Source organism: Salminus brasiliensis, chromosome 24 (assembly GCF_030463535.1).
Source record: "Salminus brasiliensis chromosome 24, fSalBra1.hap2, whole genome shotgun sequence".
NCBI lineage: Eukaryota > Metazoa > Chordata > Actinopteri > Characiformes > Bryconidae > Salminus > Salminus brasiliensis.
The window spans coordinates 22510243-22654421 of record NC_132901.1 but is presented as its reverse complement, the minus strand read 5'-3'; the positions used below and the strand labels follow the sequence as shown (position 1 = coordinate 22654421).

The 144179-nt window shown below is 42.3% G+C and overlaps 5 protein-coding genes across 7 annotated transcripts in view; 4 read left to right on the top strand and 1 right to left on the bottom strand.

The window, feature by feature from the left end:
* tacr3a (tachykinin receptor 3a) overlaps nt 1-12365 on the top strand; it is a 54685-nt gene extending 42320 nt beyond the window's left edge. The window contains exons 4-5 of the mRNA XM_072669880.1: nt 868-1064; nt 3655-12365. Of these exons, the coding sequence (XP_072525981.1) occupies nt 868-1064; nt 3655-3943 (486 nt within the window). The 3' untranslated portion in view covers nt 3944-12365. The remainder of the gene's footprint in view (nt 1-867; nt 1065-3654) is intronic.
* Nucleotides 12366-43595: 31230 nt separating this feature from the next.
* Nucleotides 43596-56370, top strand: bdh2 (3-hydroxybutyrate dehydrogenase, type 2). Its single transcript, XM_072669843.1, has 10 exons — nt 43596-43653; nt 44875-44962; nt 47268-47346; nt 49978-50074; nt 51491-51599; nt 54251-54311; nt 54399-54512; nt 54625-54683; nt 54787-54879; nt 55594-56370. The coding sequence occupies exons 2-10, from the start codon at nt 44891-44893 to the stop codon at nt 55645-55647; spliced, it is 738 nt and encodes a 245-aa protein (XP_072525944.1). The 5' UTR covers nt 43596-43653; nt 44875-44890; the 3' UTR covers nt 55648-56370.
* A 357-nt stretch (nt 56371-56727) lies between these two features.
* Nucleotides 56728-79564, top strand: LOC140546501 (sodium/hydrogen exchanger 9B2). Of its 3 annotated transcripts, XM_072669839.1 has the most exons (14): nt 56728-56830; nt 57112-57188; nt 64123-64321; nt 66312-66525; nt 66893-67063; nt 70025-70167; nt 70954-71081; nt 71320-71495; nt 72483-72589; nt 72690-72839; nt 73456-73564; nt 74733-74869; nt 75553-75736; nt 77643-79564. In XM_072669839.1, the coding sequence occupies exons 3-14, from the start codon at nt 64229-64231 to the stop codon at nt 77702-77704; spliced, it is 1674 nt and encodes a 557-aa protein (XP_072525940.1). In that variant the 5' UTR covers nt 56728-56830; nt 57112-57188; nt 64123-64228; the 3' UTR covers nt 77705-79564. The 3 variants fall into 3 exon arrangements, with proteins under 3 accessions (XP_072525940.1, XP_072525941.1, XP_072525943.1); XM_072669840.1 differs by lacking the exon at nt 57112-57188 and having other exon boundaries at nt 56749-56830; XM_072669842.1 differs by lacking the exons at nt 56728-56830; nt 57112-57188 and adding an exon at nt 60436-60480.
* A 1847-nt stretch (nt 79565-81411) lies between these two features.
* Nucleotides 81412-90172, bottom strand: cisd2 (CDGSH iron sulfur domain 2). The gene is made up of 3 exons (XM_072669874.1): nt 90017-90172; nt 85763-85977; nt 81412-83820 (listed from the first exon to the last, which is right to left on the bottom strand). Exons 1-3 carry the CDS (start codon nt 90144-90146, stop codon nt 83731-83733), a joined length of 435 nt encoding a protein of 144 aa, XP_072525975.1. The 5' UTR covers nt 90147-90172; the 3' UTR covers nt 81412-83730.
* A 1237-nt stretch (nt 90173-91409) lies between these two features.
* Nucleotides 91410-116095, top strand: suclg1 (succinate-CoA ligase GDP/ADP-forming subunit alph). Its single transcript, XM_072669978.1, has 9 exons — nt 91410-91495; nt 94501-94601; nt 98244-98360; nt 98965-99177; nt 101120-101177; nt 102859-102942; nt 103042-103193; nt 111358-111546; nt 115656-116095. Exons 1-9 carry the CDS (start codon nt 91462-91464, stop codon nt 115680-115682), a joined length of 975 nt encoding a protein of 324 aa, XP_072526079.1. The 5' UTR covers nt 91410-91461; the 3' UTR covers nt 115683-116095.
* Nucleotides 116096-144179: the final 28084 nt, after the last annotated feature.

The window sequence follows — 144179 nt, the reverse complement described above, 5'->3', positions numbered from 1 at the left end:
CAATCACCATCATACATTTAGGTATCACTGTAGTTCAGCATATATCTAGCAGTTAACAATTATGTATTATGGTGTGAGTGCATTGGTGGTTGGGTGCTGCTGCCTGCCTACCCCCTGATCCAAGCTCTCCCTCTCTCTCCCTCTGTGTAAACTCACTAATTCCTCCTAACCCCTTGTTTCTTTCCATCTCTGTCACATGTATTGAGATTCCGACCGCTCTGTCCCGGTACTGCCTGACCCAGTTGCCTGTTGCCCACTGCAATGTTGTCCTGATCTGGATCTTCGCATTGTTGTTCACCCCACTCTAGACCCAGTTGTTCTTCTTGTTCTGTTATATGTTGTGATATCCAGTGTCGACCAGAGAAGAATGTGTTCCCCTTTTGAATCTTGGTTCCTCTCAAGTTTTCTACCTCTTCATAAATGACCTCAAATCAGCCATGAGCATATTTAAATGTTTATAGGCCTAAAATAATAAATATAGCAAGCAGTTCTCAGAGAATGACCACTGTATTTGCATATTTGAGAGGATTCAGCAAACCTGTCTTATTGGACATATTACATACAGCAATTGTCCTCCGGCCCCATAATTTAAAGTGCTCACTGATGATTTCTTAAGCATTCTGCTCTATAGGCTCCAGTGGCCTTGTAGAAAGTGATGCAGTTGTTTGGAGCTTTAGGTTATGTAAAAATCATTAAAATAAAGCCTCAAGGTTCTCCGGAAGGTCAGATTCCTGTAGACTGAGCTTTGCTCTTTGGGTCACATTCTTTGCCTCATTTCCTCTGAATGTTCTCCCTTGTTGCGACAAAATGTCACGTCCTCCTACAAAATGATAATGCTTCACTCTCCTGCTCCCTCTGTTCATCCAGGTGGTGAAGATGATGATCATCGTGGTTGTGACCTTTGCCATCTGCTGGTTGCCGTACCACGTGTACTTCCTGATCACAGGCCTGAATAAGCAGCTGGTGAGGAGGAAGTCCATCCAGCAGGTCTACCTCTCCATCATGTGGCTTGCCATGAGCTCCACCATGTACAACCCCATCATCTACTGTTGCCTCAACAGCAGGTAAAGCTCATACGCACTTCTTCTTGTCCTCAACCTCTATATATAATCTCTAAATATGTATAGTTAAAAACTCAATCTGGAGTATTTCAAAGCAATCGAAAACCCTCTCTTTCCACCTCCAAGCCTGAAAATACTTATCCCACAGGCCCGAAACACAAAAGATCTTTAACTCCAAGGGCTTTTGTCATGGCAACCTGGAGTACTCTACTCTACCGGTTAAAAGGTTGTCTCGGTGAAGTGTATTTGATGGCTCAATATGAGCTTCCAAGGGCTTATTCAAGGAGAGGCTGAAATAGACTTTAATGCACTGAAGTAAATGACCTGGAGATATGTCTTTGAGTATCTATGTGAAAGTTGGAAAGCTCTGTAACTTTGTCTGATGATAATTAACAAGAAAATGACTTATGGCAGCCTTCATCGTATGATATTTTTCAGCATATTAGATGTCTGAGGTAATACTATTTTGAGAAAAGCTGCTCTTTAATCCTGGTGGTTTCCAGAATGATTAAAACAAGCTTAATCATAAGCAAAGTTTGTTTTGAGCAATCCCAAAGAGGAACCATTAAATATGTTTGTGAAAAACCCTTTAAAAAAGGTTCAAAAGATGTTAATGTAGGTGTTTTAAACATACATTTTAAAGGTTGTTCTCACACTCACAGCTTTTTTTCTATTAGCAAATAATTGTGATGGTTTATCTAATGATCGAAACAGTAAGTAAAACAAAATCATCTGCCAGTAGAATTTAGTGGCTGTAGCCTAGCAAATACACTCAATCAAGTTTATTTGAGCAATGCCATAAAAGAATCATGTATGTAAAAGAAACTCTATATGGACGTTACAGTCCTGCTTATTCATTGTTTCTTCTGAAACAAAGTGTTGGGGTAACTGTCTCTACTGCCCAGGATAGAAAGCTTTCTACTAGATGGTGAAGGAACATTCATGTGAGAACTGAATTGCACTCAGCGACAAGAGCGTTAGTGAAGACAGGATGTTGGATAATCACCACCCAACCTGATCTCCAACTCCCCAACCCATCCTAAAAGTATTGGATGGAGCACCATCCAATCCATTTCCTCCACAGCTCAATACTGGGGGGCTGTATACCCCTCTAACCCATGCCTGGCTTAAGGCATGGTGCTAATAGGTTCATGTTTATTTCCTCTTTATCTGCTTCTCTACATGGACTAGACAAGCTGTGTGTGTGTGTGTGTGTGCATGCATTTGCACATCTGTGTCAGCAATGGGTGCAACTTAAAGTAGCCAAATGCATTCATTAGAAGGCGTGTCCACAAACATTTGGACATAGTGTGTATGCGTGCAGGGTCATTGTAAAAGTTCGCTACCAATTGAAAGGTTCTTCATATCCACAGCTGTTCTTCAAAAATGGTTCACTATAGAATCATACATGGTTCTTCTATGGCAGCATGGACGGAACCCATGCGTAGCACCTTTATTTTTAAGAGTGTAGACATAGACAGATATGGGAATTGTAGACAGATGCCTTTATATTTATGTATATGCTATTGCTAATATATATATATATATGCTATGTTAATGGATTAGCAATAGACTGCCAATGGAGGCACACTTGCCTGAAGGCCAACCTAAAAGAATTACCCACTCAAGAACAGCAGTCACCAAACCTACTGACTTGAAAATCAGTGACTTAGGCAGCGCAATTAAGCTCACGAAAAACACCAAGACTGGCTAATTGACACTAAAGCAGTGGCTTTTAAACCATTACAGAGCTCATCAATGGCTTTTGGGTATGTAAATAAGACAAATATGCAAACATGCATGGTTCAGTTCCTACTATAAACACTTTTTAAAAGTGACAGTCTCCTGGATTAGCATTACAGGGTCCATTTTAGTGATGCACCTTATTTTTCATAGTCTAGCTGTATGACTGTGGCTGTTTGCAAGCTTGTTCATTGGGAGACTGAAAGAAGTGGCTGTGAGAAATCCAGTTTCATCAGGATTTTAAACGTAAAAGTAGTGAAAATGGGAAATTCGGAGTGGCAAAGGAATAATAAAAAAAAAAAAACTCAAGCTGGTCAAGCTGGTTGACCAGTTTAGCTCGGGAACTACATAGGATATATGTTTTAGTTACCCTACAAGCATGATCAAGCCTGTCCATTGGGAGACTGGGGAAAAAATGGCTTGGCTGGTCGACCAGCATAACCAGCATCTCCAAAATCTAAAGCTATCTATACTATGCTGGTCAGGAGCTGATTAACCAGCTAGCTTACCAGTATAGTGTTTGTTTTCACCTGGGAGACCAGTTTTCAATCACCTTGACCATCTGAAACCAGCTAGCTATGTTTTCAGCAGGGTGTTCATGCAAATTTTACTAGATAGAAAATTGAAAAGCTAGGAAACATCTGGATTTGGGCTCTTTTTCGGCTTGTTCAGGTGCACAGCTCTTTGAATTCAATCTTTAATAGGCTACTTTTGTTTTTTTCAAGCATAAACATCAACTCGTTTGACACATTTCTGTGTAAATTAGCTTTTAAAAGTGGACAGAAATGGTCAGAGCTGGACGCTCAACCCTCATATCCCTGTGTTTTTCGGTTCTTCTTTTTTACCAAAGGTTTCGGGCTGGCTTCAAGAGGGCATTCCGCTGGTGCCCCTTTGTGCGCATGTCCAGCTACGACGAGCTGGAGCTGAGGGCTACGCGTCTGCAGGTGGCCCGGCAGAGCAGCATGTACACGCTGTCCCGCATGGAGACGACCGTGGTGGCTGTGTGTGACTCTACGGAGCCTTCTACCAACCCGACCCGGAAAAGCCTCCTCGGCCACCAACACAACGGCTGCTCTCATTCCACCAAGAGCAGGGCGATCACCTACACGCCTAGCGACCCTCAGGAGGAGTTCTGCTGAAGACTTTTTTTTTCCGCTGCACTGCAGAACGTTCGTGGAGAAGGTAGCCCGCCAATGCTGCAGTACTCGGGGTGGACACGGAAGGGACATCTTGCCTCATTTCCATTTCATCGTGCATCTTACATGAAGACTGAGCGATGAGGTGTAGCCTATCCATTGTCATGGGTTTAGCTATGACCACGCTATGAGTACGCCCTATCACATTATCGCTTTATGCAGCCAGTTTTCATCATCATATCATGTTTGAAAGGCTGCGAAAGACTGGGGGAAGAACACTGTCTGAACTGTAATTGTTGAATGGCTTGCTTGCTTGCTTGCTTGGGGGCACCTCATTAGCTTTGCTATGGCTACTCAGAACTGTAACCCTGTATAAAAGGGCCTCAAAGGAAACCTAATGCTAAACTCAAATGAGAAGAAGAAGAGGAGGAGGAAGGAGGAGGAGGAGAAACAACACTGAAACACTGTCAGTAAACATTAGCTTAAGATTAGCATGAATCTGTGACCCTAGTGGATGTTTTTCCAGACGTTTCTTACATGACACGCAATTTCGGTATTGATAATTGCTGAAATTCCTAATGAAGAAACCTTCAGTAGAGCTTCATTAGAGCTTTTATACTGAGGGACCAACTTCAAGCTTGTTATTTAAGTCCAAATAACAAGCTAGCATCTCACACTGTAGCTAGAAACCACTCCAAACCATGGATTGATTTAGCCGCTGGAGATTTTTGCAGAATCTATATAATTCCTGTTAACAAACAGACTTACAGAATCAGCACCAACACAGCCCATCCTACCCTCACACCAGCTTAAAAGGGTATAATAGGACTTTCTATAACAACCCCAATTGCTGCTAGCTTCTCGGCTGATAAGCATATAATAATTACTCCAGGACTTCAGAATTACTCTGAACACAGGCGTATTATCTAGCCCCTGCAGGCACTCCGGGCTTGTGTATATGGGGAAAGCAGGGGGTTCAGGAAGGGTAGGCCAGAGCTTTCAACTGTGCTGCCTGTTGCTACCGCTGCTGTGTAGCTGCACAGGCTTCCTTCAGAATTGAACTTGAACTGTCGTCAAACGAAGATGAAAGGTTGCTCCAGGAAACCTTTTTTTCCCCCATGTGCGCTTACGTGAGATCGCCCTATTTAGCCATAGCTCGCAGGAGGCAGCCCGACTATTTGAACTGTCAAGTTACGTTCACGTTTCAGTAGAAAAAACTGCATGAAATGATGAGCCGCGACAGTGCGGAGACAGCTAGCGTTTTTCTCCTTTTCCGCAAGGCTTCGGTCTTTGAAGTCATTGTAGAGGACTTTTTTTTTTGTAAACTGTGGCTTAACCCTTAGAAGTCGGTAGTACGTCTGTGATTGTAATGTACAGCTGGCATGTAATTGTATAATTGGCTGTTTCTGCAACTACAGGCACTTTCAGCCCTGGCAGTGAATTTCTACATATATACAGATAGAGGCATGTGGAACACTTTATTAATGACCAGACCAAACGAATGAAATTGTTGCTTAACGTAATGAGCTGATTTCTTTGATTAAGTATAGTTTGGGTCAAAATGCAAAAAATGTTTTTACAAATAAAAAATTATTCATACATTAAAAGTTAAAAAAAAAAGTTAAAACAGCATTGCATGTTAAGTCAGTAAGTTTACGTAAATACTGTTGCAAAAAAGAAAGTTTTATTATAAAACCATGCATCTCCATTTTTGCCATTTTTACATTTTGGAGTCATTTAAATCTGTCAGTTGTTCTTCACATAATTTACATAATTGTGAAAGGATCTCTAGAAATGCTCCAGAATGACTTGGGATAAAATATTTCTCCATTACCTTCTATTAAAGGTTTTAACAGACTTTTTTTATATTTTTCTAAACAAAGAAATCTACTTTAAATCTAATCTAAATCTCAGTAAATTTGCAGAATACTGTGATAAATTTCATATTTAGTATTTAGTAGTTTTTCCTTTACTGTTCTTACTGTACAGCTTCTATCTCATATGTTAGAAATTCATGTTAAATTCTAATAGATTTAACCATTTTCTACCCAGGTTAAAAGTAACAGGCCATGCAGGCAGTTTGCCATTCACGCTCACTGCGTACACAATGTAATGGTTAAGAAACGTGCTGTAGTTTTAAACTTTGGACGGCCAAAAATGCCAGTATTTACAGAAACAACCAACTACATACTTAATGACATGTATACGGACCTTCACTTTACAGTGGAGCAGGTTTTGAATATGGATGATTGTAAGATTACGACACGCTTTTCTTCTAAGGGTTAATGTCACACAAACCTGTGTTTATTATTCACTTCCATTATTACTATTTAATTGCGTCATTTTGCTGGAATACTGCAGCACTGTAGGCAGATATTGATTAGTTAAGGCTGCGATGATCACGGCTGTGACTGAACTAAGCCTTGGACTCTGAGTACTTATCCAGTCCAGTCTGAGAGATAAAAAAAACATGTCTGGAAGCCTTAGAGTGCTGTCATCCAACTACAGGCCAAATTCAAGTGTAATGGATTTTTTCCAGGTGAGAGACCTCCATCTGTGGCTACTGCAGAGAACACACACACACACATTCACAGATACATATGCCCTACAATATGCATATACACCTCATATGTACACAGACGTACTGTACATGTATACACACACACACACACACACACACACACACACACACACACACACACACACAGAAAGCTTCATAGACATGCACACCCATGTACCGTATATATGCTAATGCACGCATCTGCAAGTACTGAGCTGTGCATAAGTAAGAGACCACCCTCCATCCTCCAACCTCCAAAACAGCCATCAAATATAAGTTGCATTCTGTATAACTGAGAGAAGACGACTCAACCCTGTGGCTCTAAAAGGACGTGGAGCCGACCCTCTTAAAAAGCTCTTAGGAGAGAAGAACATTTGATCAAATAAAGCTGCCAAAGCTGCTGATGTTCTCAGAGCAATGGACTGATCGCAACCAGTGTCCACACCTCAACATCGTTGAATGTGTTTGGGATGACTTGTTTGGGATGGTAAGAAGCAGAAACTGCTTCAGCTTCTAAAACTGAACTTTGGAGGTGCAGAAGACCTGAGCGGAGAACGGAGGCTGGGATGAAGATAAAGGTGGAGGACTAAACGCTCAAACCTCTGATATTAGATTTAGAGCGTTTTCACACTTGTCCTGAATATACAATATATACAATTCAGGGCTCGTTTGGGGGAGGGGCTCACTATCGCTGGTTTGCTATTTACACAGGAGGATTCCATTCGAACCGTGGTTGTGCAATTACATACATCACTGTTCTGTGTGCATTTCTGCTAAATGGAAGGACCTAGGGTCATCCGTTTATGGATTTTCATTATTCTCCTTGGATATAAACACTTTTCTGTAGTTACATGAAAAACATAACGAATCAGCTGACTAAAAGCGATCCCAAGACCACAGATTTCCAGAGGACCAGGGATCGGTTCCCTGGGCCGCTACCGGGCTCGAAAAAAGCTTTTCACACTTGACCAGATGTACCGAACTCTCAGAGCAAGCGCACCTGGTCTAGAACAAGGCTCTAGTGTGAAAACACCCTTAATTATTGTGGCTCGCCATCAGCAGCCGGAGCCTGAGGGAGCACAACTGGCCATGCTTTCTCTGGGCGGGTAGATAGTGCTCCCGCCCCTCACTTCCCTTCACTTAATGCCGTGTAATGCCGGCTGGCACAGGTGTCTGTTAGCTGACGTATCAGAGCTGAGAATCTAGGTGGCGTGTTGGTTGCCTAGTGATGCGCCATTGGCGGCATTTGCTTGTCATTTGCTCGTCACCCCCCTTGTGTTGGAGCATTGTGAGTGATAGGGATGGGGTCCTAGTGAGTGGGTGGGTTAATCGGCTCAGCTAAATTTGGGAGGAAAATTAAATTAATAATATTTCACTTGAATAATAATACCTTTGTCATTATACTAAATTGGAGACACCATTATTGTGGCTTCTGTTTAACGCTCTGCTAAATGTGTGTTTTGCTCCTTTTCTGATGTTGAAAATGTAATAACTTGTATATTTAAGTGCTGTTTTGACTGAATATTAATGCCTCGTTGGCTCAGTACTGAATATACACAATATACACATACTGTATGTACATATGCATACCGTTGCTGTCACGCAAAAACCTTGTATCTTCATTCCTTCATTTTTCACTTTTTGACATATTGTGAATCCAGAAGCTGTTCTTTACAGTGTGTCCACATTTCCTGATGAATGGACCAATAGAAATGCTCCAAAATCTTTTTCCATTGACGTCCATTGAAAGTTACAGATTTTTCCTTCTGCTGTAAAGTTGCCATTTTGGAGATTCAAGGTTCAAGGGTCACAGCGACGATATGCCAAATGTCAGCTGAAGGCTTATATTACATTATAAGTAAATATCTGTGTACATATTTCCATTGAAAACAGGCTTAACAGTAAACATTTACATTAATGGCGTTTAGCTGATGCTCTTATCCAGAGCGACTTACAAGGTTATTCGTATTACAGATGTGGGCCAGTGCAGTGTTAGGAGTCTTGCCCAAGGACTCTTATTGGTGTAGCGCAGCATATGGTCACCCAGACTGGGAATCGAACCCTCCATCTCCCACATGGTGTAGTAGCTCACTGGCAGATAGTGGTGTTATCTGTTGGGCCACACCAACCACAGTAAACGTACAGTAAATGTTCACAGAACCAGTGTATATAGGGCTCTTTGTTATTTTCACTGCCTCTGGCTCTGTCAGAGCTACCATACATGATGGAGCATGAGTGCATCTATACAGGCAGTTCAACCCTTTAAAGCCTTCACGCTCTTCAAACATGAACTCTGAAGACCTCGGAAGCTTCTCTTTCCAAATGTGTTCTTTTGCATGTCGCAGATCAGCAGCTTACAATAGCTATTAATTACTCACTCTGTTCACTGAATGTCTTTCTATCGGAGGTCACCATTGCTTGAAACCTCTATCCGACTCCATCCTACTCCTGCTCTTCGTTCCTCTGAAAGCATTTGAATGAATGTATTTTCCAAGAGCGCTGGACTGCTTTTGTTGTGACTGTAATGGGTTGCGTTTGATTTAGCGCTTAGCCTCGATCCTTTCGCCGATTCTTGGAGACGAAGCTCCCTTTGTTGGCAGTCTTGGACTGAACTTTGGCTGCTTCTCGTGCTGTAAATAAGGCAGTGCCGCCTACCTACTGAATGTTCAAACCTTTCGAAAGTACTCTCCATGATTGTACGCAGTGTTGGAGGCATGTGTGTGATGTGTGTCACTCGTGTGCCGTCTGTTAAAGTGCTCATGTTCTTGTGGATTCTTCTATATCCAACGCTGTTTAGGAGCTCCAGGAGACGTTGTGTGTAAATGTGGTGACATAAATGGTAATTGTAGATTTAAAGGAGTAGTCTGGTATCTTTTTTGCCTAGTCTCTGTTTGAAACATTTGTAGTGGTCAATTAACATGGACAGTCATTTTGTCACGTTTTCTAATGTTTAGAAAATAACAGGAAACTGCTTACATCCTAAAAAATCTCAAATAGAAGTCAATGGGCAGTTGCTGAAATCCGCGAATAACACATTTTAAATACATGACTAATTTTAAAATTCACTCTAATACTGTTTTATGACAGTTTAGGAGATGTTTTGTGTTTATTTATTTATTTACTTTGTCAATTTATACTTCCTGTCAAAAGTTTGCAGCATATTTTTAAATGCTGTTTTTTCAGCACAGGCTGGAATTTTACTGGATTAAATTTTACAGCTTAATTTGCAAATATTGTTGACCTAGAATTCATAAATGTGAGCAGAATACTGATTTTGATATGCAGCACAGTGGATTTCATTATAGTTGAGGTTTAGGTTGTTTTTCTGTTTTTTTTTTTTCCTAAAAATACAGAATTTTTTGCCCTTTTATTCAATTAAATTTGATTCAGCTTTACTGTGATTATACGAATGCAGGGTTGTACATTACAACCAAACACTGTTAGGCTACATCTGCAGTGCAGAATAGGTAGGATATTTACATTTATGGCATTTAGCTGACGCTTTTATCCAGAGTGACTTACAAGGTTACTCGTATTACAGAGGTGGGTCAGTGCAGTGTTAGGAGTCTTGCCCAAGGTGCCACATGGTGTTGTAACTCAGTGGCAGGTAGTGATGTTATGGTAGGACATGGTACCATAGTGCAAGGGTAATATACAAAACATGAGACAGCCATAAACAACAAGTACAAAGACAATAAATACAAAATATACAAATATGCAAATGTGGTGATTAGGTCCAAACTAAGGGTACCAAGTTAGTATACTAATAGTACAATGGAATATATATATATATATATATATATATATATATATATATATATATATATATATATATATATGCTAATATGTTTGAAACAATTCTACGCTACAAACACAACGAATGGAGACGAGACAGAAAGACACCAGTCTTCAGTGTGATTCAATGTGTGCTTTGCAATTTCACTGTCTGGAGACACGCAAGCGACTGTGTCTTGGTTCTGTTAGCAGCTGTACTGCATGTCTTTCAAAAAGGGCAGCATTTGCCCTGTAATTGTGTCAGTAAAAGTCAGTAATATATTCATGTATTCAGGCTTTTTTTTTCTTCTTAACGTTGCACTTAGTCTCTGATTGTGTTGGAGATGAGCCAATCCAAGCATCCTAATCGGCGGCGACGTTATGCTGGCGTGCTCCCTGACGACCTGCTAGCCAGGCTTCTAAGTTCACTCGTTAAAGGCTGGAGGCGTCTGTTTCGGCCACCTGCTTTTGCTAGTTTTGCCGAGGTCAGAGGGGTCAGCTCATTAGTGGAATGAAGTGGCGTTCAGCCGAATTGGAACGAATGCCTTTTGTCGTGGTGGCCTTCAATGGGTCAAGTTAAGAGCCCGCGTCCTGGCATTTGGCCGCATGTCCCTGCATTCGTGCTAGCCTAGGGGCTCTTTGGCCAAGTTGTAATCCAGTCCTCAGCCATGGATCAGCATGGCATCGCACACAGTCTGCCTTCTGGCCATGATTCTCACAGCAAAGAGGAGTCATGCCTCGTGTAGACTTGTGCCACTGATGTGCTTCTGGATAGGGATAGTTTAAAGAGGTGGTTTTCACACAATGCTCCCTTTACCCCAAGTTTACACTATAGGTCCAAATGTTTTTTTGCACCCATTGCGGACGCAGGTGTGCAAATACACACAGCTTGTGTAGATCCTGTAGAGAAGTACTGCCAATAGAATAGGACTCTCTGGAGCAGATAAGGCATCATGCATCATGCCTAATGCCTGGTGTGGGCTAGAGGGGTACAACCCAACCCCCCCAACATTGAGCTGTGGAGCAGTGGAATTGTGATCTGTGGAGTGATGGATGGTGGTGCTCCATTTAATACTTTTAAGATGGGTTTGGGTGTCGAGAATGATGAGGTGGGGTGGTGATCATCCAACATCCTGAATTCACTAATGCTCTTGTTGCTGAATGCAATCAAATTCTCACAGCAGTGCTCTAGTAGAAAATCTAGTAGAAAGCCTTCTTCCCTGGATGGTACAGACAGTAGTTACTGCAACAAAAGCAGGATCAACTCTTTTTAATACCCTTGATTTCTGGAGAAGCAAAGAATGAGCAGGTGTCCCAATACTTTTGTCCATATAGTTTAGTTGATCAACCAAGATTAAACCAAAACTAATAAAAAATAAAATAAAATAAAACAAAATATAACAAACTACAGTTGAGGTAATGGGGAAAATCGTGTAAACCCTGAATATATTCATGGTGGAGCAGAACTGAACTAATCTTCATGGTCTCCAGGTTTCAATAGTGCCTGTTTCGTTGTCCAGTGACTAAATGTTGCCTCTTTCATTAACAATAATAAAATTGTGCAAATAAATAAAATATATAAATAAATAAACTAGGCAGGCCATCTGTTTTATCGTGCCTGACTCTGGTATTCCTACACAGTAATAATGCTAATATAGTCTTTTTGCTAGGTGCTAGTTTTGCTAGGTGTGAAGGCAAGCTTATTATTTTAGTATCTGTTGTTTTAGTTCAATAAAACCAGATTCCCACTCACACAGCTGGAAGGCAGTAGTAATTTGGCTCTGGAAATCTGCTGAATATGTTCATGTTGAATATGCTTTGGAATGTTATTCTGTATATAACTCATCATTTTATTTCCTGACTTTTGCATTTTAAAAAAGGCCTAAATTATGTGTGTGACATTTCTGTGCAGTATTTTGCTAATTCTGTGGTGAACAGAACGAGATTGCTTTGTGTATGTGGTTCTCTATAGTGAATGAATTTGATTGCATTGTCAAGAGGCAAATTTTATTCAGTTGAAAAACTGGATATTTTAACTGGCTAGTTGTGGATATATGTCGTGCCACTGAAATAAAGTAAATATAATACAAATGAGGTTGCCTTTTGAGCTTTTTATTTTCTAAGTTAATAAATTTTTTTATCTTTATAAAAGATTTACTGTTTCATTAATATTTGCAGTAATGGTTTTCTGGGTTTTCGGGTTGCTGTTTGGTAGAACTAACCAAAATGTAATTATGTTGGCAAAATGAAAAAAAAAAAGTGAAAGGATCAGCATCCAGATATACAGGGTTTCACAGTGTTTCACATAAACTGCATGGCTGCACTGAGGGAACTTTCAGTTTACATGTGTTTTTTTTTTCTGATTGGCTGATCCGAATTCAAAGCCACTGCAAAATATTTCATAAATAAAGTCTCAATGGAATTCAGTCATTTTGGAGCATTCATATTGGTCCATTCATTAGGAAATTTGACACAATGTATAGCTGCCACATTAAATCAAAAAAGTCACTAATGATGAAAATGGAGATGAAACATGCAGAATTAATTAAGAACTTGCCTGTGTGACCAAAAATGTTAAAGAACATTAAAAATAATTGTGTATATGTATAATATGTCAGGTTCTTAACAGAACATTTACAGACTTTCAGATGGTATTTCTTTTGCAAGATGGTGTTGAGTTATGAATTACTAAGGGAATGGTTAATAAAATATAGATTCTAAAATAAACTATGTTAACAACTGATTAGGTTTGCTGCATGGATCATTGTTTGGTAAAGTGAACAATAACAACACTTTTTGGAAATAAGTTTTTTGCGTGACCGTGATGGTGATTACACTAGCAGAACTTGTTGAGGACTTGCCTGTGTGACCAAACATATTAGAGAACATTATATTAAATAGAATTAAATCAATTGCAACTTCTTGATATAAAATGTACTGGTATTTCTATGCATGGTATTTCATGGTGTTGTTGTCCATTAAAACAAGGGGAAGAGAGGCAGCACCACACATCATGCAAACGTGGTTTAAAAAAAAAAAAAGGAGCAAATGGGTTTCCTCAACACTACTACTTCTAAATGTCATGGTACATGCGTTGGGGCATTTTATGAGTCTGGCCAGTGATATTTTCCAGCCATACTCGCTTCTTCGCTTGTATTAAATCCACCGCAGCTCAGTCGAGACTAATCCCTAAACCCTCATGACTGCATTGTTGGTGTGCATCAGCTGTGCAACATCTCTGCAGCTCCCTGATGGCCATTCCTGTTTACAGGGGAATGTTCCTACACATTAAAGTACATAGATTTTACCCACGGCTGCCTATAACGTGCTTAAAAGCATAGACCGACAGACCTAGATGGTCTTCAGGAGCTGGTGTTCCACATTTTGACAGATGTTAAACAGAAACAGCAAATGAAACATGTTGAATTTTCCTTTTACTGCGCCTCTTCCATACTGTCTGCAAGGCACAGGACAGGCTTTCTTAATTAGCCTCATTGTTAGAATTATAATGCAGTCATAAAACATAAAAATGTTCACAGAGTGAGATAAATATAGTTTTGGCAGGCTGAGTGGGTCTGCCTTACCGCATGCTGAGTAACCTGGCCATGATCCAAACAGTTTGCTGCCAGTTTATATGGGAATTCACTCAGTTTGGAGGAAGTGCCTGAGGCCGCCTTGTTCTCTCTCAGTGATTTAACTGTCTCTCACTATTAATGTCATTTTTGAGGGAAATAAAGGCACAGCACTCACACAGCGGTCCTCCTGTACTCCGATATGTTTTTTAATTTTTTTATTTTTTTTTAAATCCCACCGTAATAAAGAAAAAACAGTAGGTTTTAAAATATGCAAAATAACAGGGTTGTAAATTGGCTTGTAAAGCCGCAGCTGAGCGTCACAAGCGTACCATTTATACGTCAAAAAACATCAATTCTGCAAAGGTAACAGCCTGGAAATCCGAATTAGCCACATATTCCAGAGTTTCCGACTTAGACGTTGCACATGAACACCACCTCTAGCCGTAGTTTCTAGTAGGAAATTAATAAGATTAAATTTTGCTACCCAGGATCCTGACTCGAGATGACCCTCAACCTGTTAACAGGGTGGAGACGAAGACGACAGGATCAGTATTGGATGGTACGGCGTTCTTTATTTTTAACAGTGCAGCTGTGAGGGCCCTGAGTGGTTCAGCGGACAAAGGCGGTGTCACTATGATTACCTTGCTCTCTCCTGATTGGGTAGATGGTGCTCTCTGCCTACATGACTTCGCTGCGGTGCTGTTCTGCAGACTGGTGCGTTGGAGCCGGGTATGCAGCACTTCCCTCCAGGTGTGTTGGTCGTCCGGTGATGCTGAGCGACTTGGTCCACCCTCAGTAGTGTTGGTGGCATTGCATCGCATGTGATGGTGGCAGGGGTGGGGGTTAGGAGTGGAGTATGTGCAGGTTGGGTAATTGGCAATCCAAATTGGGGAGAAAATGGATGAAAAATGTATATATAATTAATAAAAAGCTGCTGTTAATGTTTTTTGTGTGCATTTAACTTCATATTAAACACTGTTATTATTCGCTCTATCTGTAGTAGACTGACTACCCTGCTAGCGTGGTGCAAGTTATTAGCATTAGCCGGTTAAATTGGGCAACATGTTTCTGTTGTTGTTGCTCTGACAGTGCTTGCAATTCTGATTTTACAAGTGGGAAGTAGGATCTCCTTACTAGCATGTGACTGCAGCATTAGTATGAGGGACCTTTGTTTGGGCCATTATATCAGGAGAGAGAGGATAAAAGCATGTCCATTGGTATAAATAAGAGCAAACACACACACACACACACACACACACACACACACACACACACACACACACACAAAAAAAAAAAAAAAAACAACCAACAACCACACACCACACAGAAGCCGGAATGACCAAATGACCCCCGACATGGGCATAATTTCCACCAGCCCGCGTTGGTCTTGATTGCAGTCTGACACTAATCATAACCTCACGTACTGATAACTCGGATTCACACACTCCTCTCTGCTGCCCACGAAGCCCATCAGAAAGCATGCAGGAGTCAAGCCACCATACCGCTGGCAGCAAAATGAGTCCGCGCTCTTACAGTCGACCTCAGATCTGTGTTGCTCTTTATCTTTCAGCTTCACCCTATGCTTCCATAACAAAGAACAAAACCAGGGTGACATCCTGGATGAAATGTAGACGCTCACCTTCTCAGCAGCTCATATTCAACAAAACCTCTATTAAAAAGGTATACTCCAGTGTTGTTAGGCCCGTCACACCACAGCCCTACAAAGGTTCTAAAAAGGTTCTTGGCTTGGATGTGCAGTTCTTAACAATAAATAAATAAATAAATAAATAAATAAATGGGTAGAAAACCATTAAGTGCTAAAGTGGTTTAATCATAAACCTCATCAAACCTCTAAAATCATCTAAAAAGGAAGGTTTCTAAAAGGACGTGAAGTTCTGAACCTTTACCATATGCTCGGGTTCTTTCATCTTCAAAAAAAACACTACCTCTACAATGACCAAAGATCAACACGTTACACATGGTAAAGGTTCTGTCCCCATTTAATATTTATCCTAGAACTCTGTGTTTTAACTAAGACCAATTTTGAAACCTACATTTTAACGTTTACATAACCTCTACATAAAGCAAAGGTTCCATCTCCATTCAGTATTTATCCTAGGGCTCTGTATTCCAATGAAGATCAATTTTGGAACCTATATTTTTTGAGTGTGAGTGTGTTTGATGGGAATAAGTCAATAATAATAATAATAATAATAATAATAATAATAATAATAATAATATGGACAACAGCTTTAATGCATCTTCCTGTACTTAGAAAATACGTAAACACCAGAACTGAACCTCTCATACCAAAATAAAGTTGGCAGATGATAAATTTCATCTGTCAAAATTTTACAAAACGCCAATTTTCTTTGTGTGCCACTGTGTTTTCAGTCACTGTATAAAATAAGCTTTATGCTGCCTTTATTGTTAGATGCACCGTGACAATTTGTATGCAGTGTGAGCTAGTGTTCAGAATGATGCTATATTACCCCTTTAGGCATAAACCTTTCCTTCAACCCAAACACGAGGTTTGCTACGGAACATCTAGACGAGCCAGATGAGCTTTGAAAAAACAGAACATCTTGCCAACTGTGAAGAAGACGGTGGATCGATCATGCTTTAGGGTTGTGTTGCAGCCAGTGGCACTGGCTGGATTTTGCATGGGTGATGGGAAGGATGAATTCTGCAACATACAAGCAAATGCTGGAAGCAAATGTCAATCCATCTGTTAAACCATGGCTGAATTTGAAAAGAGGAAGACCGACAACAGGATGATGATCCAGAACATGACTCAGGATGGACTACTTAAGAAACTAGAGTTTTTGGAATGACCCTCACAGTTGACCAAGGATGTTCTGGCATGTGTGGCTGCAGGTTTTTATGCTTTCATTTAATTCTGGTGCAGTTGGTTTTTTAGTCTTCCAACAGTTGAGGTGTGTTGGAATGAAAGCCCTGAGATGTTCAGGAATGGCCCTGCTTGGTATGATGGCCTAATAAACTTAGCAAGAATACAAAATACCCAAGACCCCAGCCTTAATCCTAAAACTGAATATAATCAACAGTGAGTTTCATTAGACTGCAGTTTGATCAGCTACAGTGCACTGACTCCTTGGTTCTGGAGGGCCCCCCCATCATGAATATTTTAATATTTCCTTGCTCTAATGCCCCTAATCCAACCAATCAAGCCTATTAATAAGCTCTTCCTGAGTTTTACTGCAGGAGAACATTAAAAAGTGCAGGACTGGGGAGCAGCACTCCAATACCAGGATTTGAGGACCATCAAAATGAAGCATGACCACAAACTGACTTAGGATCAGAGCTGTACGCTGGGCAGGGGATATAGCAACCTTTGGGGATTTGTTATCAGCCTCTCCTGAGCATGCAGCCCCGGGGGAAATGAAGCAGGCTATTCATAGAGCGGAAAACCACTTGCCGCGGCTCCACGCGAATTAAGAGGTTAACGCAAAACGACCCAAGTTTTTTTTACTGAGCAATAAAACTCATCAGCTGAACATCTGAGCTGAGGTCGAGATCTATTAGACGTGTGTTCATCTGGGGTTTTACCAATCGGAACCACATCTTTAAATGCGCGCAGTGACGTTGAATGTGTGCTTACGTCTGGCTGAATAGTGGCTTACCTGTAAAATGACACAGTGCACGCAAGGTTTCTTAGCGTATGTCCAATTGGCTTAATGTCACAGTTGAATCGAAATCTGTGCAAATCTTTTTACGAGCTGAATCCATAGTAAAAGTACAGAGTAACTGAAAGTGCTCATGTTTTGTTGCTTTGGTGGCTGGCTAACGCAAGTGCAATTAAAATAGATTGGGAAGCTGAAGGCAGCCAATAGGATCATTAGACTTGAGATGTTCCAACTGGCTCATATCCTAAAAAGCCATTTGGTTATAAGAGCCATTTGCCATCGTTACCAGTCCTGAGTCCAGTGGAGAGGTTTGAATCAATCAGTGCTTGCAGGATGCATCTTTAGAGGGTCTAGGTGAAGCAGCAAAAAACCTAATGAGACATTCATTCAAGCTCCGCCCACAAATGTGTTCTTTTCTAGCTACTGCCAAAAATCACATAAATGAATAGAAAGGATTTGTGGGCGGAGTTTTATAAGGTCAGTTGCAACATGTTTGGGACTTTTATGTCTGAAAAAAGCCTGAGAATTTAATTTAATTTAAAGGCCAAAGAATTACTATCCTTGCATGTTATTTACATCTTTTACACTCTTAAGATATTGATCGATATTGAGTGATTCGTTCGATTAGAACAGGGATGGACAGTTCCGGTCCTGGAGGGACAGATTCCTGCACAGTTTTGTGCTTTTCCTGCTTAAACTTGGAAGAACAGCCCCAGCAGTTTGTACAGAAGTCCCTGTAGTTACTGAATAACACAGGTTAGTGTGTAATAAGCCTTGGACTTTCAAGGGGATAATTGCCAGGTTGAGTAGGTCTGTTAGAGCAGGGAAATCAGCAACCTGTGCTGGACTTAGGCCCTCGTTGCATGTCCCTGATCTTGAAGAACCACTTTTGGTTTTTAAAAACAAGCATGTATGATAATAGAGATGTGTGAATATGAAGAACCTTCACATCAAGACCTTTAAAAGGTCTCCATTTGAAGCACTTTTTAAAAAAAATATTACATTCCAGAAATCAGTGCAGGTAAATGGTGGCCTTCAGGGTGGTACATCATCAAGATGCAACCTTTTCCATGCGGACACCATTACTAGAATAGCAGTGGAGTTCCTGCCTGTGTGTTACGATGGTGTTTGCTACTACTTTATCCCAAAAGTAGCACTGTAAACACATGCTAGTGTACCTGAACTGAGTTTGTGTTAGTGTGGATTCTGCTGTACAACAACATCAGATACAGCTGCCGTCTGTCCATCACATCGAAATCAACATCCATTTGTTCCAGTGCTGGGGAATAAAAGTTGGGAAAATGAAGGTCTTGACAGATCGGTCCACTTAACGCTGCAGTACAGCAGCAAACGTCCAAATTTTCCATTGTGCTTCTATTGAATAACAGGAGATAACCATCTTACCATCATCCATCTACTGTTGTAAAGTAAATGGACGCACTGTTTAGAAGAAGAAGAGAAGGCAGATTAGCGTGATGGATTTGTAATGCTGGCTCCAATTCTGACCCTACCATCTGTGAGCCTCAGCAGAAACCCAGATTCATCAGACCAGTCACCAAACTGCCCAGCTTTGGGGAGCCTGGGCCTACTGCAGCCCCAGATTTCTGTTCTTGGCTGGCGGAGTTGGAACACAGTGTGGTCTTCTGCAGTTGTAGCTCATCCACCTCAAGGTTTGACATGTTCTACCTGAGCGGTATAGTAAGGAAGTAGAATTACTTCACTACTGTACTTAGTACAGTACTAAAATACTGTATCTGTATCTACTTCACTGCATATTTTGGATGAGTTTAATACTTTTACTCTGTTACGTTGTTTGTTTATGAGCTGCATCGTTACTCGCTACAATTATAAAAATTCTACGAATCATTTCAGACCCACATTATCACCTCCAGAGCGCTAGATGGCGCTGTCACCGGCTTTGATGAAGCCGCCTCAACACCGAGCAGAACAGGCGATCGAGCTGTGAGCTGCATGCTGTCGTTCTTCCCCTCACAGGGGGACAAAAACGCTGGAGCTCTGTTAGTTTAGCTCCAGATGGAAGAAGACCCACCAGAAGAACCTCCTCCATCTTCACCTCCTGCAAATACTCGTATGTGTCCAAATGGCCTGAGATCTTTCAGCTGTAGTAGAGTTTACAGAGAGTGAAGCTCAGGGGTTTGAGCTGCTCTCCTCACTGGTTTTACAGATGAAACTCTTGTATGATGCAGGTTGAGTCAGTTCTGCTCAGCTTTCTCTTTTCTGGGCGAGAGAGTTTGTTTAGAGAGTGAACTGAAGACTCGTGAGCTCATAAGCTCGGCCTTCTACAGTCCTGTCCTTCTACTACAGCCAGAGGAACTGAGACCGTCCCAAAGTCTGAGCATCTGAAATAATAAACACTGATACTCACACAGACTTACACAGTACTTGTACTTTTACTTTCAGTACTTAAGTAGAACATTTAGAAGAAACTACTTGCAATACTTAAGCCACTTTATTAGAAACACCTACCTTGTACCACACTTTAGTACTTCCACTAAAGTACGGAGCTTAAAGAACACTTCTACTCTGATAGAGCTCTTGTACTTTTACTCAAGTCTGGGTCTCTAGTCTTTCATACATGTCTGCATCTTACACTCAAAAAATGAATGTGCTTCAAAAGTTCCTTTGAGCGACACAGAGATGGGCAGTTTCAGTCCTGGAAGGCTGGATTACTGGACAGTTGTGTTGTTCCTGCTAAAGCACACCTGATTGAACCTCCCTGGAAATGCCAGGTTTAGTAGAGCTGTTAGAGCAGGGGGCAACCACTTTGGTTCAATAACTTCTGGATCGCCAATTACCCAGCCCACACATACTCTCCCCCCGACATCCCCGGGCAACCAACGCGCCTGGTGGGAAGTACTGTATACCCAGCTCCAACACATCGGGTGACAGACGCCAGTGGCGGCCGGCACTGCACTGAAATGATGTGGAGGGGGGGACTGCACCATCTACCCACCCTGGGCAGAGCAAGTTCAAAAAAAGCAAGGCCGGAGTAAGGCCTGGCTGCTGATGGCTAGCAGCATGACCGATATTTGAGCCAGTGATCCTAGTGGTCATAGTGACCATGTCTTATTCCACTAGACCACTTGAGGAACAACTTCTATTATCAACAAGGCATTGATTGGTCCTCAGAACTGCTGCTCACTGGACTGGTTTTCGGTACTGCAGCGTTCTGATTAAACTCCAGGCTATTGTCTATTGCGTTGAACCTCCCAGGAGATGAGCCAATCTGGAAATACTCAAATCGGCCCCTTCTGACACCAACAATCACAGTTAAAATGGCTGAGATCATGTTTTCCCCCCATTCTGATGGTTGATGTGAACATTTCTTGAAGGAGCTGGCCTGTGTGACTTTCTTGCACTGCACTGCTATCACGCAACTGGCCGAGTAGGTAATTGCACTCCGGGGGGTCGTCATCAGTCCAAGCAGTCTGACACATGAATTGCATTGGAATTTCATCCGAATTGTGCTAATGTGTGTTTTATTGACTATTGAATATTCATCGATTTCATTTTGTAATTGGACCAGTGCTGGGTTTAGTCCTGGTTTCTACTAGTTTGCGTAAATTCTTTGCTTTTGCAGGCCAGATTTCTCTTATGGGACAGTAAGGTATTGAACGGAATTGAGCTGGATACCCCCACTCCCCAAGCACTTATAAAGACAGATCAGGCTCAGGAGACGGTGGGGAAATGGATGCATGGTGTCACCCATTCAGAGCTACTTCATGAATCAGTTTCAGTTTAGCAGCTCAACCAAGAGTAATGAGCAGAGGGAGGGAGATAGAAGAGAAGGAGAGGGAGAAGCTTTAAACGATGTGAATATGTAAATGGTAGCGATGAGAAAAAAAGCCTTCCCTAATGTATCTCAAATGAAATCAGCTCATATGAAACAATACATTTTATTCTCAGCGGGAGATCGTTCACTCTGTATTATTCATCACTGTGGGAGGGATAATTCAAAGCATGCCACGGGCAATGAGGCCTTATAGGGACCAACGAAGGCATCGCAGATTGAAAGGCTGAATTAGGCATTAAAAACACACGCTCTGGACCAGGCTAAGCCTACACAATATATTGAACGGACTACATAAAAAGGTATAGTCCTCAACTAGGCCTAATCAGTGACCAGGAAAGTGGCCATTAATGTCCAGACAACTGTAAACAGGCCAGTTAGATGATGTACTGACTGGATGATCATTTCTAGATCACAAACACTATTTTAATCTATCCCATAGGGCCCAAAGGTACTGGATGGAGCACCAACCATCACTCCAGACAACGCAGTTCCACTGCTCCACAGCTCAATGCTGATGCTCTAGCTGATGCTGGGCCTTCGGCATGATGACTGGTTTATCACTTCACTCCCTTCAGACGAAAACCTTGAAATCTAGTTTCACTAACTGGCCACTTTATTAGAAACACACACACTCACACACTCACCTTCCACTCACTGGTTACTTTATTAGAAACACACACACTCTCACACTCACCTTCCACTCACTGGTTACTTTATTAGAAACACACAAACTTACCTTCCACTCACTGGCCACTTTATTAGAAACACACACAGACAGACACTACTTCCACTCACTAATTAATAAATTATCAATTTATTAGAAACCCTTAAAATGTACTTCCGCTGACTGGCCACTTTATTAGAAACACCCAAAATGTACTTCCGCTCACTGGCCACTTTATTAGAAACCCTCACCTTGCGGTTCCGCTCACTGGCCACTTTATTAGAAACACACACACACACACACACACACACACACACACACACACACACACACACACACACCTTCCAATCACTGGCCACTTTATTAGAAACACACACAGACAGACACTACTTCCACTGAATAATTAATAAATGATCAATTTATTAGAAACCCCCAAAATGTACTTCCGCTCACTGGCCACTTTATTAGAAACCCTCACCTTGCGGTTCCGCTCACTGGCCACTTTATTAGAAACCCTCACTTTGCGGTTCCGCTCACTGGCCACTTTATTAGAAAAACACACACACACACACACACACACACACACACACACACACACACACACACACACACACCTTCCACTCACTGGCCACTTTATTAGAAACACACAGACAGACACTACTTCCACTGAATAATTAATAAATGATCAATTTATTAGAAACACCCAAAATGTACTTCCGCTCACTGGCCACTTTATTAGAAACCCTCACCTTGCGGTTCCGCTCACTGGCCACTTTATTAGAAACAAACACACACACACACACACACACACACACACACACACACACACACACACCTTCCACTCACTGGCCACTTTATTAGAAACACACAGACAGACACTACTTCCATTCTACTTCCAATTAATGGGTAATTTATTAGAAACATCTAAATGTAGTTCCACTCACTGGCCACTTTATTAGAAACCCTCACCTTGCGGTTCCACTCACTGGCCACTTTATTGGAAACACTAACCTTGTGCTTCTAGTTACTGGTTAATTTATTGGAAACTCACGTTTTACTTCTGTTTACTGGAAAATGTATTAGAAACACTCACACTGTACTTTCACTCACTGGCCACTTTATTAGAAACAGTGTACGGCAGACGTATTTGATACAAGTTTTCTAAGAATTAGCAGACTGAATTAAAATCAGTCGCAGTAAAGAGACCAACTGAAACACATTAGCTTGTAGAGCACTACTACCTAAGCTAGGATCCTGGCATCATCTGGAAACACGTGCCAGAACAGTCTGAAAGTCATAATTGGAGGGTCCTCCACCAGATGCTGTGTTCAGGCATGGCAGATTGGAACTTTGTATGGAAATGCATGAGCCTGTGCCTGCAAAAAGGGAGACAAGTAGAAATCAGCGGTGCAGAGGGCTGTTCCAACAACTAGTGAACGTGCGACGACATGTCCGCCAGTCTGAACCATTCACCCTATGGGAAATCTACCCAAACACTCAAAAAATAGAACATTCATTACACAGGCTTGATTCCTCTGGTGGTGACCGGAAAGAAAACAGGGCAAGCGTGACATTTCAGTCCGGCCTTCAATTCTGGTTCTGTATGTTTGGGTTGATGAACAGGTCATGTTCTCCTAACCAAATAGTCCTGGATCTAAAAGTTTGTGGACACCCTTTCTAATGAATGCATTCAGCTTCCTTTAAGTTGCACCCAGTGCTGACACAGATGTGCAAATGCACACACACAGCTTTTCTAGTCCCTATACAGAAGTACTGCCACTAGAACAGGACACTCTGGAGCAGATAAACATGAGCATGAACCTACTGGCACCATGCTGCCTAATGCCAGATGTGGGCTAGAGGTGTATAAAGCCCCTCCAGCATCCAGATTATTTTAGGACGAGCTGGAAGAAGGAGGAGATGGAGTGGTGATCATCCAATATCCTGACCTCACTAAATCTTGTTGCTGAATGCAATCAAATTCAAATCCTCACAGCAAAATCTAGTAGAAAGCCATCGGCAAAGACAGCTACTCCAACAAAAGCTGGACAAACACTTTTTAATGTTCTTGATTTTAGAAGAAACAACCATCAATGAGATGGTGTCCCAATACTTTTGTCAATACAGTGTATGTGGTTTTGCAACTGTAGCCAACTGTGAAAGCACCTTTGTGTGTTGCTCCACTGACTTATGTAACAGGGAGGATGGTTCTTTCAGTCTCAATGCCAGAAGAACCGAGTTTGGTTCCGTGAAGAACCTTTCAGTGAATATAGAAGCTTCTTCACATTCCCACACCTCTTATACAAGTGCTGCTTTATGGAGCCCAAAGTGGCTCTTCCATGGCATCACTTAAAGAGCCCTTTAGCACCTTCATTTTTAAGAGTGTTGGACAGGTCATTTGTCGTTAGTGATTATTAAGTTATTTAGTCACAGGATTATTTATGTCACCGTTTTAGCAATGGATCACTTGAGCATATCTCACAATGTAAGCTTCAGTGGAAAGGATCATATTTGCACATTAGTCACGCCTGGGGAGATCTGTCCTGGGATTAAACAGTAAATCACACAATAACCAGTGACCTTAAGAGGCAACACGATGCTTAATGATGTGCAATAATGCATTACAGATCCTCTGGATGCTCTGCCTCTGCGCCAGAACCGATCATTTTTAATATTGTGGTTTTAATAAATGCCAGTACTCTCAAATCAATCGTTTTAGCCCTTGAACTGAGTCTCGTTGCAATTACAGCTACAACCACCGCTTTATTCCGATGTTATGGAACGAAAATTCAGCTTTTATCTGAATACCAAGTGGAATTTCTGAGCGTTTCTCTAGCCTTGGGCCCAGGTGGCCTTTCTTCATAGCCATGTATTTCTATCCACTGTATTATGCCACGCCCCCTTCCAGGAATTTAGTTTCTTCCACTTGTATGTAGAATTTCAGGTCATTTCAGATCAAATGGTTTATGGGTGTATCGTGTTGGAAGTGAGTGCAGTCTGAAGGAGGATACCGCTGTGGACACTGATCATCAAGTGACTGGCTATGCTAACCCAGCATTCCAACAGAGCAGAGCTGACTAGCTTTGCATCCTGGAAGAGGATCTGCTTCTGGGGTTGAAGGCGCCAATTTTGAAACACCCGCACAAACGTCCATATATATTTCTGCTCTTACCATTTTTTGAGGTGAATCCAACAGCAGAACATCCTTACCCAGAGAAAGGGCTTGGTCATGAAGTTCCGGTGAAGCTCTGGAAGAGTCGGGTGCTTGTGAGGCGGTCAGGTAAGGTCTTAGGCTAAGTGCTGACCTACCCAAGACCCTCACAAGCTCTTGACACTTCACTCACTGGCCACTTTATTAGAAACACCTACCTTGTACAGCCACTCGCTGGCCACGTTATTAGAAGCACCTGCATTGTAGATTATATGGACAAAAGTATTGGGACACCCACTCATCTACATTCATATTTCTTCTGAAATCACAAGTATTAAAACGAGTCTATACTGGCTTTTGTTGGAGTAACTGTCTCTACTCTCCAGGGAAGAAGGCGGCTTTCTACTGGGTTTTGGAGGAGCACTGCTGTGAGGATTTGATTGCATTCAGTGACAAGAGCATTAGTGAGGTCATTAGTGAAATCCCCAGCTCATCTCAACAGTACTGGACGGACGACCATCCGTCATTCCAGAGAGCTCAATGCTGGGGGGGGGGGGGCTTTATACCCCTCCAGCCCACGTCTGGCATTAGGCAGCCCTATTCTATTGGCAGTACTTCTCTACATGGACTAGGCAAGCTGTGTGTGAGCATTTGCACATCTGTGTCAGCAATGGTTGCAACTTAAAAGTAGCTGAATGCATTCATTAGAAGGGCTGTCCACAAACTTTTGAACTGAGAGTGTATGTCCACTCACTGGCCACTGTGAGTTGTTTATGTTTTCACTTTTACAATTATAATATTAATAAACAAAACTGTTAGAAAAGGGATTAGAGACAGAAGCGAGTGTCTGAAGCAGTCCATTAGGTTCACAGCCAACGCTGAGCAAAATCACAGGCAAATTCAGGGAACAAGCCCATTAGGAAAACCCAGTCCTTGCTACATTAATGAACATGGCGGTGGCTGTAATACACGGAGAGCAAGCTAATGATGCAAAGGTAATAAAGAGTGACACTGATGCTGGGATTCCTGCAGCTTCCCGTAACACAGGACTGTCAGAGGAACATCTGAACACAGCGATCTGAACAGAGGGCCTTGCAAAAGGGCAGCTTTTGACCAAAGTGTGGGCTAATACATCACGCATTGTAACAGGCTTAATGCTGGCATATTTCTTCAAAGGAAACAGGGGGTGCATTCTGATTGCATCTATACAAAACGATCAGTGAAGCCATGTGATGGATAACAGCAAAAGGTTGTTTTTAGGGACTATTTTGCCGCACAACACCCAGCATGTGCCTCTCCATTTATGAATGTGTATAAATAGTAAGTATGTGGCTTAGATTAGGGAGAAATGGCTCACGTGGTTTAACAAGTTTATTTACCACCCTGTTACATTATGAAAACACAGCTTTTATTGGCTGATTTATGGCACTGCAACGGCTCACAGCCTCATAGCCTAGCCTAGCTTTTAACACTAGAACACAAACTATAAGTCTTAACTAAGTCTTACCACATAAAGTTGATGTCCTCTCTGGGTCCTCTAGGTGTCCAGTCCGCATTGAGCGCTAGCTAGTTAAGTAGAGTATAGTAGGTTCTGGTAGGGTTAGCTTGTAGCCCAAGATCCAATTAGAACCCGGCTAGCAGCTCCTCACTTTATCAGCCCCTCCCTGGCCATCACTCATAGTGAACACTGCTGCAGTGTTTCCTCCAGTCTTCAAGGGCTAGCTTTTAGCCTCGCTTCCACATTCCCCCCCATAAAAGGCTAGATTTTGAGGGCCGAACAGTTTTAGGGTTTTGGAATTGGCCCAGTTGGCCGCCCTGTTTTATGGTTAGAACAGTTTGTCTTTAGGAAGGAGGACTCAACAGTGTACAAGGTCCACGGTTTGCCACTTCCATGTTCCAACCATGCCAAGGTAAATACAGGTTCCCATTCTATAGCTCTGTTAAAAATCCATCTTGAGCCAAACTGTCAAATCTCACAGCTATCATAAAACAGCGTCTCTAGAGGCATTACACCCAGACATAAGGCGTCTGCTTCATTTCACCACCGCTGTGAACAATTCTGAATCTCTAGAATGGAGCGTTTCACACCAGACTCCAGATTTTTTTTTAATTAGTGAAATTGCTGCTGTTCACCAAAGACTTCGTGACCGAGGACAGCGCTAAGCTCCCCAAGCGCACTCCTTTCAGAAGAATGGAGTGACGTTTGAGGCGAAGACCTTCTGTCAGTTCTTTGGGGGCTCTAAACTGAGCAAGCATCTTTGGGCCTCTTTGCGAAAATGAAGCGGTAATTGGATAAATACAGCGGACGCTGTCAAAAGCACAGCTCTCTCGATGGTGCAATCAGCTTAATCTCTAGGGGGCTGTGGAATAGAGGGGGGTCTGTGTTATACAATAAAGACAGGAAGTCAGCAATCACAGACCTGACAGTGAGGGTGTCCGCTGGCTCAGTGGGCAAAATGATTTCTGTATTTTCTTGGGAAAACAAAAAGAGGGTGGGCTCTCTCTCCAGACCCTCTGTCAGAACCTCTGCTGGACCAAACACCAGACACTGTAGAATTGCATGAGCCAGTAGGAATTTACTACTAATCAATGGAGGATATAACTTCAGGGGTGAACAGACGCAAACATTAACAAAACCGTGACAAAAGCTAACAAGCTAGGGTCTGAAATGGAAGGTGCTGGGTTGGTCTGAACAGGATGTTCTTCTAGGTCATTAAAGTGGATGCGTAGTGCAAATCGGCCAAGGAACATGGATCGTGCCATGGATGTATTGCTGCACTTGACCCCCCCCCCTACTACTCGCTGGCTAGCAGGCTCACATTAGTGCAGAGTTAGCATGTTTAGCCAGAGTAGATATGGCAGCAAGTGGGTGAGTTTGGGACACCAGCCTTGTTTGTTTATCTGCCTCAAGATGAGAGCCAGCAGCATCAGCCAGCATTAAGACATCCTGAGCTTTTCCCATGTCTTCTAGCTGGCTAGCCAACATACGCTAATCTACACCGAGCCACCCTCCTACAACACGACTGTCCCATTCACATGCCTAGCTAACGTTAGCTCTTCTGCATTTTGCGATCATCATGCATTTTGCGGAGTTTTCATGGCATGCTCGGCACAAATCGGGCCGGTAGAGCAAATCTTTGGATTTTTGGATCTTTGAAAAATCTTTTGAATCTTTGGAGCAAATCTAGAGGACTTTGGTCTTCTTGCCGATCCAGGACTTGGTTTCATTGCATTCGAGTTAGTAGTTCTGTACACCCAGAGCAGAGTGAAGGGTGTCTTTCTTCCTGTCCACTGGGTCATAGAACTGGCACCACCTGGACAAAGATGAATGATATTTGAGACATGATTTATTTGATAAACTAAGCTGCCAGTATATAAGGTCCACCACCATAGGTCCACCACTGAGCAGACAGCTACTGCTGAAGTACACATACATGTACCGTAACGATTAGTAGACAAAAAATACAGAATGTGAATCAGGTAGCATCAGGCATTGGCACTTAGGAGTAGGAATTTACTGCTAATCAATGGAGGATATAACTTCAGGGGTGAACAGATGCCAACATAAACAAAACGTGACAAAAGCTAACAAACTAGGGCTGAAATGGAACGTGCCGGGTTGGTCTGAACAGGATCTTTTCATCCTACAAAAAATAGGGAATGCGAATCAGGTAGCATCAGGCATTGCTGTTTTCTCGTGTCTTCTTCGAGTATCTGACAGGCTGGATTGTGTATATTAGGCAAAACAGCGCCACCAGTGGGGAATTGTGAAATGTATGAATATGAATCATTGCAAATTTCTGGGGGTGCACTTTTGTGGTATGTGTACAAAATTTGAGATGTTGAGATGTGGTTTTGGATAACAAAAAAGTTTGTGACTGATTGCCTTCTGACTAATACATTACGCAGAAATATAGGCGCTAAACGGTGAAATTGCATTTTAATGAAATGAACCACAGATCCATTGTGACTTTCCGTACCAGCATTTCCACTTCCACAAATAACCCGCTAACAGGCAGATCCAGCAGGACGCCTTCACAGACTTTTCAATGACATTACATAACGCTTCACTGACTACATTAATTTCCCCCTTATCTTACAAGCAGTGATTTCTGTTAGAACCCTAATCTTTTCAGGCCTCCACTTGAATGGAACCTCTTTTCTCTCCGAGAATATGTGGGAGATATGAGAGGAGAAGAGTGGCAGTAACCACTCGAAGCAGAAGCATGTCGTGTGTACAAATGGTGCTCATCCATCCATCAACCTGCAGGCCCCAAAAAAGTTTGGAGATGCCGGAACATCTTCTGAAATCGAGGATATAGACGGGGAGTTTGTCCCACTCTGCTGCAGCAACAGGGTCTATATCTACAGGGTTCTGTGTAGTACTGATAAGGGGTTCCTGGACTTGTAACGTTATGGAGATGTTCTTAAAAGGTTCTACAAAGAATGAGCTAGATGTTTCCCTTGTATTTTAAGAATCATTTCACCAGGTAAGAACCTATTTAGGCTTGTAAGAAGATGTCATGGCCCCAAACATGCAGTAGAACCATTGTCTTTACTAAGGAACCCTTGGAGGGGAACGATTTAGCTGTAGGAACATTGCTCTGAGGGTTTGACTGCATTCAGCCTTATTAGTGAGGTCCAGATCCAGTTACACATGTTCTGATGATCAGTTCTGGATCACAAACGCCCCTCCAGCTCATCCCAGAGGTATTGGTTGGAGCTCCATCACTCCAGAGAACACAGTGGCTCTTTTTGCTGAATGCCTGCAAACAGGCATCATATTGAACATTACGAGAATGCATTTCAACCAGGGGTTGGACGGATACATGGATAGATAGCGATATTTCCCCACAACTTTTGGGGCTATTTTTTTTTTCAGTCCAATCAGGAGATAATAAGGAGGGGGGGAAAAGGGTATTTTTAAAACTTTATCTGAAAAATAATGGCACTTTTGAGAAAACCTGGGCCCCATAACTTGACCTTGTGCTCCATAAGCCACCCCCCCCTGCTCCAGCTATGGTTAATCTACTAAAAAAGCCTTGAAGAACTCCATGTTAACAGGCATAGCAACACAAAGAAGCTAAATTCACAAATTAGGTGTGTCTGGATACTTTTGGACATATTGCAGCTTTTCGGATCTGGATTCCAGATTTATCCAGTTTTTTAGTTTATTAGTCATTGAGCTTTCACTGTTTCCGCTTGACCCTTGCCTTCTATAAAGCTCTGTGTGTGCAGTGATATGGACTCCAACATGGACCTTGGTCCTGCAGCAGAAGGCTCCATCTCGAGTCACCACTCCAGTGAGTAATGCTGGGGTGATTCAGAGAAAGGCAGAGAAGCTGTTTCTTTCCATTTGATTCTCCAACGTCCTGTGAGATATCACAGCCATTAGATCACTGCTGATAACCACACAGCGCTCCAATTTTTACCACTTCCGTTCAATAGTTAATAATCAATCTGTTCTTCATGCTCAAACAGTTTCTGAAGGCAGAGCTAACAAACCTTGAGGTCACCAAACTTTTCTTTCCTGTTGACTGTTCGTAGTAGCTGGAGTTGGAGGGAACACTATTAAAGGGCAGTGTTTAGAAAGCTGTACAACACCTATCATTTTTTTTTCCTTCATGCCACCTGACATGAACCTACAGTGCATAAATATTTACACAGGCGTATTAGCCGACCAGCCATAACATTAATACCACCTGACTAATACAGAGTAGGTCCCCCTTGTGTGTGGTCATATCTGACCATTTGAGGCATGGACTCCAAAAAGACCTCTGAAGGCGTCCTGTGATATCTGGCACCAAGACGTTAACAGCAGGCCCTGCAGGTTGTTAAATGGAGCCTCCATGAGCATCAGTGAGCCTTAAGTGCCAACGACCTTGCCACTGGCTCATCGTTTGTCCTTGGAGCACTGTTCACATGCTGCCTAATATATCCACCTCCTAACAGATGCCACTGTAGATGTAGATAATCATATAAAGTGGCCATTAAGTGCAAGTACAATCTATGTGTTTCTAATAAAGTGGCCATTGAGTACAAGTACGATCTAGGTGTTTCTAATAAAGTGGCCAGTGTGTAAAAGTACAGGGCAGGTGTTTCTAATAAAGTGGCCAGTGAGTGCAAGTACAAGGCAGGTGTTTCTAATAAAGTGGCCAGTGAGTGCAAGTACAAGGCAGGTGTTTCTAATAAAGTGGCCAGTGAGTGCAAGTACAAGGCAGGTGTTTCTAATAAAGTGGCCAGTGAGTGCAAGTACAAGGTAGGTGTTTCTAATAAAGTGGCCAGTGAGTGCAAGTACAAGGTAGGTGTTTCTAATAAAGTGGCCAGTGAGTGGAAGTACAAGGTAGGTGTTTCTAATAAAGTGGCCAGTGAGTGGAAGTACAAGGCAGGTGTTTCTAATAAAGTGGCCAGTAAGTGGAAGTACAAGACAGGTGTTTCTAATAAAGTGGCCAGTGAGTGGAAGTACAATCTAGATGTTTCTAATAAAGTGGCCAGTGAGTATGCACAATCTAGGTGTTTCTAATAAAGCGACCAGTAAGTGGAAGTACAAGGCAGGTGTTTCTAATAAAGTGGCCAGTGAGTGGAAGTACAATGCAGGTGTTTCTAATAAAGTGGCCAGTGAGTATGCACAATCTAGGTGTTTCTAATAAAGCGACCAGTAAGTGGAAGTACAAGGCAGGTGTTTCTAATAAAGTGGCCAGTGAGTGGAAGTACAAGGCAGGTGTTTCTAATAAAGTGGCCAGTGAGTGGAAGTACAAGGCAGGTGTTTCTAATAAAGTGGCCAGTAAGTGGAAGTACAAGGCAGGTGTTTCTAATAAAGTGGCCAGTGAGTGGAAGTACAAGGCAGGTGTTTCTAATAAAGTGGCCAGTAAGTGCAAGTACAATGCAGGTGTTTCTAATAAAGTGGCCAGTGAGTATGCACAATCTAGGTGTTTCTAATAAAGCGACCAGTAAGTGGAAGTACAAGGCAGGTGTTTCTAATAAAGTGGCCAGTAAGTGCAAGTACAAGGCAGGTGTTTCTAATAAAGTGGCCAGTGAGTGCAAGTACAAGGCAGGTGTTTCTAATAAAGTGGCCTGTGAGTGGAAGTACAAGGTAGGAGTTTTATCACGCAGTATTGCAGTACTAACATTACTATGTACTCATAACCAGCATGCAGTGTTCGTGATCAGACAGTCTAATACAGGAAATCACTAAATGAATTTCTCTCTTTACTCCAAACTTTTTTGTTGTGTTGAGCGCGCTCCCTGACCTTGACTCACAACAGTGGATAATTGGCCCCAGTTCTACTCAGAGGCCGATTTATATGCAAATCTCTGTCACGATGTTAAAGGACAGAACCGTGTCAGGAACGGTCATTTTGTCTAGCCGCCTCTGATAATCCTGTTTGGTGACCCGCCATGTTCATTCCAGAGGGAATATCAGGTTCAGGAATGCGTAAACCATATGGCCAAACTCCTTCACGCCAATTTCCTCTGGTTTATGTAACGACTGAACTACCAAATATTTATGGACACCCTTTTTAAATGAATACATTCAGCACTGATTACTCTCACACACACTCACACACACACACACACACACACACACACACACACACCTTGTTTAGGCTCTGTAGATAAGTACTGCCAATAGAATAGGACTCTCTGTAACAAACATGAACCTATTGGCACCATGTGGTTGGTGTGGCGCAACAGATAACACCACTACCTGCCACTGAACTACCACACCATGTGGGAGACTGGGGTTTGATTCCCGGTCTGGGTGACTATGCTGCGCTACACCAATAAGAGTCCTTGGGCAAGACTCCTAACACTACATTGGCCCTCCTCTGTAATACGAGTAACCTTGTAAGTCGCTCTGGATAAGAGCGTCAGCTAAATGCCATAAATGTAAATCTAATGCCAGGCGTGATTCTAGAGAGGTATGAAGCCCCCCCCCCATAGCACTGAGCTGTGGGGCAGTAGAACTGTGTTCTCTGGAATGATGGTGGTGCGCTATACAGTACATTTGGGATGAGTTGGGGATGATGAGGTAGGGTGATTATCATCCAACGTCCTCACCTCGCAAATGCTCAATAGTTAAGCAGGTGTCCCAATACTTTTGTCCAGAAAAAAAACTCAGCAATTGTACTTTATAGCTGTCCATAAGAGGGCGCTCATAGCACCAGCTGTATTTTCGGCAGTAGTGTAAACATGCAGCGTGCACTTACTCATCGCCACTGAATAATGCAGTGGATCTTTACTGTGTGTAGTAACACAGCCTGAAGTGAATGCAGCTCAGCTCCATTGTCACACCATGCTGCACTGTGTAGAAACACTAACCCACTCACTTCCATCCAAGCTAACATGCTTGCATATTTCTACAAATGGGATGTCTAAGGAAGCGCTGCTGGGGCGAGCGGGTGTAGGCCAAAGCTAACCTAGCTGACTGGCTACAGTCTATTCAGCTAGCAAACTGCACACTGTGCTGACTGGACAGCTAGGACAGTGCTTAGCTCTGCTTGGCCAGGCTATGAGGCTCCTGGCAGCTGCCGCAGTGGCGTAAACCAGCCAGTTATTATTCTCATTCATATTACAAGGTTGTAAATATGCTTATGAAGCCACATCTGACCACTTGTCAACCCAACCAAGGTCACACACTTACTATGTACCATTGTGTGGCATCTTGCTACAGCAAGTGCCTAATTACCATCTTGTGGTTTCACCTCGGTGACGTGAAGAGCGCCACTGGGTCTCCTATAATAGCTTGAAGATGAGCACAAACAGGTTCCCATCTCATGTCACCGCGTCCTTCTCCGGGAACAATCAGTCTTCACACGTCTCGTAAAGTCTCTGAAAAGATGGACAAGAAGAAAAAGGGTGGGTGGAAGGTTGTCTGGCCTGTATGTGACTTCTTCCCAACAGGAGTCCTCTCATCACTGCCCTCAGAAGGACATCTCAGTCCCTGGAAGAACGTAAAACACTAGCCCATGAAACAATCTCCCAGGCCTGAACAAATGGTCATTGTGACACTGTGGTCTAGGCCCTGAATTTGAGCGAGCCAGAGGCAACTCTGATAGGAACCCGGCCTCTGAGGGGACAGGGGGTAAAAATAGAGACTGCATATACGTGGTTATATATTACAAACAATATGTGCCTCCAGTGAGGATCGAAATTATTGATTTAATAGATGCATTATGATCATTAAAAGTAATGTGTGTAAAAGAATAATTGTGAATAAAAAGATGCACAAGCATTCAGGAGGTTCCAATAAACCTTAATTATTAGGATGGTTATCTTATGGTGAATGGGGAGTGAGCATTACATTAAATACTCTACTAGTTAAAGCAGCAGTCCTTAAGATTTTCAATTTCAGCTGAAAGCAGTAGTCTTTCTGGGTGGGGAGGGGCTAAAATATTGTAATAAATGGAATCAGTTTGCTGCACGACTATCCCTGCAAAAGCCTAAAATATTCATTCTAAAAACAGACATGGTCTGGTAGGTGTTTGTGGAAGTTTTCCCTGGCCATGTACAGCCTTTAAAAGAGGAGCCAGTGCAGTCTGCCGGTTACCTGATCAACCACGGCATTGCTAATGCTAATTGAAGTTAGGACAGGCTGCCTCAGACTAAAACTGTGATAAATCAATGTGCAAAGACTGTACTTTAGCCTGCTGAGCTAGCCAGTGCTCTAATTACTAGCGAACATGCCTTTGTTGCCTTCATAGCTTAATTTCAGGACCCAAGTATTGAGGAATCGCTTAAGATTTTATAACCTAGCTCAACAAGCTACTGCACAGCTAGACTTACACTTAACTTTAATTCACAGAAAGCATTTTAGCCTACGCTAAAGGCTTCTTTAACCGATGCATTGAGGGACCAACTTGTTCATCTTAAAGTGACTCAATGTATTTATTATATCTCGTGTATTTATAGAGATCTCCAAATATGACCAAGAAATCTGGTTTTGATTGAGTTGCAGAAGGGCAGCGATTCAGTAAATATCACCTACTTAGCTTCTAATGCTTCTAATCCCAGAGACTTTAATTACCAGCAGGCTATGAACCACTGAATGACATCAGTGGATGGTTTTAATAGTATTTGCTTTATTGATCTACAACCAAAGCTGCCGCTGAGCTGAAACAGGGCCTTCCTCTCTAAGCTTTGCTTTCTCACCAGCCCTTACGCCCAGGACACAGCAAGCCAGATTAAATAAAATATTGACTCTCGGACTGATTAGAGAATTCGAGGGCTCCGAGGAGCTCCTGGTTCGAGACGGATGTGAACTTTTGGCTCTAGCTGAATGATGAATGAGGGCACGTCGGGTTAGTCAAGAGTGATAGTCAGTCGGCCTGGAAGGAAAGACACTCTCAAACAAATTGAGAACAGTGGAGCTAGGGGAGGTGGCCAGTTTATTAGAAACACAGACCCTGTACTTCCACTTCGCTCTCCTCCCATTAGTAAATGTGGCTACAAATTCTTATGTAGTCTTGCATGAACAGCTCGATATTTAGGTCATGGGACTGTAAAGGTCACTCCAAAAGCTTTAGTTTGTGTCTCTTCAGGCAGTTTCAGGGTGGAGATTGAGGTATGTTTGGATTATCCTGTTGCAGAAGCCATTCCTTATAACAGATGGCTCGAGATCCATCCTGCAACCAGGGGGTTCTTGTATTTTTCAGAATCCATACTTTCCTCCATCCGGGCAATATACTTCGCAACACAAGCCCAAATGATCAATGATGGACGATAGATCCACAACCATGGGTTTACAGCTGGCAAGATGATCCTTTGCTGATTGTGGCCCATTATATTTGGACTTAATCGGTCCAGAGAACATAACTCTGTTCAGGCAGTGTTCAGAGCCGGTTGAGAACCTAAGAAAGGAGCATTGTTCTCTCGCTGGTAGAACAGAGCATTTCCACCATAGTCTGAATTCCAACCAGTCGTAATACGAGAGTAAAGACGGGATGGGAGGAGCGTTAGATCTTCCCAAAGGGAGATAATGAACCCCAAAGGGAGTTGCACAACTACAACCAAACTGGCAGTGCGGACTAAATAAATAAATAAATACATAAATAAAATAATATTATAATAATATAATAATTTTGTGGAAGAGTGAAGAGTTTAGATCCTCCTCTTCTGACAGATTAACTAACCCACTCTTTACTCTTTACTCTTTAGACGCTCTGGGAGCCGTCTGCAGTCGCTGGGTCACGTTTAAAGCGAGGCTCTGAGCTAACTCTAAAAGTCGGCTGCAGCAGCTGTTGATCATGCCTATTAATGGCGCCTAGAGGGCACCTGATGGCACTGGATCGGATCAGGACATCATTACTTGCAGTCAAATAAATCAACTGTATTCCACAGAGAGATATATATTCAACTCCTTTAGTTACAGTCAAATTCCAAGCTCATTAAAGTGGTCTCAGTTTCTATATGGATTGCTTTCTAGGAATCCCAACTGTTTGATCTATACATGGATATGATGGCCTGCTGCCGTCTTCAGGTCATCGTTGATTTTGTCATGTATTCCCTGGTTGACGTCAGCCCCGCCCTTAACCTTCCCAGGCCACACTGTGGAAATGTCAGCAATCGATCATCGGAGTCTGTATGCTCTGCTCCCAGAGTCAAATATCAACGGACTGCGTCCATCCCTCTAGTATTCTCCATTCGCTCGCTCTTATCTTCCCTCCTTCCTTCCTTTTTGTGATGTTTTCTTTTTTTCCTGGTTGGATTCAGGTCACCATGCTTTTTCCTCAAGTTCAATCTAATCTTATTGTTTCAGATGATTTACTTTCATTCTGGCCCGGATTTGCTTCGCTCCGGGTCAGACCAAAATGTTCCAGCAGCCCGGTTTGGATCCATTGTGGCAAAACAAAACAAGAGCAGAAACACTCACACTGACAGCTTTTCACGCTGACGTGTCAACTGCCAAGCCAGCGATAAAGACGACATTAAAATGTAGTGTTATCTGCAGCCTGGCACGCTCCTCTCCGGTCGTCACTCCGGCCCGGATGGCTTTGTAAACCCTGTGTGACGATTGATTTACGAGAACAAGCGATAATTAAGCCAGCATACGGGTACTCTATTGATCGCCTTGTGATGCAAATGGTAAAACGCCAGTGTATCCAGCCTGCTAATGAGCAGAGTGTTTGCCAATTATTTGTAGCGCTCTCATTCTGGGCCTGGGTCTAATGCAGGACGCCTACGTACACTCAAAAATGAAGAGAAAATAAAATGGCATTCTTTAGAAGAATGTGGAGGTTTAATGGATGGACCTTTTTAAACTTTAGAGTCTCCTAGTAATTAAGTGGTTCTATTGAAAGGTTTTTAAATGGTTCTGTACAGCCTAACCTTAACCCCAACCTAACCAGACCCTTACCCTAGGCAGCCCATTCCAAAACTACGTCATGATCCATCAGCATTCTCTCAATACAGTACCCAGCATGCATTACGCAAATCCATACGAGAACTATTGGGGATTCTCCCCACAGCAATCAAGTAATTCTGAGTGCTAGCATAGCCATGTGACAAACTATTACATATGGACAAAAGTATTAGGACTTCAGAATTTGGGAATTTGAAGAATCAATTGTCTATTGTCCAGAGAAGAAGTCTTCCTACTACAGTTTGGAGCATTGCTGTGAGCATTTGATTGCACCAACAGAGAGAGAGAGTTGGTCAGGTGAGATCAGGATGTTGGATGATCACCACCCCACCTTATCCCATCATAAGTACTGGATGGAGCACCACCATCCATCATTCCAGAGAATGTAGCTCCACAGCTCAGTGCTTAGGCATGGTATCAATAGGGTCAAGTTAATCTGTTTCAGAGAGTCCTATTGTATTGGCAGTAGTTCGTTGCAGGGACTAGACAAGCGGTGTGTGTATATATTTACAAATCTGTGTCAGCAATGGGTGCAACTTGAAGTAGCCGAATGCATTAATTAAAAGGGGTGTCCACAAACATTTGGACATGTAGTGTATCTAATATCTAACTTTCTAAACATTTGACTTTGGCATAGAACATCCCTAGAAGAGTCCCTATAAGGTAGAAAAACAAGTAAGCCAGTATTTAGTTTATTTGAGAAAAAAATTGGATGCAGTTTTGGACTCCTTGCCATGGAAGGCTGTGGCATTGCCATGGACTGAGCCCACAATCTCCTGATAACAGAGCCAAAACAAAGATGGCTACACCCCTCAGAGGCTGTTGGTTTTGTCCTGAATGCAAAACATAAAAAACACCAAGAAAACAGTCACAGACAGCGATTCCTACTGTCCACACATAAATCTCATGAAGCTGAAGTGATCAGCTGCCCCTCCTCCTCCATTACTGCTCATTTGCTCCATTCCTCCTGTTTCTCTTCTCTCTGGGAAGAACAGGAGCAGTAGCAAGCGCTTCTGGCCATAGCCCAAGAAAGCATAATAATTGGTCTCGCTCTGTCTGGGTGGGAGGATGACCATTTCTGTCCTTCCATCACTCAGCACGTCTGTTAGAATTCTCCTCCAAGACACTTCCTTAGCTACAGTTCACAGAGGAGCAGCCCTAGAGTCCCAGCAAGTGGGTTTAGAGCTAGGACTATATTGACTGTTGGCTTACACTGTGCTAAAACAGCGAGTTAACTCTAGAGACTTAAAGCAGTTAGAGCACCGGGCTGTCGAAGACAGGGTTGTGGGTTCGATACCCGAGCTTGGCAAGTTACCACTGTTGGGCCATTGAGCAAGGCCCTTCACCCTCTCTGCTCTCCAGGTGCTGCAGCAATGGCTGCGTCTACCGCATAGATGGATTAAAGGTGGAGGCCAAATTCCATCTGTGTTCAACACTAATGGTGGACATGGTTGTCTTGTTTTGTCTGTGGTGCTGGTTGACCAGCATATCATTGTTTTTTTTTTTCGGTTGTATTCTTGGTTTAATGCCACCAGTCTTGCTTTCTCAGCCCCCCACCAAGTGACAAATAAAGCCATTAATGTGGTTAAATCAAAGAAACGAATTTTTTAAAGGCCAGTCTGAGATGTTTGAACAGAAAGAATGTAAAGAAGGGCTTCGATCAGCAAGAAAAATCCCTCGTTTACTTTTTCCTTTTCATTGAATCAATAAGCCATTACAGGTTTGTCCTCCAGGCCTAATGGGACATCCAATGGGGGTTGCCTCCACACAGCATGAAATGTGAGTGCCAGTAAAACTAGGTGGATTTCTGGCTTCACATGCACAGATATCAAATGCCATTTGATTCAGAGTCCGAGCGTTGAGTTGAATCTGTGGATTCATTCATGCTGAATGAATCATGCCTGATTTCTGGGGTGTAAAGGACATTAATTAGTCAGCTGATGCTAAGAGGTGGCCTCCTCATAAGCATTTTCTGAATCTGGGGTCACCAATTCTATCAATAAAGGGCCGGTGTAGCTGCAGGCGTCCATTGCCATCAAGCAGGAGCATACACACTCCTGATTCCACTGGTTTGAGAGGTTGCGCTCAGTCTGGATACACTGTAGGGTGGGGAGGGGGGGGGGGGTGAAAGGTCCAATTTGGGCCACTTTGATATGCGGTATTGAAATCTGATACCTATCTGATACATGGCAGTGTGACCCGGTTTGACTGACCAGCCATGCCGACTTCTACATCAGTCCCATGACCCCACAGTGACCTCTCTCTTGCTTCTTCACTCCCAAGATAATTTGCTCCTGAATTTGCAGTTGCCCTCTGCTGCACATTAACATGATCATTAAGGAAGTGACCGTTGCTGCGGACTCCCTTTTCATTGATTTCCTATGGACGAGAGGGTCACGGGAAGCGCTGCTCTTTGGCGCATGCTTGTTAGTTTAGGAGCGCGTTCAGACAAATGTCAGATATTGGGCATGTTAACCCCTTAACACACCAAAGCCTATTACACACTAAGTTGTATTACTCAGTAGCTACAGGGACCTCTGTACAAACTGGTGGGGCTATAGTTTGGTAGGGGAGGTTTGTAATAACCCTAGGCTGTTTAAGGGGTTAAAAATTTAAGCCAATTTACCTGGGGTGTAAACGTCACCTAATGCTGCGTTCAAGTGCTCACTGGAAGACTGAGTTTACCAGACGATTAACTACTAAAAATACAGCTGTACTCTGTCTGGGTGCTTCTCAAAAGATCCTCCGTGATTCGTAGGTAAACCCAAAAACAACAACGTCCACAAACCCTGAGAAATATAACAATACGTATCATAGCTAGTCTTCTGAGTCTGAGTGTTGAGTTGAATCTGTGGATTTATTCATGCTGGGAATGAATTAGCAAGTGTTACAGGATGGTCAGGGAGTGGACCCAAGGGCAGAGAGGAAAGCCTGTAAGGACAGGCCTCATGTGACGTAGGACTGTGGTTCGTGTGACTGTGGGTGCTTTTGTGGACTGTGGGTGAAAAGTTGCTTCCAGCTGGGTTTGAACCAGCACCATGGCAATGGAGGTCCAACACCTTAAACACCGTACCACCAGCAAGCACGGGCAAATGGTGGAGTTGTTCCCCATTAAAAAAAGGCAGGAAACCCAAACAAAGGAGATACCAAGATGGCGTAGCTTAGATTTCAAACTGTTAACACTAAAACAACTGAAGAAAACAAACTGCATCTCTCTCTCTCTCTCTCTCTCTCTCTCTCTCTCTCTCTCAAGCAGCTTTTTAAACTATCAAACAAAAGACCAAAGGTTTCTTTGAACTGTTTGATTGTTGAGCTTTGAACTTTTCTTGTTTCTCCTTTTTAAATTCCTTTTTTTTATCTTTTTGAACTTTTCTTGTTTCTCCTTTTTAAATTCCTTTTTTTTTTATCTTTTTGAACTTTTCTTGTTTCTCCTTTTTAAATTCCTTTTTTTTTATCTTTTTGAACTTTTCTTGTTTCTCCTTTTTAAATTCCTTTTTTTTTATCTTTTTGAACTTTTCTTGTTTCTCCTTTTTAAATTCCTTTTTTTTTATCTTTTTGAACTTTTCTTGTTTCTCCTTTTTAAATTCCTTTCTTTTCTCCTTTTGAACTTTTCTTGTTTCTCCTTTTTAAATTCCTTTCTTTTCTCCTTTTGAACTTTTCTTGTTTTTCGCGCCCACTGCTCCCTACCATACCGGTCACCCCTCTACAAAGGTGTGACAGAGAAGCGCCGTTTGTCACAGCCTTAAATGCTGTGATCACCAGGTGTGTCTGATTGGCACTGATTACCCCTAGGAATTCTGGGGATTGGAGTTCCCTTGGGTATCAGTGCCTCGCAGACACTAACCCCTTACAGTAGCATCTAAAATCTGAGTTTCGCACTTGCAAATACCGCTTCACTGGCTGTCCGAGTGCAATTTAGAAGTGGTACAAATAATATTTTCATAAAACTGAAATATAAATATGTCATCACTGTCCATTGAGAACCATGTATCTCCAAAAATTGTGACTTTACAGGAGAAGGCAAACACATCCCTAAATGGCTTCCTTTGAATGGAAGTCAGTGTAGGTTTACTACAAGTAATTCTATTGGTCCATTCTTCCAGAATTTGTTACATAGCTACAGGGCTCAAACCATGGAAAAATGTCAAATAGGACATAATAATAATAATAATAATAATAATAATATTAATAATAATAATAATAATAATAATAATAGTAGTAGTAGTAGTAGTAGTAATAATAATAATAATAATAGTAGTAGTAGTAATAATATTAATAATAATAATAATAATAATAATAATAATAATAGTAGTAGTAGTAATAATAATAATGATAATAATAATAATAGTAGTAGTAGTAGTAATAATAATAATAATAATAATAATAGTAATAATAATAATAATAATAATAATAATTGCCTGTATTGAATGTGGACTCTTTCACAGTCTTTAATGACCTGTTCCATCCTAGTTATCTGTTTTTCTCTGGAAAATGTCATCACACATTCATTATATTTACCACCCAGCTCTCCATCTGCACCTAATAATTACCCAGTATTATCTGTCATCATATCAACAAAGCCTGGATTTTAATCCAGAAACACAAACTGATTCTCAAGACAAGAGAACAAAGGGTTTTACCAGTGCTGTGTGCTCAGCCTATATAATCAAGAGAGGATATACATTTAATGAAGTGCTTTCTGCTCTAAAAGTAATGTGTGTGGAGCAGAAGGAGGCCAACCTGTCCAGTGGACAAAGCACTTCGTACACAGAGCAAATGTACCGTCCTGCTGTTCGGCTCTATTGCAGCACGAGAAACGCAAAATGACGCCAAAAGCATCTATAAAACAGACCTGCTTTTATCAGATTTTAGCAATCCTGTATTTAACTGAGAACAGCAAGCAGATCTGAGGCTTTGGGTTTTTCTGTTGCATCTTATCCATTTTAATATCAGTGGTTTATGATGTTTAGGTAAAAGTAGTCAGTTTAGCCAATAAATGACTGGATTAAACTTTCTCTGAACTCTTATTATATATTATATTTTACATTATATTTTAGACTGTTCCCCACTGAAAAGCCATTCCGCTGTCCTAACCCAAGGTTACTCTGGAGGGGGCTCTCAATACAAAGTACGGCAGGTTCGGATTGCTGTACTTGGTAGTTCTGCCTATGAAGTACGGACCCTCGAGGCCGGGAGGACGCTGTAGTGTAACTTTGCAATCAGAATGGCAGCGTGGTGCGTAATGCATTCTGGGATATTTGGCTGTGCCAAGTCCATACAAGTCACATCCGGGCATTTCCAGACTGTACTACAGCAGACAGATATTTGGATAGCGTAAACCACTCGATCAGGGTAAATATGGGGTAGCTAAATGAGGTAATTGAGATAAACGGTCATAAACTATGTATTGGTTAATTTGTCACTAGTACCCAACATACAGATGTGTGGTGCAACTGGATTAAGTAAAAGGAACTACAGGCTTAGTAATAACAAATGTACGCAACCCAGTCCAGGAGGTTAGCTCTTTTGGGCACGGAGTGGGATCATGAGTTTTTTTAGAGCTTAGAGCTGAAAAGCCAGTTAAAAAAAACAAACAAAACAAAACAACAAACAAAACAAAAACAAACAAACAAAAAACAAAAAACTATATAATATATATATTTAAACACCTAATGTAAATGCAACATAAATACCAGTCACAATTTCCTGCCAATTTTTTATTCTGTCATTTATTTCATTAATTTTTTTTGTAAAGTGCCTTGATCATAAAAGTCATCATAAAAGTGCAGAGATGATCAAATAAATAAAAGTTTGATTACATAGTTTATAATAATAATAATAATTATTATTTTAATTATACTATAATATACTATAATATAATATATTATTATTATATCATAATTCTTATTATATTATCATTTACTATTATAAAATTTTATTAATTTTGTATCAATTGGCTTTCGTCGTTCTGAGCAATAATTTATTTCTTTTCTCTGTTTTTTTTTATTTTTTAGGGAAAATATGATATTATAATCGACGTTGAATTTGGCCTCGAAAACAGAAGTCTGCTAGCGAAGGGACTTTTATTTTGACAGCGCTGTCACTTACCTGGCGCTGTCTTGTCACATGACGTGAGGAAGAGTTGTGCTGCTGCTGTCAGGTTGTTGGAAGTAAGTAACGTGTCTGAATAATCCTGCTTTTCCTCTGCGATCAGTTCAGGGGTCAGTCATGGCGAGCAGGGGGGCAGTTCTGGGCAGTTCTGGGCAGTTCCTCCTGCTTCTGCGCATTAGCTCGTGCTGAGGGGTCAGAGAAATGCAGGGCTGGCAGACTGGCAGGAGAGTCAGCAAACTGGTTCATGTGAGTGAGAGCAGGACTGAAGCTATGAATGGTCAATAGTCCAGACATCTAGACTGCTAGCCAAGTAGCTACATATTGCATGCACAAGCCAATCAGCCATAACATTAGTACCACTGTCAGCTGGTGAAACATATATATAAGAGGATATAAGAGGCAGGAAGTGAGCAGTCAGGTCTTGAAGATGATGATGATGATGATGAAGGTGTTAAAAGCAGGAAAAATGAACATCTCCAAAACAAGAGGGTGTTCCCGGGGTTATGCAGTGGTTAGGATACCAAAAGTGCTCCAAGAAAGGACAACCGGTCAACTGACGCCACAGATGATTGGCTTATTGGGCTTATTGATGCGACCCATGGAGGCCCCACCTCACAACTTGCAGGACTTGGGTCCATCTGGATCTGGGGTCCATGCCTGGAGTGGTCAGAGCTGGGACAAGGACAAGGGAGATCTGCTCAGCATTAGGGAGGTGGTACTAATGTTATGGCTGATCGGTGTATAAGGACAAGGGAGATCTGCTCAGCATTAGGGAGGTGGTACTAATGTTATGGCTGATCGGTGTATATAGTTTCCAATCACAGGACCACTGTTGACCAACTATAGCATGAACACAATAGCTGATGGGAGCAGATGGGTTACATTGTCTACCTGTACAGCAGAAAGATGTTTCTAATAAAGTGGCCAGTGAGTGTAATGGTTCACCCATCTGCATTTGAGAAGTAATCCATTAAAGTTAAAACCAGCAAGCGTCTGCGGTCATAACTCATGAAATGACCCCAGATACGGCCAAACCTGGCCTTAGAAAGGTTTACGTAGGTGTCACATAGCCTTACCAATGCTCCCCTTCAGCACAGTGCACCCTGCTGTGTCAGTGAATGGGAGGATATCAAAAATATCAGCCTGGCTCCATTATTTAGGACCTAGCTCCGCTATAATTGCAGGGTCTAATTAATCGTCTAATTGATCGATGTTTGTTTGATAACCGGTCAGCATGAGCCACTTCTCTGTCCACCCATGTCTCTCTGCTCACTCCGCAGGCCGCAGGTGAAAATCATGGGCAGATTGGACGGCAAAGTCATCGTCTTGTCTGCAGCTGCCCAAGGAATCGGGAGAGCCGCTGCTATAGTAACCGTTCCCTTTATTTCCAGCACACACATCACTGCGGCATACGCAGAACACCAAGTCTGCAGCCTGTTGAACCCTGGCGCTTATCCTGCCACACACTGATCAGCTTACATGAAGGGAATTGGTGGAATCAGCCAAGCTCAGCCAGGGCGTGTTTAGGGCCTTTGGTTTGCTTCCTTAATGCTAATGTGGTGGCTAATGTAGTTTATGCTTACATGGTTTCTGACCGTTATCTCTGAAAATGGACCGAGGGTCAGCTATGAGATGGTTTAGGCATTGCTTTTCGGCGATCCCTGCTGAAAAAAATCCAGCTCAAGACCAGCTTCTGCTGGTCATCCAGATGAAAACATCCCCTAACTTGGTTGACCATTTCAGCTCTGGTTAATCATCATGACCAGCTTGATGAGCAGCTGTTCCACCTGTTTGGTGGACCAGTGTGGTCACGCTGATATGGTGGTCAGATAGCTCGGCCATACTGGATGATTAGCCTGGTCAAGCTGGTCATAATGATGGACAGGCTGGACTATCAACCTTAAATGAAAACGTACCATATGCTGGTCAGAAGCTAAGCTAAGCTAAGCTGATCCACCGGCTTAACCAGCTTGACCAGTCAGAGCTGGCCAGGCAGTTTTTTTTTTTTTCAGTGGGAGATGCAATCCACTGTTCGAGTACCAGTAGGTCAAGACTGAGAGGTCAGTGAGGTCAGTCCTGAGTGATTCAATGAAACGGATGCATTTCCATGTTTTAATTTTTCAAAGATTTCAAGAGCAAAAATTCACAAGCTGAAGCAAATGTTAAAAAACATCACTATAGGTTTAAAGTCCTTATTAAAATGATATTAATTCAGACATGGGAGCCACTTTCGCAATAAAACGTGACGGGGTGGTAAATTTCACATAGTCAACTTCCAGGCCTAGCACACATGCCAATCCATGCCATTTTTGGCTTTGCTTTACTAGCGTAAACGTCTTAATAAACGGTTTTCCCCATCTGTTTAGCGTGACGGGGTGGTTGGGTTGAGCTTAATGGACCCTGTCTAACATGAAAACGCAACAAATAAACAATATAAACAAATATCAGAACTTTACCTTTTTTTGTTTTGTGGCTGTAGACAAAACAAGCTAGTGTGACGGGGTGGTAAGTCAATTTTTTACAAAAACTAAGGTTTTTATTTGGAATAAATACCTGTTATGTGTCCAGGGACACACACTTAAGCCTAGAAATAATAAAGGTTTGATACGAATAACATGTATTTGATATTTCAGGGGATATTTTAGATGCAAATTTCACGCTGGTCGGTGTGGACATGCGAAAATGTCGATGTACTGATAACATAAATAAAAAATAAATAAATAAATAAATAAAAATAATAATATAAAATAGTGACATTTAATGGACAATAACTAGAAGTAGCATGTTACTCTTTCAGAAATAGTATTATCTCATATACCATGTTAACATGACCTCTTGAATTAATAGCAAAGCACCCTTTTGGGGTTTAGTCCACTGCACTGCTGGCGGTGCTGCACTGTGCTGGGGGAATCGGTCAGATTCCATTACAGCTGGATTTGTGTGTTAAATAATAGAAATGACATAGTGAGGTTGCCACTGCCTCAGGCTCGGCAGCAAATTGCGGGAATCTGACCATTAAATATAAAAACCTGTGGAAGTGAGGCTTTTCCTCTCGCAAACCCCGTACTCGGAAACCTTACATGAATGAATGATACAGTGGACAAATCCAGTTCACACAGTTTCCCCCTTTACCTGAAATAACGCCACTCAGCAAAGTCATGTTCAGTGCTGCTGGACTGGAGCTACAGTGCTAATGTGTGGACTGTAAATCCAGGTTATAGGTGGGATACAGTGGAGAACATGCAGGACGTGTGCTCTTTAATGAACAGAAATGTAGAAATCCGGGTTACTGTTGGTGCTATTGCACATTGCAGGCACATTGCAGGTCTATGCAGGTGAGACGGAGGGGAGACCTGTGGAAATATCAAAGGGAAGCGATGCAGGCTTTTGCGTCATAGCTGATGCGTGACGGCGTTTCTCCTCAGTTTGTAATTGCACTGGAAGCTAAAAGAGATTGAGTTGTCAGTGACTTCTTCTTCTTTACATGAGAAGAATAGCTTAGAGGTGCTTCTTTTGTCTCTTAAATGTGGCAGCACAGCCAAATAAAAAAAGGAAAGAGGCTAATTCTCTTTCTTCCTCAATATTACTGTGACATATCTCATGTGCTGGTGGTATGAAGTGTTGCTATAAGCTAAAAAAAATTAAAATTGCATTTAAAATGTTTGTTTTTCAGGCTTTTGCTAAGGAAGGAGCTCAGGTCACGGCTACAGACATCAATGCAGAGAAACTGAAAGAGCTGGACGGCACCCCAGGTAGAGTAGTGCTGCCATCTACTGACACAAGTCAGTAAAGGATCCTGACATATGAATGGTTGTTATTTGCTGTTATTACATCTGCATGTGTATATAAATATATAGACATATATATAAATACATACATATATACATATATAATATGTATATTTTTTATTAAATTTGCATCTCTATGTGTCCGGCAGTCATTGTATTCCAGCCATTTCATTAAACAAAGCTGAGTTATCTGAATTACCATCCTATGACTGGCATAAAGTCCCAACAGCAAAGTGAAAGACTAGTGGAGAGCCTAACAAGATATGAGAGCTGTGATTGGCCGTCAAGCTTATTTCACTATAGTGATTTATGAATGCTCTCAAAGTTCAGATATTATCATTTCTTTGCATTATTTGAGCAGGTGTTTTTGAGCAGTTATCATTTCTGCTAATAAATGCTCTAAATAGTAATATTTGTATTTGGAATTTAGGTGAAATGTTGTCCATGGTTTATGAAATATAACGCAAATGTTAATTTCCCTTAAAAACACTGCCTATAAATAGTAAAACCAGGGAAGCTGATCATGTAGGGTGGTCTCTTCATTTTATCCAGAGCTGGATATACAGTCATATCCAGATATTATGAGCACCCCTGGTTCGGCTCATCATATGAGCTCCGCTGGCCATGTAGGAGCACTGTGTGGTTCTATAGTTACAGACTGTATCCATCTGTTTCTCAGCCTTTCTTTACCCTGCTCTTTAATGGTCAGGACCCCGCAGGACCACCACAGGGTCATTCTCAGCACTGCAGTGACACGTACATGGCGGTGGTGTGTTAGTAGTGTGTGTTGCGCTGGTGCGAGGGGATCACAGTGCTCCAAAGTGTTCATGACAGACCAGGAGTGGTCATGATATTATTATTATGATATGATTATGATGTGACTGTGTGTGTATATATATATATTTGATCATGTGATCTCAAATTTCACAGTGATTCATTTTGCTGAATTATATTAAACAGCGCAAACCAGCAATGATTTTTGTTTATTTATTGCTCCCAGTTGTCCTCCAGCTTTAGTCTGGAATCACAACTGGATGAGTTCTGATTTATTTTTTATTTTTTCAATCTTTTTTTTTATTTTTATCCAAAACCCCCCATCACATGTAATGCTGAATGAGCTCTGCTTAATTGGCTGCCGTGTATTGTGCCTCATTCGGAAAGCAGTCTGTTCCTTATACCCTAACTTTACCATGAATGGGCTTCTAGGAGTAAGTGCTTGTAATTAGTTTTTTGGACTTTAACACAGAAAGGCTTATTACACACTAAGGAGTATTATTTAGTAACCACAGGGATGTCTGTACAATCTGGTGGGGCTATTCTTTGGTAATAGAAGTTTGTAATAACACTGGACCACCGGTGGTCCATAGGCGTCCATATGCTGTCTGAACTACCTGTTTGGGGTTAAAACATTCCCATTGCTCTTTATATCCTTAGAGTTATTCATTAGTAATTGCACAGACAGACATGCAAAGGCTAAATGTATTTTTGTACTTTACTGTTAGGATAACCATGAATAGGGCAGTCTGTCCCTATATATATACACAGTATTTTATAAGCCTAAATATTGTTTATGTCTCCTCACACTGACAAAGATTTTTCATCAAATTCCATGCACTGAAATTTAAAATGAATGAAAATGATGATGATGATGATTATTATAATTATGATTATGATTATTATTAACGTGCCTTATTAAAGGTTAAATAGTGAACTCTCTGTCTAGTGTAATGCACTGGAACCAGTCCTTTGATAAAGGGCAAAACTGTAGGCTTATTTGGAGTACCTCTGGAGGTCCAAGCTGTACGAGTACGAGTTTTCCTTGGGGCAGGTGTCAAACATTTAGTAAAATCCAATTAAATTAATCTAGAAAAATGTGTATGATATGAAATTTATAATACATAAAATAATTAGAGTATGTTATTTATATCATATATTAACAATATATTTAAAAATAAAATCTAAAATATTTAGAATATATAATAACAATATATTTCAAAATAATAATATCTAAAATAATTAGAGGATATAATGATAATAATATATTTACAAATAATAATATAAACAATTATATATAATTATACAAATATAAAATAATATACAAATTATATATCATTAAAAATATTAATATATACAATAATTAAAATAGCTTAACATAAAGTTATAAAACAAAGAAACCTTTACAGGAATTTGTCCAGACATTTCACTCATAGCATGTATGGGATACTTTTTTGGGGGATATTTCTATTTGTAATAAAAAAACACAAGCCAGCTACCATTCAGGCACAGCAGATTGGCAGATTGCTCCACAAATGTCTGTATCAGAGTGGAACAGACCCATGTGATGAAAATCACATGTCCTGCATGATCCTATACTTAATCTAATTCACACGCTACACTCAGAGTGTAACAACTGGGCTTTCCTTTCCCATGAAGTTGTTTCAGGCCAGTGATCCACTTCTTAGTTTTCTGAGTGTGCCCTTTTCTCATCCCCTCTAATCCTGTTAATTCCCTGTGATGGATCTCCTTTTCTATGTGGTCCAGAGGTGCTTGTGACCCATGCGTTTCCAACTCCTCTCGTTTCTCTTTGTTGTGCAGGGATCCAGACCAGAGTTGTCGATGTGACCAAAAAGGACCAAGTGGAGGCTCTGGCTAAGGAGTTTGACCGTGTCGACGTGCTCTTTAACGTGGCAGGGTAGCTGCTTTAGCTCTGTGTGGAAGTTAATAATGCACTATTTTTAAACCGACACTAGAAATAGACACAGGTGGTGTGTTGCTGTTTAACATATTCAACTTGAAAGTGCAGCAACTGTTCTACATAGGGCTGGGCGGTATGGTAAAAATACTATATCATGATATTTAAAGACATTTTCATGATACACAATATTCATCATGATACATGTAATTATAGACTAAATACACCAGTAGCGACATATTCTTATAAACTGCTATACAACTACTCTATCCTGTACTGAATACAGTAAATATTACTCAACATCTGCTGCTCTTTATCTAATTAAACCATATGATTAGAAAGGCTTATCGTGTATCATGATAACAAAATCGATCACAATACAATAAAATATTATCATTGTTATTGTAAAAATATTGCTCAGCTCTAGTTCTAAATTATTACACATTGCACACCAGTAAAAAACACAGTACAGTTAATATACACATATATTGTCACTGTTAAGAGAAAAAAAAAAAACTTTTTGATAAATGGACCAATAGAAATGTTCTAACTGACTTCACAGTTATTAGATTAATTAATGAAGTCTTCTCCTTTAAAGTTGCTGTTTTGGAAGTGTAAGGTTTTTGTGTGACAGGGATGATCAGTGCAATATATTCAAATAAAAATATTTTATAGTTTTAAATAATAACAATAATAATGACTACAACAATAATAACATCATCATCATCTTTATTTATTTATTTATTTATTTATTATGAGTCCATATCACACACACTTAAATTCTGCACCAAGTTGACTAGTTATTTCGGTAAAATATCAATTATTTAATATTAATTGCATTATTATGTTACATATTACACTTTTTTCATTATTTTGTACTTTTGTATATTACTTTATTTAAATATATATATTATTTGTTATATAAATAAATAAATATATATTGTTTCATTTTTAATTAAAGACTAGACTCAAAAGGTGTTTAGATGCTTTGTTTACTATTTTTAACTTAATTAACTTTAATTTTATAGATATTAAATTAGTGCACTAATTATTTTTTTAACAACTTTATTAATATCATCTTCACTATACTTTTTTCCCCTTTTTATTCACTTCATTAATTGCATTTAAAAAAAAAAAAAAAAAAAAAAAAAAATATATATATATATATATATATATATATATATATATATATAATAGCAGCTGTTGGCGAAATCTTGTTCAAAACTATTTTGAGTGACAAAAACGTCCTTTAGTTGTTAGCATTATTAGCCTCGTAGCTGCAGGGCTAAACTAAGGAAGCAAACTTCAAACAATTCAAACATGTGAATTTGATTGTTGGTGAAGCATCCCTTTACTACACTGTGGCTTTATTATTGGTCTTCTGATTGATCTGACCCTTTTGTCGGCTGTCTCCAGGTTTGTCCATCACGGCTCTATCCTGGACTGCGAGGAGAAGGACTGGGACTTCACTATGAACCTGAACGTCCGTAGCATGTACCTGATGATCAAGGCCTTTCTGCCCAAGGTGACCCTCTGTTTCTCCTTACGGGATTAGCTGAGAGCATATGCCCCTGTGCGTTTATCTCTGTGCACAATACTGACTCATTCAGACGTATCCTCGGGTTTTTTGTTCTCTTTCTGCTCAGTGGGATTAGGAGTGCAACAGAGAGGTCAGCCCCTAATCCCTCTTAGATACTGGAAAACATAGACACGGACAGATTGCCAGCTTGCAGTGACCCTGTATTGTTAAAGGGGTAGTTAAATACGATGAACGATGATATATGATTGATATAAAAACATGTAATAATATATTTTAATAAAACATACCATAATTAAGCTCTAATTCTGAACCAAATAGACGTGTTAGTCAGCACAAATTAAAATAATAATTTATTTTATGTCAAAAAGTGAAAAATGGAGATTTGGAGTGACAACAATCATACACAACGCATATACAAACATCAGTATATTACATTCTAATGGAACATTACAACTGTAAAATACTGTCATTAGTTATTACAGTATTAGTTATTATAGTTAATATTACAGTTTTATGACAATTTTATTTATTTTATAATTATATAAACTACACTTATTGTTTTAGATGTGTTATTTTATATTATTTATTTTTAAAAGATGCTTTATTAATAATATTTATTTAAAAGTTGAAAAAAAAATTCAACATTATTAAAATTATATTATTTGCTTCCAATTTTCATATTTCAGTTGCTAGTCTACTTTGTATATCCTTTTGTAGCTAGTATTAATGCACTTTATATTAAAGTAAATACAATTTAGGCTTAAACTAGACTAAGAAGGTGTTTTAGATGTTTAATGCTTTATTTCATATTTCAACAATGATCAATTTATCATTTTTATTTATTCATTTTTTGGTCCATTTACCTAACTCTAAATTCAAACACAATTATTGATTTATTTTATTTTTGAAACGTATTTATTAATTAATTTATTATTATTATTTTAAATAATTTCTTACTAATAATATTCGAAAGCCCAATTCGTTCGGGATTTGTTTTACTTGGGAAGTTTTACCTTCTTCGTTTTACAGAAGGAATCTTTAAATAATTACAATACCCCACCTTCCCTTGAATCCCTGAATACCTGTAAAACCTGTGAATTTGCACTGGACTAATTTTATTTTTTTATATATTTTGGTTTTACATAGTTACAAAATGGATTCCAAACTTTTAAACGGGGGTGTATGGTGCACTCTAAATGAACATAAACAGATATTATGTAATATAGTTTTTTAAAAAAACATAAATACAGTTTATGAACTTAATATCTGACCTCTGTGTTACATTTTTCAACAGCCATTGTTCCGTATGTGATCGGTTTAGGGGTGTAACAGTAGGACAGCGTGTCTGACGGTACCCTATTGTATTTGTTTACCGCCGACCCTGCTGACCTTACGTCTCACCTCCACCTATGTGCACGCTCTGATTGCTCCTCGTTGTTGTGTCTGCATCAGGCCCTCGTGTTTGTTTATATGTAAGCATGACGGTGGGCTTGTTTACACCATTAACCCAGAATACTGGCATCTGTGAACTCTGTGTATTGCCCAGTTTGGAAGGCGACAAATTGGTCAGGGTTTCCCAAAAGCATCTTCGCTTTTGGGGGGGGGCACTTGGCAACATGCTAGCAACCACTTTAGATGCCATAATCGACCTGGGATACCATATCAGTTGCCTAGTAACACTTCAGCATCCACCTGAGGTAGAACATCAACCATCCTGACCTCACTGCTGGACTCTGCTTCTGACGGGTTTATCTGCAGGCCACATTTACCTTTTTTCTTAATTCAGTTTAGTTTTATTGTTGATTTTATGATGTTTATTGTTATGATCCGGTGTCGGCCTGAGGAGGACAGGTCACCCTTTTGGGTCTTGGTTCCTCTTAATGTTTCTTCCTCTCGACCCGAGGGAGTTTTTCCTTGCCACTGTTGCCACTAGCTTGCTCAAAAGAGGCTCGGACCCGGATCTCTGTAAAGCTGCTTTGTGCCAACATTCGTTGTAAAAAGCGCTATAGAAATAAAATAATGAATTGCATTGAATCAACACCATAGCAACCACCATAGCAACCACCTGGTACTCCTCATATAGCTATGTTAATAGCTTTAATGATTGCAACCTGGAAAAGTTTTATTTCATTACATGCCAAAAAAATTATAGAATATATTTAAGAATTTGACTTCGGATTCAGTTTTAAGTGGAATTTCACTGGTTGCTTTACTGTCTTCATTTCTGCACTGATGTGAAATGGTTTACTGTAGAGAAGTGTACTGAAGTGTACTGACGCTGATTGTCAACATTGTGACCCCTGGTGAACGGAACCAGGGGTCACAATGTTGACAAAACAAATACAGCCATTTTTATTTACTATCCAGAACCACCACAGAGCCTACACATGCCTTCTGGCACTTCACGTCTTCCAGGCTTTAGATATAATGCTGATGGTGGAAAAACAGTAGTCGATTTTTAAAGTGTCGCTTAAATGAGCTGATCTGAACACCGGACGCACTGGACCAGCGTGAGCTTTCAGCTCTGGATCTGGCTTTGTAATACATGCCTTTAGTGTGATCGCATTGATCTGCTATAGGTTAAACGCAAGGTCTTCTAATCTACCATACGTACTTAACTTTGCCTTCCCACACAGATGCTGGCCCACAAGTCTGGGAACATCATCAACATGTCATCTGTGGCGTCTAGCATCAAAGGTAGGGGTGGTATTCAGCTTTGCACGAGATATTGCATTACAACCAGTCTGGCGTGCCCGAGATCTGCTGACTGTTTTGTCTGTCCAGGTGTTGTGAACAGATGTGTGTATAGCACGTCTAAAGCTGCTGTGATTGGACTAACCAAGTCGGTGGCTGCAGACTTCCTCGAGCAAGGGATCCGCTGCAATTGCATCTGCCCGGGTAGGTTGCCGGAGACCACGGGCCGGTTTCCCAACACACACCTTCCTTCTTCTGCTGTTAATCAGTCTAAGACTGAGCCTCTCTGCGCCTCTCTTCTTTTATCCCTCTGCAGGGACTGTAGACACCCCTTCTCTAAGGGGCAGAATCCAGGCCAGGCCCGATCCAGAGCAGGTACCACGCCCTCTCATGCATTCGCTGTGTGTACTCAGGTTTACTCAGTGACTTGTAAGCAAGGTCAGTGGTTCATTCTCTGTTCATTACTCTCCATTCTAAGGCCTTTAAGGACTTCATGGCCAGGCAGAAGACAGGCAGGATGTGCACTGCAGAGGAAGTGGCTCACCTGTGTGTTTACCTGGCCTCAGATGAGGTGAGTTCATTCTCTCCGAGGTTTCTCCTCAGCATCGCTGATCTTCACGAGGCCTCTGCGTGACCTGAAGGCCATACTAGCACAGATTCGTAGCGCCCCCTAGCACTAGCAATGCTCCCGACACTAGGAGGGTAGGGACTTAACGCCTAGCGCCTCCTCTGCTACATGCAAAGCCATCCACTGCCTCTTTTTTTGAAATTGCGTCAGTGCAGCATCGCAGGGCAGTCGTCACACTTGGAGGAAAGCAGCAGGTCCCCAGCTCCATGAACGCCTGCGCCAGCCGACATTGCTTAAGAAGAGTGATGAGGGGTGAGAGCGCCATCTACCCACCTGGAGAGAGCTTATTACTGCTTATTAATAAAGATGGCAGTGCGTATCTCTAGCTTTCTCTAGACAGAGGCGGCTCAGCGGTTAGAGCACCGGGCTATTGATGAGAAGGTTGTGGGTTCGATACCCAGGTTCGGCAAGCTGCCACTGTTGGGCCCTGGAGCAAGGCCCTTCACTGGGCTTGTGTGCTCACTGTGTGTGTTTGATCACTAGTGTGTGTGTGTGCGTTCACTGCACGAATGGGTTAATTATAAGAAATTATAAGGAGAGTATGATTGGGAAAGCAAAGCAGAGCTGAAGCACTTTCTGGTGTTGATGGTTATACTGGAGTGTTTTTAGCCTGAGTGATGATCCACACATACTAACATGAAAGTGATCTTCCTGCAGTCTGCCTATGTGACCGGGACGGAGCAGGTCATCGATGGAGGATGGAGCCTCTGAGATCAAGGACATCATTCATCTGATTATTATCTGATTCTGTTATTACATTGATTTAGACACGTCCAAAATGTGTGTTGTTGCCCTGTACCGAATCACCATATCTGTAATAAGTTGAAGATCATTTAGATTTTTAAATAAAGTGTGGGCACAAGATAATATAAGTCCACAAATTAGGAAATCTTTGGCCACTAGAAACATAATTTGGCCACTAGAAACATAATCACTCACTGTATTATCTCATGGCCTCACTATATTATCTTGTGGCCTTGATATATTATCTTGTGGCCTTGATATATTATCCTGTAGCCTCAACTTGTTATCTTGTGCCACAAAAAATATCATTTGTGGACTCACAATATTATCTTGTGGCCACTAGAAACTTAATTTGTGGTCTCATGATATTATCTTGTGGCCTTAATATATTATCTTGTGCAACTAGAAATATAAAGTGTGGCCTCCCTATATGATTTTGTGGCCTCACTATATTATCTTATGGCCACTAGATACTTCATTTATGGCCTCAGTATATTATCTTGTGCCCACCCCTTAAAAAACAACCACTTTGTCAGAAAATCAACCAACAAAACAGTATCCAATCATTATGAATTATGAAGGTGTATGGATGCTGATTTTAAACCAGTGCTGCCTTTAATGGTTATTTTTGTGGATCCTGTTATACAGAATTGTTAAAAAAAGGGATGCATAATAAAGGTTCACAAATGACTTATTATATTACAATGAATAATAATTGTTTATTAATCATTAAATCAAAACTTTGGATTGACCTCGAAAATTTTGAATAAATCTGCCTTGGAATAATAATTTGATTAATACAATACGTTTATAATACGTTTATTAAATAAATGTCTTTTAACTAACCATCGTTCTTCACTCTTGTCAAGCAAGCATGTTGTCAACCCACCCGCTAGCTAATCTGCTCCTTTTACTCCTCTTCGGGCTGTGACTCAAATCGCCCCCTTACCCCCTGAGTAGTAAGCGAGATCAAGATTTCCTACGCGCTCCCAGCATTGCAATTCTACTAGGGCCCTACATAGACGTTCCCTAGGTAGGGAAGTACGGGTTGGTTTGAGATGCGCCTCGGATTCAAAGCCGCTGCTCGTTCCATTCTGGGGCTGTCGTAGCGCTGCTAACGGAGGGAGGACAGCCCAGACTTCAGCATGAAGTAAGTGCGCTAGCTGGCTAGCACACATTTATGACACCTATTACCACACGATGTCTCACCTTTTCGGGTTTAAGTGACAACAGTAGTCTTAGGCCAACGTCAAGTTCACGGGGTGGGGTGTTGGGGTAAACTAACGGACTGGAGAGCCTGAGCAAGCCGGCTAGCCCAGTGCTCCTATAGCCCAGTTAGCTTCAGGCTATAGCGCTACCGGTACCGTTAAAGACGCCCGAGGACATCCGTCTGTTAAACCACTCCGTTACCTCCTGTTTTAATTCATTTAGGGAGAGAATCTGCATTTTGGCCTCATTCAGTCTTTGAGATGTGAAGTCCGGAGTGGCTTTGTGTGAAGAGGTTCAAGGTAAGCTCGAGAAATGTCTGTAAACAGGGGTCCCGGGGTCCCGGGGTCCCGTTTCTATTCATTATACTATCCAGAACCACCAGTTGTACACTTGTTTTATTTTTATTTATTTATTTTTATTTTTTTTGCATTTTTTTGTTTATTAATTAATAATAAAGTATTGGTAAAACTGTTACTATCACTATATGATCTCATGACCTTGCTATATTATATTATATGCTTTATTAATTTCTATTAAGTATTTACTATACTACGTGGCCTTGCTATATTATCTTGTGGCCACTAGATACTTAATTTGTGGACTAGAAATGTAATTCCTTTACTATACTACGTGGCCTTGCTATATTATCTTGTGGCCACTAGATACTTGATTTGTGGACTAGAAATGTAATTCCTTTACTATACTACGTGGCCTTGCTATATTATCTTGTGGCCACTAGATACTTAATTTGTGGACTAGAAATGTAATTCCTTTACTATACTACGTGGCCTTGCTATATTATCTTGTGGCCACTAGATACTTGATTTGTGGACTAGAAATGTAATTCCTTTACTATACTACGTGGCCTTGCTATATTATCTTGTGGCCACTAGATACTTAATTTGTGGCCTCACTACATCGTCTCATGGCCTTGCTATATTATCTTGTGGCCTCTAGAAATGTAATTTCTTTACTATACTACGTGGCCTTGCTATATTATCTTGTGGCCACTAGATACTTAATTTGTGGCCTCACTACATCGTTTCATGGCCTTGCTATATTATCTTGTGGCCTCTAGAAATGTAATTCCTTTACTATACTACGTGGCCTTGCTATATTATCTTGTGGCTATTAGATATTTAATTTGTGGCCTCACTACATCATCTCATGGCCTTGCTATATTATCTTGTGGCCTCTAGAAATGTAATTCCTTTACTATACTACGTGGCCTTGCTATATTATCTTGTGGCCACTAGATACTTAATTTGTGGCCTCACTACATCATCTCATGGCCTTGCTATATTATCTTGTGGCCTCTAGAAATGTAATTTCTTTACTATACTACGTGGCCTTGCTATATTATCTTGTGGCCACTAGATACTTAATTTGTGGCCTCACTACATCATCTCATGGCCTTGCTATATTATCTTGTGGCCTCTAGAAATGTAATTTCTTTACTATACTACGTGGCCTTGCTATATTATCTTGTGGCCACTAGATACTTAATTTGTGGCCTCACTACATCATCTCATGGCCTTGCTATATTATCTTGTGGCCACTAGAAACATAATTTCTGGCCTTACTATATTATCTCGTGGCATTTCTGTATTATCTTGTGGCCACCAGCAACGTAATTTGTGGCTTTACCATATTAACTCATGGTCTTGCAATATTATCTTGAGGCCTCAACATATTATCTTGTGCCACTGGAAATAAAATTTTGTGGCCTTACCATATTAACTCACGTCCTTGCTATATTATCTTGTGGCCACTAGAAACAAAATTTCTGTACCTACTATATCATCTTGTGGCATTTCTGTATTATCTTGTGGCCACTAGCAACGTAATTTGTGGCCTCACCATATTAACTCATGGTCTTGCATTATTATCTTGAGGCTTCAACATATTATCTTGTGCCACTAGAAATAGAATTTGTGGCCTCACTATATTATCTTGTAGCATTGCTATATTATCTTGTGGCCACTAGATACTTAATTTGTGGCCTATCTGTATCATCTCATGGCCTTGCTATACTATCTTGAGGCTTCAACATTATGTTGTGCCACTAGAAATAGAATTTGTGACCTCACTGTATTATCTTGTGGCCACTAGATACTTAATTTGTGGCCTCACTACATCATATCATGGCCTTGCTCTATTATCTTGTGGCCTCTAGAAATGTAATTTCTTTACTATACTACGTGGCCTTGCTATATTATCTTGTGGCTATTAGATATTTAATTTGTGGCCTCAATATATAATCAAGTGGCCTCACCTTATAAAAAAAATAATAAATTCACCTTCATGAAATCTGTGAAATTAATGAAATCTACTTTAACAAAGGCAATGCTGGCAATTCTAGTCCACTGCTGATATCCGATATTGTCTATAACGTACATACCTGCCTAAACAGATGCATATACCTTTATGAAACATAGATAATGGACTACATCCCCCTGCTGATGTTTCATCTCAGCAACCACAGCAGCACCTAAACACCTTCTCTTAAGAGTTTAATAAATATATCACTGGATATCAATTTTAAAATATTGGCCAAATCTTTTTATCTGCCCAAACTTTCTGTAAGGAAGTCTTTAGCGTTTAGAGGCCTGAATCCGGTTCCTGACCAGTTCTGACGGGGCATTTCACACCGACCCACTCTGAATGACTTTGTTTACGTCCTGATGATTGAATCGTGCAGCATCTGGTGTGTAAAATTGTTGGGAATCCACTGGAACGTGCTGCCGGGCTTTACCTCGAGCAGGAACAGCTTGTCTCTCGCAGCGACTGTGCCATATGGTCTCCCACTGTAAGGACACAAGTTGATTAGTGTGTAGTCTGTCAGAATCGGATTAGCCATTGTGAATTAAGAAGTTACCCCGTTTACAATGCGTGTGTTACAGCAGCAATACTGGTTTTACTACAAACTCAAAACACTTGCATTACTGGTATTGCTGGTTGTAATCATCCAGTATCTGGTTTTACTGGTGGATTTAAAGAAATCTATGCAACATCTGGCAACTTTGAAGAGTGGATGAGAACAGTGGGACCACGTTTTTCACTGCATTAAGTAGGGCTGCACGATATTAGAAAGAACTCACATTGCATGCAATTCTTTTATATAGCTTGAAGCCCCTCTAACAAGCTGGGACAGTACCTAGACACCTTTCCCCGGTTGGCATCGCAGACCTTAACATGTTAACATCTTAACACGACAGCCCTTTTTTCCTTTTTCCGCCTGAAATTAATTACACATCCATATCTTGAGGCTTTCTACTCAAGCCTTATATCAGCTAGAGGCAATTTGATGTGGTAATGTTACCAAAAAGCTTTTAAAGTTGTAATAGAAAACGATTAAAGATATTAAATGAAATCTCTTTAGAGACTATAAACTGAAGACTCGTGGAATCTCTTTTGGATCTCGTGGAGTTGATTCCTCCTACTGATTAAAGTTGGTGGAGCAGGCAGTGAACAGGCGGCTTCTCCAAGTGTCCTTTCGGAGTCTCCAAAGGCCCCCAACTGCTCTTCTACTGCATTTCTTTACCTTCCTTGACAAAAGTGATGTCATCCACCTCTCCAAGTGGCCTTTTAGTAAGTTGTATTCAGATTTTTATATATATATATATATATATATATATATAGTACAGGCGAAAAATGTGGACACACCTTCTCATTCAATGCGTTTTTCATGACTGTTTACATTGTAGATTCTCACTGAAGGTTTTTGTGACTCCACTTGGGGACACATTTAAAGTTTTTGCAATTTTCTGGACTGACTGACCTTCACTTCTTGAAGTAATGATGGCCACTCGTTTTTCTTTAGTTAGCTGATTGGTTCTTGCCATAATATGAATTTTAACAGTTGTCCAATAGGGCTGTCGGCTGTGTAGTAACCTGACTTCTGCACAACACAACTGATGGTCCCGACCCCATTGATAAAGCAAGAAATTCCACCAATCAACCCTCTTGAAGCTCATTAAGAGAATGCCAAGAGTGTGCAAAGCAGTAATCAGAGCAAAGGGTGGCTATTTTGAAGGCACTAGAATATAAAACATGTTTTCACTTATTTCACCGTTTTGTGTTAAGTACATAACTCCACATGTGTTCATTCATAGTTTTGATGCCTTCAGTGAGAATCTACAATGTAAATAGTCATGAAAACAGAAAACGCATTGAATGAGAAGGTGTGTCCAAACTTTTGGCCTGTACTGTATATAAATTCTAGTGCCAAAGCAGAAGCACTAGTAAATAAAGAGGAAAGAGGCAGGATGTTCTAGTTTCAGCTTTGCTTGCTTAGTGGAAACATGTTCTACTGCATTTCTTTACCTTCCTTGACAAACGTGATGTCATCCACCTCTCCAAGTGGCCTTTCAGTGAGTTGTATTCAGATTTGTTGTGTGTTGTATGTTACCCTGTATTATCCTGTATTACATAGCTTGGTAATAAAGAGGGTTCGGTACATTGAAAAGTGACCAGTCGTGAACCTCAGACACTGCTGTTCCTCCAAAAACAAAATCCAGCAGAACCAAAACAGAGCTGTAAAACAGGCCGATTCCAAACCCCCAAAACTGTTACATCACAGTCTTGACTCGTTATATTTACACCCCTAACATTTACATAGCAAGCCCTGGTCCAGAAAGAGAGAAATAGAGGGTTGCTATACGGGAACCAGGCCACGGTGGGGAGCGCGAACTCTGCACGCGAAGAAGCGAACCAGTATTTACCAAGAAAGTGGTAAGACCCCAGGAAAGAGACTGAGGGGCAAGGCTAAAAGCTAACCAGCTGCAGACTCTTCAGCTTGCTAACAGCGCATCGTGCTGGGAGGCCAGAGCAAGAGGACAGCAGCATTAGCACAGCATAGTGAAAGGAGCCAATCGGAGGCTTTTCTGCAGAAGCGTTACCACACCAGCCAATGAGAGCATCAGCATTCAGAGGGTCGCCGTCCACCACTACATAAGCTGGAAGTGTCTGAAACGTGGGAAAGGCTGCCTACTCGGCCTGAAACCCTGTGACCCTCGTATCTAGCAGTGAGTTGTCGAGACCTTGGCAACGTCAGGGCGTATTGTTGCAGTTGGGATGCGGTTTCAGACCCAGGCGTAATAATAATATAGGAAAAATCAGCATGTGAGGCGTGAGCTAGAGGTGCAGCAGAACCAGGGGGTGTGCTAGCCTGGGGTAGGCGAGCAAAAGTGTCATATATATATATATATATATACATTTTTTTTTTTTTTTTTTTTTTTGTGCCAAATCAAAAGCAGTCACTAGTAAATAAGAGCAGAGAGGTTTTATGTATTTAGTCATTAGTCAGGTTTGGTTATGAGAGCTTTCCCAGCTCTCACTGCTGTGCGTCTCCAGCAAAACCCTCGGTTTCACTTTCTCCGTTCCAACTCTGCCAAAATCTCCTCTTCGACCCCATAAAATACTTCCAGCTTTGCTCTCCGAGGTCATGATGAAGCCATTTTTTATCACTATTCATTGTTGCCAAATAAATCAGTGTCGTTTCTCGCGGTGAGAGTTTCTGGGACGCGCTGGAAACCGAAAGCGCATTTACCCAAAGCGCGTCCCTGTTTACCTCCCGCCTCCTCGTTACGCATCATCAGAGCGTGGCGCCTGATTGGTCTACGGGCTTGATGGACGTGTCGTTGGAAAGCTGAGAGGCTAAGCTGTGCGGTGATGTGTACAGTGCGTGTTTGAGAGAGGAGATCCAGTGGGATCATACTTAATATGTAGTAAATATGATTAATAATTAGTTTTGTCTTGCTGTATGTTGTATGTTACCCTTTACACAAAAATGAGGGTTACAAACGAATGGATTGAAGGAGGGATAGACACTGGTTGTCGTTTTGAACGGGACAGACAGAAGGTATGCTGAAGGTATGTGTGTGTGTGTGAGGTGTGTCTGTGCCTGGTAGTGGCCATTGCGCATGAGTGTCTCTATGTATATTGAGAGGAGGATCTCTCTCTTATGGAAAACTGATGTCAGCGTAATCCTGAGAGTCTGCCGGTTCGATCGGTGTAGAATTATGTCCACTTTGGCTAAAAAAGGCTTTCTGACAAATATTTGAATAAGCACACTGTAACTTATGTTTTCCAGGCATGGAACACAGCTAGTTTGCGACCAAATTATATATTTTCTCACCGAATGTAAAGATAAAATGGCAAAATCAGTGAAAAGCAGAGATCCTAAGCTTTAATGTGGCGCTTTGGCTGCCTATATTGGACCTGTGATGCTTCAGATATAATGACAGATATTCGCAATGATGGATTTGTGGCCCCTCGGTGTCCTAGAATGTCAAACTGTATTGTCCTGTATTACATAGCTTGGTAATAAAGAGGGTTCGGTACATTGAAAAGTGACCAGTCGTGAACCTCAGACACTGCTGTTCCTCCCAAAACAAAATCCAGCAGAACCAAAACAGAGCTGTAAAACAGGCCGATTCCAAACCCCCAAAACTGTTACATCACAGTCTTGACTCGTTGTATTTACACCCCTAACATTTACATAGCAAGCCCTGGTCCAGAAAGAGAGAAATAGAGGGTTGCTATACGGGAACCAGGCCACGGTGGGGAGCGCGAACTCTGCACGCGAAGAAGCGAACCAGTATTTACCAAGAAAGTGGTAAGACCCCAGGAAAGAGACTGAGGGGCAAGGCTAAAAGCTAACCAGCTGCAGACTCTTCAGCTTGCTAACAGCGCATCGTGCTGGGAGGCCAGAGCAAGAGGACAGCAGCATTAGTACAGCATAGTGAAAGAAGCCAATCGGAGGCTTTTCTGCAGAAGCGTTACCACACCAGCCAATGAGAGCATCAGCATTCAGAGGGTCGCCGTCCACCACTACATAAGCTGGAAGTGTCTGAAACGTGGGAAAGGCTGCCTACTCGGCCTGAAACCCTGTGACCCTCGTATCTAGCAGTGAGTTGTCGAGACCTTGGCAACGTCAGGGCGTATTGTTGCAGTTGGGATCCGGTTTCAGACCCAGGCGTAATAATAATATAGGAAAAATCAGCATGTGAGGCGTGAGCTAGAGGTGCAGCAGAACCAGGGGGTGTGCTAGCCTGGGGTAGGCGAGCAAAAGTGTCATTTATCAGCATAAACTGCCTGTGGAAATGCTTGTAGATTTCAGATCCAGATTAGTGGCTACTCAGGGTTTCAGTATCAGTATCAGAACAGGTACAGTGCTTTCAGGCCTTTTCCACTGACTGCCAAATGACTAATGTTCTTGCACTTCTGTAGCTTTTGTAGATTGCCGGAGTTAACGCCCAGTTAGTGGGCAGGAGCAGAGATGTGATTCCCCACTGACCAGCGCCCTACCCGAAGGATGAAGTAAACCAGCCGTGCCATGGACGATGTCCAGTCTAGACCGCATTCTTCCCGCTCTGTCTGTTCACAGAGGGCCGAGGATGAGGCTCCGGTGGTGGGGAACCATGCTGAGGTAGGTGGCAACGACAGTTCGTCATTATTATTGATATGTTGTGAGATGACCTCTTCTTCTTCTCCTTCTTCTTCTCCTTCTTTTCCTTTGTCTTCTTTTTGGTGCTTCTGGTTCAATTCCACCTGCGGCAGACCTGATTTTTTTGAAGGAGCCTGATGTGGTGTGTGAGCAGACATGAGAAATGTAGAATATCTGACCTTTAATTTAATGAAAGACTAAATTAGATTAACCAGGCATTGGATGGTAAGTGTAAATACCGTCTGCTTGGTTAACACACTCGCTCTCGTTATTCTAATTGCCTTTATCAGGGTCCAAGACACCGTTTTCTCTTCTTACTCTGATGCATAACTGGACAAGCTTTTTCTCACTGAAGTCGTGAACCTTTTTGAACCCGTGCAGTCCAGCGCAGTATGGGTGTGGGAGATAAACACAGCAGTTCAAACAGGAGGCTCAAGCTCTGCTGATATACCCTGATAATGGCTTTTCTGCTAGCCTGCTATAGTAGGGTTACATATCAACATGTGTACGCTGTGCATGTGTACATCAACATGTGTACTGGAGGCCTTTCTCCATTCAGGGTGAACAGTCGCGTGCACCTTAACCCCCCCTGCTTTCCAGGCCGAAGAGCTGTTTTGGTCTAATGGTGTCAGCTGACATATAAGGAGTGAGGAATTTTTTTTTTTAGTTTAGTTTTAGTTCTTCCCAATTAAGATTTCAATGTCCCATATGTTTTATATATGTATAAATTCCTATATAATAATAATAATTATTATTATTATTACTATTATTATTACAAGTGCTACTGCTGTTACTACTACTACTACTAATAAAACTAGCAATGTGTCCCTGTGTATTAAATAACACCTATTTGTAATATTACTACTACTACTACTAACAACAACAACAATAATAATAGTAATAATAATAATAATTATTATAATACATAAGCAATATGTCTCATTTGTATTATAGATGTAGAAACACCTACATAATAATAATAGTAATACTAATAAGCCCCATATGTATTGTATAAGTGTCTATATGTAACAGATATGTCCTATATGTGTTATACTATGACATGTAGAGCCCTACAAATACATATCCCATATGTATTATAAATAAGTACCTATATGTCATAATATGCCCCACATGTATTGTACCTATACGTTTGAAGTCCTATATTTGCTATATATGTGGCATATTTGTGTATCTATATATGTAATGTGCCCCATATTTTTTATATAAACGTAAGTACCCCTTTGTAATAGCATGTCCCATCTGTATTATATATATATATATATAGATGTTTATAAGTGCAAAAAAAAGTCCTATATGTATACGTATTATATATGTGGATGCACCATATGTAATAATAATAATATATCCAATATAAAATATATACAGTATATAGGTGCTGACCTATTTACAATGATATGCTCCCAAATGTCTGTATATGTCCTGTATGTATTATATAAGTGTAAATCTCTATATGTGAAATAATATCCCACATGTATTATGAATATGTGTAAGTGCCTATATGTGATGATGATTACATATGTTTAAGCATTTCAGGCTATATATATTGTGTGTGTGTGTGTGAATGAACTGCCATTTTTTATTTTATTACACACATTTACACACTATTTTTACACACTATTATTTTCTTGTAAAAACACTGTAAAATAGTTAGAAGGTCCCTTCACTTCACTTTTACCAGCAGCTCTCGGGACTGCTGGACTGATTAGATAAACGAGGAGTTGGGTGGGAACGGTAAACACTCTCCTTCCTCCTGGTGAGGTTTGGATATGGTTAAGCTAACACACACACACACACACACACACACACACACACACACACAATACACCCAGTGTGAGTATTTATTTATGAGCTCTCACTGCTCAGATATAAATGGCCTAATACTGTGGTTCTTTCTGAAGTATGACTTTGAGGTCACTGTTTCTCACCCCTGTCTCTTTTACACCTTGTGCAGCATCGCCTCTCGGTCAACCAGACGCTTCAGGTGTCGGTCAAGAGGCCCGACAGCCCGAGCACCACCGTAACCGAGGAGACGGTGTTCATCCCACGAGTGGTGCACTCAGTGGACGCCTGCACCAACACTGACCCGCCGCACAAATGCTGCGGATGGCTGCGCCGGCAGTGCCCCTGCCCACCCCGGGGCCTGCTCGCCTCCATTATCACCAAACGTAAGTCTGGGACACACACCAGGAATATGAGGCATAGCTCCCACATGTCCACAGTCTGTTCTAATGTAGTCAATTACACAGCACCTACCCCAAGTGGAGGAGTTTAGGTGTACTGAACCACATTTGAGTTGAGTGAAGAGAGAGCTGATCCATAAAGCAAAGCTTTCAATTCACCAGACGAACTATGTCCCCGCCCTCACCTGTGGTCAAGATCTTTGTGTAATAAGTGAAGGAATGAGATTGTGGATACAAGTGGTCAAAATAATTTTATATAAAATAATTAGAGGCCTATAAGTGTATATTTACACATGTTCCTGATGTTCCAGATTTAGCCGTATTCCCTTACTATCCTTGTGTGCTCTTGCAGTGTCCATGGCCGCAGTGCTGTTCGGGGTAGTGTGGTCCGTCACTGAGAAAGAGTGTCTGCCTGGAGGGAACCTATTTGGCATAGTCACTGTGTTTCTCTGCGCTCTCACCGGGGGAAAGCTGGTGGGACTCATCCGCCTCCCCAACCTACCACCCTTCCCTCCTCTGCTGGGTAAGGCCTGCTCTCTTTCTGTCACATGCAGTCTGTTTTAGGTCTCTCAGACTGTCTCTCATTCCCTACCTCACTCTCTCTCTCTCTGTAATATCTGTAGTTCTTTTTGTTTGTGGTTCTGAGTCTTTAATCTGACCATGAGTCAGTCCTTGATGGTGGTGTTTTGGAGATATGCATGCTGGGAATGGCAGTGTGTGTTCTTGGTATTCAGGCTTTGATAGTGTGTGGCCTGTGCTCTTTACTCTACTGATCACAGTTGATTAAAAGAAATGTTAGCATGAATTTCTGTTGCTGTTCACTGTAGGAAAAAACATCCTTAAAATTGTACTAGTAGTAAAAGTACTGCCAGTAGAATAGGACCCTCTGGAACAGATGAACAGGAAGCTGTTACATTTACATTAATGGCATTTAGCTGATGCTCTTATCCAGAGCGACTTACAAGGTAACTCGTACTACAGAGGAGGGCCAATGTAGTGTTAGGAGTCTTGCCCAAGGACTCTTATTGGTGTAGCACAGCATAGTCACCCAGACTGGGAATCGAATCCCAGTCTCCCACATGGTGTGGTAGCTGTTGCGCCACACCAACCACCAGCTGTTGGCACCATGCCTAATGCCAGGCATGGCCGAAAGGAGTGTAAAGTCCCTGGAGCAGTGGAAGAACTGTGTTCTCAGGAATGATACTTTCGGGATTATCCAACATGCTGACCTCACTAAAGCTCTTGTCACTGAATACAACCAGATTCTCACAGCAGTGTTCCTCCGAAGTCTAGTAGAAAGCCTTAATCCCTGGACAGTAGAGACAGTTCTTTCAGCAAAATCAGGGTTTGCTCTTTTTAATGCCCTTGATTTCAGAAGAAACAATGAATGCATAAGCAGGCGTCCCAATACTTTTGCCCAAATAGTGTAATTAAAGAATGCCTTTTCGGCATGATTTTTTTTACCAAACCAGCCAAGAGGAAGAAACTGTTCTACATGAGCTAGAGCCCCTAATCTCCTTTACCTTTCATACATATGGTGAGGTTCTGGTTGAATCAGACTGAGGCCGTTAGAAAACTGCTAGAAAAATCAGACCATTTTTAAACAAAGTGTTGAAGATCCAGTCAAACGCTGACCTCTTTGCAAGCCTGCTTTGATTAGGAACGGCAGTTTGTGTTTACTCTGCCTGCTGCAGAGATGATAATGATGATGTGAAGATACCTGGGTTCTTCCTCCAGAGAGTCCAGTTTGGGATAAAATATAGATAAACAGCGCTGGAAGATCAGATAGCTTATGCTGCACAGAATAAAAGGAGCTTCAGCTTCTCAGTCTGGTACCCTCGAGGCCGTCTCTGAGGCTCGTATTTGTTTCCAGGAACATGCTGAGTTGTGTAACTATGTCTCTGTAACTCTTAGGCATTCTTCAGATGCCTGGAGACATGTAAGTAAAACAAGACCCTCTGGAATTTTCCAGTAACTTTGCTAAAGTACTGAAGTTATTCGCAGCAATTATGTTCCCGCTGCTCAGGGAACAGCACAACGTTCTCATATCTTGCTCAGGGAATTCCAGCTCACACCAAAAAGTTCTGCAAAACCTTTGGCTGCTGCTAGAATTCTTGTTAAAAACTTGCTAGTTGTGGGTTTTTAGGTGGCACAACTGTCTAACTGCCTGACTGTGTAGCTGTGTAATGGGCCCACTTACTACTTCGACAGTGCTACATCCTATTCATTTCAGTGTAGAGGTCTGTCAGATCTGCGTGGTGCATGTTGGTTGCTGTGTGGCGTGTCCTGCCTCGCTGCTAATCTATCAGAATCTTAATTTTATTGAGCTGATGGGTTACTTGCTAAGGTAGCTAGCCTGCCTGAGCTTGAGCATGGATGACTGATGCATTTTATTACAATTTATTTTTATATTATTATAATTTATTAAACATTTTATTTATATTGTACGCTTTAGTCCAGCATTAAATAAAATAAGAAATAGTGGGAACTCAACTTTAGGGCAGCAAAAAGCTACATAATGCCTACGTAACCTTTAGTGGCCGCTATAAACCTACGTAAGCTTTTTATAAAGGCTAATTACAGTTTTTTTTGTATTTAGATTATTCAGGCTAATTGCGACCATCATAAAATATCTTATGTAGGTGTTGAAGAACCAAAATACTGAAGTGAACCTGTACCATGTAACCCATTGTCAGAGGAATTTGAGTTCTGTCCCCAGCGATGCCACAGCCATCCGTGTCTAGGAGTCCAGGACGGCATAATTTAGACCTTGTGGTCTAATGTGAGCTGCTACACTATGGACGAAAGTATTGAGACATCTACACATAGCACCTACGGGAGCTTTTATAACATCAGATTTTAAGACCATAGGCTGTATTAATATGGAGTTGGTCCCCCTTGTTCAATAATAATACCACTCACAGCTGATTGTGGAAGATATAGGAGGGAGGAAATTTCATCAGACTTGTTGTTGTTGCAAAGGTGGTTCCTATTACATACAGAACCACGCTGGAGATCAGTGAGCTCTCTAGCTCTCTCTGAAAAGGTAGACTGCATAGCTAGGGGCTTGATTTGATACACCCGTGGCAATGGGACTGAATGAAAATACCTGAGTGTAAGTGATTTAAGAGGTGTGTCCCATTACTTCTGTCCATACAGTGTATAACTGAATTTGCTGTTTGCATGTCAAGCTGTTCAATGATGTTCAAAAAGATGTTGTGGAATTTTATATTCCCTCATACTCATACTGACTGTCACACTCCCAGCTTGGCAACATCAGTACCTGGCAGGGTTGAGGAAGGAAGCTGAGCCTTGCTCCCCATGTTCAAAAATAACATTTTCTTTTCCAGATGAGCCACCTCAGGGATAATGCCAGAGTTTCTTGTTTTTTGGACCTTCTTACTGGCTGTGATTTGTGAGAAAGGTGTCATGAGAAGCCTGGAGTGTGTTCGGGTTCTCACTGCTGCTCTGTGTGTGTCCTCAGGCATGCTCGTGACAGGGGTTCTCCTTAGAAACATCCCTGTGGTGACGGACGCAGTCTACATTAACCACAGGTGGTCGGCCTCCCTGAGGAACATCGCACTGGCTATTATCCTGGCCAGAGCTGGACTGGGACTGGACGGCTCGGTATGACACTCTCCATCTCACTCAGCCTATGAGTTCCAGTGTTTATGGTGTGTTTAGAGGGTCCACATAGACCTCTGGATTTACCCTCGTAAATGCTGGCGGTAAAGTCAATCCCGTGCCATATTACCTGAGTTGGCAAGTCCATTGGTCATCACATATCTCTCGACATGTCCAAATGTTTGTGGACACACTTTACGTTGCCCCCATAGCTGACACAGATGTGCAAATGCACACTCACAGCTTTTGTAGTTTGTAGAGAAGTACGGGCAATAGAATAGGACTCTCAGGAGCAGATAAACATGATCCTGTTGGTACTATGCCGAATGCCAGGTGTGGGCTAGAGGGGTATAAAGCCCCCCAGTATTGAGCTGTAAAGCAGTGGAGGAACTATTTTCTCTGGAATGATGAATGGTGGAGCTCCATCAAGTTCTTTCGGGAGGAGTTGGGGAGTCGGGAATGAGGTGGGATGGTGATTAACCAACATCCTGACCTCACTAATGCTCTTGTTGCTGAATTCAATCAAATCCTCACAGCAGTGCTCAAAAATCCAGTAGAAAGCCTTGATATCTGGACAGTAGAGACAGTTACTCCAACAAAAGCAGGATAAACTCTTTTTAAAACCCTTGACTTTAGAAGAAACGATGAATGAGCAGGTGTCCCAATACTTTTGTCCATATGGCGTTCCTAATAACACATTCAGCCAAATGTGATTTGATAACTTTACCTGTTGAATACACCAATCATTTTCATTGTGTGTGTCTGTGTGTGTGTGTGTGTGTGTTGAAGGCCCTCCTGAAACTGAAAGGAGTATGTGCACGTGTAGCTATGGGACCATGCTTTATCGAAGCATCTACTGTGGCGTTGGTCTCCTACTACATCATGGGCCTGCCCTGGGTCTGGGGCTTCATTCTGGGGTAAAAGACAACAGTAAATGGTGTCACGTGAATGAATTCTGATTTAAATGTAGAGGGTCTTTAGCCGGTCCTCAGGGCCCTCCACAATCAACATGCCCAACTCACTTGTTAAGATATAGGAAAAATGTGGGCTCTCAGGTTCACCCTTAGGACCAGATTGAGGGCCACTGCTCTAATTCTCAATACATTCCTTATGTCTCCAAGCACTAACATCACTTCTTCTGGCTCCTTGTCGCAGGTTTGTTCTTGGAGCTGTGTCTCCTGCAGTGTTGGTTCCATCCATGCTTCTGCTACAGAAGGACGGCTATGGCTCAGAGCAGGGCATTCCCACATTGCTGATAGCAGCCTGTAGCTGTGATGATATCCTGGCCATCACAGGCTTCACCACCTGCCTGGGCATGGCTTTTGCTACAAGTAAAGTCACTCTCATCTTAAAAGACAAAGGAAGGGAACCGGTAGTCTTAGCTGATGTATCTTTTGCGTAATGCTAGGGTGAAATTGAGGGGTCTTGAAAAGCCATGAAAAGCATGGCTATTATAACACGATGCTCTGGATTAGCCACAGAGTCTAGGGTCACCATGCCCAATGCCATCCTGTAGATAGAGAAGCCCTGCAGCACTGGGCTGTGGAGCAGTGAAACTGGAGCTCCAGACAATAACTCAATCTTGATCTGTAACTAATCATCCATCATCAGTATCCGACTTCACTAATGCTCTCATGGCCGAATGGCACCAAATCCTCATTGCAATTTTCCAAAAGCCTTTGCAGGAGAATAGAGGCTGATAATACAGCAAAGGGATCGCTGGTTTGAATCCCAGGTCATGCTGCTTGCCATCAGCAGCCGGAGTCATAGAGAGCAGGAGTGGGTTGATGGCCCTTCTAGCATGATGTTGGTCAGCACATGCGTCTGTTAGCAGTAGTATCGGAGCTGGGGAGCCGTGCAGTCCTCGAAAAGTGGTGGTGGCTAATTCACATGTGTCGGAGAAGACCTGTGCTGGTTAGTTAGGGGGAGTTCACAGGAATTGGGTGGCTGGCTTTCCAAATTAGAAAACTTTATTAAAACTTTTTAAAAAGTAAAAATAAAAAGAAAATAAAAAATAATAAAGTAGGTCCTTATTGATATGATCATTTTGTAAATCCTAGACACAGTAAAAAGGCTACAAGTATGAACATGTAAGTATGAATTAAAGTATAACTAAGCAATCTCTGATTTGTTACATTTTCAGGCATGCTGCAGATTTTATGGTTTTGTATTCTAATTTATTATAATTTTTGCTGCAGTATTTTTTCATTATTTGTGTAAAAGAGCAGTAAGATTTATTATATCCTGGATTCTGTGTACTCTACTGTGTATACCTGGCTTAACATGCCAAGTTTATGAATCTCTGTCGCCCCCTGTAGGCTCCACATGGTTTAACATCCTTCGAGGGTTTTTGGAGGTGTTAGGTGGGATCGTTGCCGGTGTGGCTTTTGGTTTCTTTCTTTATTTTTTCCCCAGCAGAGACCAGGTGAGCAGTTACCTGTAAAGGATAATTCTGATTTAGACCAGGCTGCTCCCAAAACCGTGTGATTGTGTACTGATGTGCTTCCTCCTCCTCCCTCCCGCAGACAGACCTGGCTCAGAAGCGCTCGTTCCTGCTGCTGAGTCTGTCAGTGTTTGCTGTGTTTGGCAGTAATGTGGCAGGTTTCCCGGGCTCAGGAGGACTCTGTACACTGATTCTGGCCTTCATTGCTGGACTGGGGTGGAAAAAGGCCAAGGTCAGAACCCCCCCCCCCTCTTTTCTTTGAGAATTCCTGTTTTTGTGGAGCTGAAAAAAACGTCCCATCTCCCTCTTTGCTTTCTTATCTATCTTGTTTTGTTTTTTTCCCCTTTGCTCTCTAGCTCTTGCTGTTCTTTCCTCTTTCTCACACACTTTTAAGCTGAACTCCCACCCACTGCCTCTCTTAGTCACATGCACAGTGTGAAAAGAACACTTTTGCCTCTGAGCTGAGAAACGGCGCCAGTTAACTCAGAACACTGTGAGAACATTTCTCTCGTCTGACTTTTAAAGGTCAGGCTCTCAGAAATCTGCCTTCGTTACATAGACTAGACTAAAGCACTGGATATTTTGGACCAACCACTAGACTTGGATGGTCCATTGTAGATGCTCACCTGATATTCAACTTACATTCAACTGAATATGTATCAGAAACTGCATAGTCCCAGTCCTGAAATCCACATTTGAACCTTCTATAAAATACACGATACATGCACAGCTATGACCACCTCACAACATCTGAATTCTTTATTAATGATCCGCTGTTTTCAACAAAGCAATGTTTTAAGATTAATAGCTGACTATTATTATTATTATAAACATGTATGTCTTTTCAGGCACCTGTAGAGGTGATTGTGGGCCAGGCGTGGGACGTGTTTCAGCCTCTTCTCTTTGGGCTCATTGGAGCTGAGATCACTGTCAGCACTCTGGACCCAAACACAGTGGGTGAGTGAGTGAACCGCATAACCGCATTTGTAGTTTTCCTCCCACAACTAACCCAGAAGGTGCAAAGGTGGCGCATTTAACCCATCTGTGGTAGTGAACACACACTCAGTGCACTAGGGGCGGTGGGCAGAGCGGTGGGCAGCCAGCTTCAGCGCCCGGGGAGCAGAGAGGGTAAAGGGACTTGCTCAAGGGCCCAACAGTGGCAGCTGTTAGTATTAGGGTGTATTTTTGTGACCAGTACTGATTTAAAGGGGCTAAAAATAATAAGGGCTAGTCAATTTGTAGTTTTCTATATTTCTATGGTGATATTATCTGATTATTTTATCTCACTTCTCAGTTTAGGTTTGTGTTAATTAACTTATTAATTAACTTTGTGAGATACATACATTTACAACCGCAGATCATCTCTGTTTAGTGAAAAACATGTTCTCCAAAATTGTGATTTTACAGAATTTAATTCAAATGTATTTGTTTAGACTTTTTACAACGAACGTTGTCACAAAGCAGCTTTACAGAGATCCGGGTCCGAGCCTCTTTAAAACAAGCTAGTGAAGAAAAAAACTCCTTCGGTCGAGAGTAAGAAACCTTGAGAGGAACCACCACTCAAAAGGGGAACCCATCCTCCTCAGGTCGACACTGGATCATAACAATAAAAAAAAAGCCAAACAGGAATAAAAACAACAATAAAATGAATTAAGAAAAAATGGTAAATATGGCATCAAGCCAAACAAGATGAAAACATGAGTATGAAGAAGCAGAGTCCTGCAGAAGAAGGCAAAACTGGACTTAACTCTTAACTTTGATTGGAAGTCAATGTAAAGTAAGAGTCTATTCAGAGTAATTTAGAGCATTCCTATTGGTCCATTCATCCAGAACCATTTACACAGTGTACAGAGAGCAGCTGCAGGGTTCAAACCATGGACAAAACTAAAAAAACACACAAAAGTGGAGATACATGGTTTTCATTGGACAGCAGTGCTACCTGTATTGCTGTAATATACTGTAGCTAAAGAGAGCTCCCTCAGTTGTGTAAGGTTTTTTCTACTCTCGGGTAATCATAGGTTTAAATCTCAGAAATATCAGCTGGCCGATTTTATCTGGACATTTGTCACTAGCCAGATGTGTGTGTTTGTGTGTGTGTGTGGGGGTGGGGGTCTTTTTTCCTCAGGCCTTGGAATAGCTACCCTCTGCATCGGCCTTCTTCTTCGGGTTTTCTTCACCTTCCTCATGGTGCTTGGTGTCGGCTTCAACAAGAAAGAGAAACTGTTTATCTCTCTGGCCTGGCTGCCTAAGGCCACCGTTCAGGTACACTCGTACATCAGGCACTTCTCTCCATGCCAGAGATCCCATCTGAAGCACATATGTATATTTGGCTTGTAAAATCCAATGTTGAATTATTCTGACTGCGCCTAGTGAAATGATCCACGGATTAAACGAGCAACAAAACAGAAGCTAAAGCTGGCTTCTAATGCCAACTCTCCATTAAATAGTATTTAAGGTGGAACCAGCACAATTCCTTGAGAACTGATTTATCAAACCAGGTGTTGGATGATGACTATAAGTAATACTAGACTCCCATGAGGAGAGTTTTGGAGAGCTTTGGAGATGTTTTAATGAACATCGTGATGGAGAACCATGATGTTTTGTAGAAATAATATTAATGTTCCACTTATAATAAACACTTGCTGCCCAGATAAGCAGCATCAGGCATTGCTGATGCATTCAGACAGAGCCAGCAATCTATAGGCAAATCTGTAATAACGTGGTTCTCTCTTCATACGAATTGAATAAAAGTGTTTTTTTTTCACTTATTTACTTCCATTACCTTGTGATTTGTTGTTTATTTTAATTAATTCAACAAAAAATAGCTATTATTGTTTTTGTAAGGCAAATAAAAATTGGGACCCAACCCAACAAATCATTAACTATCATCTTTAACTTAAACTCTCTCTCTCTCTCTCAATCTCTCTATCTCTCTCTCTCATCAGGCTGCCATCGGCTCGACAGCTCTGGACATGGCACGCTCGAAGCAGGAGGTGCAGCTGCAGCAGTATGGAATGGACGTGCTGACCGTGGCCGTGCTGTCGATCCTCATAACGGCCCCTATCGGAGCTCTAATCATTGGCCTGTGCGGACCACGCCTACTCCAGAAACCAAAGAATCCTGAGTGGGGTGAGTCCTTCTTCAGTTCCCATTCAGTGTACTAGGGCTGGATAGTAGGTAGGTAGCTAGGTATCCAGTGCGCTCGGAGGTAAATGCGGCTCTCCAGGGAAACAGATTTTACTTAGTATAGTTTGTCTGATTCCTGTAGTTTTTATATTGTTTGTAGTTAAAACCATCCAGCCTTTACAGCTGTCTCTCAACATCCATTGTTCCACTTCACTGTTTACTCAAAATTACCCTTAACTAGTTTCTATACACTAGGATCCAAAATATACCAGAAGTCAATATGGAGACCATACTATTCGCCCATGTACTCTCAGAAGAGGTGGGTCTGCAGTCTGCGCTTGAAGACAGCGAGTGTTGGACTCTATCGTTCGGACACCCAGGGGACATTCGTTCCACCACTTCGGTGCCAGGACAGAACAAAGTCTGGACGCTTGTCTTCTGTGGATTTTAAAGGATGGTGGGTCAAGCAGAGCCGTACTTGAAGCTGGAAGGGCTCTTGGTGCAGATCGGCTTTTGACCATTACCATCAAACACGGAGGGGCTGGTCCAGTCTTGGCTTTGTAGGCCTATGTCCCTTTGTCAAACATTCATCATCCCTAATTCATCCTTTCTTCCAGCCTTTATGTGAATAAACAACAATAGCAAGTCTGTTCATGCTCCTGCGTTTTAATGGACATCAAATTGTGATGGCCAACGTACCACTACCCTGCTATCGAACAATCTTTGACTGTGTGTATATATATATATATAATGAGCTCATGCACACACACACACACTGCCAGTGTTGTGTAGTATTGAGTTGATCTGAATGTAACAGAGGTTAATTTAAATGCAGTGTTCACGTTGCGGATCTTCACTGCCCTACAACGGTATCTGGATTAATGGGCTTTTGTTCAGGGCTAGCATTACCTCTCCACAGGGCTTTGAAGTTGACCACAGCTTATTGGATTTGCATGGCTGAAGGACAGTGTTTTGTTTATTGTTCTCTCCTGCAGGTACAATGAAAGGCTGTTTTCTTGTTTTCAGACTTTGAATTTGTCTTTTATTCAAAGTGTGTGAACAGTCAGGGAGTAGGGGAATCACATTTAATCAGATCCTTTCCTTAAAGGGAATAAAATGGTGGATTTGTTCTGTTTGAATCTGTTGTAAGAATACTTCGTCACTGTCATACAAAAAGCTCCAAAACGGCAGCTTCTGAGCGTTCAGTGGAGGTCAGTGCAGAAAGATTTTCCTTCACCTTGTTGGAGTATTCACCATTGTGTATATATATATCTATATATATATATATATATATATATATATATATATATATAATTTGTTCGTCCAATTTTTCTTCTACTTTGGTACCGCCAGCCGCTGCCTATACGGTCCCCAGCTCCGCCAGCTTCCAGCCTTTGTGTGAATAAACATCATCTGCAAGTCTATTCATCGTCTTGCGTTTTCATGGACACACCATCAGGATAGCCAACAACTATCCATATATTTACTGAAAGATTGTTGCTAGTGGGGTAGTGGTAGGCAGGCTATCGTGATGGTGTGTCCATTAAAACACATCAGCCAAACCCCAGATGCCTGTGCCGGGCCAACATCTCTGAGGGATGAGGGTAGAGAAAGCACCATCTACCCACCCGGAGAGAGTGCGGCCAATTGTGCTCTCCCGGGCTCTGGACGCTGATGGCAAAGTGGCATAGCCTGGCAATTGAACTTGTACCCCTTTTGGGCCATAGGGTTAGAGCATTAGACCACTGAGCCACTCTGAGCCCAATGTTCATGTCTATTTTTTTTTATTTTATTTTTATTTTTTATTTACATTTTTATTGAAGTCAATATACAAAGGTGTTATTATGCAATTCATGCCAATAATAGCTTTATTATAATTGTCTTTGCTGTTTGTCTTTGCTTTTTCCAGCTGTAAGTCAAGGTGCCCTATCAGGGTCAGACACTCCGGTGACCTACGAGAGTGCCATCTGAGAACCTTCCGGAACTTTCTGCAACAGGGCGACCAGGTCGTTGAGGAGACCACCACCGACATTTCTGCTGACTCTACCTGCGGCACTTCCCAGGGGCTTCCCAGACACTCTTTGGTCGACATCCACTCAGGTTGGGGGAGCCACCAGTGTATTTTTGGACTCTGTACTGATGCACTGTAGCAGTCTAATCACTGTCCTTGAACCCAACACCTCAAGATCACTCAAGACCCCAGCTGCTGGGACAGTGTTGAAGACTTCGTCAGTAGGAGCAGTAGACGTGGACACACCTGATTCTGCTTTTCTAACCTTTGATTTAAAGGCGTCAATCGAATGCTGTACTTTCAGAGTCGACCTGAAATTCAAATGAACCTTTTTTACCTTGTTAGCTCATGGCCTTGGTCACATCACACACGACTCATCATGTTAAAAAGATGGAATTCTTGTTTTTTCATCGTCGTCCATCAAATTTTGACGACTTTGCTGCTTTTGAAGTGTGTTTTTTTTTTTATTACATCACCCAACGCTAACGTTTACCAATAATGTCACGTTCCACCTCACACTAGAGTTTGCACACTGGTGTGGATGGGTATCAGTATTGGTCTGACAGCAGCAGAAAATGCGGAACCACTGTGGTTCTCAAACTGTGGTACACAAAGCATCCCAAGGTAGTTTACCATATGACCTCAGATGATCTCAAAATGTGCTGCTTGCACAAAAATATTACAGAATGAACTCCATAAAGTTTTTATGGTTAAGTTCATAAAGTTCTAAACGATTGTTTGTATTCAGAGCTTAATTAAAAATTCAGGGGCCGCTATGTAGACGTTCTGCATTCACCAGAAACGATGATCCAGCCTCCTACCGTGCTGACTTACAAAATGTAAAAGCTGGAAAGCCCTACACAATTGGTGAAGAACATCTGGCAGACAAGGTGGACCTGTATGATGTATGGAGGCCATACACTCTATGTCCAAATGTTTGTGGACACCCCTTCTAATTGAATGCGTTCGGATCATTTAGGTCCAGTTTTAGTCTCCAGTTCCTGTAGAGACGGACTGCCAGTAGAATAGGACTCTCTGGAGCAGATAAACCATATGGCCAATGCCAGACTTGGGCTAGATGGGAATGGATGGCGCTCGAGTTGGGGAGTTGGAGGATGGGGTGGGGTGGGATGATCATCATCCAACATCCTGACCTCACTAACACTCTTGCCGTTGAATAAAGTCAAATCCCCATTGTGCTCCTACGAAATCTAGTAGAACAGCCTTCATCCCTGGACAGTAGAGACAGTTACTCCTACACAAGCAGGATACAATGAAGGCGCAGGTGTCCCAATACTTTTGTCCGGATAGAGTCTCTAGCCTGCTGTGTATAAATGTGTTTAGGTTGTATGTGGTCTGAAAGGTTTGAGAACTTCTGCCGTAGCAAATCTAGGTCTTGCGCTCACACCAGTGACGTGATGAGGACGTAAGCTGTGTGTTTGAGATGTGTGTGTGTGTGTTTGTACTCCCACCACTTCTAAATACTGTATCGCTGAGAGAAAACCTCAGATCCCCCCTCTTCACACCATCTCTGAAGGTTCCACACCCGACCGTTGCACGACTCCCCTAACGGGCTCTCAAACGGAACAGACGATACTTGTGTTTTTCATCGTCGCTTCTTGTTTTTGAATGTACTGAATGAGGTAAGACCAGTGATTGTGTAGATATTAGCTACAGTGAATGTAAATGGCCAAAGGCTTTAGCTGGTGTTTATTGTTATTATTATTATTTTTTAATATATTTCTGATGTTACATTGAAGGCAGATGTATATTTATGAACAGACGTGTGGAAAAATAATAAAGAAGTGACCAAAAATTTATTCAGATTATTGATTTTTTGTCTAATATAATGTTTGTGTTTTTTTTGTGTTATAAATGAACCAAAAATTTGAGAGGAGGAGGAACATGCCGGAAGCTCCCAGTCTAGCATTCTGTACATATCATCCTTATCTTGTTCACGTGTTTATGACAAACTGTCGAACCCTCCACCACCCCCTCCCCTCCCCCTGACTGTGTTAAACCTCTCGTTTCTGACTCCACTTATCAGATAGGAGACTGGCTTCCTACCACAAGCAGCAGCCGCCTGAACTTCAGCCCAAGTCCCCCGAGTTCGCCCCTCCCCTCTCTTCAGCCTCCTCGCAAATCATCACATGACTGTGCTATTTATTCTTTTTTATCTGTTATATATTATTTTATTTATATATTTTAATTATGTAATGAATTAGGTACATTAAATGTTATAATTTACTTAATTTTATTTGATAGATTTTGAAAAATTAATCCCAGTAACATGCTGATTGGCCAATCACTACTCTAGATATTTGAACAATTATTAGTTTAGAATTATTACTGAATTATTGTTTGTTATTATTACTTTTATTGGCTCACTGCTGATTCTGAAGCTACTCCTACTGACCACTGAGGTATTTACTATTTAGGTATTTGGTATTTAACTACAGACAACACTACTACTGTTATTGTTTGATCAGTAAAATTGAAAGAATAAATAAAAAGCAAATAAATAAGAAATAAATATTAAGATCAAACAAATGTATCAGTTTTGGCAAAGGTGCTTCTGATAAAACACCAAACTGGCTTTTAAGACGTATTCGACCATCTGCAGCGTCCAGCTGAATCACACCAGTCAGTAGAGCACTGTGGTCACTTTTCATATAAATGTGCATCCCCGGACATTACCGCTCACCAGCCGCACAGGGCGTTTTACTGTTACTGTACAAGATTACACGCTCACCACAAACACATGACTTGACGTTCACACAGATAGAGGCGTCAGTCTAACGCGGACCTGCCCAATACTGCTCCATGAGAATGTCAGATCTAACCCAGCACAGTTACCAATTATTAAATTATTATTATTATTTAACTGTATATTTAAATAATTCAGCCATCCATCATCTTCTCTGCTTTTTGCTGGGCAGGGTTGCAGCAGGTCCAGAGCATACCCAGAATCATTGGGTGCATTGGGCTCCAGTCCATTGCAGGGTTCCACACACAAGCATTCGCACAGGAGAAGCTAATGGACTGCTGCGATTCACAGAAACGAAAAAGCCCACTGTAGTGACGTGCTAAGTTTGATTAAAAGGGACAGCAAGCAAACCTGGATGAGCCAGTCTACTAAATGTGCCTGAAAACAGTGGAAGACCATTCCCTCGACTCTGCGCTCTCAGATATGAGGCTTTATCCTCTAACAGGTGTGTTTTCAGCCTCAGTTAGCTGTTGTAGACGTTCCTGGCCGACACATCGCTGTCCATGGATGGACGTGTGTGGATCGCTGTCGAGTCTAGCAGCTGCCTTTAACCCGAGCAGATAGTTACTGGGAACGTGGCATAGCCTCTAAAGGTTACCTCCCTCATCTGAAGCGCCATGTTCTGCATGTAGTGAGGAGAAAGAGAGCAGGATTTGTTTAAAGAGCAGGGAGAAATCCCCGTTCTCATTTGGAAGCATATCTCAGCACAGCGGAGCTTCAGATCACAGAATGCAAATCACAGTAAAATGAGAGAGCCCTGTATCAAATAACACCACTGCACCTCTGTACCTTCTTATTGGGAACGCTTATTTATTCATTTCTGTATTAATGAAGGTCTAATCCAGAGGGGCTCTGAACCTTTAATAATGGCAATTTAATGAGACACATGAATTTAAACAGTTCAAGTTTAATCTTTTATTTTACAAAAAAACAAAATTAGGCACGTTCAGATGTACAGTTACAAATGTAACTTTTTTTAATGACCGTATGAAAATATTACATAAATAAATTGTTGCTGTCACACACAAAAAACCTTGTATATCAACCTTTTTTTCTCATTTTTAAGCTTCTTCAATTTTCCTTTGCCAATTTTCCTTAGCCCCCCCATCATATGTAATGCTCTCCACACAAGGAAGGTACTGCCGGGCACCCAGCTTTCATGCATCGGCTCCCAGACGCCAGTGCCAGGCAGCACCACACTAAAGTAGGCATCTACCCACCCCTGGCAATGAGGCACATGAGGCAAGTTGTGCTCTCTTAAGCTCCGGCAGCTGATGGTTAGCAGCATGACCCGGGATTCGAACCAGCATTCGTAGTGGTAGCTGTGGAGATCATTTTCGAGCATTCCTATTGGTCCATTCATCATTCAGAAACACTGTGGGGAACATCACCAGATTCACATCAACCTCAAAAACAGAGATACAAGGATTTTGCAAGGACAGCAACTATATATATAGGCTGGCCACTTTATTAGAAACACCCTTTGACTCATTTGGGCCAACATCAGTCCGGGGGTCAGAAACCAGCCCATGATGAATGACTGGGGTACAGGACGGCCTTATTATTGATACATAAGAACCGAGGCGCATAAGGCAGATGTTTCCAATAAAGTGGCCAGGGAGCCGAAGTCTAAAGTAGATGTTTCTAATAAAGTAGATGGTAAGGATGTAGTACAATAATGACGCGGAACTGCTACGGATCTGAGACATCTGTTTGGATTGTATCCGGTTCTTTATGATTTACCGTGTTTGGCTCTTCCAAGAGCAGCGCAGAGATAAGAGCGTCGCACGGCATCGAGGCGCTACGCAGCTCTTAGAAAATCCCGATTTAGAGTCATCTGTACAGATTTCTGCAGTAATGAAACAACACATCAACACACACGGAAGTATCTGCTGCTAGCCCTTCTACAGGAACTGTATTACTGGGAGAGGACAAGTGACCCAGCCTCCGACACTCCATAAATAATTTAACTAATATTTCCTGATCACCGTCGCGGAAATCGGCAGCCGGGAAAAACAAACAAACAAACAAACAAACAAACAAAAAATAATAATAATAACTGACAGAGGAGATGATGATCCCAACGATGCACAACTGGAAAGTTTAGGAAAGTGTTCTGGAAACGGTCTCAGTCGATTGTGTGAGCGCCAACCTGGCCGACCTAGCACACTGCCATTGCAGCCTGATTGATTAAAGGAATACTTCAGCATTTTTTTAACCCCACCTCTATCTACTGCACCTGTCGCACATAATCAATTACCACAAACAATTATTTTAAGGAGAATCTGTTTGATTAGAAAAGAGCAGAAAACCTGCAGATCCCACATTAGCTCACAACAGCCGTCAATGGGCAGCTGCTGAATTTCGCGACTACATGTTTGAAATACATGAGCATATATCATGAATTCAAAAATACTGTTGATCTGAAAGCGGTCTAAGGATGACACACATGAGGCTCTGTCTGACTAAAGCTGCTTTTCAAGTTTTGAACCCAACTTGAAGCTAATTTTCAAAGGTTTTTAGTATAAATGCGCTGCAAAAGTCCTCAATTTGCTGAACTAGTCCTAGCACAAAGAACATATCGTACAGATTTCCACCTGTCCTTAAACATCTATATTTATTTATACTACAGATACATGTTTTACAGAGCTAACGGACAGTTTCGAGAGCAACCACTGGCTTGTATTGTAGGTACATGGAAATTATCTTCATCATCATCATCATGAGAGACGCAGTAGATATAGGTTACAATTGAAAATGCTGGGAGAATTCCTTAAAAAAATATTTTAACTAATAAAACACCATGGAAATGTGTTTAGGTTGCTATTAATGCTCGTGGTCCAGTTATATTGCACTTACTAACTTAAGGCAAGACTGAATAAACCACTTTAGAGTACAAACGAATGAACAGATCAGCTTAAGGCCAGAAAGAAGCCAAAAATCATTGCTCTTTTGGATCAACAGGGGTGGCGGTCCTTAAGACCAGGCCCACGCTTCACAGCATACGAACATACACCAACGTGGCAGCGTTTGACAAGGCGAAAAATCAACGTAGGACACATTTAAGTAGACGCAGCAGGCACACTGAAGAGAACCTAGAGAGAGAACCTGTACATTTTAAATGGTGAGAAAAAGAGATGGTGGCTTTTGCCTTGAAGCCTTGAAGGGAAGTGAGAGTGCCTGCTCTGCCGTCCGCACCTCATGGCCGAAAAGACCGGATTAAAGAATCTTCTTCTTCAGTATGAGCGGCCCCACGTTGTCCCCGGTCAGCTCGTTGTGCTTTATGTGTGATTTATCACAAACAGGAAACTACAACAGGAAAGACAAACGCAGGATTAGGGGCTGATAATGAAGCTGCAACATGAGACTTCATTTTGGCCAAACTCCAAACCAACACCACCTCACCAACCACCCCCTTTCACAACGGTCTTTGACTCAGCCGTTTTTATGCTGTACTGAAAAGAGGAAGCCAAAACCTCATGGGCCATGTGGAGATATGCAAAACATGCCAGAGTATCAATAGGCTACTTCCAGTCAAATCTAACTTCCTCCATTAGGAGGACGTAAATTAAGGCTTTTTGTGACACGTATTAATGTGAACGTGTCCTCGAGTTATCTTCTGCTGCCGTTAACTGAGTCACTGACATTTGCTAAGCTCTAGTCATTGTTTCGCTTTTAGTGCTAGGTGCTCTGGGTCTTGTTCAACACGTAATACTAGTAGAAACATGTTTGTCTGTACTTGGTTAAACAAGGCCAAAGTTTGATGCACAAACCAGGGCCGAAATTCGCCGTTCTGGCCACAGTACAGGATGGACTCTGCAAAAACGTGAGATGCCCTTTCTTGGATTACCTTCAGCCATAGATTCTGCCATTGGCTTTTGGGGTTTCTCATTAAAACGTAGGGAAATCTGTCTGTCTGTGATTCAGTCTTTTATGGGAGCACGGGCAGAATTCCTAGAATGCTCCTGGTGCAGGTTTTGCAGCTCTTCAACTTCCCTCAGGATTCTCCAGTTTCCTTTGAACTTGTCTGCCTGTTTCTGATTCAGTTTTCCAATTAAGCACAGGCACAAATCCTAGAAACCTCTTTATTGGTGCAAGTTCTGCAACGTCCCTCAGGATTCTCTAGTTTCCATGGACTCTGTCTGGCTTTCTGTCTGTCTGGAAGAAATTCTAGAAACTCTTGGCGTAATTTTCTGCAACTTCTCTTAGGACTCCTCAATTTCTTTGGGATCTATCTTTCTTTCTAGGTTTTCTAGGAAAGCTCTGGCAAAACTCCTAGAAATATCTTAGTTTTTGGAAGTTTTGAAGTTCTGCAACTTCCCTCAGGATTCTCTAGTTTCCTTCAAACCTGTCTGTCTGTCTGTTTCTGATTCAGTTTTCCAATTAAGCACAGGCACATATCCTAGAAACCTCTATTGGTGCAAGTTCTGCAACGTCCCTCTCTAGTTCTAGTTTCCTTGGACTCTGTCTGGCTTTCTGTCTGTCTGGAAGAAATTCTAGAAACTATTGGCGTAATTTTCTGCAACTTCTTTCAGGATTCCACAAAGTCCTTTGAGTCTGTCTATCTAAGATTGTTTTCTATGGGAGAGCAAACAAAAGCCTTAAAAACTATTGGTATAGGTTCGGCAACTTCCCTTAGGACTTCCCTTAGGGTTTTCTATGAAAGCTCTGGCAAAAAAACTCTTGGTTTTAGTTCTAAAGTTCTTCAACTTCCCTCAGGATTCTCCAGTTTCCTTCGAACCTGTCTGTCCGTTTCTGATTCAGTTTTCCAATTAAGCATAGGCACAAATCCTAGAAACCTCTTTATTGGTGCAAGTTTTGCAACGTCCCTCAGGATTCTCCAGGTTCCTTGGACTCTGTCTGGCTTATTCTCTCTCTGGAAGAAATTCCAGAAACTCTTGCCGTAAATTTCTGCAACTTCCTTCAGGAGAAATCCTTTGGGCCTGTCTATCTAAGATTGTTTTCTATGGGAGCACATGCAAAAGCCTTAAAAACTCTTGGTATAGGTTCGGCAACTTCCCTTAGGATTCCTCAATTTCTTTTGGATCTATCTTTCTGTCTAGGTTTTCTTTGAAAGCTCTGGCAAAAATCCTAGAAAACTCTTGGTTTAAGTTCTAAAGTTCTGCAACTTTCCTCAGGATTCTCCAATTTCCTTGGGATCCGTCGGCCTGTCTGTTTTCAGGTTTCTCCACATGCAAACCCTAGAAGTTTCTCTAACCCATACTCCACCCCCCTGTCCCCCAGTCCTCACCGTTTTGGAACGCCAACACCTGCAGTAGCAAACGTTGGTGCTTCGTAAGTCTTCTATGTCGATCTCATTGACCACTTTGGGGTTTTCTTTTTGGATCTTCAGGTTGATGAGGCAGTCCCTCTGCTTCTTCTTCTTGGGCAGGAAGGGCCGGATGGTCAGGTAGCCCAGCAGAGCCAGGATTCCCAGCAAAGGCAGGAGGCGCAGCCACTCTGAAACTGAACACACAAACAACGTGAAAACCTGATTAAAGGGACCTTTTCTGAACCACTTTGTGGAAGCTATTCCACCATTCCAGCTATTTGGTCCAGTTAGCCCAGTAAGTAACTTTCCTCTGACCTTACGTCACACTTCTCGGACTCCGTTTGTCCCATTTACTGGGCACTACTTGCAGGATTCCTCCAGAAATAACGCATTAGTCGGTCCATTGATCGCCAAGGAATTGCAATTTCCATTCTTAACATGCAGCTTCACACAGTGGACCGAAAACAACCTGCGGCGATGACACCGCCGCCTACATAGCAACACATGCTGTGATCATATACCTCATGGCTGTTTGACAGGAAGGCTGCCTACAGCATTCCACAAAGGGAACCTGACCAAATCCAGAAGCATTCCCTGATTAAGGAACAGCTCTGGGAAATTTTGCTCTTCATCCCAAATGTAGCTGATCAGCCAAACCTCTCAGCTCAGACCCATCGAGGCTCTGAAGGCGTCCTGTGGTATCTGGCACCAAGACGTTAGCAGCAGATCCATGAAAGTTGTGAAGTGGGGCCTCCAGGAGCATCAATGAGCCTGGGAAGCCCCTGAAACCTGACCTGGTCACTGGTCCACTGGTTGTCCTTTCTTGGACCACCATTTTTGCATACCGAGAACACCCCACACGGCCTGCCTGATGTTATGGAGATGCTCCGACCTTCTAGTCGTCTAGCCATCACAGTTTGGTTCTTGACGAAGTGGCTTAAAATCTTATGCTTGGCCACTTTATCTGCTTCCAACACATGCCTATGTAGATGCCACCCCTTGACAGGTGCCACTGGAGCCAGATAATCAATGGTATTCACTGCTCCGGTCAGTGATTTTGAGGTTATGGAAGATTGGTGCATTTTAAAGAGCCATAAATCAGAGGTTTTCCTTGTATAGGAAGAACCATTTAACCAGATAAGGAACCATTTACGCATTCAGTAAAGAACACTACACTAAAGAACCTTTGAAGAACCCCCTTTATATAGAGTTCACAAGAACTCTCAAAAAAGTTAGGAGAGTGGGGCAGAACAGAGTGGCCTAAGGTTGATTCTCACGGTAAGCTAATCTAGTGCAGACTAATCTGAGCAAAGGAAAAAAGGCAATATGCTTAATTAAACAATCCTAAGCCAATTACATGCTCACTTCAAAGAGTTATGACTGCAGAGCACGATCCCAGACGAATCTTATGAACCTAATGGAGTGAGAATCATCTTCAAACCACATTAAATCCATACTGAAGATTCCCTTCACCCGTGATTGATGGCTTGACACAGCTGTGGGTTGAAGCAGAGGTAAAGGAGGCCTGAACTGGAGGCTTTACCAACGCTCGTCTAGCACTCTTCTCAGCCTCCCTGACAAAACACAGGCTGCACGGATCACCCGAGGGAGGGGTGCAGCCCGCATTCTATAACCTCTCCACGCAGTACAGTAGCGTTACTGCAGACATAGGCGTGCCCACCTCACCGCTGTGACAGTCACGAGACGTGACCCGCTAAGCCTTAAAGGGGAGGTTTGACAGTTGGACGCAGTTTCAGAGACGTAAACAAAGCCAGTCAGACTAGGTTTGATAGGACACACCATTCTGGAGACACGTCGGAGTCGGAGTTGTGTATAATGGCAGTGATGGGAACCCGGCGTCCCGAATGTTTGAAGTCTTTAAAGGTTCCTTTGTAGAATGTAGGTTTCTCCAAATCGATGTGAAAACATCACCTTAATGTCTTAGAAAACATTTCATGACAGTTTTACTATAAACATTTCTTAAATATGCCTTAAATTTGTATGTATGTTTAACTTAGACGAATAACCTCTGCTAACTTCTATTGAATACGACCAGGATCTCAAATAATTTGTACTTAAATAAAGAAATATGCTTTTTAAAAATGGATTTAACATAATTTTAGCATTATTATTGTAATGTCATCTTGGAAGATGATTAAAAAAAAGTTTTATATATATTTTTTATTATTGTTTACGTTGAGAAATTCTGGTTCCTATGACACTCATTAATAACGTTAGCTAACGAGCTGGAAAGTATCTAGAATAAATCCTCATTTCTTCCAAAGTTTAATTTGGCTTTGCTTGCTTCACAACCAACAAACTGTGCTGGACTTTTGAAAAGTCAGCAGAATTTACCTTTAATTTTACCTTTAATTTGAGTGAATAACAGATGCTTATTTAGAAACGTCTTGGGCTGATATAAGAAACCTAAGCTGTGTTTGGGATGATTTCTGTGTAATGCTAATGCAGAAGATATTAAAAGGTTATTACCAGTGTAAAACTGTGTATCCTGATATTTAAAGCCATGTTTAGGATACATGTAAACACATTAAATACACAATTACACACACTACTACTCAGATCCTCTCCTATACTGAATACAGTGATTATACTTATCTAATTAACCCAGTCTAATTACACTGTTAGTAATGAAAGCTGCAGCTGATCAGAGGTTATTAAGCACTATTAATATCCTTGCTGTGTTTAGAAAAGCAGATAGTGTATATACAGTGTATGGGCTGGATCCTGTACTGAGGTGTTAGTTAGGCGCCTGGTGTAGTTCTGTAACTCTGCAGACACGCAGCACAAACCTGCACAGATACTTTACCTCTGTTAGTCACTGCAGTCTTTCTACTCTCATTACTTTTGTGCTGCTGCAATGTAAGACCTTCCCTCCGCGACCTGTCTGTCTATCCGTCTATATATAAATCGATCTGTTCGTCTGTCTGTCTACATATCTATCTATCTATCTATCCGCCTTTCTGTCTGTCTACATATCTATCTATCTGTCTATCTATCTGTCCGCCTGTCTGTCTGTATGTCTATATATAAATCTATCTGCCTGTCTGTCAATCTATCCACCCGTCTGTCTGTATGTCTATCTATCCACCCGTCTGTCTGTATGTCTATCTATCCGCCTGTCTGTCTGTATGTCTATCTATCCGCCTGTCTGTCTGTCTACATATCTATCTATCCGCCTGTCTGTCTGTCTACATATCTATCTATCCGCCTGTCTGTCTGTCTACATATCTATCTATCCGCCTGTCTGTCTACATATCTATCTATCCGCCTGTCTGTCTGTCTACATATCTATCTATCCGCCTGTCTGTCTGTCTACATATCTATCTATCCGCCTGTCTGTCTGTCTACATATCTATCTATCCGCCTGTCTGTCTGTCTACATATCTATCTATCCGCCTGTCTGTCTGTCTACATATCTATCTATCTGCCTGTCTGTCTATCTATCTATCTGCCTGTCTGTCTATCCGCCTGTCTGTCTGTCTGTCTATCCGCCTGTCTGTCTGTCTATCCGCCTGTCTGTCTGTCTGTCTGTCTATCCGCCTGTCTGTCTGTCTATCCGCCTGTCTGTCTGTCTGTCTGTCTATCCGCCTGTCTGTCTGTCTGTCTATCTACCCGTCTGCCTGACCATTTTTTAATCAATCAATCTATTTATCTCTCCGTCTGTCTATCTATCTACATATCTGTCTGTCTGTGTGTGTCTCTCTAGCTATCTATCCATTTTTTTATCTCTCCGCCTGTCTGTCTACCTATCTGTCTGTCTACCCATTTATCTACCATCTCTCCATCTGCCTGTCTGACTGACTATCTGTGTGTGTGTGTGTGTGTGTGTGTGTGTGTGTGTGTGTGTATAGAACTGACTGCCCATTGACTTCCTCTGTAAGTCAGTTAATGAGAGTCAATGGCTTTAGTGACTGCAGGCAGATGTATGAGGAGCTCTGTGAGCTGATCCTCTGCACCTGCAGCAGATGTGGACTGACTGTTACTTTCATTCCCACTGACTGGATGAAAACTGCATATAACTGCATATAACTGCATGCATAACCTACTGCACACCCCACCCTGCTCCACAGAGCCCCCCGCCATCAGGACTGCTGGAGAGGAGGAGAGGGAGCCTCACTTTTAAAACTGCAGCTCTGGCTAAAACTTCCCCCGAGTCTCCAACACAGCAGCGCGCGCCTCCACACACCTCCACACACCCGCGCGCGACCTTACCTGTCAGTCTGGCAAATCCTCCGATTGTCTCAGGCAGCGGCAGCTTCTTGAGGTAGGCTGGCAGCTGCACTTTGATAATTCTCGAAATAGTTTCCAGCACCATCTTGAATGACTGTGGGCGCTTTTTCATTCGCACCGAGCAAGATGTTTCCCTGCGTCTGCCGACGTCACGGCGCGGCTCGAGGAGCGGAGTTTTCCTACGTTGCTTCCATTGGCTGCTGATTAAGGCGCCGCCGTAGAAAGCGATGGTGAATCGGCGTAAGTGGATGAGGCGGGGCAAAAACACCGTCAACCAATCAGCATCAGCAGAGTTGGTGTTCTCCGATTGGACAAGAAGAGGAGGCCCCGCCTACTGCCAATAATTAGGGTGTATTTTCAAAACAAAGGTCTTTTATTTTTTTGTATTTATATATTTATAAATTATTGTATAATGTATGTATTTTATTTTTAAATAAAATATAAAATATTTTTAATTCAGGTAATTAGTTGAGAATAGAAGTGCTGAAGCGTAATAATAATAGTTTAAAAATAGTAATAAAAATACTACTACTACTACTACTACTAATAATAATAATAATAATAAACAAATAAATGAATCAATTAAACATTTAGGCTAATTTAAGCCAGTTCTGCCTTAACGTGCCTTAATTTTAAAATGTCTAAATGTATACACCTTAGTAATATCTGGCCTGCATATAAGCTATGGATTTAACAGTAGGAAATAATATGACAACAAGCATTCTTATGAAAAGCATCTATATAATTTAATCTGCTTTATTTATAACAGCTTATATTTATAACATGCATTGGGAAAATTATATTCTCATATCATTTGTTTGTAATTGTGCTGTTATATATTTTTTTAATTTATAATAGAATGTTTTACAATTATTAATACTATTTTTCATTCATTTCGAATATAAAAATATATATAAATAACTATTATTCTTAACATATTGTTGTTATTTTAATCAAACTAGCACGCCGCTATTAATTACACAGTTTTTCATATTAAAATGTTGTTTATGATATGTGCAAATATCTATAATTTGCACATAATAATCAATAATTATTTATATAAATGTATATAAACGTATAAATTAGTTTTTAATATTATTTAGATTGAAGTTTAACGATAACCTGAACCCTTGCGCGCGAACCACCGTTTTATTTTGTGAAACTACATTACCCAGCATGCCTCGCACCGTCTGTGCCACAGCAGATCGCCTGCATTGGGATATTTAATATTATTTACAGCTTCTATAGACTTATAAACTCCAGCGTAAGCAGATAAATTGGTGTCCTGTTATTTTTAGGGGCTGGTAATTTTTATAATTAGTGTAAAGCCCGCGGTGGCGTGGTGTGGTGTGGTCCTCGCAGCAGGCGGATTTGAGAGCACTGCGGGCGCTGACGTTTCTGCTCGTGTCATTGGTGAATGACCGAAGATGGCGAGCAGCAGATTGTTTGCCCGGCTGCTCCGTAAGTTCATTTATATGAGTGCGTTGTTGTGCTGTTGTTATTCAGGAGGTATGTGAGGGGTCGTCGGTGCTAGAACATGCAGGAGGGGCGGACTGCACGGCGGAGAGCAGTGGTGGTGTTAGTGGGGGTGAAGCAGGGCAGCAAGCAGGGCAGCAAGCAGGGCCACCCTGAACCAATGAACCTTCAGCTCAGCTGTCAGACAGATTTCAGGCTTTGCTGTATTGGAGTTAGATTTAATACTCTTATTTATTATAATAATAATAATAATAATAATAATAATTAATAATAATCTTCCTCTGTATGATTCCATGTTGTGACATTCAGCTCTGGCACCTGGGCTGCCTGCCTGCCTGCCTGCCTGTTGCTGCTCACACCTGTCTCTGATTGGGAGGCCTGCTGGAGGTCCCTTGCAGTTTTGACCCCATGCTTTTTTCTTTTACTCAAATTAACTCTCAGTATCTACTTTTACTTCTGTTTGATTTGTTACTTTGTGGCTTTATTGCCGTATATCATTGCTGTCATGCAAAAACCCTGTATCTCCATTTTGTATTTATTTATTTTATTTTTTTTCTGGACACAATGCAAATCTGGCAGTTCTTCTTTACCAAGGTTTTGCTTGACCACGACAATTTGCACTTACTTCTACAGCCTAAGAAAACCAGGGTCAAAGTGCAGGGTCAGCCATGCTGCAGCGCTCCCTGGAGCGGAGAGGGCTAAGGACCTTGATCAAGGGTCCGACAGCGAGTGTCGTACCCACGACCCTATGATCAGTAACCCGGCACGCCAACCGCTGAGCCACATAATAATTTGCACATAATAATAATGGTCAGCCATGCTGCAGCGCTCCCTGGAGCGGAGAGGGCTAAGGACCTTGATCAAGGGTCCGACAGCGAGTGTCGTACCCACGACCCTATGATCAGTAACCCGGCACGCCAACCGCTGAGCCACCAATGCTCCTCATCCCACCTTTCCCACATGTGGAGTGCTGATGGTAGCGCGTACAGTCCCAGTTCCTGCTAGCCAGTCCTGTGTTGTGCAACTTGGGCCAGTGCTGGAGTGTCCACTAAACTGAAATCAGCATCGGCCAACTTCCCTTTGCCTGTGCGGGGAAGCTGCGGTTCTGCTTGTTTGTCTAAACACAGGTTGCTGGAGGCTTATTGGTACAGGGAAAGCAGGCCAGTTCAGACTTTTGACCTTTGAGGCCTGTTTTCTGAGCTGACCTGTTGCCCTGTGACTGTATAAATAGTCATATGAGAGTCTGAGCTGATCCACACCGAGGTAGAGGAGGGTGGTCTGTTCTAGCGGTGGGCTTGCTTGTATTATAATTATATTATGTATTATAATATATATTTTTTTAGGCATTTTATGCAGTATAAACAGTCCTCAGTACTTTATGTAGGACTAGTTTTTAGTCTAAATCCAGTTAAACAGGGCTTATCAGGGGAAATGTCATTGGTCGATGTTCGTTTGTTGTTTATTACCGTAACAATAAGCTGTTGTCATATTATCCACCTTTTCCCTGGTATTGTAACACTCCTACCTATGAGGCAGACTTTTAGGGGTCCAAGAAGCCCAACCATACATGCTCAGCCATATGTGACGCTAACAGCCACCGCATGATGGTAACTCTCATAGCTCACTGGTGGCATCTGATGAAGGCCGGTGTCGTTACACATCCTAATCCCCAAACCCCCCCCCTCCCCATCTTCACGCGGCTGTCGTACTTAAAAAAAAAAATCAATAAAGATATAGATAACAAAATATAGATAAAGTGACGCTATTTTTTTTAACTTTATTTATTAAATATGGATCACATATTAGCAAGTTCAGCGATTATAATATTGTTGTTGCTATGCTGCATGTATAGAGCTGATACCAACAGCTAAAGATAGCATGAGGCAATTAAAATTAAATAAAAAAAAATAATTAAAATCCAAATAAAATAATAAAACAATCAAAAGCAATTACCACTAAATAAAACACTCTGTGAAGGGGGGGGGGGGGGGGGGGGGGGTACTCGGCTGGCTAACCAGTAGCATGCTAGCTAATCCAGTTGATTTGGGGGGGGGGGTAGTCAGCTCAACTGGCTAACTACTAGTATGATTGCTAATACAGTCGAGGGCATGGACCAGCTCGACTAGCATGTCTGGTCTCTGGTTTACTCCACTGCTGTAAGTATACATGGTGCTGTGGACAGCTGTGAACATGCATTTCTGGACAAGCTGAGAGATCCAGAAGCAGCATCTGAAGGGGGTCAGATGACACTAGGGAGACGTCGTGACCTGGACTGCATTAGGAGATGGAAGGTGTTCATTATAGAGGTCTGTACCACTACAGAGCAGTAAGTGGACGACTATAGAGCAGCTGACCTCTCTAACGAACGCCTTCCGTCTCCTTATACACCACATACGAGCCAAGGGTGGTTATCTGTACTATTAGGAAGTGGTCATAATGTTCTGATGGGGCTGTGTGTATCTGGACTGTGTAAGACAGTATTATGTGTTATATAACTTTAATAAAAGCATTAAATATAAGACCATAAAACCATCTAGCTTGTAGGGATTGGCTCAAGGCCTGAGTGTTGCTACTTCTACACTGAGCCCTGTGGAGTGAGGTGCCTCTCCATGAACACATGTTGGTGCTGTTACTCCATGTATAGTTCACTGATTGCTGCGTAGTCTTGAGGCCTGAAACAGCTGAACCTGCAGGTGTGTGTGTTTCCACTGCCTGTCTTTTTCAGGCGTTATAGGAACCGTTTACCCCACATTTCTATGCTCATGCATTACACGTTCCATTAGAAAGACCATGGCTTTGCCTCTAGCAGCTGCTGACCCCTGCCTTAATAAGTTTCCCTCAGCTGGTTGAAGCCTTATCACACACAAGATACAGGTCAGCCTTTATCCTGCTGTGGGCCTCTAAAGGAAGATATGAGTGTTTATGCTTTCTGCTCTCTGGTTCCACCTAATTCCACCTCCCCCCTTCCTCTCCATCCTCTGTGTTTCCAGTGCAGCAGACTGGGGTCCGACACTGTTATACCGGAAGCCGGAAGCATCTCTACATCAACAAGGACACTAAGGTCATATGCCAAGGCTTCACAGGAAAGCAGGTTGGTGCTCCGCTGTCTACGCTGGTCCCTGTCGTTGCACAATTAGTTAATTAATTGGGTTAATCAGGCTGGGTGTACTTGCGTTTCAGCTCATGCTAGGGGTGGGTAATCGTTATATGTGGTAGTTATCGTGATGCTTGGACGCATTCCTCCAAAACTGATGTTCCTGCATGCAGTCATACGGAGAATATGCAGGACCCTGTGTACGGACGTCCATTGCTTTCTCAATGCCTCGATTAATTTCATATTCGGCGGTAATAATAGACTCCGCCCTTTCCATCGCTTCTCGTTGCAAGATAGTACGTGACTCACGTTCAAAGTAAAGAGGCTGTGAAGACGAGCCGATACACTCATCTCTGCCTCTCGCCGCGTCTGACTGGAGGTTAGGCTGATTTGTGGGACCGTCTTTGCCTCTTATCTGTAATTGGTGGATTTGTGCGAAACTGCCCAGTGGACGTCCAGAGACCCGGCCTCTTTCTCCTCGTTTAGAAACTTGTATTCCGACGTTCCTCTATTTTAGTGAAGCTGAGACTCCGCTTAACCCGTTTCAAGCACCAGAACAGTTCGTTCACATGAGTAAAGGTATGTTTTCGCAGGAAATATGAGGAATTTCTACGATCAGACTTCCAATTTTTCAGGTTTAGTGTCGGCCTATCTCTTCGCGCAGAGCTCCAGGTCACATGGGGCCTCGTTATAGTAAGAGCTGAGTATTGTCATATTAAACATGTGGGTCTTATCTAGGGCTGGGCGATATGGTAAAAATACTATACACGATACACAAATTCTTATAAACTACTATTCAGATCCTCTCCTGTACGAAATACAGTAATTATTATTCAACATCTGCTGCTCTTCATCTAATTAAACCAGTCTAATTACACTGTTGGTAATGAAACCTGCAGCTGATCAGTGTTTATTAAGCACTAACCGTCTCCTCCATATGCTTAGAAATGCGGATTGTCATCACGATACAATAAAATATGGTCATATCTCTTTGCTCTGATCTTTATCTTGTATTTAAGTGCCTTTAAAGACAAATTTAAGAAGATACGCAAAACTCGAGAAAACGCTCTTAAGCTATAATTTAATTTAATATTAATTCACGATAATTTGTGTAAGTAATTCTAACAGCGCCAGATTGACCCGAATCCTGTCATATTAATGCTAATGAGGGGGTTTATTATTCACCCAGAGGTAAGTTTATTGTTATTGTGAATCAACTCCTGCATAAGTTTAGCCCCGCCCATTTACACTAAAGTTATAAGGAGTGTTTCAGCCTGTACTGCTTGTTGAATGAGGCACAATACAGGCCACCCAATCAGGACAGACGTTGATAACATATGTCCGTCTGAAAGTAAATAGTATCTACTACAGTTAAACAGGCAGCTCTCAAAAAAGGTTGGGAAACCACACGGAGCTGTCTAAAGTAGACTTAGAAGGGGTTGATGGTGGTTGTTTTTTGGGGGGGACGGGGGGACGGGACGGGTAGATAGCTGCCAAAATCCAGTAATTGCTATTGTGTCCCGTTGTCTTGGTAACGTCCTACTAGAGCACTGTTTCAGAGCGGAGCGCAGGTGTAGCTTTTGGCCACCGTATCCAAACCGCCTCAGCACCCTTCAACCCTTTCTGATGAATGTCCTCCCTCCCTCTCTCCTGCCCTTCTCTCTCTCGTCCCGACGACTCCTTAACATAATAAAGGGCCGTTAGATGAAGTTCTAACGAGCACTCATAATAATTAGAAGGAAGATGAGGAACGACTGGGGTGTCATTGCGGCACATTGACTTTGCTCAGCGCCTTGATAAGCAAACCATACTTCAAACTCACGGCACCATCATTAACAAGGAGGGGGCAGGAGAAAACGGCCGACTTAGCAGCTCGCCTCGCGCTAAATGAGGGAGGAAGAGAAAGCGATGAGAGGAAAGTTGGCAGGAGATTGTTGCAAAGGTAGGAAAAATCGGAAGAGGATGATTGGAAAATGACTGGGTCATTTTTTCCCCTCCTTTGAAGAGGTTTAATTGCAGCTGCAACTTTAAAGGCAATATATATCCGTTCCTGCAGATAGACAAGATGATGAGGGCTGATCTGTAATGGTTTAACAGCATCAGTAATGATTAACAGGGTTGCAGTGAAGAAGCAGGTAGGGTAAAGGTTGCGTCTGGTTAGATTTTCATATAACTCCAGAATCCACTCTGGAGGCCTGGAGCCACTCTGGAGGCCTGGAGCCACTCTGGAGGCCTGGAGCCACTCTGGAGGCCTGAAGCCACTCTGGAGGCCTGAAGCCTCTCTGGAGGCCTGGAGCCTCTCTGGAGGCCTGGCATAGTTGGGAGGAAGGCTATATCTGATCAATTGAATGCTCTGAAATGAGCTAACCAGTCACTTCACCAACCAACTCGCCTACCTTTCTTTACTTTTACTCGGAAATGGACTGAGGGCGGTCCTCATTTACACTAGCCCATCTAAATAAAGAAGTAAAACTAACCAGATGGTGGGTCATGCTGCTTGCCATCAGCTGCCGGAGTCAGAGAGAGCACAGTTGGCCCTGCTCTCTCAGGGGAGGGTTGATGGCATTTCCTCCCCACAGCACTCCTAGCATGATGTTGGTCAGCACAGGCATCTGTTAGCGGTTGTAACAGAGCTGGGGAGCCGTGCTTTCCTCCGAGCGTGCTGGATACCTAGCGATGCTGCATCAGCAGGAGTTGGAAAAGAGGCGGTGGTTGGCTTTACATGTGAAGGAGGAGGAGGAGGAGGAGACAACGACCTGCGCATTGCTAGTGATAGGGGGAGTTTACATGAACGGGGATTGGGTAATTGGCCTTCCAAACTGGATATAAAAATGAGGTAAAATAAAAAAATAATAAATAAATAAAAGAACAATAAAATGTATTTAGAGAAGATTTTATAATATATAAATAAATAAAGGTTGAATTAAGATATTAATTTTGCTTTTTAAAATTGTAAGATTTAAACCAGTTAAGATTTTTTTTATGTGTTTTATGCAATTTATTTAATTTTTTTTACCTTTCAATACTGTAAATAAAATAATTACTCTAATCGGTTTTCTTTCAAATAGGTTTTTTTGTGGAGCCAGTATGGAAGAAATTGGCCAAGACTTCCCTTTTTTTTTAATATTTAGAGATTTAAAGTAATTTAGCAGTTAAGTCTCTTGCATATTTGCTCACAAGTATATAAATACTTTATTTAAATTGACCACCAAGTGCAATTTTTTTTCCAGCACCTACAGAGTTGTGTATTCTTAAAGAGACCTGAATAAAAAAATATATATATTTATTTATTTATTTATTTTTTAATCATATATTGATAATATTAGACCATAACCATGTCAGGGCACATTGTGATACAACACTTGATATTTCATGAAATTCTGATGATTCATTGAATCGTTTTATAAAGGAATCGAATTGACTTCCTGTGACATAAGAGATTACCTGGCCTGGATATTGAGGCCTCTTCCACATGGCTTTATTTTTGAGCACATGATAGCTGGTGGACAGTGGTCTTGTGTGTAAAACGATCTCCCAAGGTCACCCACTGAACTTTGCGTGTGAACTTTGGAAAATTGGCCCACTCTCTCCGCCAGCAGATACTTATGTCTCTCGCTCTCTCACTCTCTCTGTTTTCAGGGCACCTTCCACAGTCAGCAGGCTCTGGACTATGGCTCTAGGTTAGTTGGAGGAGTTTCCCCCGGAAAAGGGGGGAAAAGCCACCTGGGCTTGCCAGTCTTCAACTCTGTGAAGGAGGTAATGACCTGTCTGTCTCTGACCATTCGAAAGTTACATCACACTGGTTTCACATAAACTGTGTGACAGAAGTTTAGGGACACCTAGAAAATATGCACATTAATTTGCAGCATTTGTTTTCAACTATTTATGGTTCCATTTGTGGCAGTAATGTATCGTTCACAAAGCCAAAGACCACATATTGTATCCTGTCAGTCATCAACACCCACATCTTTCAGCTGTTTGAACCAGATTTGGACAAGTGAGTTTCTCACACCAAGACCAGCCTGAAAACCTACAAAACCAGATCTGGTTGTCCAAAAACTTCAGTTTAAAACTATAAAAAATGGCTTTTCTTCTTGACGGACTGCAGGAAATCTGTTCTGCTCTAGGCTTGAGCCTTTAAGCTGTTGTCTATGGCATTCCCTCATTACCGGTCATGCTAGACTGTGGTATTGGAGAAAGGCTCTGCCTCATAACCTCTCAGTACTTGGTTAGCATGATGATTAATTGACCGGGTGATGTACTGACTTGATGATGACGATGGTTAAAGATGCTCATCTGCTCACACTAGTCCATTTTAAACACTAGTTTGTCCGGTTCTCACGTCACTGCTTGGTTGCAGGCTAAGGAGGGAACGGGAGCAGATGCCAGCGTGATTTACGTCCCCCCTCCGTTTGCGGCAGCGGCCATCATAGAGGCCATCGACGCGGAGATACCCCTGGTGGTCTGCATCACAGAGGGCATCCCCCAGCAGGACATGGTGCGCGTCAAACACCGGCTGCTCCGCCAGAGTGTCACCCGTCTCATCGGGCCCAACTGCCCCGGCGTCATCAACGTAAGATCTGCAGTTTGGCATTTGAGCTTCTCTTGAAGAGGCACGTTCTGCTCCACTATACCCGGACTAATGAAACCGGACCGATTATGATCCTTTTATGAAGAAACATGAAGATTTTCAGAACAGACGGCACGTTTTCCACAAGCCCATCCTGCTTAAATATGATCGTAGAAGTGACCATTTTAACGGCATAGTTAATGCACAGTTTCCTCTGTTCTCCAAAGGGAATTAAATAGGGGTTTTAATAGAAGTAGAATATATATATATATGTAGTTATGTCATTAAATTACAGCCCATTTTTATAGGTTTATGCGTGTTATACAGTATCGGAATAAACACAGACATTAGACGTTGCTTAAAGGAACAGTTTGGCCTCAAAATATTTATATATATATGTGTGTGTGTGTGTGTGTGTGTGTATATATATATATATATATATATATACATATATATATATACATACACACACACAAACATGTCTTGACTGATTGACTGAAGCTGGGGTCAGTGATCAGTCATCTTTATTGGAGATATAATCTATATCTCTATCTATCTCCAATAAAGGTGATTGATCACTGACCCCAGCTTCAGTCAATCAGCCAAGACATGTTTTCTATATGACAGCTCAGAAAGGGAGATGCTAGTCTAACATTGCTAACAAACACTGGACACAGACTGTCCCCATATTCACCTCTGTAGATACACCTACCTCTAAACCGGCTCAAACGCATCTAGATCCAGACTGGCAGTCGTTTGATTACTGCAGTAGCACTATTGATGTTACACAGGTGTTGAAATAGTTAAAATGTTAGCTTCGAAGTTTAAATAAGGTAAAATTATGGTCTTTTTGTGAAATGACTTAAATATATAAATATATGTTTTTTATGGAAAAGTATGACTTAAACATAAAAATAACGAATCTCAGTAAAAAGTCTTAGTTTCATTAAATTGAATTCTCACAGCGTGACATCAGCATGGACAGGGGTCCCAGTTTAAAACCCGTGAACCCTCCCTCACTTTGGCCTTCAGCTAAAGAAGGAGCGTTTCCCAAACCTGACCATGGCACGCTGCTCCTCCCATTAAACTGTCCCCCTGCTTCCAACACACCTGGCCCAGCTATTTCAATGTCTACCATCTCCAGACCCTGCTAACACTGAGAAATCAGCCCATCAGGCTTGCTACGGTCCATCTGCTGGCTGAAAGAGGGGACACCCCGAGTATGGCGCTAGGCTCATGGCTGACCCCAGCTGTTAGCGTGGTCATTACTAACTTGACTGGGCGGTTTAAAGCAGGCAGGGCAGCAACTGTATGGCTCTGTTTGGTTAGCATCTTTCCGTTTAAAAAAATAAAATGACCCGTCCATGATTACATCACAACGACCAGAACGCCAGAGGAGGCGGGGCTACTGGCAGCTGGTGTTCCTCTTTTAACTTGTTTACCTTGCTTTAGCTCATCATAATTGTTTTTGAAAAGCATAAATTATGATTTTTGGGTTTAGTAAGATAGAAAGTGAGATATTTACGATGTTGAGATTGGTGACAGTTTAAGTTCAGTGTTTGTTAGCAATGTTAGCCTAGCATACTCAGTTCTCAACTAAAGAAGCACACTTTCGATATCAAACAAGTCTGGGCTGATCAGTTGCATCTAGGGTCAGTGATTCAGTTACGTTAAGTACATTTTTTGGGGGAACTGTTTCTTTAACTGCTGAAAGCTAATTGGTGTACATAAGCATCCATTAACTGTTAGCCACATTAGCCTGGTTACACCAGTGCAAGCAAACTTCAATGCAGGTCGATTTCTTTTGGTGTAAAAGGGTAAGAGAGTGTATATTAGATATGTATGTTTATTTATTTATTTATTTATTTGTTGGAGATTCTGTCTCTCAGTTTCTGTATGACGCTTTATCCCCAATGTGACTTATCTTCTGAAACCTTTTTCCCAGCCAGGAGAGTGCAAAATCGGGATCATGCCTGGACACATTCACAAGAAGGGGAGAATTGGTAGGTGTTCTCCCAAAGCACAACCTTCCTCCGTCCTTTTTTGCGAAGCATCCCTTTAAGGTCTATCTATAGGTCTGTGAGACATCACATATTTCTAAAATAAGATTGTCTGGAGGTGTCTGGTTCTAGTGTGAGCCATCAAGTCTGGTGCGGCAAAGATACAACAAGCGAGAGAGAAAGGGTGACATCTGCTTCTGAGACTTTAGAGCCCCCCCCAACCCCAACCCCCTCCGTCTCTTGTTCGAGTCTGTCCCAGTGGCAGGGTTGATAAGTTGCTGGACCTTGAACTCCGAGCGAGGCTGAGCAAAGTGCTCTGATGTCCACACGTTTTCCAGCCGTGCCGACGGAGACAGAGCGGGGCCGAGCCGATAACTCCCCATCAGTGTGCAGCCGAGGCGTCCGCAAACGCTGCCTCTCCATTTTAAACAGCACGGCTGGACAGACTCTGAGCCGGAGCCGCTTTTATATCTGTAAAGACCTTTTCTGGGCGTGAGCGGCCTCGAATATGAGAACGGCTCTCTGTATCAGCTACGCGGCAGGGGCTTGGACTGTCCCCTAAGATCTCAGAGGGTCTGTTCTGTAGGAGTTTATTTATGCTGTTCGATTTAAAACACTGCAATTATAGTAAAAATAGCATTAGAATTATATGGATGCAACTTTTTCATTCCTTTGGGGGGGGGGGGGGGGTGTATGGGGATGGCAGTGCGAGTGCTGTCTGCTATATGCTGTCTGTATATGTGTGTATGTATGTATGGCTGGGCAATATGATATTTTATTCTACTGACTGGCAATTATTGGATCATGATATTGATACACAATATACTTTTCCAAGTAAACAAGGGTATTGTTAGTGCTTAAAAACACTGATCAGCTGCATGCTTCCTTACGGTGTAATTAGACTGGTCTGATTGTTAAAAATACTACACCACAGACCAGTCTACTACAATGTTTATTTTTAAAACATTTAACATACTATGCATTTAGTTTATTTTAAGTTTCAGTGTACAGTACTGAGTTAGATACACACATACTGAGTACTTTGTAGGTAAGGTAGATACAGGGAGAAAAAATAAAATTAGTTTTTATATATTTTATATATCTATTATTATTATTATTATTATTAATATTGGTCCCATCTAAAACTGGGGATACATTGTCTCCCAGATATTTTATTTAAATATATATATATTTTTTTAAAGTTATGAATAATTAATTAATACGTTCATTATTAATAATGCTTGATGTATATTTTAGGCACGATTTATGCACAAAATATTAACTAAATGACTCCCAGCCCACATATTATTGACTGCCTTCACCTTTTGATTCTGACTGTCAACTTGGGTTTTACATGAAATAATTAAATCACATTTTTCGTGAATTTATTTATTTATTTATTTGGGGGGGTGGTCACTTTAGGACCAGTTATAAAGTTATAAATATGTATTTTCTCTAGAATATGGATTTTCAGTAATTAATCAGCTCGGATACTTAAGACTGCATAAAAAAAACTATTCTAATAAAAAAAAAAGCATGTGACCTGCACTCAGCGATGTCACTGCAGTATCTGAGCTTTTGCTGTTTTTATTGACATATATTTCATATGATAATATTTATAATTTGATAATTGTTTGAAATCAGCAATCCAACGTTCATATTTTGACCCCTTTCAACCCCCCAGGCATCGTCTCAAGATCGGGCACCCTGACGTATGAAGCTGTGCACCAAACTACACAAGTGGGACTGGGCCAGTCACTCTGCATCGGTATTCCAGCCTCGCTCCTCCACTGGGACCTGTACTGTCACTTGGCATGCTGTACACTCTCTCTCTGGTTCTTTTGAAGTCAGTTCCCTTTGCTTTCAGGCATCGGCGGAGATCCGTTCAATGGCACCAACTTCATCGACTGCCTGGAGGTGTTCCTGCAGGACCCTAAAACAGAGGGCATCATTCTGATTGGGGAGATTGGAGGCAACGCAGAGGAGAATGCAGCAGAGTACCTTAAAGAACACAACACTGTAAGTCAATTTATTATTAATGGTACTGAATAATAAGCGGAACAACCATCATTTGAGGCGGTCTGTCCTTTGGGCAGCACAACAGCAGTCCTGCCTTTGAGTTGGGAACATGCAGCAGGCCTAAATCAAATGTACTGCAGTCGTTGACTCCTTTGCACCTGTCTTCACTCATGTGGTCAAGCAATATTCAGTACAAAATCGATTTAGAAGTTCCCACACACACAAGGAATTTGTTTCCGGCTGTTAGCGTCTATCTAGTATTAACAGTATACAGCAACTCTACATATAACTTACAGACCATACACTATATACAGAAAACAATAGTGTATACACCCATATATAGACTATATGCACTTGACTGCATGTTCCTCTCCAGTATGATTTCTCAAAGCATCAAGTTTGAGATGTGGAAAAGTAATAGTACTTTAAATATACTCAGAAAATCATAAATACTGTTAAAGCCGTTTTTTACAATAACGGACTAATCCAATTAAACCAGGCTTGTAATACACTGGGTTTGTGTGTGTTACATTACTCTAAGCAAAGAGGTTGTGTGAAACACTGAAAACTGTTCTTTGACGATGGGAAGACCTTTTTTGGTGCTATATGAAACCATTTTTTGTAAGTTTATATATATTACCACCCCCCCCAAATCTAAAGAACCCCTTTAAAGTGTTAGCACAGTTTCCTGGGGTCTTGATGAAACGTCTGTGACATCCTTTGGTCAAAATACCACAGGCATCCACCACCAATTTTTTACCCTGTCTAAACAGACCTGTTCAGAGCAGCTGGTTTAAGTGCCTGTTCCTTTAAATAATAATAATGAACCACTGCTCAGTCAGTTCCCAATGCCCCCGTCCCCAACCCCGCACTTATTCATTACTCCTCTTCTTGAATTCTTAGACTTCATCTCTAAGCTTTCTAAGTCATTTGTCTCTGTTTGCACGAGCCAGCTATCATTTACTTCACCTTGAGTTCATCTGCAGTCTTAGTTTTGCTTTTTGTTTTTTTGTTTTTTTGTTTTTTTTGGCGACTATGGTATGTTATCAAAGTAGACCAATAAAAAAGGTGTTGGTGGAGCTACTATTGAATTATTACTATTGAATGTCTTTTGACCTAGGCAGCAGACAAGACTTATTATTATATTCAAACCGGTTTGTGAATTATTAGGCACCAATCTATGTGCACATGCACTGAAAACAAAACTGACCTCATCCATGACCTGCACTGACAAGCGTGTTCTGCCATATTGTAAATTATCCCAATGGCTCTAAATATGGTCATACTGCCTGATGAGGATCTTGGTTTATGCAGTGCTTTTGATTTTCATCATAGAAATCTCACTAGGCATTTGCTGACCTAAAAAAACAAAAAGCTCCTTTCCTTCCTTTTTGATGTATGGAAGAATGTTTGTTTGTTTGTTTATTTATTTGGATCTTGACCGCATCCTTCAAACGCAGCTCTTCTCCGAACATGTTACAAGGATGTTTTCTCCTAGAGGCTAAAACTCTCAGCTGAGATTTAGCTCAAGGAGGGTGGTCAGGCTGGTATTGCCTATGGGTTTTAGGAGTGTGGGGGTGGGGGGGTGGCAGAGTTCAACATATGTGAGTGTGAGCCTGCGAGAGGGAATCAGAGCATGGCCTCGGGCAGCAGGCTGGTCTTTGATCTCCGTTTGCTGTGGAGGAAACCTGCTGGATTTGTGAGATATGATCTTTGGACTGCCGGGTTGATCCTTCTCCCGTTTCTTTTACGCTCTTGCATTTGTATAATATCCCATATTCCCTCACTCTGATGGGAACTTGTGAACACTCTACAATGATTTTTTTTTTTTACTTTTGTTAAGTGTTATAAAGAACAGAAGGAACCATCAAGGAATTGTGCCATAGGTTTTTTTATGGTGTCATACTTTCACAGTTGGTCACAGTATATGACTGGATGGTGACCCCACATTTTTAAAAATGTATTTATTTATTTAAATTTTTACATGCCATTTATTCACACACGAGTCATACTTACTTACTTAACCCCTAAAAAGGATATAGCTAGCCGGTGGGCCGACAGTGTTGTTGCACACTTCTTCCATTGCCGGTGGAAGGATTAGCCTCAACAGTTTGTACAGACGTCCCTGTAGTTACCAAGTGATACACAGGACGGGACGTGTGCAGGTGCCATGGATCGCTTACAAACCAGTAGGGAGATAGAATGGTGTGTGTGTGTGTGTGTGTGTGTGTGTGTGTGTGTGTGTACTATATATATATATATATATATATATATATATATATATATATATATATATATATATATATATATATATATATATATATAAATATATATATATATATATATATATATATATATATATACTTCTGATCCAACCACAATCAGATTCATACTTTCCAGATGTAGAGATTTACCTGAATAGGTTTTTTTTTTTTTTTTTTTTTTTTTTAAGGATGACTAGCTGGAATAAAACCAGAAATGAAATAGAAGTAATGAGGCTATTTTTAAAATGTAAGGAGTAGAAAGTTCAGATAATTGGGTGAAAATGTAAGAAGTAGAAGTAAAAAGTGGGATAACCAACATTTCTGCTTGTATGTAGACTTCGTTACTTGACACCTCTGGTTTTAAACAGACAGACATACACAGACATCCACAAATGCTCGTTTTCTCAGCAGGTGCCAGACATTCAGAGATGAGTTGGTCTGAACTAAGTGCCCATAATAGAAGCTTAGGGGAGTTTTTCAGCAATAGGCAGGGATTGGTGCTCATGGTTCGGAGAATCAGTTAGTCTCAGACTCCAGTTCTGCAAAGACGACATCTGGATGGAGTCCAGCTTGGCTGTAGAACAGAACAGTTACAGGCACTATTAAATCCTGCCTCCTCTCACGTCTGCGTTTACTGGGTCTCCAGGAGGAGGACTGGCTCGCGCTTGAAACGCTCCCACCCGTTCTCGGAAACGGAAGGCGCGATTCCAGCTTCCAGCACGTTCAGGACGTAAAATGGAGACTAAAGTTTTGTTAAGGTATTTAAAGTGGCTTGTCTGTTGCGTAGAGTGCTCTACTTTCAGAAGAATTTGAAATGATTTCAGGTTCCCAAATTGCACAACTGTTATGCAAAGCAGGTGTTTCAGCAAAGAGTGTATTGACAGGTGCTCATGTTGATGGTTGATGAAGTCTTACCAGTGCACTCTCTTACTCTGATTACGGTTAAAGCTTTGTGGATGGAAATGGTTGAAGAGTGTTCTACCCCACCCCCTCGACCCCACCCCCCATTCTTCATATAATTTAGAACAGTTCTGAGCCTATCCGTCAAAAATCCAGCGGGAAATTGATTTCCTGCCTTTTAAAAAAAATATATATATATATATCCAGGTGCAATTGTGCCCTTTCTGCCAGTGACACCTTAATTTTCCTTCTTTTTAGAAGGGGGAAAAAATACATATGTATATTTAAAAAAAAAAAAAAAAAAAAAAAAAAAGTGGACGACTACTTTGTCTACCCTCCTGCTCTGACATCTCATTAACTTAATGAGGCCGTTTTTGGTGGACACTTAATAGACGGCCTGGCCAGAAATAATGTGCCAGAGTCGAAGAGCAATTGCCAGCCGTGCAACGTTACACGTATTGGATTCAGCTCAGGAAGATATATCTGCCAGCTGTGACGTATCCTTGTTAACGTTGGGCGCAATTGATTGCACCCCAGTGAATAGAACAGCTCGGAATGATGTTCCCAGAAGGGAACGATGAGATTGAAGAGGCTGTCCAACTAAATGCTGGGAAGCCATGAAGGTCTGAGTGTAGAATCCGGCTTATGAGGCCATTTTCATTTGAAAAAATAGTTTTTATTTATTTTTTTTTCTTCACACTTTAAAACTGACGTATGGGAACGTGCCTTAGTCCGGGCTGGAACCCGGGAATGGGCGGGGCTAAACTGAGGCCATAATGTGCTCATTTTTTTTGTGATTTCAGAAAACATGACCAGTTTAGGTTGTTTTTTTTTTTTAACTCTAGAAAGATGCAGAAACATTAGGACACCTCATGAAAACCGCCTGGCGGTGGAACGGCAGATTTCTGACTTCTGAGATCTTTTGAAAGCCCTTCCCAGACTCCTCTACCTCTGCATCTACAAGCTTCTCTCTGAAAGCCTCAGAGGTTTTGCAGAGTTTTGCAGCTTTTTTAAAGTATGGAGACGATCGGGGAGGCATTTAGTATCGTCCTGCATAGTGAAGAGGCCTCAGGTCATTCAGGTCTGTGGCGAAACCCCGTCAAATCCAGAAGAGGAGCCAAGGGACTCCTCAGAGGCCCAACGCTGCGGACAGGTTCCTGTGTAGCATAGCCTATAGCATGCGAACAGGATATGAACATGTAGCTGCTGATTTTCAAACAAAAATTTCATTATTACACAGTTATCATGTTTTTTTTGTTTGTTTGTTTTGGAGGTGACGCCCATCTCAGTCAGTTTTTTTTTTTTTATTATTATTTATTTATTTATTTATTTTTTAAATCCTGTGGTTGTATATTTTACAGACGTCCTGTAGTAAAATTACACTACTCCCCATGTAGAAGTAATCTTGTCCGAATAGGGCTTTAGACAGGCTCCTCCAAAATCCTCTCTTACCATGGTCTGATCATCTGCAGCTAATGTTCTGAAGGGCTCAGAGAGCTCTCTGGATCTGACCATGGTGATCTTCACCACTCACTTCACCCATCAAGAGCAAACCGGACTAAACGTCTGATGTTTAAATAAGACAGACTCCTCCAGGATCCTCTCCAACCATGTTCTGATCAACTGCAGCTGATATTCTGCTCCTGCTGCTTTACACATTTTCAGTAGTAATAAATGTGGGGGTGGTCCGACTCAGCCTTTTTTTTCCTCAGACCTCAGAATATAAGAAGACAAATGTCCAGATGTTTAAACATGCTAAAGACAGGTGTTCATGGGGTGTACTAATTTGTTCACGCGACTGAATTGTTTATGCCGAGGTTTTTAATAGATCTCCTATAATAACTTGTTGATGTGCTCTGGCTTTGAGGAACTCCAGTAGGTGCCCACCCGCTCACCCTGCAGTGTTCTTATCGACAGCTTGCTATCTCTCACTGCGGGCCTACTTTAATCCTCCACCTTCACGCTCCCAGGCCCCCCGCACACTGCACATGTTAAACCTCATGTAATTCATTTTTTAAACAAGGTGCTGAAGACTCCGGTGAGTGGAATGACTTAAAGAAGGCTTATTGCTTAAAAAGGTAAAAAATAAATAAATAAATAAATAAATAAATAGAAAAGGTTCCCTGAACGCTCGACGCTTGGGCCCCCGTAATTGCTTCTAAAGTAGCAATCTTAATCTTCCCAAGATAAAAGCTACAGCTGACTGACTACGTGAAAGCAGTTCGAACAGGAAGGGAGGGAGGGCCCATCCTCTGGGCAAAGAGAAGGAGGAGAACACCTCCTCTCAGTGTTTCATAATGTAAGTAATTTAGCTATGCTGAAACAATAGGAACAAAGGCTGGAAGTACAATGCTAATTTAACTCCCTTTACGTGCGAGAAGCCACAGCAGAAGGAGGTGGGGCACAGAATTAATTGGCAAATTAGACCCAGCCCCTATTTACATGGAGTTGTCAGGCAGTTAGGTGTGTTTTTCTCGAAAGAGAAGTTTGCTGAGATGCTTAGATCTGCTCAGGCATCGAATTTCGGAAGAATCAATAAAGGCAAGTCTTCTTGGACCAGAGGCAGAAAAGCAGCCTTAGACATTGGTAATATTATATGTTTAAATATATATGTTTAAACATATAAATATATGTTATAATGTTATCCAAGTTTTTGGATTCAAATTTTTGGATTCGTCTAACCAGGAATTCTTTAAATATGCTTTTTTTTTTTTGTTTGGGGGGGGGGGGTATTGGCTTGTCCCTTGAATTCCTCCCATGCACACATTCTTGTTCAGGGTTTGCCTGATGGTGGACTCATGAATGTTGACATTACTGGTTGCAGGAGAGGCCTGTAGGTCCTTAGATGTTTCCCGGGGTTCCTTGTGACTTCACCTACCTAACCACCAACCTGCCGATCTGGACCAAGTCACAGACTAATGAATGGAATCAATGACTTTGTCTCCTCAGACATCATTTTTATTCCGTGTCTAGACTTGACCTCTGAGCTGGAATCTTGCCACTACATCACTGACCACCCAAAACAACCTTGAGGGTTTGTTGACCATACATTTAAGATTATCTAGAAACAGCCCTTCTCTAAATGTCCCCTCCGTCGTTATCGCAGAGGCCTGGACAAGTTGTCTTGAATCTGCATGCCGAGTTAACGTCTCATATCCAGCGGTGCCGCAGTCAGAGCAGCAATAAGGCCGAAACCCACGCCGTGTTCATGGTGTTATTCTTGAGAATGAAATATTGGCCGTTAGGCGGGGGGTGGTGGGGGAAGTAGGGGGGAGGGGGGGGGGAGGGGGGGTGGATGTTCTCAACTGCCAAACATGATGATCCATCAGCGGAGCAAGGACAAGCCAGCAGCTAATCAGCTCGTACGTGACTAATTACCTCGCAGCCCAAATGGGATCATACTGGGTGACGGGCCTGAGCCGCTACAGCTAGCGCTCACCCACGCGCGCTGTTAAACTGTCCACCTTGCCCTGCTTTATTTTTTAGCTGTTGCAGGCTATTGAACGGATACAGGCACTGAACAGCCCCCGGGCTTATATTTTCACGCAGGCCCGTAATGGGATGTGATGGGTTTCCGAAGAGCAGAACAGTGATTCGCCTCCTTCTGTAATCTGTCATGGTTTCGCTAAAGATATGGGTTGATGGCGCCTTTAGAGGTATTTTGTACGAAACACCTGGTTTTATTATTTTAATGATTGGTTAGCACTGCTTCAGTTACTCCAGTTGGAGGTGAATGATGGCTAGTGTCAGTTGTTGTCATAATGCTAATTTTGGCTCCTGGTTAGCCGCTGAACAGCGAAGTACTCGCATCCGGTTAAAGCTGATCTCACTTAAAGCAGCACTATGGAGAGTTGGTATTTCTAGCTCCTGAGCTCCCCCTGCAGTCGGGAAGTGTAATTTTCGGACTAAAGGACGCTCTTTTTTGGACAAGCTGAGAGCTGCAGAACAGTATGTGGACTGAAGCAGTAGAGTTTATGAAGAAAAATGACTCTGATTACCCAGCGTTACGCAGTTCCCACAATCACTGTCCTGCCTAATCCTCCGAAGTATTCTACGCACTGTGGTTAGCAGCGCTCTGTCCCGGAGTGGCAATGATGGAGATGCTATTCTCCCTGTTACTGTCAGTGAACCATCAGCATGATTGTAAAGCTGCTGTTTTAAGCTAAAAATGTTACGTAATGTTGCTTTAAAAAGTGTGAAAGCTACCAGTGATTGTTAAAATGATGCTATCTTGGTATCGCCAACTTTTATATTCATTCAATGTTAAACACTGAGAAACAAATGCTGATAGTGTGCTCATGTTGCTTAGACAATATGAAAGCTAATGGCACTCGTTAGTATTACGCAACATTAACATGGTGTCTTTCATTCATCTGAACTTTTAAATATATGAAAACTCCAATGTTCATTTAATGCTGACTGTTTGTTCAAGCTTCTGCAAATGAAGAAAAACTGTTAGCATTAAGCTAACTCTGTTCCTGTTGCTTTTGTTCATTGATGATGGACCCTAAATATTAATCTGCTTAAAATGAAGGGCGCTACAGTACTAGCCGTAGATAGCATTATGCTAACACAGTGTCTTTTAGATTTCCTCTGAATACTAGGGGTGTGACAGTACATAAAAGTCAGTGTTTGGACCTCATGGTTCGGTGAAACGGGGGAAAAAACTGGGGTTTTTGTGCAAGGTACAGTTGGTCCATTTATTGCCATATAGCGCCCCCTTGAGGTAGTAAATCCAGCATGCAGTGTGTTAATTAAGCAGTACAGTGCAAACGTTGGCACGCTCGATGTTTTAATTAAATCAATGATTTAATACATGCTAATTTTTATTTTATTCTGGAGCTGACCGGTACCAAACAACCCTAAAACCTTTGGTTGTGGTGAGGGCTTAATTAGTTGGTTTTGTAAAGCTTACCTTTGGTCTTATTTAAAGCAAATATGCCTTCTATTTAAGCTTCTCTGAAAATTATTCTCTCTTCTGACCCCTCGTGTGTACTTAGGGTGCCAACGCAAAGCCTGTGGTGTCCTTCATCGCCGGACTCACAGCACCCCCTGGCAGGAGGATGGGTCACGCAGGTGCCATCATTGCTGGGGGTAAGGGCGGAGCCAAAGAGAAGATCGCTGCCCTGCAGTCAGCTGGAGTGGTGGTTAGCATGTCCCCAGCCCAGCTGGGCAGTACCATGTTCAAGGTAAGATTATATGGAGGTGATGGTGGCGATTCTTACGAAGTCATTCACATTAACTTTACATTTTTAACTTTACATTTCACTATGATCAGATCACCAATGAACATGATCATTGGTTCCAATCCGGTCATGCTGCTAGCCATTGGCAGCCGGGGCCCAGAGAGAGCATGATTGGTCTTGCTCTCTCTAGAGCTTAGTTGCGGGGTTGGCAGTCACTGGCGTCTGCAGGCTCGGGCATTGGAGCTGGGTATGCGGCGCTTCCCTCCAGGTGTGTTGGTTGCCTGGTGAAAATGGGTGGCGGAGGAGGCATGTGCTAGTCCGTCCTCACAAGTATGTGTGTTTTTATAGATAGGTAGATAGATGTGTGTGTGTGTGTTTGTATATGTGTGTGTGTGTGTATATATAATGAGTTATAACTCATGAGCTAACCAAGTCACACATTCTCTAAACAGCGTCCTTTTGTCTGCGTCAAGCACATGAGGATGTGGATGTCTGACTGGTCGAGTGACATTTTTGGGCGTGTTTACAAAGTGACTGTTTTTTTTAGCAACGTTAGCCTAGCATCTCCTGATTTAAACTTAGATTAACCAAATTTTTCACCAAACTGCTCTGTTAAGGAATCTCAATTAGACTTTCTTATGCGACACTGTACGACACACATTATATATAATATAAATTATATATCATTTTATTTTCTTTTTTATTTGTTTTTTTTTGTTCAAACAAAAAATCTCTAAAACCTTGAATGTGTTTGTACATACACACTATGTCCAAATGTTTGTGGACACCCTTTCTAATGAATGCATTCAGCTGCTTAAAGCTGCACCCATTGCTGAAACTGACATACACACACAGCTTGTCTAGGCCCTGTAGTATTTCCAGTAGAATAAGACTGCAGCAGATCTGGAACATGCCTAATGCCGGGTGTGGGCTAGAGATGTAGTATAAAGTCCCCCCAGCATTGAGCTGTGGAGCAGTGGAAGTACTGTGTTCTCTGGAATGATGGATGGTGCTCCATCCAGTTTACATCCTGACCTCACTAATACTCTAGATTTCGGAGGAGCACCGCTATGGGGACTTGAGAAATGCTTGTCAAAAGCTTTCCTCCTTGGACTGTTGCTCCAACAAAAGCGGGATAACCCCTCTGACACAGCAGGTGTCCCGATACTTTTGTCCACATGGTTTATATCCATTTTTTTCTTAGATAATACTGTGAGAAACTGCATAAGCAAGTCTAGTTGAGATTGTGCGTGCGTGTGTATTGAGCTAATTGATGGCTATAAGCTTTCATGGCTTGCTAGCTATATTAGCCTCATAGCAACTTTTGCTTCTGTAGTATGTTTGGTATCCTGTAAATGTGAATGGCTTGGTTGTACCGTCTTTACAGCTGAAACCTGAACCCTCATCCATTGTTACAGAACTTTTTTAGGTTTTTTTTCTTCCCTTTTTCCCCCTGAAATAAAGCAAATCGTCTGTAACCGATCTACCAAACGACACAAAGCCGACAGCTCCTCGGGCCCGGCTGGAGGCCAAGATGAAGTGCTTTTTGAGAGGGCGGAAGCAGGCAGTTTTTACCCCTATGATGTGCGATTGAGCTCGCTGAGGAAACGAATAAACCTCGGCTTATATTGGCGAGTTAGCAACTCTGCCCCTTTATTTCAATTTATCACAGCCAGGCACTTTTAACAAGATGTATAAAAAGTGAAGGCGCGTATTACACCCATTCATCATTTTATTCTTTCATTACAAGCGTCTGCAAATGCTTCTTCCTCTGCATCGATAGCCTCTCCCTCTCTCCCTCTTGCTCTCTGACGGCCGTGTGCCGTCTAATTTGTAATCATTGCGAGTAATGATGAAAAACACTCTTGCTGGTTGTTAATTTAGCAGCCCATTGTGTTCATACATCTCTTTTAATCTCGTTGGCCGGTTTAATCTCAGTAGCACAAACAGACGCAGGAGCCACAGAAATTAAGTGCAATCACCCCCTCCTCAGATTCCTTTCAATTCTCTAGTCTTTATTCTTTCCCTACATGTCGTACACTGGCTCCAGCCCCGGCTCTGCTCCTCTCGCACCATCAACTTCACTTTATCCCTGGGCAGGCTCACTTTACTTGTACGATGAAAAGATGGGTGGTTTGGACTGGAGGGCGAAAGAAACCCACTATTAGAAATCCCTCCAATGCACCACTTGGGAGACCCTAAACTAATCTCTCTCACTTTCTCTCACACACACATTTAGGTCCAGGCAGTTCTTCTATCTCTTCTTCTTCCTCTTCTTCTTCCCACGGCCAAAGAGCAGTCGCTCCATCACTCACTCGCACACCCCGAAGAACAGACTCTGCTATGTTCATATGACATTACGAACAGCAAACTGCCCTGCTCAGTGTTGCGCCTCCTCTAGCCACTAGGGGGCAGTAGAACCCCTAGTATGTTCCCACAACCTGTACGTTTTCAAGGCTCCACGCACTCCATTCCTGATAAATGGCATTTGCATAAGGGAATTCTCTCTGAAATGCACAATTCTGCCGTACCCAGTTGGGGAAAATGTGTTTTCAGAGCGCGCCTCGGATCGCCCTGCAGCTGTTACTCTTAGTAAATTGACTATGTAAATAACTGCACTGCAGCGTAATGGTCTAGAGTCATCTTTGTGTCTCTTCATTCGTGCTCGGGAATATATTATAGAAATGAGCGGAATTTCCTGCACTCTTCCCGCTCCGCTCCGTCTCTTCACCAGTGCCAGTTTCGCGCTGGGTGCTGTTCGCAGGCCGAGCAGTCAGCGCATGCCAGACTGGCTATAATGAATACTCGTTCATATAGAGAGGCTGCACTGCAGTGCCACTGTCTTATTCTCTTTGATGCAGTGGAGCTTACCTCTCCATACACACACAGACAGACAGACACACACACACACATGGATGTAGCGTAGCCCTTATTCACACCCTCATGCCTTCACCCCCTGTTAAGATCTCTGTTAAACCTTAAAACAGTACTTCAGGTGCACAACCAGAGCTTAACAGGGTTATCTGCTGCTGGCGGCACTATTCCACTTCTTCGGTCGCATGAAGCTCATAAGATCATACAAGTAAATGGATTTTATGACACTAAGCCCGGTTGTTAGCTTTTTTTTTTTATGTGCATTTCCCCCAATCAACAAGTACAATTCTATCATATGACAGAAATTCGACACAAGCAGCTTTTAAAGATCTCCTCAGAAAACACACCGAAGTGCATCTGGTTGCCTGTCCGTTTGTACACCCAGGCACACTTTCGCATTAAAAAATGTGTAGGCAAGCCTATAAACTATCGCCAGAAACCGAACTGCCTTGTTCAGTCTGTGCCGAGTTTGGGGCTGTGGAAGGGCAAGATTAGGACCACAAGCAGAATCTGTAATTAGGAGGTACGGACCATGAAGACTTATAATTAAACATCAAGTGTTCATTGAGACACATTTTGGGACAGAAAAGACCATCCTCATGAACTGGAAGTTAAAAAGTGGGAAAAATCTACTCATGGACTCCACAAAAAACAAAAACACATGTTGGAGCTCCTCATTTAGCTCCTTCAATTATAAAGTACCAGAATCTCCAACAATTTATAACCCCCAATTAATTTTATATATATATATATATATATATATATATATATATACATACATATTGCATCCAGCAAACATGGAGTAAAAGCTCATTTTACAGGGACTTGGACCAACGGCCCACATATTTATACTCCACAAAATCTGTAATGATATAATTATATAATACAATATTTATATATATATCTCATGACTGGCTAAATTTGCCTGCCTGGACAGGGTTTACCAAAGCTGTACCTATGGCTCCTCCCCCTCCTTCACATAGGTAGATGTTTCAACACTAGCGTTGCTGTTTGATGGTATGCTACTCTGTTGTGCCATTGAGAGCTGTTTGTTTGAGAGCTGGTGCCAGCAAACTTGTTTGTGGACTCGATTCCGAAGCTTTGGAGTCGACTCTCGATTCTCGAATACCTGCAACAACAACAACAAATAAAAACTTGAATGTTCTAAACTTGGCTTACGGCTGCCTCTCTCATCGTCTCTCTCACCCTCTCTTTTCTCTCTGCTCTGTCTTTTGCAGGAGTTCGAGAAAAGGAAGATGCTGTAAGGCAAACGAGGGCGGCCCACCTCAAGGGCGGCCCGCCTCCCCTCCTGCCGACTCTGCCATGACGCACAGTGTTTTTTCAGACATGCTTTCGAGTCTGTCTCCGTTCCGCGCCCTCGCCAGAAGAAATCGATAGATCTCTCTCTCTTTGTTGTCACTCACCACCTCCTTTTTAAACACATGAGCAGCACAAGTCAGATATCCAGCAGGTCTTATTATCCTGCTGCAGATAAAATAGCGTTAATCTCACGGGTGAGGCTAGAGTTGACACAGTGTGTGTAACCATCAATGCACCAGAGCTGTTTCAGAGGGGAAGAAAAAAAAAAAAAAAAAAAAAGGAAAAGTCAGATCTGTGTTTTTTGCTCGCTCGCTCCATCCAGTGTGGAAGTGTATCTAAAATATAGTTCTCTTGCCTCCTTCTTGTCATGTGTCTCGTTCTTTTGCTAGTGTCAGAGCTTGTCAAGGGCCTTATTCCGTGTAAGTTGTCACCTATTAGGCCTTTGTCACTTCTGATGAAGATATCCTCCCTGCTGAGCGGGATTACAAGTTTGAACTGCGCTGCTCTGTGGTGACGCGTTGTCAGGTTTGATAACTCTCCCCTGCTGTTTTATGAAGAATTCATTTTCCCAATTTAACGTCACCCCCCCACCCCACCCCTCTTCTTCTTCAACTCAAGTTTCTGCAGTTCCCCGGGTCTGAATGACCTTTACAAACTTGCACTGGAACGTTTCAAGCATTGAAACGTCTCAACTGCAGTGTTCTCTCGGCCCTGAAAGCCATTCCGCCACTTCCAGAAACAGCCGCGTAATGAAAAAGCTTTTTTTAATACCATTCTAAGTTTGACTCGAAGGAGCTGTCTGTTTTTCAAGGCTGTGTCAGTCACGTAACATGCTGATTCATGCTCTTACACTGCTCCTGTGTGTGTGTGTTGAGATGTTCTTGCCACCGTTGATCCTAAGTGCTGGTGTGCAGATCTTCCTGTAGGAACGGTTCGCTTGGACACCAGTTCTCGTTAAAACACCCAAGAAACCTAAAAAATATTTGTGAAAGGACTCATTTACATTTACATTAACGTTGTTTAGCTGATGCTCTTATCCAGAGCGACTTACAAGGTTCCTCGTATTACAGAGGAGGGCCAGTGTAGTGTTAGAAGTCTTGCCCAAGTACTCTAATTAGTGTAGCGCAGCACCCACAGTCACCCAGACTTGGAATCGAACCCCAGCTTCCCATGTGGTTTGGTAGCTCACAGGCAGGTGGTGGTGTTACCTGTTGAAGCCAACACCAGCAATGAAGTTCCTCTTCCATCGAGTCCAGTGTCTCAAACATCTCCCTCTCCACCTTCCGTCCAATCTCCTCACTGTTCCTCACTTCTATCTCCGTTACTCAAGAGAAGGTCGGCCTGGATTCTAGCCCTTAACAGCAGCTGCCCAGTATCTTCAGCTGAGGTTGTCCAAAGTCTCTCCCCTGCCTTTTAATGTGCAATGAGCTTGTAAACGTCATGTTATTTGACTGTATTTTCATACAAAGCCCAGGACCTTTTGATTAGTGCAGTGGTTTGTTCACAGTCATCACAGGAGCTCATTTTAAAGAGTTATAAATACATCAACTCCTTTAACCTTGCCCTAACAATCAGCACGGCCCAGTCATGGGCTTCTCAAAAGCACCTGCCTAGAAATCTGAACAGAACTGATGCCTACAAAGCAGAAGACTGTACCTGTGACCGAAATAGATTTTGCTGTTGTCACTAAGCAGCTTTACAGAATCAGTAAGAGGGTAAGAGGTCCACAACATAAGACCCCCAACCACCAAGCCAAAGGCCACAGTGGCAAAGGAAGACTCCTTCAGAGCTGGAGGAAGAAACCTTTTGAGAAGCCAAGACTCACAGGGGGGGTCTGAACTATTTCTGGAGTATTGATGAAAGTCACTGTACCACTGCATAAACATTATAATCATACAATATTATGATTTAATAATGATATTAATAATAGTGACAGATGGTTAGGAGTCCATGTTAATTTACATGGACAGTACAGTAGCAATGCGCTATATAGAGAGAGGCTGTTTAGTTTATTAAGGAAATACTATAAATACTAATAAATTTGGTCTTTATAATAATAAATAATAAAGTTCTTCATCATAAACACGTGTGAATGCCGATAAAACACAAAAACAACAACGAGCTGGTTGTGGGTTCGATACCCAGGCTTGCCAAGCTGTCGCTGTTGGGCCCTTAAGCAAGGCCCTTCACCCTCTCTGCTTGCTGGGCGCTAGAGTTGGATGCCCACTGCTCTCTGTGTGTGTGTGTGTGTGTGTGTGTGTGTGTGTGTGTGTGTTTACTACCACATTTGCTTGTACATAGTACAGTGATAAACACGTGCACCTTTACCTTAAGCTCAAGCAAATGTAAAAAAAAAAAAAAAAAAGAAATGACAGGGTCATTGTACTGGGCCTGTACTGACCGCACAGGCAGGTGGAGGTGAGTAGCACAGCACATATTAAAGCCTGCCCTACGTATGTGGCTGCTAAAACACAAAAACAAGAAAGATTCAGATTCAGCAGGAATTCAGAGCTGCTCTTCTACAGACTGCTGAAAGCTAAAGAGAAGAGAAAGAGAAAGAGAAAGAGAATGGATGGCTGTAATTCACAGAAACGACTGAAATCCAGGCCTCAAAACCTGTGGGAGCTCACTGAATGGTGAAGTCACGCTCTAAAAGAAATAGGCCCACTGCATCTGTGAAGTTAGCAACATGCTAGATTCAAGTAAGAGAGAAAGCAAGCAAGCCTGGATGAGCCAGTCTACTAAGCAAGCCTTTCCCTCGACTCTCAGATATGAGGCTTTGTCCTCTAAACAGGTGTGATTTGAGCCTCAGTTAGCTGGACGTTCATAGTGACACATCGCTGTCCATGGACCACTGGTTCTTTGGTCATTTTGGTGGATCGCTGTCGAGTCCAGCTGCCTTTAACTTGAGCAAATCGTCACACACTTTTTTTTTTTCCAGTCCCGGTTTGGCCGTTTTCCCTAATAAACACTACAGCCGTGCTGCTGAATGTTGTGCCACTCAGTCTGATTAAAGGGGGCGTGTACCTGCGGGAACGTGGCGTTAGTGCGTACCCTCTATCGGGCCTCTATGAACTAGCAGCAGAATGAAGCTGCTGCGTTATTTAAGGTGGGGTTTTCACTGGCGGGCCTCGTTCAGGCTGAGTTGCTGACCAGTATGCACTACTAGATAACTGTCTGAGTCAGGTGCTCTCCTCACACACTACTCCATACTGTCGACTCAGACTCCAGAAGAATCTGCAGACTAGAGCCAACCGGCACAGACTGAGAATGGGGGCTAAAATCAGGGTGGTGTAACCCCGGCTTGAGGCAACCCCTACGTTTCTGAAATTGAACAGTCTTATATTTGGGTTATTTTATCGAACACAGGCTAAAGATTTTTTTTTTTGGAGACCTAAGACTTGAGGTGCGAGGTGTCGTTTTTTTATTATTATTTATTTATTTTTTATTATTAGAATTTTTTGACCAGGGTAAACTTTTGGCACTCATCTCGGCCTTACGTCAGAGAGGGACAGGCTGCGTAGGAGGTTTCTGTGTAAGTCTGTAATTGTGTCTTTCCTATCCAAATGGCATCCATTCACATGAGTATTATTATTATTCTTTCTTTTTTTTCTTTTTTTTTTTGACTCTGCTCCAGAATGAAAATGCTAATCGACCATTATGCCCAAGCAGACTTAAGCTTCACTGAGGCTACATATGATTGCGAGAGAAGAAAAAAAAACGAGGGAGAAACGTTGTGAAAATTGCTAAGCTAATATCAGGTTGCTGCCATGAAACGGGTGGAAGTCCGTCATCAAAATGTCAACCCCCCAAAAAATTAATAAATAAATAAAATTACGGAGAAGAAAAAAAAAACGGAGGAGGAAAAAAAGATCAAATTGACTAAAATAAGATGGCAATCAAGAACTGTAGCCTACACCACGGCCACGTCGCTCTTTATTGTTGCCTCTTGTCGCTGAAAGAAACATGGGACGCGCTGATTATAGAGGAGGAAAAATAATGGGCTTTTGTGCTGTGGCATTTTCACTGGAGCTTATGGGGAAAAGGTCTAAGGCAAAGACATTAACCTAAATGGCTTAAGGGAGCTTGCTGGATGAGTTTGCGCTGCATTTCTGTGCGGCTTTGCTTCATTTCTTCGATTATATCTTTAATAGGTCAACCTTCCCTGCTATGCTAATGGCTGGTAACTAAACAGGGTTGCCAGGCGCAGTAAAACTCTCCAAAGACCCAAGGTTGCTTCAAATCTGCCCTCCAGATGCCTCCATCATTTTCCACAATAATAATAACTCTTTAAAGCAAACCCTATCAGCTCGATCATCCATCTTCTTCTCCGCTTCTTCCTGGTCAGGGTCGCGGTAAGTCCAGTGCCTACCCGGATACACCCCATTCATTAACTCGCACACTCACACCTAAGGGCAATTTCGCATAGCCAATCCACCTACCCACAACTCCTCATAGACGGTGACCACAACTGGGATTGGACCCACATCCTTAGGCCCATCTGTCCAGATGAACATACATTATACATACCCCTAGAGGTAGCAATGCTCCCGGCCCTCAGAGGGTAAGTCTAAGTGAGGGTGCGTCTCCTCCGGTACATGCAAAGCCAGCCACTGTAGCATCACCAGGCAGCTGCAGGCTCATCCTGCTTTCTAGCATTGCTGTGAGGATTTGGTTGCATTCAGCGACAAGAGCAACTCCAACCATTATTCCACTGCTCCACAGCTCAATGCTGGGTGGCTGTATACCCCTCTAGTTCACACCTGGCTAATATTAGCCATGATGGTGCCAATAGGTTGGTGTTTATCTGCCTCAGAGAGTCCTATTGTATTGGCAGTACTTCTCTACAGGGACTAGGCAACGTAAAGTAGCCCAAGTCCCACGTCTGAAACATCTACCCATGTTCCACTAGGGATCTGCTGAAAAACCGAGGACCACAAAAGGGTCATTGTCATGTGGATCACTGTGCTCCACCCATCAGAGTGCCTTTAGAGCCGGTTATTCTAATGCAGTGCTAAACAAAGTGCTGCATTTGACTCGGCCTGACAGAAGCACGTTTAGGATCCGCAGTCTTTGCAGGTCTTATGAGGATTACAGCGCGTAATGAAGCATAAAAAAAAGTCCTCCTCCTCCTCTGCCTCCTCCTCCTCCGGACATCTCCGTGCTCTTATCTTCCTTTCCTGCCGTGCTAACCCACAATTTGTTTGTACACACTGCTGCCAATTACTTTCTAATCTGCATTAGAGGGAATTACCATAATAAAGATTGCCAGGCAAGTTTGAGGCTTTATTTGTTCAGGAGGCTTAGGGGTTGCCATTCTGGCGGAACGTTGCATTGGCCGAGCATCTCTGCCACTGCTGCTGCCGTTGCTGCTGCCGCCGCTGCTGCCGCCGCTGCTGCTTATCTTTCCGCATTGCTAATGAGGCAGCAGGGCGGAGCGCACTGCATACACTCATCATTCCCAGTCCGAGGTCGAAAGGTGCATGTAGAGCTCGGCTGAAATGACCTGATGGAAACATACACACACTCATGTAGACAAGCAGACTGCACTGCACGTTTTCTCACTACCAATGAAAAGCTAAGGGGCATTGTTAATGCTGATGTGGAAGAAATGGACAATAGTGGAGACCAGGAGACAAGGGCCTTATTTTTACCGCCAGATGATGGCCACATAGCTGCAGACCAAACATAATGCCACAAGCTGGACCATGGAGCAGTAAGTCCACCCTGGTGAACTAAGCCTTTGATTCTAGCTGTGTTAGTGTTATCTAGTGTAGTGATTGCTTTGACATGGCTCATGTTGGTGAGATATGAGCACCGTAGACGGTCAAGATTTCAGACCTGGACTTCAGTTTTTAGAGCTTGTAGCCAGGTATGTGTGCCCTGGAGATGTTTAATGCTCTTTCTTGGGAAGTGTAGTTAGGAGGCCATTACAATAGTCAACCCTGCTGGAGATGGTGGTGGATTCACCACTCCAAGGTCCAGCTTGGATGTCCAATGAGGAAGGCGCTTTTGACAGTAGACAGGGGTTAGCATGGGCTATATGGAAAGCATGAATGAACTTCTCTAGGTCTTGTTGGGGCACTAAGCCTTTGATTCTAGCTGTGTTGATAAGATGGTAGAAAGCTGGTCTGGTGATTGCTTTGACTTGGCAATGAGAAAGGTACTTTTGACAGTGGACAGGGGTTAGCATGGGCTCAGTTTTTAGAGCTTGTAGTCAGGTATGTGTGCCTTGGAGATGTTTAATGCTCTTTCTTGGGAAGTGTAGTTAGGAGGCCATTACAATAGTCAACCCTGCTAGAGATAAAAGCATGGATGAGCTTCTCTAGGTCTTGTTGGGACACTAAGCTTTTTAAGATGGTAGAAAGCTGGTCTGGTGATTGCTTTGACTTGGCTAATGATATCTGAGCCTAGCAGAAGGTCAAGATTTCAGACCTGGACTTCATTTTTAGAGCTCTAAACTCAAGGTGCTAATGTGGAGGAAATGGACAATAGTGGAGACTAGATCAACTTTGACAAGGGCCTAATTTTTACAGCAAGACAATGGCTACATAGCTGCAGACCTAACCAACAGAGCCAAAAGCATCTGTAATGAACACCCAAGCTGGACCTTGGTCCAGTGAGTCCGGTTTTCTTTTACATTAGCCAAGTAGCCAAGTATGTGTGCTTTGGAGATGTAATGCTCTTCCAATTAGGAGGCCATTACAATAGTCAACCCTGCTGGAGATGGTGGTGGATTCACCACTCCAAGGTCCAGCTTGGATGTCCAATGAGCAAGGCGCTTTTGACAGTGGACAGGGGTTAGCATGGGCTATATGGAAAGCATGAATGAACTTCTCTAGGTCTTGTTGGGGCACTAAGACTTTGATTCTAGCTGTGTTGATAAGATGGTAGAAAGCTGGTCTGGTGATTGCTTTGACTTGGCTCATGAGATCTGAGCCTAGTCGAAGGTCAAGATTTCTGGACTTTAGTTTTTAAAGCTCTGGATTCAAGGCGTGCACTATTTTTCTTTGTTGCCAAACACAATCATGTCTATTTTGTTCTTATTTAGTTAACGAATGTTTTGCTTCATCCACTTTTAACAAAAAAAAAAAAAGAAATGTACATGTCCATCAGGCTTCGGTTCTCACCGTAGGAGAGAAAGACCAGCAGTGGAATTTAAAGTGCGCATTATCAGGTAATTTTATGCCAGTCGTTTCATGTCATTTCAGCTTGTCACGGCTGCGCATTATTATTATTATTATAGCGCAGAGGCCTTATTTATACAACCTACTTGAATTTCATACTAAATTTGTTTGTAAAAAAAAAAAAAAAAGGTGTTACCAGCCTTGGGTGGGCATTAGGATATGCAGAATGGGCCGCTAAATTCAGCATCTAAAGGGGTCGATAGCGACTGGTGGTCTGATGTAAATGAGGGGCTATAGAGAAACTTTCCCCATTTTTAATTCGTGGAATGGAATTAACTGTTCTAGGAAGAGGTTGACGGCTGGATATTTATAAATCTCCCTTTAATTTTATATTTTAATGAATCATCACTAGGCGCATGCTCGATACAGCCTTGGCATAATTTGAGCTGAATCAGTGTGACAGTGCCTCTTGAACATTGTGTGAGAAGGGTATTAAAAAAGAGTTTTAATCTGCTTCTGTTGGAGTAATTGTCTTTTTCTGTCCTGGGAAGCTGGATTTCTACTAGATTTTGGAGCACAGCTGTTGCTGTTGGATGATCACCACCCCGCCTCATCCTTAACTCCCCAACTCATCAAATAAGTATGGATGAAACACCATTTCTCCCTTCCAGAGAACACAGTTCTTCCACTGCTCCACAGCTCAATGGGGGGGGGGGGGGGGGGGGGGGGTGTTAATACCCCTCTAGCCCACGCCTGGTATTAGGCATAGTGCCAGTAGAGTAAAGTTGGCAGGACTTCTCTACAGGAACTAGACAAGCTGTGTGTGTGTACATTTGCTGGCCCCATCTGTGTCATTGTCAATGGGTGCAACTTCTAGTAGCTGAATGTATTCATTTAAAGAGGTGTCCACAAACATTTGGACAATTTAATATGGTTTTCTCCCAGTTTGGTCATGCCCAATTAACCCACCACGCCAGTGCCGGCCAACATCGCTTAAAAGTAATAAGGGGAGAGGGCGCCATCAACTCATCCAGAGAGAGGGCACAGCCAATTGTGCTCTCTCAGACTCTGGCTGCTGATGGCAAAGCGGCACGGCTCAGGATTCCAGCTTGCAACCCTGGACCGCTGAGCAACTTGGAGCCCCAAACCCTACCATTTTAACATGATGTCTAATGATAACCTCCAATCTGCCTTTTAGCCTGTTAGCACACTTTGCCCTCTCATGAGGGAGGGGCTTACAGTCAGACTGTGTGCCTGGACAAGTGCACTGTGGATGCATGAGCTGCCCAGTAGTGAACAACAACCTATCCAGCAGATAGTGCGGCCCACTGGGAAATCTCTTGGTGGCTCAGTGGCCTTACTATGACATGGGGGTCACGAGTTTGATCACTGAACCATGCCGCTTTGCCATCAGCAGTCAGAGTCAGGGAGAGCACAACTGTCCATGCTCTCTCAGAGTGGGTAGATGGCGCTCTCTCTCCTCATCAGTCTTAAGCAACGTTGGCCGGCACAGGCAGAGCTGGGGACCCAGCGCTAACCTCTGAGCATGTCGACTGACCGGCAATTAGTAAACGAAAATAGGAGATGGATAGAGAAGACGTCTTAAGTCCTTACAATCCTAGTGTCGTAATCCTGATGGTCGTCCCATTCCTGACTGGGATGTGGAAGCGTTTGCTTTACATGGACGTTTTTGTGTGCTGAAGTTCCAGTTCACGTTTGGAAGCGCTGGGATGTTTTTCTTAGCGCAGGGCTGGTTCTTCTGACTTGCAGTTAAGTTGTTAATCTACTGCTGTTGCTTTCAAAGCCTCGAGCTCTCCTCGGAGGCTTTTGTTGGCTCTGTAGCTTCCACCACTGCTGGTGTCAGCAGGTGACCATTAAATTTAACTGCTCAATACTAATCTGCCATTTTTCCACATCCGCCTTGTGGTTTACAGAGAGCACGCTGGTATTTAAAATGCCTGGCCCAAGGTGCAAGAATAAAAATTGGCCAATTGCTTGGGGGAAGGTAAAACAGTAGCAGACAGCACTGCAAGTTAATTTCAGGCCTGTGTTTAACTAATGGGGTAGTTTTGACATTTTAAATTGTGTGTGTCGAGGAGGCAGTTCATTAATTCTATATTAACTTGATTAGATCAAACAGGCCAACACCACAAATGGGTCAGATCTAATTGTTCAAGAAGTAAAAAGAAACCAACTGCATGCTTTTTTGACTGATATAAAACCCTAGCTTTCATTTAGGGTGGGATATTTCTACTTGTATACGCTTATAAACTCTATGCAGATACTCTATGACATTCAGGGTCACAGCTGTGGCCCACCACCCAAAAAATATCTGGAATACTGTAATCCGATGGTGGTCTTTTTCCAGTAATGAATAGGGTAGTGGATAAATAGCAGATACATCGTACAGCAGCAGAATGGCTAGACTCAGTAATTGTTTTTATGGTACAGTATAGTAACTTGATAAAGTAGCCAATTAGTGTCCCCAATAAACTGGAAACCGAACGACAACCCCAGGAATCCTCTTTCTTTCTCCGAGTGGGTCAGTAGCCTTATGCAAGAACACTATGGCGTGGGGGTCACGAGTTTGAATCCTGAACCATGCCACTTTGCCATCGGCAGTCGGAGTCAGGGAGAGCACAACTGGCCATGCTCTCTCCAAGTGGGTAGATGGCGCTCTCTTTCCTTATCAGTTATAAACAACGTTGGCCGGCACAGGCAGAGCTGGGGAACTAACCTCTGAGCATGTCAGCTGGCCAGCAATGAGTAAATGAAAATAGGAGGAGGACGTGTTAAGCCCTTACAATCCTTGTGTCGGGGGCATTGCTGATGCTAGGGGGAGCTACAAAGGGGTGGGTAAAAACTGGCAAGCAAATGAATGAAAAACAGGCATCGATTACTGGCCAGGCCATTGGGGCCAGTGCCCAGGAAACTCTATGACTGTCTGGGGCCTTGGGAGACCTTTGTGTACATGAGCAGTGGCAGCTCATAGATCAAAGAATCGAGATAGTCAAGGTGGATGTAAAAATGCAGCCGGTGAATATTTAATAATGAATAATAAATAAGTTAATAACCAAATAAAACCAAATGGCACCTGTCCTGACCTGAACTCATGCCCTGCCCACTAAACTGTAGAGCTCTGGGTCAGACCATGCACAGATCTTTACATAACCTCACACACTTACATATATCTAAATACACACACACATATATATATATATATATATATATATATATATATACACACACACACACACAGACACATATATATGACACTACCGTACAATAATAATTAATAATATCAATGTTATTTATGCGTTATAGCTGCCAGGTGAGGACTTCAAAGACTGCTTCTGTAGACCACTGTCTGAACATCGAAAACTAGCCTGGGCTTGGTCAGTCCTAGCCAATTAAGACTTTCAAGAAAACACTCGGCTCAGTTTTCAGTGCCAATTTTCTTTAACGACGTTGATCCCGCGTCACCCTGCCCGCCTCGACGTCCCATAATCCTTTTACCCTCCACTTGAACATGATGCTTTCAATTCCAGTCAAGTAACGGCACAAAAAGGCCCGTCTCCTTGGCAACAGCACCCTGCGGTCCTTGGCCTATCTCTAGCATGACATGGGGTCAATATTTGTGAATACAGTGCTGAGTGGTTCTCTGATTGAGACCCACCCACTCATTACGTGTCCGGCACACACTTCCCCAAAAGAGCTTCCGGAAAAAGGCTGAGGCTGGACCCCCTTGGGCTAGCCCAATAAGCTAACGCCTGCACGGCGCCCAAACATGGGGGAGTAATGTAATCAAAAAAAGTCGTGAGGTTGCTGGAGCGACGCGCATGTAAATTGATACAAGGCATTCATTAAAGCCTCGCTATCGAATCGAATCTTGAATGCGCGTCCCGGAGGAGGCGCCTGTGAGTGCTGCGCTCAGCCGGGTGTGTGTTTTTGTGTGTGTGTGTGTGTGTGTGTGTGTGTGTGTGTGTGTGTGTGTGTATGTATGTTAGCATTAGCGTGTTTCGTGTGCACACGCTCCCGTTAAAATAGTCTCGCTAGCAGTAAAGGGTTGTTAAGCCTGTCACTCAGAGCAAAGCTGCAAATGAGCAATGAGACTCCATTGTTGCCACGCGTAAAAAAAAAAGCATCAGCCGCGCTCCATCTCCATCTCTCCACAAACCTAACAAGTTCATATACTGTGCCAAATCAACTGGAGCCAAATAAACAGGCGGATGGAAATGGGTTGGATGCAGAGGTGGCTGTAAAGCTTGGACTGTGAAGAGGGGTTTTATACCCCTCCCCCAGCGTAATTATCCTCGTAGATATATCAAACGTGTACTGTAATTGCTCGCTGAAGTGCTACGGTTATAAACACGGTGCACGGTTAGCATCTATGATGGCTTAATGTGTTTCTATCTGGGCAGCCTAATTGGTCAGTGCCTTCGGTGTTGGAGATGAATGCAGATTGATTTATCGGCGCCGTAATTCATCTTGACACCGCAACGTATGGTCATCACGGGATTTATAAAGGCATGGGAGAAGGAGGGAAAGTCAGCCGGTCTGCTTGATGTCTGCGCTTTGACTGAGCTAGTCTAAGTCAGAGCTTCATTATTGAAGTTTTAAAGACGGAGGAGGGAGGGAGGGTTGATTAGCAATGTCAGTTTTGAGGGATGCTCTCAGTCCAGGCCTGGTTGGAAAGAACAGTTTAAAGCAGCATTATGTGGCCTTTTACTTTAAACAGCAGCTTTAAAATCACTGATGCTCCACTGGTCTGTAATACAGAGAATAGCGCCACTATCGTTGCTACTGATGGGAATGAGTGGACACAGGACAGCGGTGGCTCAGTGGTTAGAGCTCCAGGCTATTGATGACAGGGGTGGGTTCAATACTCGGGCTGGGCAAGCTGGCCGCCCACCGCTCCAGGCGTGTGTGTGTGTGTGTGTGTTTCACTGGTGTGAATAAGTGTGTTCACAAATGTTACAAATGGTGTATATGGTTGGCTTGTTGTTGTGGTTGGTGTGGTGCAACAGATAAGACCACTAGCTGCAAGTGTGCTATTGCACCATGTTGGAGACCAGGGTTCGATTCCCGGTCTGGGTGTGCTACACCACTAAGAGTCCTTGGGCAAGACCCCTAACACTGCATTGGCCCACTTCTGTAATATGAGTAACCATGTAAATCGCTCTAGATTAGAGTGTCAGCTAAATGCTGTAAATCGGGTTGGTCACTTTTGGGTTAATGGTTTTGCTAGTGCAGACCACACTTTCGAGATAGAATGAGAGGGTGGTCTGGAGTCCAGGTTGGCTTTCCTGTGGTCTTTGTGAGGAGCCAGATTTGTGTGGCGTGTGATGGAAGGTAGGAGACGGGGTGGAGGTGGGTGAGATGTTTGTTGGGCCAAGAGGAAGAGTTCAGGGCTTGGTCCTTCTCCCAAAATTCAGTTTTATGTTGTATCTCTATTTCTAACTTGTTATTTAATCATTTAGAGGGACGTATAATATTTAATATGCACTCTCTTTAACTCGTCAAGGGCACAAGGCCGTGGAGACAGTTTGGAGCTTTTGCTATCCTGGACAGAACTGAAACTTCAAGCCTCTAAGTTGTCTTTCTAATGAGGTTAATCTGGCTCCTCAGGGCCCCCAGAGTAAATGCACAAAGTATATACAGTGTATCTGCTGTAGTCCACCAGTACTGCTCTTTTCTCCATGTGGAATGGGCGGTCCTAGAGGTGGGTCAGCTAAAAGTTTACATCAGCATACCCCTGACCAGTCACAAGTCCCTGACCAGTCTGAGCAAGCTGGAAGGCTAAAGCTAAAGTTAGTTAAGGCTGGTGAGCTAAAGTTGGAGCCGCGACTGGGGGGAGCCATCATCATTCCTCACGCCCCTTACCTCTCTGCTTCACCGCGGAATTTAGCGGTTGGGTGCCGGGTCGGGTGGGAAGTCCCGTCGTGGCCCCGTAGCCAAGGAGATCCGCTGTCATAATGCTGCTTAAAGTAAGCTATCACTTGCTTGCCTTTTCTTTGACACTGAAAAAGTCGCAGAAAGTGCTGAAATGCCCTGAAAATAAATAATGTACTTTCCAGGGAGGATTAGAGCATTACAATCTGTACAACATCAGCAGCGGTTGGTTTTTATACCCACTGAATGTTCTTCAAGAGAGAGGCAGCAGACAGTAGCCGCCCCTGGTTATTGATTACCAGAAATTACATCAGCTCTGGTTCTGATGGCTGGTTTCGCCTTCCCTTGACATTGTTGCTGCAGGAGAAGTGTGCAGCTATATGAGGCTGAATTCTGTCTCAGGACAGCATTGTCTTCTGCTGAGATGTCGCTAAAGCCATGTTAGTTTGAGGGTCGTTGAAACTGTCTGAATGTGCTGTAGATGAGGGCCTGCATAAGGGGACATCAGTTGACTAGTTATTGCTAGTATTGTTCATTTACTTCAGTGATAAGGTGTAGACTGAGCAGATACCAGCTCTAAAACATACACAAAATGGACAAAAGTATTGGGACACCTCTCCAACTCATTCCGATTCTGCAGTATTGGATGGAGCGCCATCCTTCATTCACAGTTCACAGTACCGCTGCCCAATGCTCAATGCCGGGGGTTTTATACCCCTCTAGTCCATGGATGACATTAGGCTTAGTGCCAATAGGTTCTTGTTTAGCTGCTCCACAGAGCCCTATCCTGTTGGCTGTTCTGCTCTACAGGGACTAAACAAGCTATCAGCCTAATTGTGTAATTGTGTCCACAAATATTTGGACATATATTGTACATGCTTTATTTACTCAAGTCTTTCAGCAAGTTATGATTTTGCCCTCCATTCTTTCAGAAAACTCACACAAAATATAGATACCTATTGCATAGTTTGCTGCTGGTTGGTACATAGCTAAATTTTTATCAGCCATCTTTGTTAGGGATATATATATATATATATATATATATATATATATATATATATATATATATATATATATAAAAGGTATATTTCAGTGTTTCTGAGACTTTTGGCTTTGGTGGGTGGCGCTACAGCCTATCATAGGACCATGTTTAAAATACAATACAATAAAAAAAGCCCATTAAAAAAGGAACAACTGGATGAATTAACACTGCTGTGCTGGAAAAGTTGTTTACAAGCATCAAATAATCTCCCCAAACCGCACTCTTGTTTGTTCTTGGCTCATTTTAAAAGCAATGATCTGTGAAGTTTATTAAAACAAATTGGACGCCTCCTTCAAAACCACCAACTTCTCGCTAATACAGTAAGACACAAAACAAGCTACCAAGTCATGGTAATGAATCTACTCTAATCTAATATTTTCACCTTAATTGGCTTCCCTGGGCCATGGGAACTCATGGGAACCAGACTGAGGTACTTTTTGGTGAGGAAAAAGTTTGTGAAGCCTTTCGGATGATCTGGATTATCTGCATGAATAGAATCTAAAGGTGATCTGGCCTTCATAACAATGAGCTGTGTGGGACATAATAATGCATTAATGGGCAAAGTATTTTCTGTTCAAATGCAACTGCCCTGATCAACACTTTTAGAGGTTTTAGAGGATCTGAGAAGAAAAGCTTCAGGTCTGAATGGGGTACAAATTAATTTCTAAAGATCGAGAGATACGAAATTGCTTCTCTGGATGTCATTCAATAATATTTGCAAGGACACACCATAGAAAACTTAAACAACCAACCAATCAACCAGCCCTAGGGTGACTGCTAAGGAGACATCTCAGCAGACATCTTCTGGCCCTTAGGCTACCGTACGAAAACCACTAAGAACATTGGTGTTGATGTGAAGTTACCAAAAAAAGCCCATTTCTACCAATTTTAAGTTTGCAGAACTTAAAACCCCCACAATGATTCACACCACTATTGGAACAATGTTCCACCGAATGATGAGACATAAAAAGGTAGTGTAATGGAGCCTTTCCGCCTCAGGGTCTGGATGGCTTTTAATCATGGAGGGAACAACTGATCTCCAAGTTGTGTTAGGAAATGTCAGGGCATCTGTCTGTGATCTAAGGCTCGAAGGATGCCGGGTCACACCACATGACAGTGGGCCAAAACACAGGAGTAAATCAACAACAGAACGGCTCAAAGGGAAGAAAGTCTACCATTTAAAATGTCAGAGTCTTGATCTCAATCCCATTGAAATCCTCCTGAATCACGCCGAGGTTGCCCATTGAAAAGCTGTGACAAGGACTGAATCAGGCCATTCAACACAGACATCACAAAATGAATGGAAATGGGTTTTCAGCAAAGACATGCTTGAACTGCCTCCAGACTGCTGTTCAGGGTGGATGAGCAGCTTCACAAAAAGCACTTGATTGAGGTTATGGCCAATAAAGGATGTTTCGTTAGATGCTAAATATAAGGGTTTGTGTACTTTCTCCATCTGCGACCTTGACTGTTTAAACCAGTTGTTGAATGAGGATATGGGGCTGCAGAATGTTTAAATTGTGCGTTTGGACTCAGAGAAAGGTCAAATGACATTTAGGAGGCATTTGTGATGTAACTCCAAAAATGCTTGGAATTCAATGTAATCCACCTGCGTTTGCTGTTGATGTGGTGGACTGACAGCAGTGATTCACCACCTGGCCAGTGGACCTGAAGAACTCTGAACCTCTGTAGCTGTTGTCATGCCAATAATAGAAACTCTGGGTCTACGCTGGTTTTCTCTATGGCAAAAACTAGTGCTGTTTTATAAGCATGAAATGACGACAACACTATTATACAGTATAACACTACCACCACCAAGTCTCTCAATGGTTTGGCCCCACAGTATCTTGAGGAACTTCTTAAACCTTAAATTCTATCACACAAAATTTGCTCACAAGCCTACTGTCAGTTCCTTGCCTTAGAAAAAGCAATGTATAAAGCTCCCAAACTCTGGAGTCTGCCATTATGCTCTGTCGACATTTTACACTGTTCTTCACCACTCTAAGAACGGGTTTCTGATCATTCTTGTTTACTTTACTTCCTTCCTTTACTTCCTTTACAGGCCTCACACCAAACTATTTATATCCCTAAACCCCTTCTTCATTGTCTCTTTTCTTCTCTCTCCCCCATATCATGAGCTGCCCCCTGATGTCTGCTGCTGGTGTGAGTTCATTCATGGTGGGGACTGGTGCCTGCCTACCCTCCGGTCCAAGCTCTCCTGCTGTGTAAAATCACCAATTATTTTCCATAATTCTCCTAAACCCTTTGTTTTCCCTTCTCTTTCCAATGTATCAAGATGTACTGTTCCTACTGCTCTCCCTGGGCTGACCCAGCCTTGCTTTCCACTTCCCTGCTGCCCACTGTGATGCTGTCCTGCTCTGGATCTTCGCATAGTTTTATTTGTGACACACTAGGTACTGCATAGTTGTGCATTTGCCTGTTAAACCTGCATGGACTTTTACATTAAAACTTAGAATGTGTCCTACACTCACTCACACCCTCTCATAAAACATGGCTTGATGTCACATTTGCTGTAGCTCTCTCTCACTTTTTTCGTCAAGTTATTCTTGTTGTTCTGTTGTGCTATCCAGTGTCGACCAGAGGAGGATGAGTTCCCCCTTTTGGTTCTTCTCTAGGTTTCTTCCTCTTGTTCTGAGGGAGTTTTCCCATGCCACTGAGGCCCCTGGCTTGCTCAAAAAAGGCATGGACCTGGAGCTCTCTAAAGCTGGTTTGTTGTTAAAAGCGATATATAAATAATTTTAAGTTTAACTGAATTGATACCTGCTTGCTTCCCCAGCTTTAGCTTCCTCACCTGCTGAGTATGAGTTACACAAAAGGCCTTGTTTACAAAGTCAGTTTTCTGATAACTAGTAGAGTCTGGAAGTGATAGGCTGCTTGTCTCAGAAAACTGACTTAAAACAATTTTTTTTTTGTACCAGGCTGGCAGCTTCGACTAGGGCTAGCAGGGCATTTGCTAGTGGGCAAGTAAATTATGAGGGCGTAATTAAAAATATTTTAAAAATCCCTTAGACCCAAACTTTTGAATGTGTGCATGGCACCAACACCCGAATGCTGAGACAACGGAGGGTTGGAAAGCCAAAAATCGTGTTGTTACTTCAAAATGGACATTACTCAAGTACTCCTCTAAGTAATTACCTGAGTGAGAATAAAAAAGTATGCAGCAAAGAGCTTGTTCCAGTAGCTCATTTGTTTACATGAGCCCCAAAAGTTCTGAAATTCTTACCAAACATCCAAATCTTAACAATATGACCTGACAACTCATTCTTTCCTTTATACAGATAAAATAGACTCACATGGGAGACCTTAAAATCACCCGTGCCTTAATTTTACATTCACAACCAACACCTTTCCCTTGTTGTTGAAGAGCCTAAACATGAAAACACATAATTAAGCTAATGGTTAATTTTCAGCATCCGTGATCCTCCAAAACCCCAGCTAGACCTCCAGTCAGTGTACTCTCTTCCACAGCACGGTAGCTGCAGGCTTACCGTCTATCCGTGACCGAAATCTGTTATGGAGATCAGACGCTCATGCTTTGTTTACTGATGGGCTGGGAGGCTGGATACAGGAGCATCCAGAGCAACTTCTGAATCCTGTTGTTACAGTGTGGTAAACAGCCTATGAATTTGAATGAAAAGCTCTCCGTGCCTTCATAGCTGACTCCTTTCATCCTTTCATTTCCACTCTGCTTCAAGGGCCTGAGAGACCGACCACTTCAGTTTATCCTTCAGTCTGATCTCACCTCTGAGAATTCGAGCCTTGGCGCTATCTTCCACTGGGAGTTTCTGACGTCAGTGTACTGACTGCAAGCGCCAGATATTGGCGTACCTTCTTGATCCTCTCAGGAAACTCCACAAACACTCTCCTCCAGCCCTTAACACTCTATGTGGGTTTTGAGGAGCCACTAGAAACACCAAGGTTGGCTCTGGATGATCTTACCTGATGTCTCCGGTGTTCCTTGCAAATATGCCCTTAAATTGATTGGCCAATTAACAGTTGAGTGGTCCTTGCTATAAAATCTGTCACTTGACAGCAATCCCGGTTTAAGTCTAGAAGGTTCCCCTCAATATTATTGATCGGCCTACTACCCTAGCCTATCCTCTCCCAAAGTCTGCTAATTCACCCTTAACTTCCGCGGGAGGGAACAACACTTTCTCCCAGGTCCGTCAATGAGCCATCAGTTTGACATCTCACTCAAAATTGGTAACGTCTGAGCACTCACTTTTAAGGAGAGCTGTGCTACTGGTGCATCTCTTCAAAGCCTACCACTATCCCCTGCTTCCCTGGCCATTTTTATTTCATAGCCCCTGGAATTAATGAGACGAGCTATCACAGAGAGCGTCGAGACAGGTGCTAATACGAAGCGAGGAGTCCTGGCTCTCCTCCGATGACTGTTGTGATGGGGCTTGATATATCTGTTCTGTTTTTAGACTTCAAATGGATGTACTCGAGCTCCCCTGGCTGCTCCCAGCGCCGGGCCCAGTGATTACACCATAGCGCGCACCTCACACTGCCGGTGAACATCTAAAGGTATCAAAGCAGCCGAGCGCATCACATCCTGTTACGAGGCGCCTTCGCTCTAGCACAATCGCGCTGCTAATGCAATTTAACCTCCGCACATATCCGGGCCTGATTTCATCAAGCGGCAAAATGGCCCAGCTGCAACTTAATGTAACTGTCTGTAATGTAATGTCTGTCTCTCATAAGCGAGAAGCAAAAAAACCCAAGAAAAAAGGAACCAGAAGAGCAGTCGCATCCTCCGTCCTGCCTCTGGGGTATCGTTCATCTTGAGCTCTGTGTTATCTTCCCTCTTTCCTTTCAAACCCTGCTCCTCTCCACTTGACCTCAGCTACCTTTCCTGGGGGGACTTGATTTAAAGGGCTTATATCATCACACAGTTCACATTTAACACCTTTTCAGGTACCAAAATAGTCTTTCCTACCTAATTATAGATTTTAGACCATTAACCAACGCACTCGGTAATTATCTCACCCTATGCTATGTAATGCTCCTGACACTGGGAGGGTGTGGACTGACACATGCCTTTTTCCACTGCCAAAGGAAAGCATTGGGTACCCAGCTCTGATGCATCAGCTAGCAGATGCCGTGCCAGCCAGAGAGATCAAGGCCAGTTGTGCTCTCTTAGGCTCTGGCTGCTGATGGCAGTCTACATGGAGAATTTACCTTTTTTTATTTAAAAGGGGCCCTAGAATAGAAATAGAATAGTAATTTTTCTTGCCGTAGGTGAATAATGAGAGTTTCGTACATGGAAGTGACAAACCGTGAACCTCAAACACTGGCGTCCCTTCATTCAAATGACCCACCTGAAGACCCACCTCTTCAGAGAGTACTTGGACGACTAGAGTACTATGGTTACCTTATTGTCTTGTGTTTAGTAATGTCTAAGCTTAGAGGTATCCTTTGAATTATTAGTCTATTCTAACTAGCTGAGGTTTTTCTTAGGTAAATAGCAAAGCACTTTGTAAGTCGCTCTGGATAAGAGCGTCTGCTAAATGCCTTAAATGTAAATGTAAATGTAAATCCCACGTAAGACTAAGCTGTAAATGCGGCAAATCCAAAACCCCAAAACTGAAACGGAAGCCTTTCAAGGCTAAACTCCATGGCAACTTTAGTATAGAATAAAGAAAGGAAAGTTAAATAGGCTAAAAGCTAATGCTAGCTCCCAGTCTTCCCGTTTGGAGAGGGCCAACAGGAGGAAGCACCACTGTGGGGGAGAACTGAAGCTAGCATGTGCTAGGCTAACAGCTAACCGTACCAGACTCTTTACTTTCAACAACTCTATGCGGTAAGTGTCGGGAATAAATATGAAATGTTCTTGAGATAGCGTTAAAAGTTAGGCTAGGCTAGGTTAGCCTATGCTATGTGGATGTGGGCTGTCACGATGGCTTAAACAGACAATTCTAAGGTAAAATAACAGTCTTATAACATAAAAATATAACCCAAACCACGTACTTACTATTTACACATCAAAGAACATCTTAAAATACCGAACAAATGTGTTCTGTGGCTCATTTTAGACCTTCATCTATCTCTGTCTATTGTCGCCCTGCTGATTGAGGACTCTGAGGCCATGTGCCACAGAAAAGAGCTGCTCCCATCCTCCCTTTACCCGCCTACCAGCGGCATCGCATGTGAAAATTAGGATGAGTGGCGTTTTCATACCAAGTCTGGCAAAAAAGCAGAGAATCATCACTCTGCCGCTGCCGGAATCAGTGCTCCACTTTACCTCTGTTTGATTGAGGAAAAAAGGCGAGAAGTTCTTTGCTTGGATTTCTTCAGCTTGAAAGAGTCGTCAAAATAAGACACTCTTGACTTTATTGAAATCAGAGGCGAGGCTGAAGAGAAGGAAATGATTTTATATAAAAAAATGATTTAAAATGTAGAAAGCACACAGGGTTTTCTTACCATCCTTTTCCCTCCATTTCCTGTGCTTAGTAGTAATGTCTAGTCCTCTTCGTGGGTTTCTTTAACCTTAACCTGCCCCCCGTTTGCAGCAGGGGTTGGCGTGCCGAGGTGAGTCACTTGAGCTGGATGAGCTCATAACGCTCGCCATCAGGCTCAACCAGCTCCCAGGTCGCCCTACCCCTACCATGTCACAGCCCAAGTCACAGAGAGCTGGGGGTTCAGCAGCCGGGCCTGAAAGGCAGACCGGTCCGATTACTCAATGTCGGGGTGGGTTTACAGGTCCAGAGTCGTTGACGTGGTCGTCTGCGGTACCTGTCAGCGAGCCCATGGAGGTGGGTGTGTGCCACCTTAAGCCGACATCTGCTCCCGAGGTCCAGGGCCCTAGGTCTAAGCCTGGGGTCTCTGCTACGGTGGCTGTGCCCAGCTCCTCGGCTACAGGCAAGGCGGCACTCGTGGCCCCGGATCACGTCAAGGCGGTGCTCGCGGCCCCGGATCACGTCAAGGCGGCACTCCAGCCCACCAGTTAAGCCACGGAGGCGGCCCAGCCTGCCAGTCAAGCCACGGTGGTGCCCATCGCGCCCTCCGAACTCAAGGAGGCGCCCAGGAGCGCCCAGGAGGCGCCCAGCGCGCCCTCACGGTTCAAGGAGGCGCCCAGCGCGCCCTCACAGGTCAAGGAGGCGCCCAGCGCGCCCTCACGGGTCAAGGAGGCGCCCAGCGCGCCCTCACAGGTCAAGGAGGCGGCCCCGTCCGCCTCTCGAGTCATGTCGGTGGCCCCGTCCGCCTCTGTTCATGTTTGGGCAGTGGCTTCTGCGCCCCCTGTCGGGCAAGCAGGGCCAGCTGTCCCAGGTCTGGTCTGGCGGTGGTACCCAGGACTGCCCCAAAGCAAGCGGTACCGGCTGCCCGAGGTCCGGCGAAGGTGGGACTTGCCACCCCAGTGCCCTTCGCGTGGGCCCCTTCGACGGCTACGGTGCCCTCCGCATCTGCCTGGGGCACTGATCATCATCGGCCCCCAGGGGGGCCCGCAGTGGATTCGAGCCAAAGACACATAGACCCTGTTAAGTTAAGTGGTTGTGGTCTTTGTTTGATCTTTGGTTTTCACAGTCGTGTTCATGTTTTCACCCCAGTTTCTTGTTTCATGTTTTTCAGCTAAGCCTGTGGGGCCTGGGTCCCAGGACGTGGTCACCCCAGAGGAAACATCACCAGGGCCTGCGGAGGCAAGGGGACCCCCGTTCAAGTGGTCTGCCAAGGACTGGGTTCCCGGAGGCGTGGGGGCCGGAAGCAGCGCTTCAGGGTCTTGAAGGGGTATGGTCCCGAGGGGCGCTCCGGGGTGCCGGCCGATCAGGGTATTGGCCCCGCACAGAGGCGGGGTCTTCATGGGCATAGGCCAGTCCCCGGGCCGTGTGGTCGCCCCCGGGAGGTTCGCCTCTCCGCTGGTGCTGTGCCCTCGCGTCTTCAGCGGTCATGTCCCAGCAAGCTAAGCTAGCAGGGTTCTTCATTGGCCGTTCATGCTCTGCAGGTTGCTGGTCGGCGACCGGGGTGTCCCCATCGGATTATTTGTAATATAACTGAAGTATTTTCTAACTGCAATATGTGTACTTTTATTTAAATATTTTCTAACTGGATTATTTGATTCTTTTACTTAAGTATTTCTAGCTAGAATATTTGTACCTTTACAAAGCGAGATTGTATTTACTGCAGTGGTGTGAAAGTTAATTACGTCCCACATGTAGGAGGAGGGGGAGCCCAGTAGTAAAAATCTGGTTATCATAACTTGAAAACACAGTCACTGTAGCTTGACCGTTTGACCCAGGTCACGTCTTGGTGGGTCAGTTTAAATAAAAATAAAATGCAAACAGGTCTTCCTGCACATCCTGCTGATTACATTTCATGTAAGACTTACAGGTCTGACAGGAATTCACCATGACGGTTAATTCCTGCTCCTCTTTAAAGCATTCTCTTTGTTTTTAGATTGAAAGTTTATTTGGCTCCCTGCGTAGGGCTGCTTTTAAATAAAGTAGATTTGATGGATGCCGCGACGAGTTCTCAGCACAGTGAGCTGATGCCTCAAGGCAGCTGTCTGTGGATGTGGAAGAGGTAGGTTAAGTCGACCCAGACTCCTGTCTCTATATCGCAATGCCATTCATTCGAAGTTTTAAGCTACTGATTCGATGGACAGGAAAAGTGCTTGTAGTTTAGTCTCATATCTTTGATGTATCTTGTGAACCATAGAAGTACCACATTCGCTTCCCCACAGATGGTCTTATTGATCTTCTCAATGCAGATTTAACACATAAGGCTGTGCCAATACAGATAGGTTATTGAAATTGCACTTTTTATGCTGTTGCCATGTGAAATCAATTTCAATCTCAGATTCAGACAGTCATTTTCTCGACGTACGTATGTATGTATTTATGTATGTATGTTGTGGGCTGTATTGTGGATAATGGCTTAAAAAGCTTGGTTGACAGTTCTGCAGTCTATTGTTTATGATCGTATTTAATTATATGGAGTGTTTAAGTGTAAATCAATGTAGTACAGTTTTTTATTACTGTGGGTATTAGTCATTACCCGGCCAGTAGTTTACTCTGCTGTTAATAGATGTGCCCCAATGCTGAATCAACTCAAATATAACATACTGTAGTTTCTAATCTCTAAATATGGATTTTGACTTGACCAATATAAAAACAAAAATGCAATAGCAGGATGTGTGTATGAATATACTTTGTATTTACAAGTGACAAACATGCCACAGATGTTTAAGGTAATTCATCCTGACATTCAACTCACATTTAACTGAATATGTATCTAACCCTAACCTTAACCTTAGGTTTAGGGTTAGATTTAAGGTTTAGATTACGGTTGGGGTTCATTAAAGGGTAAGGGTTCAGATTAGGTGCAGGGCTGCATTCAATAGACAGACTTTTACCTTCTGCTTAAGGTTCAGTTGTATTTAATACAGGTTCTACATTTTACTGGTCAAAATCAGCCACATATATATATACTCAGTGTCAGTGTCAGCTGATGATGTATGATGTATAGTATAGTATAGAAGTATGGATGTATAGAATGAGTATATATAAGTATATATAAGTAGTTATATAGTATAGTTATACATATCATTATATGGAATGGGTATATAATATATTATATGTAGTGTAGTCATATAGTGTATGACACTGTTATACTGTATAGTATATAGCAAGTGTAGTATATTGTATAGAGATATACAGTATAGTTATAGTGTTGTATATAGTGTTTTATAAAGTAGTTATATAGTGTAGTATATATTATAGATATACAGTACAATTATATAGTGTAGTATATAGTGTTTTTTATGAAGTAGTAATACAGTATAGTATATAGCATAGTTATACAGTATAGTTATAAAGTGTAGTATATAGTGTACTTATACAGTATAGTTATATAGTGCAGTATATAGTATAGATATACAGTATAGTTATATAGTGTAATATAAAGTGTACCTATACAGTATAGTTATATAGTGTGGTATATAGTGTATTTATTCACTATAGTTATATAGTGTAGTATATGGTGTACTTATACTGTAGTATATAGTGTACCTATACAGTATAGTTATATAATGTAATATATAGTGAACTTATACAGTATAGTTATATAGTGTACTATTTAGTGTACTTATACAGTACAGTTATATAGTGTTGTATATAGTGTACTTATACAGTGTAGTTATATAGTGTAGTATATAGTGTACCTTAACAGTGTAGTTACATAGTGTAATACAGTGTACTTATACTGTATAGTTATATAGTGTAGTGTATAGTGTACTTATACTGTATAGTTATATAGTGTAGTGTATAGTGTACTTATACAGTATAGTTATATAGTGTAGTATATAGTGTACCTATACAGTATAGTTACAAAATCAGTTACATTCAGGCTTCTTGTGTTTTATGAAGTCCAGACTGCATTAAGCCACTGTTCTTTTAATACACACTGCAGTTCTCCTGAGCAGCGGTAGAAAAAGACCTTTGATAAAAGTACTTCCCCCCACCGCTCCAGCATAACTGACTGTTCAGGCTAAAATGAAATATGTATCTTTAATAGCCCTCTAGTGCAGGACCTCATCTCCTCCAGTTCAACAGTTCAAGAGGCCACTGCAAACAGAGTTCTTTAAACAATCAGTTCATTATCAGTGCTGCATTTTAAGGTCAGCGGTGGTGTCTGGGTTCCTCTGAAGAATGTTAATAAGTGTTTTTCAGGCTAGTGTCCATACAGCATGCAGAAACTGGTGAGTTTGGAAACGTTCTGCAGATTTCTTCATAATTCTCTGATTAAGATTTACACATAAATATTGAGGGTGGTTTGATGTGAAACAAGGTCAGATGACCTTGTAGAAGGCCTTTAAACTCTGTGTTTAAGCTCCATGTGCAGCGTTCTTTACCCTCAGACTCTGAAACTCACACATTTGTAGAGCGAGTAAAACTAACTCTGCCTCGCGGGGAAAAAGAGTGAAGACTTTACTAACCGGATACTCCAGAGTACGTTACTCCACCTGGTACAGCGCTAACCACACTGAGCTATAGTGCGGTTCTGCATGGGAATTCACTAGCTCTCACAGCTGGTGCTCAGAGCTTGAGAAAGTTTACATGTGGTTGATTCCAAAAAAGGCAGTGCAGGAACATTACAGAAGCCCTGGGTTACCATTACGACGATGCATTACCATGGTTTGCCTGGAAATGTTCATGTGGCATCCAGCCCAGCCCTCGATTGCACTGAAAGATGATCGAAGATGGGCAGCCAGCCCCAAAAACACTGATCGGCCCATTTCATATAATAGCTTCATTGGACTTTGTCTATAAAGGAGTTAAATGCTGCAGGTGCCTGGTGCATTTCACCACCGCAGTCCAGAACAGCTCAGGCGCTTAGTACTGTGTCGCCAGCAACAGTCGGCTAACACAGGTGGGGGCCCAGGCTTGCTTGCTTTCTCTCTTACTTAAACTTAGCATGTTGCTAAATTCGCAGCTGCAGTGCCACCCACCTGTTTTTAAGACTGAACAAGACAAGACAACCATATTTACCATCTGTGAAGGACACAGACACACATACACAACAGTGAAACACACACACACACAGTTGACAGTAAGCACACATGCCCGGAGTGGTGGGCAGCTATTGCTGTGGCGCTTGGAGAACAGAGAGGGCGGAGAGCCTTGCTCAAGCGCCCAACAGTGGCAGCTTGCCGTGCCCGGGTATCAAACCCACAACCAGAGTACGACTTCACCATTCAGTGAGCTCCCACACGTTTCAGGCCTGGATTTCAGTCATTGAATTAAACGCACTTGCTTCTGACGGTGTTCTCGCGATTATGGAGGAGAGGCAAGTCCTGTAAGATCTTTGGAAGAGGTCATCAACCAGCAGAGTTTGTGAGACACTGAGTGGCAGCGTTAGCGTTCAGTGTGAACTAGTGAACTAGGGGCAGCGAGAACACACACACCCAGAGCGTTGGGCAGCCAACTTCAGCGCCCGTGGAGCAGAGAGGGTAAAGGACCTTGCTCAAGGGCCCAACAGTGGCAGCTTGCTGAGCCCGGGAATCAAACCCGCAACCTTGTTAGCACTAGCCCGACACTCTAACCACTAAGCCGCCACTGCCACTGGCTGCCCACCACTCCGGGCATGTGTGCTTACTGTCCACTGTGTGTGTGTTTCACTGGTATGTATGTGTGTCTGTGTCTTTCACAGATGGTAAATATGATTGTCTTGTCTTGTCCATTGTTGAAAACAGTTGGGTGCCACAGCAGCTGTGAAGTTAGCAACCTGCTAAGTTTAAGTAAGAGAGAAAGCAAGCAAGCCTGGATGAGCCAGTCTACTCAATGAGCCTGAAAACAGTGGAAAACTCCCTAAGACCTTTCCATCGACTCTGTGCTCTCAAATATGAGGCTTTGTCCTCTAAACAGGTGTGATTTGAGCCTCAGTTAGCTGGACGTTCGTGGTGACACATTGCTGTGCATGGACCATTGGTTTCATCTGTCCAGCTGTCTTTTAATTTGAGCAGATAATCGTTAGTTTCATTCCCAGTTTGGCCATTTCTCCTAATAACTCAGTCCGGCTAATGGGGACTGTATATACCCTCTATTAGTAGTAAAGCAAGCCACGGTTAACCTAGAAAGACGGGCCTACTGTTTCTAATAGGATTCTATTTTTTTTTAGAAGAGAATTCATTACTCAGTTGTCAATTTTTTATTTTACCGGCAAAAATAAATCATATATTTTATATAAATGAAAATACTATAATATACCCTGAGACCACCACAATGTCGAACTGCAAAAGATTCTGTGATACACATTTGTGGTCATCCCACCCAGCCCTGATTTTAAAGTTTCTCATTTGTCCTTTATGACTTATTAAAGTAAAGGGTTCAGAGTCAGTAACCTCAAACGCAGTGTTTGAATCTAGAAGTAGAGGAAAATTGTCCATGTAATGGTTCTCAAGGCAGCTCGTGGTTGCTGCTGTCGAGGGCTGAGGCCTGTGTGGTTTCTGACAGCCGGCCTGTTACTGTGGGCTTTTTTGGAGCAGTCCTCTGGCTTCTGAAAGGCGTAGAAAGTTGAAGTAGAAGAGCTGGATTTTCATGTACTTTGCCTCAGTTTTCTTAAAAGATTTTTGGAGCTTCAGATGCACCGCAAGACGTCGGCCTGCAGGCTGCGCCACGCAGTGTGAGCTGGCACGATGAAGACGAGTTTTAAGGCTCCAGACGGTTTGCCAGCCTAGCATGAATTGTGAATGAGATATTTGCTGCAGAGGAATGCTGCTGCAACATTACTGCACTGTAGCGCTCCTGCTGACAGCCACCGAGGCAGGGTATGAGGAGCCGAGGCTTCCAGAAGTCTAGGGTTGTTGGTGTACTAGCCTGTTTCACTGTAGTTACATAACTATGTAATTAATTAAATGGTTACATAAGGAGAGGCATTTACTGTGGATTTTCAATGTGAATCGACAATAATCGACTATATTATATATTATATATATTTATTATAGGTATATCATATTTATAGTATTTACATTGTATAGTTTGGATGCTTCATACAGTGATACACTGTGGCATTGTCGTTTTGGTATGTTTAGCGTCCACAGTTGACACTGACGTGCTGACAGTACCTGATAATATCCTGCAGTCTTTCTGAATGATGCTGTTTCATGGTGTAACTGGACTTGTTTCTTCTGCATGTCAAGTTTTTATATGTTGTTTTTATGTGATAATCTAAAGTAATCTGCCACCAAACAGTGTGTGTTTCCATAGTTTACCCATGATGCAAAGTGGGGTAAATATAACACTTTGAGTAGCTCATTGATGTTACAAAGATGCTGCATTAATATAGAATAGTATAATGATATATAAATAATTATAATTTGCACAAAAAATGTGAAACAGCAAATTCAGAATTGCGACAGCAAATTCAGAGATCTGACAGCAAGCAAATTCAGAAACGCGACAGCAGAGTCAGAAATGTGACAGCAGAGTCAGAAACGCGACAGCAGAGTCAGAAACGCGACAGCAAATTCACAAACATGACAGCCAATTAAAAAAATGTGACAGCTAATTACAAGACACAGAATTAACTGCTGCATCTCTAAATTTGTTGTCACATTTTGGAATTTGCTGTCGCATTTCTGAATTTGCTTTCTTAATTCAGATATGCGACAGTTAATTCAGAATTGTGACAGCAAATTCTGCAGTTTTTACATGATAGATAGATAGATAAATAATAATAAAAATAAATAAATAAATAACTATATTAAATACTCTTTGAATTCTGGGCCAAAATGCAGATTCTAATAAAACATGCTGCGTTTTAGTGTGAGTGCTGTAATAGTGTGGAAATTGTATTTGTTTCCTTTTGAGGTCTTGAGGAATGAAAAAGCATTGACTGAGATTATAAAAGGCTGTGCAGCAATC

Bases quoted from the DNA above. Each gene is read 5' to 3' on its own strand.
- suclg1 (XM_072669978.1), top strand. From the start codon at position 91,462: ATGGCGAGCAGCAGATTGTTTGCCCGGCTGCTCC. The intron at 99,178-101,119 runs GTAAGATCTGCA...CCTTTTTCCCAG, and splicing joins ACTGCCCCGGCGTCATCAAC to CCAGGAGAGTGCAAAATCGG. The intron at 111,547-115,655 runs GTAAGATTATAT...TGTCTTTTGCAG, and splicing joins TGGGCAGTACCATGTTCAAG to GAGTTCGAGAAAAGGAAGAT.
- cisd2 (XM_072669874.1), bottom strand. From the start codon at position 90,146: ATGAAAAAGCGCCCACAGTCATTCAAGATGGTGCTGGAAACTATTTCG. The intron at 85,978-90,016 runs GTAAGGTCGCGC...TTGTGTGTTCAG, and splicing joins AGGATTTGCCAGACTGACAG to TTTCAGAGTGGCTGCGCCTC. The intron at 83,821-85,762 runs GTGAGGACTGGG...TTCCTGTTGTAG, and splicing joins GGTGTTGGCGTTCCAAAACG to TTTCCTGTTTGTGATAAATC.
- LOC140546501 (XM_072669839.1), top strand. From the start codon at position 64,229: ATGGACGATGTCCAGTCTAGACCGCATTCTTCCCGCTCTGTCTGTTCA. The intron at 66,526-66,892 runs GTAAGTCTGGGA...GTGCTCTTGCAG, and splicing joins CGCCTCCATTATCACCAAAC to TGTCCATGGCCGCAGTGCTG. The intron at 72,840-73,455 runs GTCAGAACCCCC...ATGTCTTTTCAG, and splicing joins TGGGGTGGAAAAAGGCCAAG to GCACCTGTAGAGGTGATTGT.
- bdh2 (XM_072669843.1), top strand. From the start codon at position 44,891: ATGGGCAGATTGGACGGCAAAGTCATCGTCTTGTCTGCAGCTGCCCAA. The intron at 47,347-49,977 runs GTAGAGTAGTGC...TTTGTTGTGCAG, and splicing joins AGAGCTGGACGGCACCCCAG to GGATCCAGACCAGAGTTGTC. The intron at 54,684-54,786 runs GTACCACGCCCT...CTCCATTCTAAG, and splicing joins CCAGGCCCGATCCAGAGCAG to GCCTTTAAGGACTTCATGGC.